The sequence below is a fragment of the Hylobates moloch genome, unplaced genomic scaffold (assembly GCF_009828535.3).
Source record: "Hylobates moloch isolate HMO894 unplaced genomic scaffold, HMol_V3 SCAFFOLD_8, whole genome shotgun sequence".
NCBI lineage: Eukaryota > Metazoa > Chordata > Mammalia > Primates > Hylobatidae > Hylobates > Hylobates moloch.
This window is the reverse complement of record NW_026652283.1, coordinates 84,198,181-84,341,910: the sequence shown is the minus strand read 5'-3', so window position 1 is coordinate 84,341,910 and position 143,730 is coordinate 84,198,181. Positions and strand designations below refer to the sequence as shown.

The 143,730-nt window shown below is 45.7% G+C and overlaps 2 protein-coding genes, 1 long non-coding RNA gene and 1 pseudogene across 4 annotated transcripts; 2 read left to right on the top strand and 2 right to left on the bottom strand.

Moving 5' to 3' along the window:
* The first annotated feature begins 8,352 nt into the window (after positions 1–8,352).
* CLEC3B (C-type lectin domain family 3 member B) lies at positions 8,353–17,676 on the top strand. 2 transcript variants are annotated; one of them, XM_032161833.2, is made up of 3 exons: positions 8,353–8,578; positions 12,926–13,024; positions 17,129–17,676. In XM_032161833.2, exons 1-3 carry the CDS (start codon positions 8,470–8,472, stop codon positions 17,527–17,529), a joined length of 609 nt encoding a protein of 202 aa, XP_032017724.1. In that variant the 5' UTR covers positions 8,353–8,469; the 3' UTR covers positions 17,530–17,676. The 2 variants fall into 2 exon arrangements, with proteins under 2 accessions (XP_032017724.1, XP_058299209.1); XM_058443226.1 differs by lacking the exon at positions 8,353–8,578 and adding an exon at positions 12,226–12,332 and having other exon boundaries at positions 17,129–17,670.
* Positions 17,677–49,703: 32,027 nt separating this feature from the next.
* LOC131384071 (uncharacterized) lies at positions 49,704–60,945 on the top strand. The gene is made up of 3 exons (XR_009214564.1): positions 49,704–49,932; positions 51,910–51,996; positions 60,621–60,945. It is a non-coding gene; the product is annotated as an uncharacterized LOC131384071 (long non-coding RNA).
* On the bottom strand, positions 60,641–125,541 carry CDCP1 (CUB domain containing protein 1). The gene is made up of 9 exons (XM_032161831.2): positions 125,360–125,541; positions 96,835–97,044; positions 90,520–90,882; positions 88,909–89,277; positions 74,066–74,287; positions 72,045–72,425; positions 69,584–69,949; positions 67,468–67,555; positions 60,641–64,429 (listed from the first exon to the last, which is right to left on the bottom strand). Exons 1-9 carry the CDS (start codon positions 125,439–125,441, stop codon positions 64,000–64,002), a joined length of 2,511 nt encoding a protein of 836 aa, XP_032017722.1. The 5' UTR covers positions 125,442–125,541; the 3' UTR covers positions 60,641–63,999.
* Positions 125,542–138,861: 13,320 nt separating this feature from the next.
* Positions 138,862–139,263, bottom strand: LOC131384093 (small ribosomal subunit protein eS24-like; annotated as a pseudogene).
* Positions 139,264–143,730: the final 4,467 nt, after the last annotated feature.

The following is a 143,730-nucleotide window of genomic DNA, read 5'->3' as shown; positions in this document are numbered from 1 at the left end:
GTATATATGCTCTTACCTTTGAAGGGCATGTGGAAAGTTCTCTGCCTCTGTTACAGCTGGGCCACATTTCTGTTGACATGGGGCCAGTGGAACTAAAAGGAAACATCTGTGCTGGGTGAGGGTTGCGGGTGGGTTGGGGTGCTCGAATGGCTCCATGGTGGGCCAGAAGTTTGCATGTTATTCGGGCTAATGTGGGTGGAGTGACCAAAGCTTGTTTTGTATAACTGAGACTTCCAGCAGCTTTGAGAAAAGAAACAACAACAACACACACAAAAAAACCTTGAAAGCTGAAATATGCCTTTAGAGCTCTCTTCCTCTGATTTTTTTCTTGCCTCTCTGTTTTATTATTAAGATCATTCTTTGTACAGGGAGATTGGTATGAAAAGACTGAGCTGTGAGAGTGGTGTGTTAGTGAACAGACACTTCCTTGAGGGTTGGGGTCACTCATGAACATTAATGCAGCATCACTCTCTTGGCTGAAGCCACCCCCACTTGCTGTGCCATGGGCCAGTTGAGGTCTCGTGGACAGTGTCGGCAGATCTTTAATGCAAGGAAGATGAAATTGATATCATCCTCCATATGTAGAAGGTAAAATTGGCTCCACCAGGGCTATCGGTGAATCCATTGCAGGTGGCTGCAATGGCAGTCCACACCTGGCCAGGGAGAGTAGGGAGTGGACAAGAGGATCTGGATATTTAATGGCCATAAACTCAACAGTGGCAGCAAATGAGGCCTAGGTGCTACAGAGAGCCCATGAATCTGTGGCTTCCTGAATAGAGGGTCTAGTCTGCCCACAGGAGGCACAGGCCCTGGCCCAGAGGAAGGCCCTTGAAAGCAAGTTTTGTTCTGGGATCTGCACCACAGTGAAGACCATAGCAAGCACAATTTTATGCAATGAGGATTCTCTGGAAGATTGAAGTAGATTGAAATCTGTAGCATCCAGGAACCATATTGTAGAGGACCCATTGAGAGGAAAAGAGGAATGGAACATGGAGAAGGGACAGTCAAAAGAAGGACATGCTGGCCAGTGGCTGGCCTCTCATGTGACTGCTTCACAGGTTAGCACTAGGAACCATGGGGTGGTTTCCCAGAGGCCAACCTGCCCCACCACAGGGGGATCCTGAGGACAAGCCAAGTGTCTAATGATGAAACTAGCTGCTTTTCAGGTAATGAGCTTCCTGTGCCTGGAAGGGTTTAAGCAACATATGGAGACATCTGACAGGGTCAATGGAAAGGGACATCCCACATCGAGGGGTGGTTAGACTAGATGGCCTCTTCTAACCTGCTTATTAACTCAGAGACCAAGAGATACTGAACCACTGCCTTTAAAAAAAAAATCTGTGCTTTAAAAAAAAAAAACAAAAGGTAGGGTCTCCCTCTGTCATCCAGGCTGGAGTGGTGCAGTGGTGTGATCATGGCTCACTGCAGCCTCGACCTCCTGGGCTCGAGTGATCCTTCCACCTCAGCCTCCAGAGTACCTGGGACTACAGGTGCATGCCACCATGTATGGCTTTTTAAATTTATTTTAATTTTTTTGTAAAGACGGGGTCTCCCTATGTTCCCCAGACTGGCCTTGAATGCCTGGCCTCGATTGATCCTCCCGCCTCGGCCTCTCAAAGTGCTGGGATTTTGATTATAAGCATGAGCCACCGCTTCTGGCCAATTTGCATTTTTTGAGGACCACTGAAGCAATAAAAAAATGATGAAATGCCCAAACCAGGTTACAAAAAATAGAGATGTACTTTAAATGTTTACATTTAATGAAATAGCACTTTTCACACCCACAGATATGACACAGGACAATATTCTATTCACAAGACAGGATTTATTATTTATTTATTTTACCCATTGCCTTGGGGGATTCTATTTTTGCATTATTACAACTTTTTATTGTGGTAATACACAACACAAAATTTACTATTTTGGGCTGGGCACGGTGGCTCATGCCTGTAATCCCAGCACTTTGGGAGGCCGAGGTGGGTGAATCACGAGGTCAGGAGATCGAGACCATCCTGGTTAACACGGTGAAACCCTGTCTCTATTAAAAATACGAAAAATTAGGCGTGGTGGTGGGTGCCTGTAGTCCCAGCTACTCAGGAGGCTGAGGCAGGAGAATCGCTTGAACCTGGGAGACGGAAGTTGCAGTGAGCTGAGATTGCACCACTGCACTCCAGCCTGGGAGACAACGAGACTCCGTCTCAAAAAAAAAAAAAAAAAAAAAAAAGAAAAATTGCTATTTTAACCATTTCCAAGTGTGCAATTCAGTGACATTAAGTACATTCAAATTGTTTTGCAGCCGTCACTACCAGCTGTCTCCAGAACTTTTTCATCTCTCCTATCTACATCTGTGTATCCAGAAACACTAACTCCCCATCCCCCCACCCCCAGCCCCTGGAAACCACCATCCTACTTTATGTCTCCATGATTTTGGGGTTTTTTTGTTTGTGTCTTTCTTTTTAAATTTTATTTTATGTTCTGGGTGCATGTGCAGGTTTGTTACACAGGTAAACTTGTGTCATGGGGGCTTGTTGTGCAGATTATTTTACCACCCAGGTTAAGTCTGGAACCCATGAATTATTTTTCCTGATCTTCTCCCTTCTTCCACCCTCTACCCTTCATAAGACCCCTGTGTGTGTTGTTCCCCTCTTTGTGCATGTTCTCACTTATAAGTGGGAGCTAAATGATGAGAACATATAGGTATGTTTAAAGTTGTGAGATGAACTTGCCTTCTGTCGGAACTGTCCGTGTGTCTCTCGGCTGTATAGACCCTTCTCGAGAGACAAGCCAATCCTAGACTTGAAGAGGCTCCAAGGCAAAAGCCACTTCCTCCCTGCCCTGATTCTACATAAGTCATTTTAGCCGCACAGGCAGACTCCCAGGTGCTTGTGGAGGAGCTCTGTGTAGCATGTGCACGTACACACATGCACGCACACACACCTCAAAAACCTGCAGGTGAAAAGATCAAAGACGTTGCTTACTATTTAATGGAAATTCCTAAGCATGTCTCCTTCCTGAAGTGTGAATAGTTCACTTGCCGGGCTAGTAGGAGAGTCACACTCCCCCCAGTGAAGGTGTGTCCCGCCTTGCTTGGGGGCTAATGTTGAACACATGCTTAATATCTCTCTGCTACCTCACTGGGCCCCCCAATGCATTCCACGCTCAGCAGCCAAAGTGCTCTCTCCAAAGTGTGCTCTGATCTCAGCCTCCCCAGCATGGTTCTCCATTGGTCCCCTGTGGTCTCCAGGCTCATGTCCAGAGTCTTTTAAGATGGCTTGATGGCTCCGCTTAGCTACATATCCAGCTTTATGTCTTCCCCACCCTGTCCTCATTGGCTTGGGATCTGGAACACAAGGTGCTTTTGCTTGGCTCCAAGACTCTGCTTGTGCGTTTTCCACCTGGAGCCCTGTGCACATTCCTTCCTCCCCTCACCTGGCCACACCCTCTGTGTCCTTTCCTCAGCCTGAGGGCCACCTTCTTTCTGCCCTGCCCTGGCTGCGTTCAGTGCCCTGTGAGACACCACCATAGTCCCCATAGCTTCAACCATCAGCCCGCCCTGGAAAACATGGGGCCTCTGGTTGCCTCATGTTTAGAAAACATACTTCATTCATTTTCCTACCACTGAAGGGCCAAGATAGAGTTGGGCCAAGGTGAGAAAACCAAGAAAGCAAAGCAGTTAACAAAAATATTTTCCTTTACCATCTGCTACCCACCCAGAGTTCCAGGAACAAGGCCCCTTTTAGGTTATGTAATCATCAGGCTCCAAATTGTCTCCCGAGGGCCCAGCTGTGAATATAAAACCCTTCCCACTCCAAGAATGTGAGACGTGGAGCCCAGTGTTGTTGAGGGGCTGTGCAAATGCTCTGCTCCCTGCTCAGGGCCCCCACCCTTGGCAGGACTACTGTGCACTGGGCCAGCCCAGCTGGCCCCCTGCTTCCCTGGCCTACACAAGAGATCCCTCCCTAAGTCAGATAGGGGAAGGTGGGGTCCCTGGAAGGCAGGGAAAAGCCTGAAGTACGTAGTATTGTATTTTCTTTTGGAAGAATCTCAAACTCAGAAAATTTGCAACGATAATACAAAGAACATTCTCCCCCTGAACTATGTAAGTTGTCAACACAGTACCATATCGCTGTCTAATACTTCAGTATGTGTGTTTCCTACAGACAAAGACACTCTCCTACGTATCCCTCTGTAACAGGGATACCGTCATGCGTTGCTTAACAATGGGAATACTCAATTCTGAGAAATGCATTGTCAGGCAACTTCATCGTTGTGCTACCATGACAGAGTGTACTTACACAAACCTAGATGGCATAGCCTACTACACAACTAGGCTCTCGGGTATGGTGTGTTGCTCCTAGGCTACAAACCTGTACAGCACATGACTGCACTGAATACTGTAGGCAGTTGTAACATAATGGTAAGTATTTGTGTATCTCAACATAGAAAAAGTGGAGTAAAAATATGGTATAAAACAGCAGTCCCCAACCTTTTTGGCACCAGGGACTGGTTTCGTGGAAGACAATTTTCCCACGGATGCGGGGCTGGGGTGATGGTTTCATGATGAAACTGTTCCACCTCAGATCATTGGGCGTTAGATTCTCATAAGGAGTGTGCAACCTAGACCTTCTCATGCACAGTTCACAATAGAGCTTGTGTTCCCATGAGAATGTAATGCTGCTGCTGACCTGACAGGAGGCGGAGCTGAGGTGGTAATGCTCGCCTACCTGCCACTTACCTCCTGCTGATGGGCCTAGTTGCTAACAGGCCACGGACCAGTACTGCGGACCAGTACTGGTCCATAGCCTGGAGGTTGGGGACCCCTAGTATAAAAGATTTAAAAAATATGGTACACTGGTATAGGGCACTTACCATGAATGGAGCTTGCAGGACTGGAAGTTGCTCTGAGTGAGTCAGTGAGTGGTGAGTGAACGTGAACATTACTGTACACTACTCCAGACTGTATAAAACACTGCACACATAAGCTGCATTAAACTTTTTTAAAAATGGTTTTCTTTTTTAATAATAAATTAACCTGAGCTTCCCATAACTTTTTTTACTTTGTAAACTTTTGAACTCATTTAACTTTTTGACTTTTATAACATTTAGCTTAAAACACAAAGACATTGTACAGTTGTACAAAATTATTTTCTCTATATCCTTATTCTATAGGCTTTTTCTAGTTATTATTACTTTTTTACTTTTTAAACTTTTTGTTAAAAACTAAGACACAAACACACATTAGCCCTTGCCTACACAGGGTCAGGATTATCAGTGTCACTGTCTTCCACCTTCACCTCTTGTCTCAGTGGGAGGTCTTCAGGGACAGTCACACACATGGAGCTATCATATCCTATAATAACAGTGCCTTCTGGAAAACCTCCTGATGGACCCACCTGAGGCTGTTTCACAGTTAACTTTTTTTTTTTAAATAAGTAGAAGGAGTACACTCTAAAATAATGATAAAAAGTATAGCACAGTAAATACATAAACCAGTGACATGGTCATTTATTATCATTGTATTAGTTCGTTCTCGCACTGCTATAAAGAACTGCCCAAGAATGGGTAATTTAGAAAGGAAAGAGGTTGAATTGACTCACAGTTCTGCATGGCTGGGGAGGCCTCAGGAAACTTATAATCATGGAAGGCAAAGGAGAAGCAGACACCTTCTTCACATGGCAGCAGGACAGAGTGAGTACAAGCAGGGGAAATGCCAGATGCTTATAAAACCGTCAGGTCTCATGAGACTCACTATCACGAGAACAGCATGGGAGAAACTTGCCCCCATGGTTCAGTGATTTCCACCTGGTCTCTCCCATGACACATGGGGATTATGAGGATTACAATTCAAGATGAGATTTTGGGTGGGGACACAGCCAAGCCATATCATTCCGTCCTGGCCCCTCCCAAATCTCATGTCCTCACATTTCAAAGCACAATCATGTGGGGCAGAATGATATGGTTTGACTGTGTTCTCACCCAAATTCTTATCTTGAATTGTAATCCTCATAATCCCCATGTGTCAAGGGAGAGACCAGGTGGAGGTCATTGAATGATGGGGGCAGTTTCCCCCATGCTGTTCTTGTGTTAGTGAGTTCTCACGAGATCTTATGGTTTTATAAGTGTTTGGCAGTTCCTCCTGCATTCATTCTACCTCCTGCCTCCTTGTGAAGAAGGTGTTTGTTTCCCCTTCACCTTCTGCCACGATTGTAAATTTCCTGAGGCCTCCCCACCCGTGTGGAACTGTAAATCAATTAAACCTCTTTCCTTTCTAAATTACCCAGTCTTGGGCAGTTCTTTAGAGTAGTGTGAAAACGGACTAACAAAATCAAGTATTATGTGCTAACATAACCTTATATGCTCTACTTCGATAGGACTGGCAGTAAGTTTGTTTGCACCAGCATCACCACAAACTTGGGAGTAATGAGTTGCACTATGACTTTACAACCCTTTACGACATCACTAGGTGTTAGGAATTTTTCTGCCCCATTATAATCTTATGGAACCATATCGTATATGTGGCCTGAACTGTCATGATGCAGCATGTGACAACACATCACTGCCGTGTGCTCCTCAGACCCCATCGGATTTCTCTGGTTGTCCCAATTGCATCCTTGAGAATGGAGGGTCCAGTCCAGAATCACATATTGCATTTAGTTCTGTGTCTTCAGTCTCCTTCAGCCTGAAACACTTCCTCAGCCAGGAGCTTTGAAAATTACTGGCAGTCATTTTGCAGAACACCCCTCCATTTGGGATTGTCTGATGTCTCTCCAGCCGGAGTCCTGTGGAGTGATGCCACATTCTTACTGCAGCCCCTCAGGTACTGCAAGCTTTTTACTGGCCCCATTGTTGTTTACTTTGGTCACGGATGAGGTGATGTCTGCCAGCCTTCTTCACCATGAAGTTGCTCTTTTTCTCTCTGGAATGGATAAGTATTTTGTGGGAAGATACTTTGAGACTATGTAAACATCCCACTGAAGAACATCAGACTTTCAATGCATTCCCCTACTTACTTATATCTGTGTGCACTGGTGCTTTCCCATCTGTTACTGTCACTATGTTGGTGCTCAAATTGTCCCTGATTCTGACCACCGAAGGCTCCTTCAAGCTGCCTCTGTGTCCTACTGACATGTTCCCATTATTCATTAAGCACTTCCTTGTTTTCTGGCAAAACAACAAGTTCCGGGCTCATTTTCTGCACCCCACTCCTACTTCCCAGTGCTAGAATCAGCCGTTTCTCCAAGGTGCTGTTTTTCCTTTAGTGGAAAGTCGTATTCAGAAGCCAGTATTCAGGTGCTGGGAGTGCTCCAGGCTATGCGGGGCTGGCTGATCCAGGCCCCCCAGTGACTGTGGGGACTAGACACACACACATTTCCGTCTATATTTATGGATTTATCTTTATGTATTCAAGGCCACAAGGGTACACTGATCATTCCAATTTTAATCCCACACCACAGGATTCATTCTAGTTTTCTCTCCATATACATAACTTCCTTCTCTGACAATAGGAAACCTAACTCCCACTGTCTTCAGTAGATTTATTTGATCGGTATCCCTGTGTATAACCAATCTCCCATCTCTGCCACCAGCCTCTCTCCCACATGTATCCCCTCCTTGCCTCACTTGGACTCCGGCACTCCAGGAAGGGCCTTTGCTTTCCCTGGGATGCTCCCTTCACCCTGCTGGGCTCCCACACCCCAAACCAGTCCACCCCTTGAGGGCATATTCTCCCCACAACCTCTCTGGTACCTCTGGGGCACCATGGCTTCTCCCTCCCCCACCTTTGCTATGCCCCACTTTGTGGCTTTAGGACAGGACTCAGGAGAAAGGGAAGACAAGAAGGGAAGGAATCCCTTGGATTTTTTAACCAAAAAATGCATCAAGTACATGGAGACAGAGCCACAAAATATTCAGAACAAATATTCTGAACAAATATTCTCAACCAATCAGACAGCCAGCCCCAGATCACCTTATAAGGGGGCATTGCTGCCCCGTGACAGCTGGGTAGCCTGGGCAAATTCCCTAACCTCACTGAGCCTCAATTTCCTCAATGGTAAAATGGGGAAAGGACAGTGCTTCCCTCATGGTTTGGGTGTGAAGCTTCTGTGAGTTAATGTCAGTGAACAGCCAGCCTCAGCCCCAACCCAAGGTAGCTGCTCCACAGATGTGATGATAACCACCGTGTGTTTCTCAGAATCCTAGGAAATAAGGGCTCCTTTCTAGAAGGCAGGGCCAGGATGCTTTGTGGGTGTTCCCTGGGCAGTGAGGCTCTGTGGCCCTCAGGCCTTCGTCCTTCTGCAGGCTTTTGTGTTTGTTTTTTTTTTTTGGCACGCCTGCAGCCAAGTTGGGGAGGGTTTCCTGGACAGAAGTCCTTTGGCTGCTGCCTTAAGACGTGCAGCCTGGGCCGTGGCTGTCACTGCGTTCGGACCCAGACCCACTGCAGGCAGCAGCAGCCCCCACCCGCGCAGCAGCATGGAGCTCTGGGGGGCCTACCTCCTCCTCTGCCTCTTCTCCCTCCTGACCCAGGTCACCACCGAGCCACCAACCCAGAAGCCCAAGAAGATTGTAAATGCCAAGAAAGGTAAGGAGGGGGACGGGGCCCTGTGCCATCTTCCAGGGAACAGGTCCCCCTCTCCTTAGTGTGTCCTCATGCTCCTTTCCTTCATTTTCCTCCTTTTGAGTCATCTAGGGAACTTGAGTAAAGAGGGCTTTGGGGCCTGGGGGAGTTCTCTCATAGCAGAGTTGGTTGTCAGAATCATAAGAATCCCTGACCCTTAGAGTTGGGAAGAACTTTCCAGATCATCCAAACTGATCTTTGCTCTGCTCTCCTCCCTTCATCCCCAATATTTTAAAGAAACTAAACCTTTGGCCTGGGAGTCTGGCGGCACTCAGCCCCCACCAGGCAGAGCTGCAGAGGCTGGGCTCTGGAGTCTTCCAACCTGTTTTCTCAGCTGTAAAATGGGGACCGTGGTATTTGTTCAAAGACTTCTCGTGAAGATTTTATGATACAAAATATATAAAGGCACCTCACTTGTTGCTTGATGCATAGGGAAAAGAAAAGGAAGAAATGAATTCTCATTTCCGTAGCGTATAACAGCCTTTAGGAAATAAAAATGTAACTCAGACTAGTCCACCAGAAGCAGCTTTGCTCTCCTCTGTAGCCTCTGGGGATTGGGGTGTCCCTCGGTTGCTTTGGCTACAGCAAGACCTGCCCTTGCAGCCCCGCCTGCAGTAAGGTCACCCCAGGCTGTGTTGAGACAACATCGGCAGAATGCCATGGCAATGGATGGGGCTGTCACCCCCACAGGGAGCAGAGGCTAGAAGAGAGTCCAAGGGAATGAGGGTGGGGACTGAGGCAGAGAAACAAGCAACTAGGACCAAGGGCACAGAAAGGGAAAGAAGGGGCTGCGGGGGCCTCCCTTAGGCCCTCCCGGGGCTCTTCATAAATGGACAGTTGCCCACTGGCCAGGAACTAGTGTAGTGCATAAAGGGACATCGGGGCCATGGGGCCTCACAATGCCGTGACAAAGAATGGGGCAAATCCGGCTGCTGATAAAAAATCATCTTGAAGATTCAGTTTACAAAGTGAACAAAGAAACATTCAAAAGAGAATGAATACGATGCTGACATTTGCTTTGAAAAAGGGATTTATATAAGAATACATTTTTACTTGTATATGCATAAGTTCTTTCTGGAAGGATCCACAAGAGTGAGTAACAGTGATTACCTCTGGGAAGAAAAACCAGGGGCTGGGGGCAGTCTCAACTGGGAAAGAAACCAGCTTTTTGAACTGTTTGGATTTTTAAAAATTATGTGTGTATGTTACCTTCCACAAAATGTTCATTTAAAAAGAGAAGACAATACAGGGCATAGTTACGTCTACGAGCATTAGCCAAAATCGCCACCAAGGGACAGCCTTTGTAAAAGATGCAGCTCCAAAGGCAAATCATAGAATTTTTGAATGTGGAAAACCATTGCTAGCTTCTCAAGTTTACCAAAGATTCGGTATTAATATAATTCTGTAAATCTTGTTAAACTCATGTTAAAAAAAAAAAGGGTCAGAGCACGTGACGCCTTGGTTCTCTCCAGCTGTCACACTTGAACCCTGGCCCTATGTAGTCTCCATAGAAGGGGCCCCTGGAGTTCCAGGGCTACAGGCCAACAGAACAGCCACCCAGGCCCTGCCTCTCACTGAAACCCATGGCAGTCTCCCGCCCACCTACATGGCAGGCACTTATAGAGCTCTTTCTCCACGTAGGGACCAGTCTACAGGCTGGGCACACAGCAGAGAAACGTGGTCTCTGCTCTTAAGACATGAACCATGGTGGTTCTCACTCAGGCATCAACATCATCTGGGAGATACATTAGAATCCAGGTGCCTTGGCCAGGCGTGGTGGCTCAATCTCAGCACTTTAGGAGGCCAAGGTGGGAGGATCACTTGAGGCCAGGAGTTCAAGACGAGTCTGGCCAACATGGTGAAACCCCGTCTCTACTAAAAATACAAAAATTAGCTGAGTGTGATGGTGCGCACGTGTAGTCCCAGCTATTCAGGAGGCTGAGGCAGGAGAATTGCTTGAACCTGGGAGGCGGAGGTTGCAATGGGCCAAGATTGTACCACTGCACTCCAGCCTGGGTGACAGAGTAAGGGAGGCTCCGTCTCAAAAATAAATCAATAAATAAAATAAAAATTAAGAATTCAAGTGCTTGGGCCCTACTCCTGGAAATGCTGGTTTAGGGATCTTGGTGAATTTAGCATCTGCCTTTTCCACAGGTCTTCAGGGATTCCTAGGAGCAGCCAGGAATGAGAATCCCAGGAGCAATCTAGTTGCAGGGCTGGTGCCCAAAAGTATGGAAGAAAGTCCAAAGAAGGGACGGTCATGCCAGAGGAGACCAGTTGGTGCCAGGGCCAAGAGAGGGAGAGCAAGTGGCAGGACTGGCAAAGGAAGGGAATGCCAGCATATGCTAAGTCCTTATCCTGGTCCTCAGGGTGGGTGAGAAGCGGAGAGCCTAGAGTACTTCTGGGAGCTCATCTGTTCGTGGGGACACATGGTCACACCTGGCAGGGAAGCTCCGGAGGGAAGGATGGCCTCATAGGAGTCACAGGGCTTTAGAACAGGGAACTGGGGGAACCTGGAGGGCATCCATTCCAACACCACGCAGAGGGAACCTGAGGCTCAGAGAGTGGGCCAGCACAAAGGCCTCTCTGCCTGGGGCCGTAGAGACACCTACTCCCACAGCTTCCTCAGGTGGAGCCTAATGAGAGTAGCTTCCTGTTCCTTGGACAGTCCCTGGAGGAAACTTTGCACATATGGGCACCTTGGTGCAAATTACAAAAGGTACCTCCTCTAAACTGACAAATTATAGAAAGGCATCTCTTTTTCTGGTCTGACCTGGTCTAGCCAGGGCAAGGCTTAGGAGACAAATGGGCCTTCATGTGTCCCTTAGCAGAATGCCCTTCTTCAGTGCCCCCTTGCACAGCCTCACATGGCACCCTATGCTGGTACATCACGTGACTGGGTACAGTGCTGCTATAACTGGTGGAGGCAGTCCCTGTGTGAGGCACACATGACCTCAGGCTAGTTTGCCAGCCCCAAACTCTCCCTTTTTTTGCCTTGCTCATCAGGGTGTTTTTCCTCCTGTTTGGTAAGTTACATCACTCATTTCTGTATACACAAGCATGTGTCTTGCCTGTGATTCTTCTGCAAAGGCATCTTGTGGGTGGACGAAGGCTCTGATCTCACTCTTCGTGAGTGTGGAATGTATGCAGACACAGCCAAATGGACCATTAAAGTGTTTCCCCACCCACTTCCCCAAGCTGAGTGCAGCCTTTCCTGAAGCCCTGGTGTTTCAGAAAGACCAGGGTCCGCCCCAGGAGCTCTAAACTTACACACACATAGAAATATGCTTCCCCACACCCTCAACTTACACACACATAGAAATATGCTTCCCCGCCTGCCCCTGCTGACTCTTACATGACTGGCTGCCAGCAGGACAGCTCCTGTTAGGAATCCGTTTGTGTGCCACGGGGAAGGTGGCGAAGAGCATGGCTTTGGAGCCATGTGCACCTGGGTTCCAGGCCAGCCCTGCCAGTTGCTGGCTCTGCCGTCCTCGGCCAGTTGGTTTAGGGCAGCCTGGGTTTCCTCGTGGTGAAATGCTGGTGGTATAGAATGACACGTTACCTGTGTCATAGGGTTGATTATGAGCATCACATGCGGTGACATGTAGAACGGCTTAGCCCGGAGTCTGGCCTCTTCTGTAAGAGTGGAAAACCTGGGTTCCTTCTGCCCTCACCTTATTAGTAGCTGTGATGGGCACACACTCAGCCAAGCACTGAGGTAGGCAGCTCTGCGCTTCATTTCTCTTAGTCTTCTCCAGAGTCCTAGGAGATGGGGCTGTCATCATCCACTTCACACATGAGGGAACCAAATCCAGAGAGGCTGAGCAGCTCGCCCAGGTCACCCATGTCTGTGGCACCTCCAAGCCCTGCATATGTGTGCCCCAGGCTGGAGTGCCTGCTGGTCTGTGTCGCATTCCTCCAGCCTGGGGAAGTGAACCTGGGTGCCTCTCGAGGGCTCCTGCTCTGCTTCCTGTGCTGTGTTCTTCCTTGGAGCTGAGAAGGTAGCAGGGTGGTGGGGGATCACTGAAGCCTGTGCCTACACCCTCACCCCAGCCTCTGCTAATCCCAGCCCCATGTGATCCCCAGCAACAATCCCAAACAAATGCAGCACAGGAGCAAGTGAAGGATGGGCCCCCTGGCAGAAGTCACAAGTGGTTAATTAGACTACCACCAGCAGGGATAGAGAGAGAGAGAAAGTTTCCCAAGATATCAAGGTTGAGGGGAGTCTTTTCCTCTCATCCCTCTGCAGCTAAGGTAGGATCCTTCCCGCTCAGTCCCTGCCCCACCCTCACATATTTCCTCCTGCTTCAGATGTTGTGAACACGAAGATGTTTGAGGAGCTCAAGAGCCGTCTGGACACCCTGGCCCAGGAGGTGGCGCTGCTGAAGGAGCAGCAGGCCCTGCAGACGGGTGAGTGCAGGCAGTGGCTTCTCTGGGCAGGAGCGTCTGAGAGATGGCCCAGGCCAGCAGCCAGCAACGCGCTTCTCGCCTCCGGTCAGCATCAGGGTCCTGGCTCCATTAGTCCAGGCCTATGGGTGAAGGCACCAGGTTCAGGGAGCCCCACCTCTTTCTCTCCGGGAGATCCGCTGACACGTCTGCAAAACCCACACGAATGTGCACGGCCAAATCTCTGGCCACAGCTGGGTGGTGTGGCAGTGGGGATGTCCCAAGAGGACAAAAAATTCTCCAACAAGAATCCACTACTGCCCACCAGAAGTGACCCCGGAGCACTTGATGGGGCAGAGGTAGAGGCCCACCCTAACAAAGCTCCCAGGAGCCCCTCACTAAGCTGGCCTCTGCGGCCCCAGGGAGCTCCACCCTCCTGTGTGTCAGCAGCTTTGCTGACACTGTCTCTCTTAATCATAACTCTGCTGAGGTGGGATTTGTCAGCTCCATTTTAAAGTTGGAGCAACTGAGGCATAGACAGGTCCTGAACCTGGCTCATACTCACCTGGCTGGTTAGTTGACTCGTGGCAGAGCAAGAGTTGAATGGAGGCAGCCTGCCCCGTGCCAAGCTGGGCCTTGGTGTTCCTGGCTCTGCACTAGCCAGCTGAGGGAGGATGCACAGAATCACCAAGAACAGGGCCCAGGCGCATGGTAAGGTCATGCCCTCTGGCCAGCCTACCTGGCAGCCTATTGTTTCTCACTCCCCATGTTCCTGTCATATCATCTGCATTTTCCACATACCTCCGATTTACCTACCTTTATGTGACCTGACTTTCCATTCCATGGAGAACACAGACTCACAATACTGATGACTATTTACATGTGAGCCCACTACATTCTGGCACTCTTTGAGTACTTGATGCACGTTAACTCATCACAGCACACCCATGCAGTGGTCCTATTACTACCTCCTCACCCTCATTTTCCACTGAGAAGTAAGGACCTTGTGACAGCTGAAAGGAGCAGAGCCTCACTTAGCTCTACTATGCTGCCCCTCAAGTTATCAGCTGGGAATCACTTTGACTCCTCAGCAAATCTATAAACCACCCTGTGTCCACAGCCACTCCCTCACCTGTTGCTTTTGTGACCAAGGCCCATCCATCTGCAAGGCCTTTCCCTTCCCCGCTTGCCCTTGTCTCTTCCACTACCCTGCCTAGCATAGTGCCTGCCACATAGCAACACTCAGTCAATCTCTGTTGAAGGAAGAACAAACATGAGACTGGACAGCTTGCTTGGCATGGCAGGTAGGAAGAGAGTGCTCGAGAGAGGTGTTTCTGACCTCATGCTCTGGAGAGCATCTCCAGAGGTGTTTCTGACCTCATGTAATAGAAAACCTATCAGTGGCTTAAACAAAAAGTAAGTCCGCAAGTAGGTAGTTATAAGTTTTTGTTCATAAGTTTCACCTCATGGTCTCCAGATGGCTGCCCCAAGTCCAGGTATCATGAGTGCATTCAAGGCAAGAAGGAGGAAGAGTAGCCCAACCACATCTGTCTTGTTTATAGGGAAAGTAGTCTTCCACTTCCATCTCATTGACCAGAAATCTATCATATGGCCACCTGCAGCTTTAAGAGCATCTGAGAATGCAAGAATATAGCTTTTCCAGCCTCTACAGTGGAGGTGGACAAGAGAGAAGGGATTTGGAGGCAACAGTGCCTGGCACAGAGGGAATGTTTAGAATGAGCCCAGTGCCACTCTGAGCCTCAGTCTCCTCATCTGTAAGGTAGGCAGGGTAAACTCTAAGGTCTCTCTCATGTCTAAGCTCTGTGCTGTGCAAAGTCAATGTAACCCAGGCATCAATTGCCACCTGGGGTGAGGGGATGATGTGGGGACCTCCCTGAAAAAGTTCATGACATATGGAGGCCCAAAGCATGACATATGAAGGCCCCCATGTCTGCTGATTTCTAGGAAGCTGCTGGCCTTCTTGGGGCCTTCTCCTGTTCATTGTCCTCACAACCCAAAGATCACCTTGTCAATAAACCCACCCAAAGCATTCCAGAACTCTGTTGACCTAACCAAAGAGTTGAAGGAATCAGGGGGAACCTTTCCCTCCTCCAACCAGCACACACATGGGAGGTTCCCACCTGGTACATTTCTGCGAGGCACAAGGAGGCAGAGGTGACCCAGCCAGGACCCTGCTCCCTGGGAACCTCAATATATTCATGGAATCACTTGAGCCCTTGAAAGATGTGTAGGAATCAGAGAAGATAAAGAGGGTTGATTCCAAGCAGATGGCAGGGCAGGAGCAGAGGTGTGGAGAACTAGCATAAATCGACAGGATCATGAATAGCCAGACCAGAGCAACAAAATGTTAGCAGCAATGATAGTATCACGAGAAGTAGCATTGAATGAGGACTAACTATGTGTTGGAGGGAGGTTCAGGTGAGGGTCCTGGGAAGCAACTCTGAGATGATGTTTAACCCACAGGAGACTTATCAGGAGATACCCTCAGGATCAACCCCTGTGCTAGGGAAGGGATGGAAGGAAGCAGGAGTGGGCAGAGGGAGAAGTCGAGCTGTACTGTGGTGCCACGAAAGCCTCAGCTGACTTCAGGGAGCCCTGATGACGGGATGACCCTTCAGCACTGTCCTGAGTGGGGGCAAGAGGGCTTTTGGGTCATTCTTGGGTGTAGGCTGCTCTAGGGAGGGGCACGGCCTTGGAAGAGATGGCTGTCTTCTGCTGAGGCAGTCCCTGGAGGAGGCTGAGAGCTGAGGACTGTCTTCCTGCAGCATTCCCGGCAGCCAGGGCAGTGAGTCCTTCATCCCCAACAAAGCTCTAGGTAGCACGTCAGTGTTCCCAGCAGGAAGGAAAGGCAATGAAGGCCGCTTGGCTAAGCTGCAGGATAGTACGAGGTAAGCGGCCGACTTGGGGCAGAGTCTGTGTGTAGATACCTCTGTAATGCTTCAGGCCCCATGTTTAAAGTTGGTTGTGGTGTCCGATGCCCATGGGGACACTGGGATGCTGTCCATTGATATTAGTTGAGTGAAATGGAAGTAACTGAGTGGGAATGGATAGAGGGGAGTGCAGACCTCCCCAAAAGTGGTGGAGTCACCAGCAAGAGGACAAATGCAGACATACACCTGTCTGTCAAGGTATTCCTTTCCACAGAAATCTTTAGTAAAAGGTGAACGATTTATACGGTCTCAAGAGAAATCAGAGTATGTCTAGATATTTCAGCTAGAAATCAAGCTGAAAATGCAAACTGCAAAACAAAAACAGATTCTATCCTCCTAACTTGACCAAATATGTGCCTTCATCACAACCTTTGGGGCCAGGCTCAAACTGAGAATTTGTGGACACCTCAGAGTCCCTCGCCTGATTGCCGGCCTCTGACCACAGCCTGTGCCCAGCACTTCCTGTCTTCTCTCTTGCAGTCTCAGCTCTATCCTCCCAGCCCCACCTTACCAGCCCTCAGGAGAACTGACCCTGCAAAAGGCACTTGGCAGGCCCTAGAAGCTTGCTTGGGCTGTTTGGGTAGGGATTTGGGGCCCTGGGTACCTGAAGTGTGGTCTAGGCTGTAGGTGGGCAGGTGCCCTGGCCCTGCAAGCTGCTTGATCTTAGGGAGGGGCATGGAGGAAGGAGAACCAGAGCAGGTGGCTGTGGCTGGGCTCCCTGGGAAGCTGACTCTGAGACAGAGCTAATTTGTTAGGGTGAGCCCTAGGAGCCACACATGTGGGGGTAGAGGGAAGAGGAAGTGGGCAGAGGGAGAGCTGAGCTGCAGTGCAGGCACAAGGCCAGCCTCTGTGACCCAAGGAGAAGGGGTGGGTAAAGGCCAGAGATGACTGAGGTGGAGGCCTGGGAAGGGGTGTCAGCTGGGGCTGGGTTTGCTCCCAGCCGCGGGAGCACCAAGACCTCCTGAGTGGGGATCTGGATCTGTACGGCAGTGGCCACCACAGCCAGGTCCTCAAAGTGCAGGAACCATCAGGACCCCTTTTGCCTGGGTCTAGGGGCTGTCAGGACTGATGGGATAAACGGGACGGGATGGAGGACGGTGGGCCTGGCCTGGGCGGTTGGCTCTTTGCTTGGGGAACAGGGGGACCTTCGGTGACAGCCATTTCTCCCCACTCCCAGTCTGCCTGAAGGGGACCAAGGTGCACATGAAATGCTTTCTGGCCTTCACCCAGACGAAGACCTTCCACGAGGCCAGCGAGGACTGCATCTCGCGCGGGGGCACCCTGGGCACCCCTCAGACTGGCTCGGAGAACGACGCCCTGTATGAGTACCTGCGCCAGAGCGTGGGCAACGAGGCCGAGATCTGGCTGGGCCTCAACGACATGGCGGCCGAGGGCACCTGGGTGGACATGACCGGCGCCCGCATCGCCTACAAGAACTGGGAGACTGAGATCACCGCGCAACCCGACGGCGGCAAGACCGAGAACTGCGCGGTCCTGTCAGGCGCGGCCAACGGCAAGTGGTTCGACAAGCGCTGCCGCGATCAGCTGCCCTACATCTGCCAGTTCGGGATCGTGTAGCCGGCGGGGCGGGGGCCGTGGGGGGCCTGGAGGAGGGCGGGGGACGCGGGAGGCCGGGAGGAGGGTGGAGATCTTGCAGCCCCCATCCCCTCCGTGCGCTTGGAGCCTCTTTTTGCAAATAAAGTTGGTGCAGCTTCGCGGAGAGGAGAGGCGCTGCAGTCTGTGCTGTGTCCGCGGGGCGGGGAGGAGGCCCCAGGAGCCGGGCCGAAAGCTCCCTCCGTGATGAAGTAGGCGAGAAGGGAGGCGGTGAAGGAGGGCGAGCTGAGCACACGCGCTTCATGCCACAGGAGGGTGGGAATGAGCGGAGGACTGAGGAGAGGAAGGAGGGAAAGAACGGGGAGATGAAAACGCCCCGGTCTGCTGCTAAGCACAGCACAGTTACCAAAGCCAGGAAACTAACACTGACACGATATTTTATTTACGTTACAGCCCTAATCAAAGCTCCAGGCTTCTTTTTGTAGAATCGTTTCCATCTGCTGGAATCCAGCATCACCCCCATCCCTCGCCCCATTTCTAGGGGGATGCCCCCACCGCTGACCCCTCCTGCTGTAGATCTATTTCTGGGAGGCACTGACATGCTGAGTCTTGCTATGGGGTCGGCGGGGAGCGGGGAGCAGGGCCTGCCCACAGGGGAGATGGGCATTCCCCTTCTTCCTCAGCACATCCCGGGAGCCAAATACCACCGCCAGCGCTGCCCGACCCGTGCGTCCTTTTCCTTCCCACTCTTCACCGAAAGCTGCTCAGGGGTCCAGGTGCAGGCACTTTAAATACGTTGTTTTATTTCACCTGATCCACCCAGGACAAGCTGTGTTATTATCACCATTTAAAATAAGCAAAGTGAGTCGAAGCTCAGGTTTGGTGACTTCCACTGGTCCTGAAGCTAGTAAGTAGCAGAGCCGGGATTTAACCCAGGGCTGTTTCCAAAGGCCTTGGGCTTTCCACCACCACTGCAATGCTTGCTTTATGTGACCAGAACGTCACTGAAATAAAACATCAGAGAAGTGGCCTAGTGGTCCTCAGAGGCTGTTGGCCAGCTCTTGGCCTGACCTGGCACACCCAGCCATGGTGGGCCTGGCTCTAGTGACCCCTCCTGGGGCAGTCTTCCTTATCCTTCAGCCACCACCAGTGCTCCACTGTCTGGGCTTCTGCAGTAACTTTTTCTCTCTGGTTGTCTTCTAGTGTGTCTTGCCTTCAGTAATAATAAGTGGATGATAGTTTGATTTGATCGATGGAGATGGCCTGGTTGGGGGAGGCAGCTTACAGAGAACTATGTACATACTTCATGCCAGGCAGCCTGTTCCTCATCATCACAGAAAGCACCTCTTGAAATTCAACAATTTCAACAATTGTTGGAGGAGGTGATGAGATCCATTGGCGTAAGTCCAGAAACTGCTTCAGAAGAGTGATGTGGTATGTTCCAGACCCCTCAGCAAGCGAGAGGCAAAGCTTAGACTGAAATCTACATCTTGTAACTCCGAGTCTTGGATTCTTTTCATCCCCCACTCAGCTTTCTAGCGGCATATAGGTGAACAGGGTTTTGTTTTGTTCTGTTTTGTTTTGTTTTGTTTTGTTTTTTGAGACGGAGTCTCCCTCTCTCGCCCAGGCTGGAGTGCAGTGGCACGATCTCGGCTCACTGCAAGCTCCGCCTCCTGGGTTCACGCCATTCTCCTGCCTCAGCCCCCCGAGTAGCTGGGAGTACAGGCGCCTGCCACCACGCCCTGCTAATTTTTTGTATTTTTAGTAGAGACGGGGTTTCACCGTGTTAGCCAGGATGGTCTCTATCTCCTGACCTTATGATTCGCCCGCCTCGGCCTCCCAAAGTGCTGGGATTACAGGCATGAGCCACCAGGCATGGCTGAACAGGGTTTTTTTAAAGTTCCTGAACTGGGTGGCTGCCCACAAGAGGGCACTCATGCCTCTGCATGTGAGTGTGGAACCTAGTCGACTGCTGTGACGCTCTTTGGGAGGACAGTCGGCATTCTCCACTTCTAGCAGCAGGTGGCAGTATGGGCAAGAGTATAATCACCCATCTTTCATCTACCACCCATGTGCTTACACCTGGGCTGCTGAGACCTGCGTACTTCGAATTGAGTATACCTGTCCTCCCATCTTGTCTTTACTTAAAATTTTGACATTTTGTTCACCATCTTTTGGACATTAATTCTGATTTTTAAAAAATGTGCATTCAAATATTATTTCTCTTGCTTACTGAGTTTTGGTATCCCCTTAAATTTTGTGCCCCAGGTGAATGCCTCACTCATCTCACTAGTCCCTGCCCTGCCTCAGAGGTACACACTTTGGAGAATTTCCCAGGGGTTATACAAACAATGATCGTTTTAAGTGACTCCGTTTCTATTACTCTTTTCTTTTGTATTACTCCTTACTAGAATTGAGCTACCTTGGCGCAGGCCTGGGGAACAGGCTTTCTTTCCCACCTCCTTTGTTGCAATCACCCTTTTCCCTTTTACAAAAGAAAGGCCAGCTCTTCAGCCTTCCTGCTGTTACCATGGGGTGTGGCCTGGTGTGTAAAAAACCTTGGGGATGCCAAACAGAAGACGAATTGAAATACTGGTTTAGGTGTTAAGTAAAAGGCCATGTGAAAAATCCTTTTGCAAACTTAGTGGTTTCCAATCCTTTGCCTTTAACCTCTGAGATGAGCTTAATCAAGTTCTCAGCTGATAGACCATACAAAGTAATTTCCAATGACAGAACGTTTTTTTCTTTTTAACAATTTATTTTATTTTACTTTAAGTTCCGGGTTACATGTGCAGAATGTGTAGGTCTGTTGCATGGATATACATGTGCCACAGTGGTTTGCTGCACCTATCCACCCATCATCTAGGTTTTAAGCCCCGCATGCCTTAGGTATTTGTCCTAATGCTCTCCCTCCTGACAGAACACTTTTGACCTTTACCTTAGTAGCTCTAGTACTAAGTGACACTGCTATAACAAAACTCCTTTCAGTCTCACCAACTTACTTATCTGAACAAAGTTTCTCAACATTAACAGCTCTAAAAGTGAAAAATAGGAATCCTATTGATGCTGAATCCTGCTGTATTCTACTAGATATGTGAGCCAATTTTTAAGAACTCTATTCATCTGATTAAGAGTATTGTTTAATTGTGTTTATAAAAATATGTCATAGACCTGTGATGATTTGATCAGTTGTGCTAACGGTAATTGTGTTAGGGGAATGCTAGGAAACTAAGTTGGAGGGGCACTGGCCTAAGCCCTTTCTTGGAGAACAGTGCTGCCCTCGGCATCTGTTAGGACGGCCAAGCAGGAGGAGGTGGTTTCTGGGAAGGATCCTTCTGTCAGCTCTTGGTCTTCACTAGTGTGTGGGAGCCATGTGCACAGACCTGGCTGAGTCTTGCTCTCTTCTCTTCACCCCACCACCTCTGCTGTGCCTGTTCCTGTTCCTCCTTTCCCTTCGGGTCATTCCTTCACCCTTCCTCACCCTAGCCCATCCCAGCCAAGGGGAGGAAGAGCTGGAAGGAGGCAGTACAGATGGAGACCCTCCGTGTGGAGAAAGGTGTGCATGGGAGACCTGAGGCTGGTCCTGGCAGTACTGGCTGTGGGACCCTGGAGAAGGCCTGTGGGGCATCTTGGCCCCCAGTTTCTTCATCCGCAAAATGAAGTTTGGATTAGATGATCTCTAAGACCCCTGAGTTCAAGATTCTACCCACTGTTCTCAGGAATGTTTTTGTAGAATCCTTTCCAGATAAGAAAGCTACTTTGTAGAATGGAAATGGTGGCCGTTTCCTCTGCCCATCAAGGCTCATCCCCTGCACTGACCATCTCATTTTCTGCAGTGACTATTGGCCATTGCTATCTCTTGAATCCCAAATGTGTACACGTTCAGATGCCTGGTAGACACCACCACCTACAAGCCCTTAGGCACCTATGTCAACATGTCCAAAAGGGAACTCAGGGTCTTTCCACTCAAATCTGCTCCTCTTCCTGAGTTTACCATCTCTGTGAAGATCCTCACCTGCCCGGTTACCCAAGCCCCAAACCTGTGGGGCATCAAAGGTGACTTAGTGTCCGTCTTGAGACACTTGAGATCCAAGTAATTACCAGGACTCTATGATTTTTGCTTCCCAAAGAACTCTCTGATCTGTTCCCTCTCCTCCAGTTCCATTGCTGTGGGGCTCAAGTCTCCTGCTTGAACCATTGCAAATAACAGTCTTACTGTTTCCATAACTCCCCCATGTCTCTCCCACCCACCCTAAACCGTGACCTTTGCTGCATAAGCGCTAGTTGTATGGGAGAGAAAAGCTGGTTCAGGCCTCGGTTGGAGCTGGCCCATGGAAAGCGATCTTCTCTTCCACGCGCAAACATGCACATTTTTGCCTCATCTGAAAACACTGCTCTGCTGGTGTGGCCCTAATGCCTTAGACCCCCAGGTGACACTTTTTCCTTTGATTTTGGCTTTGCACAGATAAAAAGGAGATATTAATAAAAACAAAACTAACAATGTTTGCACTGACCCCAAAGCCCCTCGCCATGAGCTGGGCGACATTTAATATTCATAAACCTAGGAGGGAGGTATTACTAAACTTATTTCATAATTGAGGAAAAATGAGGTATAAAGATAACTTTTGTGAGAACATTTAGTGATGGGCCTGGAATTTCAGCACAGGTCTGTTGCATTCCAAAGCCCACATGCCATCTGCTATATAAATCAAGTCCTTCCTGGATCTTGAAGAAAGTTTTCAGATTTTCTTGATGTGATTGTGAAAGATTTGTAAAGGAGAGTTGATAGTGATGTGTATTGATGTGTATTTGTGATTGGTAGTACAGCGTCCTGTAAAGACACGTTTTCCACTCAGATTTTCTAGGGCTATTCTGATGCCTAATGGTAAGCTCTACCTCACCTGCTTTCCCTGGGTGACTCATCTATGAGCATGGTTTATGAATCTTTCAAGCTGAAAATCATGGCACAACCCACAAAACAACCAACCTTTTTCTCCACTAGAAGGCACTGCTGTTTCATGCAATGTGAGAACACGGCCAGGAGAGAAACATCAATGCAATCTTTATTTTTTTTTAAATTTTAATTTTAATTTTTTTTTTTTTTTTTTGAGACAGAGTCTCACTCTGTCGCCCAGGCTGGAGTGCAGTGATGTGATCTCGGCTCAATTCAACCTCCGCCTCCTGGCTTCGAGTGATTCTCCTGCCTCAGCCTCCCTATTAGCGGGGATTACAGGCGTGCTCCACCATGCTTGGCTAATTTTTGTATTTTTAGTAGAGACAGGGTTTCACCATGTTGTCTTGAACTCCTGACCTCAGGTGATCTTCCCACCTTGGCCTCCTAAAGTGCTGGGATTATAGGCATGAACCACCGTGTCTGGCCCAATGCAATCTTTAGAAGAAGCAGCTGAGGTACAGGGAGGCTAAATGACCAGCCATGGTCACATGCCTTGCTAGAGAATGAGCCCAGGAGTCTCACTTTTTTAGTAGAAAGTAGCTTTTTGCAAACCATTTTTCCAAATCAACACCTGGTAAGTATCGAGTGCCTGCTATGCACTAAGCACTCTGCCTGGAGCCTGCTCTTGAGTTGTTGTTTACCACATGACAGGACACTCGGCATTTTTAAGAGCTCAAAGACAAATGGATGGAGCTGCTTTTGAGAGTAGCTCTCCTGGTTTGCACTGTTGAGAAAATTGGACAATAAGGTCGGAAAATGTTTTTTGGATGATGGACAGGCAAGCCACACAGCTAGGCCAAAGGCAAGTTAGGAAACCAGGGCTTCCTCTAACCTCTAGGGTTTTCTTAAACCAGGTTGTCAGTGGCAGTGACACTAGGTCAGAAAGAAACTCTAGATTTAGATTCCAGCTCTACCACCTTCTAGTCTTGTGGCCTTGGAGAAGTCACACTGCTTGAACTGTGGTTTCTTCATCTGCATGATTTGAAATGGGAGGAGCAGCAGAGCCAAGTTCACAGACATGAAAGCTGAAGACAAGTTTCTTAGCCTCTCAGGTCAGCCATGGCTGGTTTATCTGTGGTTACTGTATCACTTCAAATCACCTATGAATGATTCTCTCCAAGGCCATTAGTGAAGGCAGCAGAGAAGGGCCTGGAGTCCACATCTGTTAAGCTACCAGATACTCTGCTTCCACGAGCCAGGCTAGCTTTCTGTGATGAGAGACGTGCACGGGGAGGTGAAGAACAGATCATCCACTGGGAACCACAGTGACCCAGGCTTAGGATCACTCTCTCTGAGGCTGTTTTCCCATCTGGCAAGTGGGCTTATTCCCTCCCTCATACTGCTGTTGTGGACTACACCTGTGTAAAGGCTCTGCCCTGCTGCTTGGCACGCAATTATGAAGATCGTGGAACAATGGTACTGATGAAAAAGCTTTGGAAACGAAACTCCCCTACATAAGAGGTAACAAAAAGCATGACCTTTACGTGGGTAGGGAAAAACCACAGTGAGCTCAGCTGTGACCTAGTTCCTTATTATACAAGAAAGACAATTCTCTAGGGAAGATAGTCTGGCAATGCAGTTGGCTCTGAACTAATAAGGATCTGGCCAAATTGAAAGTTAGGTCAGTGGTTCTCAGGCCATGCCAGACAGTAAAATCACCTGAAGTACTTTCTAGAAAACCAATACCCCGGCTGCACTCTAGACTGGTTAAATCAGAATCTCTGGGGGGCAGAATCAGGCACTGGTAGTGTTTAAAGCTCCCCGGGTGATTCCAAGATGTAGTGGTTGGGAACCAGACTTATGTGAAGCCAGCTGCCTCCTAGGTTAGGCTTTTGGAAAAAAACTCATCAGCCCTAGAATATCTCTTCCCGTGGTCTTCCTCAAGAAATTCCTACCACTCTAGCTATTGAGCAATGGTACCATGCACACTAACCAGGTTTGGTGACAATCAGATTGGTTGTTTTAAACTGATTTTAACAAGAAGCAGAGGTTGGAGTTGAAGAACTTAGTGTAATCAGTTAATTTCAGTAGGAAGTAGGCATGCTTATCAGCTAGGATTAGATTTGGTTGAAAATCCAGAATAACCGGGACTTAGCCAGGTATGATGGCCCGCTCCTGTAATCCCAGCTACTCAGGAGGCTGAAACAGGATGATTGCTTGAGCCCAGGAGTTTGAGACCAGCCTAAGCAATATAGCAAGACTCTCATCTTTAAAAAGAATAATAATAGAATAAAATATATTAAAAAAATAAAAACAGAGACTTAAACAAGACAGAAAACTTGAGCCAGGTAGTCCAGTGCTGGTCTGGCCTCTTCATGGTCATTGGAGATCAAAGTTCCTTCTATTTTTCCACTCTACCATCCTAGCATGGAGCTTCCATCTTTGAGGTCACCTCAGGGTCCATGATGGCTGCTGGATCTCCAGCCATTATTATCCCCACTTCAGAAAGGAAGAATGGGTAAGAAAGGTCCAGTCAGCTTCCTTTTTTTTTTTTTTTTTTTTCTTGAGATGGAGTTTCGCTCTCGTTGCCTAGGCTGGAGTGCAATGGCACGATCTCAGCTCACCACAACTTCTGCCTCCCAGGTTCAAGCAATTCTCCTGCCTCAGCCTCCTTAATAGCTGGGATTACAGGCATGTGCCACCATGCCTGGCTAATTTTGTATTTTTAGTAGAGATGGGGTTTCTCCATGTTGGTCAGGCTAGTCTCAAACTGCCAACCTCAGGTGATCCACCTGGCTCGGCCTCCCAAAGTGCTGGGATTACAGGGGTGAGCCACCATGCCTGGCCTCCAGTCAGCTTCCTTTAAGGAGCCTTCTCTTTTCCTTATATGTATCTCATAGGCCAGAACTTTTCCCAGTGTGTAGCTGTAAGGAAGGCTGAGAAGTCTGAGAAGTACAATCTTTTAAGTAGTTACCTTGACACCCAAATTAAATTAAACTCTTTAAGGAAAGGGCAAATGGGAAGCAACTAGAAGTTTGTGTCATGGAGCCATTGTAGACCCAAAGCCGGAATGTTGGAGGGAACTGGAAACTAGGGGGCAGGAGAATTAAAAGATCTTGAAGACTAAATGATGACTCATCCATCTGGTTCCTGAAAGCTTGCTCCTATGAGTCTTTCAGTAGAGGAAGAATGTTTTCAATTGTGCGGCTGGGTTAAATCCTAGTTCCTTTTCAACAAATTCCTAGTTCCTAAGCATGGCTCTCTCAGCCTTTGCTTTGGAATCAGCCCTCTCAAGAGGCCTCTTCTTAAAGAGCATGAACCTAGGAGAGTGCTATGCCCCTACGTACCTTCCTACCCGCCTATTCCTGCGTGGTAGGATCATTGATTGCTGGCTCTGTGACTCTGTGGCAGAGCTTGACTAAACTTTGCACAGCTTTTTTATTCTCCCACTCCCTTGGAGAGTTAGTTACACCCTTTTACCAGTCATGTCCCAGTAGGAAACAGACTCCAACTCAGTTCAAAAGACTGTAATGAGGGCAGGCGTGGTGGCTCAAGCCTGTAATCCCAGCACTTTGGGAGGCCAAGGTGGGCAGATCACCTGAGGTCAGGAGTTCTCGACAAGCCTGGCTAACATGCTGAAACCCCGTCTTTACTAAAAATACAAAAATTAGCTGGGCTTGGTTGCACGTACCTGTAATCCCAGCTACTTGGGAGGCTGAGGCAGGAGAATCACTTGTACTCAGGAGACAGAGGTTGCAGTGAGCCGAGATTGCACCACTGCACTCCAGTCTGGGCAACAGAGTGTGATTCTGTCTCAAAATAATAATAATAAAAAGACTGAAAGGATTACAGGCAGTCCTCAATTTATACAGTTCTGATATGCTTAAATATCAATGATCACAGTAAGTTAAATAATACAGTCCCCCAACCAGATAGTTCAAATTTCAGCTACATTGTTATACTGGTAAAGTATAATTTTATTTTATTTTATTTTTTATTTATTGAGATGGAGTCTTGCTCTGTCACCCAGGCTGCAGTGCAGTGGCATGATCTCGGCTCACTGCAAACTTTGCCTCTTGGGTTCAAGTGATTCTCCAGCCCCAGCCTCCTGAATAGCTGGGACTACAGGCACATGCCACCATACCCGGCTAATTTTTGTATTTTTAGTAGAGATGGGGTTTCACCATGTTGGCCAGGCTGGTCTCAAACTCCTGACCTCAAGTGATTTCTCCCCCTCAGCTTCCCAAAGTGCTGGGATTACAGGTGTGAGCCACTGCACCTGGCCCCTTGCCAAAGTATAATTTCACTGCTAACTCTTCAGGCCACACATCACTAACAGATACGCTGCATGATCAGTGACCCACCACATCGCTTCTTTCAGTGTATTGGTGACTGGGCACCATGTGCCTGTTATTCAGTTCATCCACTGGCATCAAAGTGTGTAGTTGTGTTACACTTTGTCTTCTGGTGAGAAATTCATGCAACAGTTTACAAAAATGGATAATTGAAAGAGGGAACTGACTAATAAAGATAAAAATGCAGCAAAGAAATGTAAAGTGGGAATGATGGAAGTGAGGTTTGTGTAGAATATAAACGGAGTTAGAAAAGAAAAAGCTGACTGTGGGAAGGTGGATGCTGCTGCTGTTTGAAGTTCTGGATATGCAACCAGAGGAGCGCAGTGACTGTGAGCTTATCTACATAAATGAGAAAAGTGCCTGTGGCAAAAAGGATGAAGACATCCTGGAGGAAATGATGCCAGCAAAAAACCACATAAAGGAATTCTTAGAGCTATTTTGTGACATTGAAAGCAAAAAAGATAAAATGTAAGAACTAATCCAAGCTTGAGAAAGGAGGATGACAATTTTCCGGGAATAGAAAAGATACTCAGTGAATCAAAATCTATATATGATGGGAAGGAAGTGGCAAGCACTGTCCAAACTGTTCTCGGTAAGATTTTTACAAAGAAAATTCTTTAATTTCCAATGTTTCTAATGTTTTCAATTAGTGTGTTTAATATCAATTTTTGTGACTTTTACTGACAGTAAGAAAAGTTTAATGTTTTGACAAACATTTTTGAAAGGTCAGAGGACAATCATCATCTTCCCCATTGATTATTAAGATTGCTTCGCATGGTTTCAGCTTGCATGGCCATTTTACAGTCCCACACTACTGTGCAAAGTGAGGGCTTCCCATACTTACACAGCTCTGGGTACCATTCAGCAAAACGACAAGGGATATTAAGGCATTCAGAGGCTAGCCACAGCGGGAAGTACCCTGTCAGGCAGAAGGCCACAGAAGCAAATAATGCTGCTGGAGCCATAGCTGGTCCATGCAATAAGAGATCTCTCAGTGGAGGACATAGCCATAGACAGAAAATGCAGCAAAGCACACAGAGGAGACTGGGAGGAAACAGCCAGCACCTGCCTCTGTACAACCTCTTACCTCTTGCAGGTGCTTTCCACTGGGGGAAGCTAGCTAGCCGTGGGTCCAGACAACGCAGTCTGGTCAGACTCCCAGGGCACAAAGCTGGGTGGAAGTGGATGGAGCCTAGCTAGGGGCTTACATACACTTAACATTGTACTTTCTTTCTTTTTTTTTTTCTTTTTCTTTTTTCTTTTCGTTTTTTTTTTTTTTTTTTTTTTTAGACAGAGTCTCACTCTGTCACCCAGGCTGGAGTGCAATGGTGCAATCTCGGCTCACTGCAACCTCCACCTCCCGGGTTCAAGCAGTTCTCCCGCCTCAGCCTCCCAAGTAGCTGAGATTACAGGCACGGGCCACCATGCCTGGCTAATTTTTGTATTTTTAGTAGAGATAGTGTTTCACCATGTTGTCCAGGCTGGTTTTGAACTGCTGACCTCAGGTGATCCGCCTGCCTCCCAAAAGGCTGGGATTACAGGAGTGAGCCACTGCACCTGGCCATACCTTCGTGTTGATGTCCTTGTCCTGCAGTTGAGGACAAAGCTATCTGCATCTCTGAGTACCACTGATAAAGACAAAGTAAGCAGAGGTGGAATCCAGGTTTCCATGCTCTCAGTGTAGGGCTCCTAACATCCCCGGTGCTCCAGCATCCCCTTGGAGCTGCTTATCGGCTTGACTAGGACAACACACAAAGAGTTAGAGGTCAATGAGCAGGAAAAAAAGTCAACAAAATCTTTCTTCCTGGCCCCCCAAAAGTGTTTTTGGGGCTCTAAAATACAAGCATATGCTTCAAATGTTTCCAATGAACATTTTCCATGTCAAATATACCTCTGGATTTTTTTTTCTTTTATTCCTGGCCAGCTGTGTTGCTTCTGGATTTTTAATACTCAAACCCTACAAAATCTATCTCTCAATGTTTTTCATCCAGTGTTTTTAAGAAAAATTTCTATTGACAGTCCACAAGACTCAGTAGATTTTAATCAAGATAGGCTGGGAAAGTTTCAGATTACATCCCAAAGACAATGGTTAGAATGGCAGGGCAGGTGTGGGTACACCTCTCTCAGATGTTGCTGTATAGGAAGTGTAGAGCTTGGAATCGAGTTTTATGGCATTTTACTTTCTGACAGGATAGTTTCTGTAACTTATATAAGGGATTTGTGTGTGTGTGTGTGTGTGTGAGCGTTTTAGTTACATATTTGGAAATCTATTGGGGATTTGGGGCATTCATTAAGCCAGAGTTTACCATTTAAACAGGAAAGAGGGTGCTATTCTGCAGAACGCTTGATTTCCATGAATGGTCTACCATTAGGAGATGGCTGTATGTTGCCCTGTTGCTCTGGGGCTGGTTCAGGGATAATGCTTTCCACATGGGAGCTCCCAGTCTCAGAAGTCTCCCCACTAAGCCTATCTAGAATGCCCCTCAGTGCCATTTAAGTCACCTGTGCTGCTGGTTTCCTTGCAAGAGGACTAAGAGGATGAGCCGGGCAGCATTTCAAAACCTCGCTGCTATTGGCATTTGGGGCTGGAGAATTCTTTGTTGTGGGGGCTGTCCTGTGCATTGTAGGATGTTTTCCAGCATCCCTGACCCCTGCCTGCTAGACGCCAGCAACACCCTGCTTCAGCTGTGATAGCCAAAAATGTCTGCAGACAAGTCCAAATGTCCCCTGGAGGGCAAAATTACCCCCAGTTGAGAAGCTGAGAACCACTGGGGTAGAGGGTAGCTGCGAAGTTCCTCACAGAAAGGTGCCATGCAAAATGTAGTAGTTGAAGTAGAATTTATTTATTTTTGATGCTTCTAATTGCAATTCTGTTACTTAACATGACATAAGGAAACCATATTTCCCAGAGCAAAATTCAGAACGCACAACAAAAGCTTTTTTTAAAAAACAAAAACAAAAACTCTTGTACGAATGTATTTACTCACCAGCAGTATACGGTTTAAGTCACATTTGTATAGGGGTTTTTTTCTGCTCTCTTCCGCCTTTATCCTTCACAGGTATTTCCCTTAATCAATCTCCTGTATGTTTAATTCCTTCTTGGCCTCTGCTTCTAGGAGAACTTAAATGGATTCAAAGACTCAAAAAAAAAAAAAAAAATGGTAGTGGCAGCTGAAGCCAATATGGCCGTGGAGGGCACCACTCAGATCGCTTTAACAGACCTGCTGCAAGGAGCAGAGCTGACTGACAGCCTTGGCTGCCACCCCTAAGGACACTAGACCAGACTTACCCCAGCTGCCTCTGGGCAGTGACTGAGTACATAGGAGCGTTTGTGCTGATCCATTCCTACCCAACGAGGGTGACTCCTCTCATGGAGAATTTTAGCTTGGGAACTCCCCAGCAATCTGGCCAGGATGTTCTCAGAACTGTACTGCAGTCTGAGGTTCTTCCTACCTAGCCTCTCCTGCTCTCTCTTTTACACAGGTGTGGGGCCTGTGTTGCGGAGGGCCCTCCCTGCCTACTCCTGCTCCCTTGAACCCTGGATCCTTCACAGGTGTTGCCCCCAAAAACATCTCTTACACTTCTAATCCCATCCTGTCTGCTTCTCAGAGAACAGACAAGTAATGAATTCCCTTCACTAAAACAAAATTATGCAAAATATAATATGTATAATAAAATTATACAAGCTATAACAAGGTAATAGAATAATTATACTATTAAAATCAGAGATGTACCAGAAAATCGGCATGTACAATTACCTTAGCTTTGCTTCCCTTAGATGTGTTCTCTTGGGAAAGGATTGCATTCCTAAGAGAATTACCTGTACTAAGGAACAGGCACTCTATAATTGCCTTCCCCACCCCTCCACCTGGAACTTTCTCTGTAGAAGACACTTGCACACCAATGGTATCATAATCCTTTTTTCCTGACATGGCTTTGGATTCCATTCTATCCAGATAGAGGAATGGAACCCTGGATCCATTCAGTTCACAGAGACACGAATCCTCTAAGCTGTCATTTTACCCTCACCCCCAAACAAACCTGCTTCCTTGTTCTTGTCCATCCCTCCTCTTCTTCCTCTTCAAATGTGATGATCATTATTCAACATGAAGATATGAGTCTGGGATATAGAGCAGGCTGAAACTTGAGGACTGCGGCTTTGCCTTTGTAGCCAGAAAGAGAAAAGTAGTCCCTGACAGCTGGCTCTTCCTGGCCAGGTGCTCACAGCTGGGCTGTAATGTTTTTCTGCTGAACCACAGCGTATCTCGCAGATTGCCAGCATCAGACAGGGGCTGGCAAAAACAAGACAATTCTGTAATCAGGTCTGAGTAGAGACAAAGACAAGGTCACTGTGCAAATCACAAGAATCACTGAATATCCCCCACTCCAGCTAACACAACCGACTGCTTGCTGTTTTTTTTAGCCAATCACAGCTTTAGCCCTGCTGCACGCATTCCACCTTCTACATAAAAATTAAGATGCCCTCTCATAGTATTGCTCCTGCTTCCTGATAGCATCCAATTCAGAGCAAACCCCTGCTTCCTTAAGACGTCTCTCAAATCACTTAATATGAACCCATATATATTAGAAGTCCCTTCTAACACCGTCTTACTGAGGCACCACATGGTTCCTCATCACAGACAGACTCCCCCACTGCAACAAATTAAAAAATCCAATTTTGTTCCTGGGAGTCTTTGGCTACAGGGCACAGGCAGTAGTTGGTCAGGTCCTGGCCAGTTCTATGACTCTGGTTCCCAAGGTGCTCGATTCTGCCTATGAAAGAAAAGGATAAGAAATCAAAGCGTACATGACAACGAAGAGGAAAAGGATTTCAGGACAGACAGCTCAGATGGGGATGAACCTCCTGACCGGAGTTCCCACTCCAACTCTCGTTGCCCTGTGACCTTGAACAATTCATACTAATTCTTCCTCATTGGTAAAGTGGAAATACACTTAACCTTCACAGGGCTGTAAAACAAGTTCCAAACCAATCAAGGCCGAGAACGAGCCACTTACAGTGGCAAGCATACAGAAAACACATGCTGCACAGGTGGGAGACACTGGTGAGTTGGACTTATAGTGAGTTGAGGAGAAGACCAAAGGTCCTGAGAACTGAGGAGGAGATGAACCAAGAGAGAGTGAAAATCTGGTCATTTTGGGAGAGAGAAGAGCTAAGAACATTCAAGGGGAAACAAAGCTGGAAATAGGAATTTAGGACACTGATATGGTTTCAGTGTTTGTTCCCTCCAAATCTCATGTTGAAATGTGATCTCCAGTGTTGGAGTTGGGGCCTGGTGGGAGGTGATTGGATCATGGCGGGTGGATTCCTCATGCATGGCTTAGCACTGTCACCTAATTCTCTTGGTGATGAGTGAGTTCTCACTTTATGAATTCACCCAAGAACTTGTTGTTTAAAAGGAGCCTGGCACCTCCTCCTCTCTCTTGTTCCCTCTCTCGCCATGTGGCACGCTGCCTCCCCTTCACCTTCTGCCATGACAGGAAGCTTCCTGATGCCCTCACCAGATGCAGACGCTGGCACCATGCTTTGTGTACAGCTTGCAGAACATGAGTCAAATAAACCTCTTTTCTTTATAAACTACCCAGCCTCAGGTGTTCCTTTATAGCACTGCAAATGGACTAACACAGAGACAGAGGAAAGTGGTGACCAACTTTATCCCAACTGGGAGTTCCTTGCCCTTGAATGGTACCTCAGCTTATGACCATCTTGCTAGGGGAAAAGAGATTTGGGGAGGCACCGGGAACTGCAGCAGAGAAATAGTGGTAACGGATAAGGAGCAACATTGGACAGATGAGTGTTGAGGGAGAGGCCAGGAAAGACAGGAGAGGGATATCTGTCCCTGGAAATGAGGTCCACAAGTCCACAAGCCTGGAGAGCGGGCTCAGAGGGAGCCACGGCTGGACAGTGCTCCCCTTACCTTCCTTTGTGCATCAGAAGGGCAGCGAATCAGGTAAGGACTGCACAGCAGGGGCCAGGTCCCAGCCTCCCAGTGGCCTTCATGATGCTCTTCCCAAGACTCAACCTTGGGTCTCCTGAACAGTCACCAAATCAGAAACACACAGGCCTTTCAGGAGAATAGAACAATTACGAGGGTCACCTTCCAGAGATGCAGGAGACCAAAGTCAACATCTCCATTTCTAACTAGTGGGTGGAAATAGAGAGTACCGGTTAGGAAAACTGATGCTTCTAGGAGAGACTAGACCTAATGGGACTGTGAACTCAAAGAGGAGAAAACAGAAAGGTGCCTGGAAGGTTTTTGGTACTTCTGGGCCAACTTAGTGAAGAATGGGCCTAGCTCTAGGCCTTTAAGCCACGCTACCCCATCACACTGCTCACATTTTTAGCTGTGTACTTTACCTGTGGGAGGACTGTTGGGTCCCAGGTGGGGAAATGTATGCTGAAAAGAAAAAGCTGGTCGAAACTGGGATGTAGGGGTGTCTGATGGCACAAACTATTTTTGCTCTCATTGGTGAAAATGTCAGCCAGCAACTCACTTGGCAAAGCCCTTAGTGCAGTCTCATGGGTAAACAGGGCTCATTCGCCACTCCCCTTTGTCCTCAGTTGGGATCCTAGCCCTTTCCTCACTCACAGGCTGATGGTCTTGAACCTGGTTATAAGGGGTTTCTGGGCCCTGATTAGAACCACAGGTTCCCCACTGATGAGTGCCTCGCCTCTCCGCAGGACTCTGCAGAAGGCCCCCGGGGAGCAGGCAAGGCCTCAGCTCACAGCCTCCTACAGCCCAGCTGCCCCACCCTTGGGCTGTGTGTGGGGCTGGGCTGGTGCCTGCAGGGCTCAGGGCTGAGCTTGAACTGCCATCCTGAGACTAACCATGGTTCCAACCGTGCCTCGGGACTCCCATCCCCACTGTCCAATGACTGCCCCTGGTCCCTGGGGACACCGTCCCATCCCTTCTCCCCTTCCCCTCCCTTCTCTCCCCCACCCCATCCCAGGCATCACCCTCGTGGCCTCCTCCTTCTGCGGGCTCTTCTTTCTCAAGGGTCTTTGTCACTCACTGTTGGAGGATTTTGTATCCACTCTGGCCTAGGTATCTTTTCCCCTGGTTGTCTATAGTTTAAAATCATGGCTTGGAAGTGGAAGGCAAGGTGAAGACAGGTGACAGTTGATTAAAAAATATGCCTCAGGCTGGGCGTGGTGGCTCACGCCTGTAATCCCAGCACTTTGGGAGGCCGATGTGGGCAGATTGTGAGATCAGGAGATTGAGGCCATCCTGGCCAACATGGTGAAACCCTGTCTCTACTAAAATACAAAAAATTAGCCCAGCTTGGTGATGCACTCCTGTAGTCCCAGCTACTCGGGAGGCTGAGGCAGGGGAATCGCTTGAACCCAGGAGGCGAAGGTTGCAGTGAGTGAGATTGCACCGTTGCACTCCAGCCTGGTGACAGAATCAGTCTCTGTCTCAAAAAACAAAAACAAAAACAAAAAACAAAAAACAAACCCAGAAACAAAAGCAAAAGATGCTTCAAGACATACGCCATACGCCTTCCTCCCCTGGGAGATGAGGGGGAGGGAAGGGCCCAGGTGAATCTCCTCTTGGAGGCCCTTCCTAACAGCCCAGGATGAGAGCTTTACCTTATAAACTAGAAACCAGATCTGGGAGAGACTGGGGGCTGAGGTGAGCTGGGATCTTTGGCTAGGGTTTTTTGGGGTAGCCCTTGGAGATGTCTGGGAGGCAATGTCCCCTGAGCACTAGCAGGCCTTTAACGGGCCTCTGTGGCAAGAACACTTGCATGGGAACTTGCTGGAAGGATTTGACCAACTCAAACCCTTGCTCATTGCTTCCTCTCCGCCTTCCTCACCTCATCACGTCCTTACCAACTCAGGACGGCTGTCCGCAGGGGGGTCAAGCGCAGTGGCCCGTGTTTGTTCTGCAGAAGCCCATCCCTAGCACAGCTGTTACCTTCAAAACCCTCTTCTTGACTCTTGGGGTCCTTAAAGAACTTGGGAGGGAGGACCTGGAAAATGTCACTTTGGATACTTAAAGGGGGACTAAAACAGCACAAAGGTGCCTGTTTCTCTCCACCCCAAACCATGGCTATGATGAGATGGATCAAGAAATCCCTAAAGTGTCACCATCCCCAGTGGAACCTGTTTGGTTCTCTTTATTCCCCGATGACCTGAATATGGGTTTTCTCTCTCTTTCAGGTGAGAAGATATTAGGTTGCTGTTGGTAAAGGTCCGGTAGTTCTCTATGCAGAGGTTTGGGCTGAAGGTGAATGCTGAGTTGCGCCTGTCTCTTATAGATGCAAAATCTATAACCTGTGAGATGCTCTGGCCTTCAGCATTCCTGAAGGGCTGGGTGGGATGCATGATTTTCATTTTCAGTGTCCAAATGAAAATTATTAAAGAATATCACTGGGAAATCATTACAATATGTTTTAATTAGTTTATAGATTAACGTAGTTTGTTTACCAACGTAAGTAACTTGTAATATGGTCTGTTGCCTTGGGAGCAGAGCTAGAAACGAAAGCTCACAGTTAGGTAAACTGAATAAAGATTGGCAAAGGACTCCCATCACATTTTATTACTGCTCTGATAGCCACAGCCCCGCATTCATTTCTCTTCTAGTTTTGTAACTGCCCAAGGGGTTCACCTTGCCTGCTGCCTAGACAGAGTTGATTCATCAAGACAGGGGAACTGCAATAGAGAAAGAGTAATTTATGCAGAGCAGGCTGTGCAGGAGACTGGAGTTTTATTATTCCTCAGATCGGTATCCCCAAACATTTGGGGAGCAGAGTTTTTAAGGATAACTTGGTGGGTTGGGGGAAGCCAGTGAGCCAGGAGTGCTGATTGGTCAGAGATGAAATCACAGAGAGTCACAGCTGTCTTCTTGTGCTGAGTCAGTTCCTGGGTGGGGGCCACAAGTTCAGATGAGCCAGTTTATTGATCTGGGTTGTGCCAGCTAATCCATCAAGTGCAGGGTCTGCAAAATATCTCAAGCACTGATCTTAGGAGCAGTTTAGGGCAGGTCAGAATCTTGTAGCCTCCAGCTACATGACTCCTAAACCATAATTTCTAATCTTGTGGCTAATGTTAGTTCTATAAAGTCAATCTAGTTCCCAGGCAAGAAGGAGGTCTGCTTTGGGAAAGGGCTGTTACCGTCTTTGTTAAAACTATAAACTAAGTTTCTCCCAATGTTAGTTCAGCTTATGCCCAGGAATGAACAAGGACAGCTTGGAGGTTAGAAGCAAGATGGAGTCAGTTAGGTTAGATCTCTTTCACTGTCTCAGTCATAATTTTGCAAAGGCGGTTTCAGTTTAGAGGTGTCTTAATAGCTCAAGAAAGCAGCTATTGGAATGGAGACATCAGGCCCTGGCTTGGTGCCGTGTTCACTGAATGAATGAGTGAATGCTACTACCTGAGGTTTCTATCTCCTCTCACCATGTGTCTAACTCTCCCTCCTAGCACTTTACCTGGTAACTTCTCCATCAGCACATAGCACAGTGTCTTGCACATAGCAGGTGTTCAATCAGAGTAAATTGAAATGACTGAATTGAATTGGATGTCCAGTGAAGGAAATACCACACGTTAGTGCTACTAACACTAAAATTCTTCACGCAGGCCGAAGCAGATGTGATGCCATGTTCAGCCATTGCTCAACTCTTGGCAAGGATCTGAAGACAAATAGAAACATCTTGATGTATTTGTGCAAGAAGTCTATGCCAGCAGCAGCTGTAGCAACTGCAGATTTTCATCTTAAAAATCAATGTCCCTGACTTGGAGAAAATACATTAGATTTTTTTTAACACCAAAGACAAAGGCTGTATTATCTCAAAAGGACTTATTATCCGTGTTACTTGAGGAAAACATAGTTAAAAATACAACGTCATACTGGATATATTGGAGTGATTTGACATTAGACTTTTTTTTTAAGTATAAGGCATTTTTATCTTCATTATCAGAAGGACCTGTGTTGCAAGTGTTTCTCAGACTCTTATTTGCAGAAATGTCACTGTGTTGCTTTTTAAGAGGAAGTGAGGGAGATTTCTGAGAGATGTGATTCTGGAAGGAAAAGGAAGGTGTTTCCCAATTATTCTTTCTTCAACTGGGCCTCAGTTACCTCATCTGTATGAGTCATCAGTGAATGAGTTGGCCACTAGATGACCTTTAACATTCCTTCTAATTCTAATTATTCACAGTTCTTTGCTTTTTGCCAGCTGAAGTGAAGAGCACTTGGTCAGCTAATGTCAAATTGTACATTTATCTTAGTTTTTTTCTAATTTTATAGGTGATTTTATAGACGTGTTGAAGAGGAAACACAACTTTTTCCTCAACCCTCACGAACTCTTAGTTGGAACGGACCCTTGTAACAAAAGTCAGATTAATGAGAAAAACCAAAGTTTATTAACATTTGCCTTTCATATATACACAGGAGCTACCCAGGGAATGAGTCAATCTCATAGTGGTGGCTTCGAATTCCAGCTTATATAGCATCTTCAACAAAGAACAGCAGATTTTTAGAGACATGACAAGACAAAGGAAGAGGATTTTGAATCTCTAGGGGCGGCAACTTGAGGAAAGGCAAGTGAGATGAAGGCTGATCTGGAAAGCTTGTTCATGTAGATTCCTTTGGTGCCATCTTCAGGTCACTGAGGGTCTAACATTGTCGTCAGTGGGAGACCTTTGTGCTTCCTGGGAGAAGTGGGTGGGGGTGGGATCACATTTGTCTTTGTAAATTTGTGTCTACTTTTAGGCAAATAGAGGAAGGGCAAAGAGCTTTCCTGCATCTGCCTCGTCTTATCTTCCGCTCAACAATCCTTATGCCAAAGGGGCATATTTTGGGGTGGCAAATTCTGGTCTCCCACATAAGGAAAGACTGCCTCCACTGGGTCTCCCAGAGTATTTGCACTTATGTCAGTTTTTGCATTTGAAATGGAAATGTTACCTCTGAATGTGGTAACAGAGTGAAGTCAGGCCTCTGTAAACCAGGAATTGCTTAGAATGAGTCACAAACTATCTTAAAAATGTAGGAAATTAGGAACTAATTTATCAAATAGTTTTTTCTTCTTAAATCAGTTTTATTGAATTATAATTTTCATACAATAAAATGTATCCATTTTAAGTATACAGCTGAATAGATTTTTGTTGTTGTTGTTTTGAGACAGGGTCTCACTCCGTTGCCCAGGCTGGAGTTCAGTGGCATGAACACAGCTCACTGCAGCCTCAACCTCCCTGGGCTCAGGTGATCTTCTTGTCTCAACCTCCAGAGTAGCTGGGACTAGAGGCAAGTGCCACCATGCTCTGCTAACTTTTGTATTTTTTTGTAGAGACGGGGTTTCACCATATTGCCCAGGCTGGCCTGGAGCTCCTGGGCTCGAGCAATCTGCCTGCCTTGGCTTCCCAAAGTGCTGAAATTACAGGCATGAGCCACTGCGCCTGGCCCAGTTGATGAGTTTTGACATTTACCTTCATCAAGACACAGAACATTTCCATCACCCCAGAGCCCTCATCAAGATACAGAGCATTTCTATCAACCCAGAAATTTCCCTCATGTCGTTTGGTAGTTCATCCTCATCAGGCCGGCTCTACAGTATAGATTCACTTTCCTTTAGCGGCTCATTTGCTGCCTCTCCTAAAGATACAGAGGTGAACAAACCAAGGTCCCTGTGCTTGGGCTTCCATGCTAGTGCTGGGGGTGTAAGCAATCCTTTAGCTCCTTCAAGCTCCACTTTAGCTAACTCATCTCCGCGACTGGATAATGAGACTCTGTTTGGACCTTTAGAGGATATCCCACATGGGGGCTTCCTACTTCCTCAAACTCCTTATCCCTTCCCATGGGTCTCTTTAAGGCCTCCACAGCCTGTGTGTCTAATCCTTCCCTTAGAACAGATCCCTCTCCCGCCAGGTGAGGAAGTTCCTTCTGTGCCTGGCTGCAGTTCAACGTTAAGGGAGTCTTCCTCTGTTCTGGTTTTTTTTCTGCTACAGCGTGGGGTGCCAGCCCTGGAGCTCCGAGTGAGTGACAGTGAGGAATAGAGTTGCTGAGTGCTTCAGATTCCTTTGTTCTCCTTCTCTAGACAGCAGTAGTTTGTTTTAGAAAGAACATCCAGTGCACAAGAATTATTTATATCCTGGCACAGTGGCTCGTGCCTGTAATCCCAGCACTTTGGGAGGCCAAGGCAGGCAGATTGTTTGAGCTCAGGAGTTTGAGACCAGCCTAAGCAACATGGCAAAACTGTCTCTACTAAAAATACAAAAATTAGCCCAGCATGATGGCCTGCATCTGTAGTCCCAGCTACTTGGGAGGCTGAGGTGGGAGGATTGCTTGAGCTTGGGAGGTTGAGGCTGCAGTGAGCTGAGATCCACCACTGCACTCCAGTGTTTTGAGACCCTGTCTCAAAACAACAACAACAACAACAAAATCAAAGAGAATTATTTACTTATTTTTCGAAAGAGCCATAATAAATGTTTACTTAGTGGGAAAAATAATGGTAGAATAAGATGGCAAAATTAGATGCAAAACTGGTTAATGTCTGTCAATTGAGAAAAATGATGAGCCAAGTCTCAATCATTTTAGGAAGTTTATTTGCCAAAGTTAATGATGCATACCTATGACAAAGCCTCAGGAAGTCCTGACGACATATGCCCAAGGTGGTCGGGGCACAGCTTGGTTTTATACATTTTAGGGAGACATGAGTCATCAATCAATATATGTAAGAAGTACATTGGTTCCATCCAGAAAGGCAGGCGGGGACAACTGGAAGCAGGAAGGGGGTTTCCAGGTCACAGGTTAAGTGAGAGACAAATGGTTGCATTTTTTTGAGTTTCTGATAAGCCTTTCCAAAGGAGGCAATCAGAATATGCATCTGTCTCAGAGAGCAGAGGGAAGACTGAATACAATAGGAGGCAAGTTTGCCCTGAGCAGTTCCCAGCTTAAAGGGGCCCAAGATATTTTCCTTTCACATGTCCTAGAGGGCAATAAAACCGTAATTTCTTCTACTGGACAGATGTCATGGGCATCTCTGACAAAATTTATTTGCAATTTTATTAGGGTTCAACAGAGAAACACAGCAATGGGATGTGTGTGTACACACACACACGCACAGAGAGAGACAGAGAGAGAGAGAGAGATTGATTGATTAAAAGAGATTGACTTGGCCAGGCACGGTGGCTCATGCCTGTAATCCCAGCACTTTGGGAGGCCAAGGCGGGTGGATCACGAGGTCAGGAGTTCAAGACCAGCCTGGCCAACATGGTGAAAGCCCGTCTCTACTAAAAATACAAAAATTAGCTGGGCATGATGGCATGTGCCTGTAGTCCCAGCTACTTGGGAGGCTGAGGCAGGAGAATCACTTGAATCCAGGAGGCAGAGGTTGCAGTGAGCCGATATTGCGCCACTGAGGAGACTCTGTCTCAAAAAAAAAAAAAAAAAAAGAAAGAAAAAGATTCTGAGAAGTCCAGACCCAGAAGAGCTGATGGCATAACTTTCAGTCTGAATCTGAATCTGAAGGCAGAACATCAATGTTCCAGCTCAAAGACAGGCAGAGAGAGACAGAATTCTTTCTTACTTAACCTTTTATTCTACTCAGACATTTAATGGGTTGGATGAGGCCCACCCACACTGGGAGGGCCATCTGCTTTACTCAGTCTATGGATTCAAATATTAATCTCCTAGAAACACCCTCACAGCCAGAAATAATGTCTAGTCAAATATCTGAGCACCCCATGGCTTAGTCAGGTTAACACATAAAATTAATCATCATAGCAGCTTATCAAATTGTCTACAAATGAACACATGCTCTTAGAGTCTAGGTCCCAATCGATTGTAAGTCAACCAAAAGTTTCATTTCCCCAGGGCGTTAACTGGCCCTCAGATGATTGTTAGGACAGTGCTCAAGGAGACTCGGAGATAACATTCAGTCATCATTTTGTTTAACTTTCAAGTTCTGGATAATTTTTCTTAATATGATTAACCATACTCCTGCAAAATAATAGCCAAACCTGCTTAGACCAAAGGGACAAGTGGCTCCTTCATGGCCAGTTGAACTGTTGCAGCTGATGGCACCACTGCTATGTAAGTTCTCTTTGTCCCCAGATTTCTCAGTAACCTGGAGAGGGGGTGTTGGTGATATTGCAGAACTATCTGCCAAACTAGTATTTTGATGAATGAGTTATTTTTGCAGTTCCCTTTTTGGTGTCTTTCTGGAATAGAAAGAATCACTTATTAGGAATGTTTGGCTTTCCCAGAGGGGCTCTCAGAGTAAAAAGACTGATTTGTTTTCCTTTGGCAATTTTAAATTGTGCTTTTTGACCCATTAGTGACTTTACTTACAGAAAAACATCTGAGCAAAAGAAAGGAAACAGGTGGGATCTTAGATCACATGAATCCCTACACCAAAGTCCTGGGAGAGCACCTGCGCTAGCTCTGAAGGGCCTATGCCACCAGGAGCACTGAAATACTGATCAAGAGATCAGGCCGGGCTTGGTGGCTCACGCCTGTAATCCCAGCACTTTGGGAGGCCGAGGTGGACGGATCACTTGAGGTCAGGAGCTCGAGACCAGCCTGGCCAACATGGTGAAACCCTGTCTCTATTAAAAATACAAAAATTAGCCAGATGTGGTGCCTGTAATCCCAGCTACTTGGGAGGCTGAGGCAGGAGAATCACTTGAACCCAGGAGGTGGAGGTTGCAGTGAGCCAAGATCGCACCACTGCACTCCAGCCTGAGTGACAGAGCGAGACTCCGTCTCACAAAAAAAAAAAAAAAAAAGAAAGAAAGAAAGAAAAAAGAGAGATCAGCAGCCACAGAATACACCTCGGATTCACATGGGTGTAGCGGAAGGGCCCCCTTCCCTCACACTGGGCAGCAGAAGGCTGGACTTCTCCCATCAGTTTACCACTTTCTTGCTGTGTGGGCTTAGTGTCAGAATCACACGTTCTCTGGATTTCCTTATAATGGATCAAGAAAGAGAGAAAAAGAAAAAGAAGAAAGAAAGAAAGAAAGAAAGAAAGAAAGAAAGAAAGAAAGAAAGAAAGAAAGAAAGAAAGAAAGAAAGAAAAGAAAGAAAGAAAGAGAGAGAAAAAAGAAAAGAAAGAAAAAGAAAGTGTGAGAGAGAGAGGAGGAGGAAAATAATCAGTTCTGCTGCACTTGCCTCACTGGGTGGTTATAAGGACCAATTCAATTCAGAATTTACTGAGTTGTTGTGTGCCCAGCACAGTGACAAGTGGGGTAAAAGAGTGCTTGTGAAAGTGCTTTGCAAATCAAAAGAGAAGGTATTGATCACGCTATTGATCCCATTGAGATAAAAGACCCATGAAACTAAGCCTGCAGGCTGGCCTCATGGTGGCTGCAGCCACCAGGGGTGGGCATGGGGTGGGGTGGGGGGTGGAAGTCTTAATAGAGGGGTGGGGGGCAGTCCCTTAGGTGGAAGGTGGGGGAAAAGACTTAACCCAGGAATATAAAATAATCTTGCCACTGCTAGGACTGCAAACAAGCTCAGGGAACGCTGTGAGTGGCAGGCAGCCAACTAATTAGTGTTCTGTGAAAAGAAAGGAATCAAGAATGAAATTGGCCCCTGCTGGTATCCTGAGAGCCAGTGAGCCAGCCCAGGGTCCACAGTGCAGACTGAATCCTCTTCTGTGGCAGAGTGCTTCTTTACTTTCCTCCTGCAGAGCCATGGATGTGGATTTTGGCTAAAAATATTTTTCCCCTCAAATTACATAGCAACCACAAAAGAATTTTCTGACTAGTCTGTCTCACATGCTGGGTTTCTCTCCCTGAATTCTAAGGAGCAGCTGGACCCCTCACAACCCCAGTCCCTAGACCCCAGTCCCTAGTTAGAGTGATTTCTTGCATCTCCAGCCTGGATCCTGGAGGGGTCAGATAGGAAAGTCCTGGGCAATGTGAAGAGGCTGGGAAAGGGCCTGAAATCATTTCACTAGCTGGTGCCAGGACTTCTCTTTCCAGATGGAGGGAGCCCAGCACCTCTTCTCCAGGGCTGGTTGTCAGCCCCTGAGGATGGGGGTATCAAGGCCTGGGGATACCAAGGTCTGAGTGTCAGGTAGAGGATGGGAGCTCCAGAATCACCCGGAGGTGGTGTGGAAGAGGCTTCCAGCAGGGCTTGCAGTATTTTGTGAAAGGAAATTAAAAACTTGGTACCCCAATTCACTATGTCAGAGGCATTTGAACCAGAGTGACTCCATCTTGAATAGGGGCTGGGTAAAATGAGGCTGAGACCTACAAAATGAGGCTACATTTCCAGATGGCTAAGGCATTCTAAGTCACAGAATGACATAGGAGGTCGGCACATGATGCAGGTCGTAAAGACCTTGCTGATAAAACAGGTTGAAGTAAAGAGCCAGCTAAAACCCACCAAAACCAAGATGGTGACGAGAGGGACCTTTGGTCATCCTCACTGCTATGGTCTCACCAGTGTCATGACACTTTACAAATGCCATGGCAATGTCAGGGAGTTACCATATATAATCTAAAAGGGGAGGCATATATAATCCACCCCTTGTTTATAATTTCATCAAGAAATAACCACAAAAAAAATGGGCAACCAGCAGCCCTAGTGGCTGCTCTGTCTATGGAGTCTCGGTCTGTCGCCTAGGCTGGAGTGCAGTGGTGTGATCTTGGCTCACTGCAACCTCTGCTTCCTGGGTTCAAGTGATTCTCCTGCCGCAGCCTCCCGAGTAGCTGGGATTACAGGAGTGTGGCACCATGCCTGGCTAATTTTTGTATTTTTAGTAGAGACAAGGTTTCACCATGTTGGCCAGGCTGGTCTCGAACTCCTGACCTCAAGTGATCCACCCGCCTTGGCCTCCCAAGGTGCTGGGATTACAGGCGTGAGCCACCACGACTGGCTGGAGTAGCCATTCTTTTATTCCTTTACCTTCTTAATAAACTTGCTTTCACTTTGCTCTATGAACTTGCCCTGAATTCTTTCTTGTGTGAGATCCAGTAATCCTCTCTTGGGGTCTGGACCAGACCTCTTTCCTGTAACACCATGACAGTTTACAAATGCCATGGCAATATCAGGAAGTTACCTTATATGGTCTAAAAGGGGGAGGAACCCTTAGTCCTGGGAATTGCTGGTCCCTTTCCCCGGAAAGTCATGAATAATCCATCCCTTGTTTAGCATATGATCAAGAAATAAGTAAGCATAAGCAGCTGAGCAGCCCAGGACAGTGCTCTGCCTATGGAGTAGCTGTTCTTTATTGCTTTACTTACTTACTTTTTTTTTTTTTGAAAGAGTCGCACTCTGTCGCCCAGGCTGGAGGGCAGTGGAACAATCTCGGCTCACTGCAACCTCTGACTCCCATGTGATTCTGCTGCCTCAGCCTCCCAAGTAGCTGGGGCTACAGGCGTGCCACCACAGCCTGCTAATTTTTGTATTTTTAGTAGAGATGGAGTTTCACCATGTTGGCCAGGCTGGTCTGGAACTCCTGACCTTAGGTGATCCACCTGCCTCGGCCTCCCAAAGTGCTGGGATTACAGGTGTGAGCCATCTTGCACGGCCTCCTCCTTCACTTTCTTAATAAACTTGCTTTCACTTTATGAACTTGCCCCGAATTCTTTCTCGTGCGAGATCCAAGAACCCTCTCTTGGGGTCTGGACTGGGACTCCTTTCTGGTAACAACTATGGCAAAGGAAAAAAAATTAAGCTGAAAGCTGAGTCATGGAAGAAGCTGCCTTTCCTTTCATTTCTAAGCAGACGGCTACAGATAAAACGTTACAAAATTTCCACAGGTAGCTATTCTAAGTTCCCTTTATCTTGTGTAAAGTGCAGATTTACTGAACAAAAGATGAATATATAATTGACTATTCCCCTACTTGCTCCCTTTCTCACAACATGTGGATTCAGTAATGTGACCATATCCTCCCTTTTCTTCCTCCAGCCTGCTTTCCTCCTTTAAATATCAAAGCCCTCAAAGTCATCTTTGGAGAAAGGCACAGACCTGCCTCCTGAGCACTCGTCCTTAACCTCAGCAAAATAAACTTCTAAATTGATTCAGACCTGTCTCAGATACTTTTTGGTTTACAATTTTTCTTTTTTTATTAATTAATTATTTTATTTATTTACTTATTTATTTTTGAGACAGAGTTTCGCTCTTGTTGCCCAGGCTGGAGTGCAGTGGTGCAATCTCGGCTCACTGCAACCTCCACCTCCCAGGTTCAAGTGATTCTCCTGCCTCAGCCTCCGGAGCAGCTGGGATTACAGGTGTGCGCTACCATGCCTGGCTAATTTTGTAGTTTTAGTAGAGACGGTGTTTCTCCATGTTGGTCAGGCTGGTCTCGGACTCCTGACCTCAGGTGATCTGCCCGCCTCGGCCTCCCAAAGGGCTGGGATTACAGGTGTGAGCCACTGCACGCCACTTGGTTTATAATTTCTACAGCACATCTTCCAATACGTTCTATCCATGAGCCTGTTAGGGAGGCTCAGAAAACAATGGACTTAGTAGACGCTGGCAAGACTGAAATACTTTGTGGGGACATTTATTAACCACAGAATCTTGAGTCTTAACAAGTTTTTGTTGTTTTGTTTTTTGTTTTCTTGAGACAGATTCTCACTCTGTTGCCCAGGCTGGAAAGCAGTGGCGCAATCTCAGCTCACCACAGCCTTGACTTCCCAAGCTCAGGTGATCCTCACACCTCAGCCTCTCAAGTAGCTGGGACTGCAGGTGCATACCACCATGCCTGGCTAATTTTTTGTATGCTTAGTAGAGACAGGGTTTTACCATGTTGCCTAGGCTGGTCTCAAACTGCTGGCCTCAAGCGATCCGCTTACCTGGGCCTCCTCAAATGCTAGGATTACAGGTATGAGCCACCATGCCCAGCCAAGTTTTAACAAGTTTTTTTTTGAGACGGCGTCTAGCTCTGTCACCCATGCTGGAATGCGGTGGTGCGATCTTGGCTCACTGCAACCTCCACTTCCCGGGTTCAAGCAATTATCTGCCTCAGCCTCCTGAGTACCTGGGATTACTGCCCGCCATCATGCCCGGCTAATTTTTTTTTGTACTTTTAGTAGAGACAGGGTTTTACCATCTTGGCCAGGCTGGTCTTGAATTTCTGATCTCGTGATCCACCCGCCTCAACCTCCCAAAGTACTGGGATTACAGGGGTAAGCCACCGCGCCCAGCAGAGTTTTAACAAGTTTTTAAATGAGGTTTTAATTTTCATCTTATTTTAAAATTGGAGATACATTCTCAAGGTTCAAATTCAAAAGTTACAAAAGGGTATACTGTGAAAAGTTTTCCAGCCCCACAGACTTCTTCCTTGAAGTCACACGCTATTCATAGTTTCTATTTAACAAGATTTTTTCAAACTTAAAAAATAAAATAAAAACCTTCCCAAATTCTTAGAAGCTATTTAGAGATACTGACTTTGTTCCAACTTAACTCTACAGTGGAGAGGATGTGATGAGTTCCTCTAAAGGAGTGGTGCTGTTCGTCCAGCCTGGTGTCATTGAGGAAGGTGTCTGTGGGGGAGGTGGGGGTGGAGCAGGGAGAAAATGTTACTGGGAAGAGGTCCCAATCCAGACCCCAAGAGAGGGTTCTTGGACCATGTGCAAGAAAGAATTCGAGGTGAATCCATGAAATAAAGTGAAAGCACGTTTATTAAGAAAGTAAAAGAATAAAGAATGGCTACTCCACAGGCAGAGCAGCAGCGTGGGCTGTTCGACGGAGTATACTTAGAGTTATTTCTTCATCATATGCTAAACAAGGGGTGGATTATTCATGACTTTTCCAGGAAGGAGCAGGCAATTCCCGGAACTGAGAGTTCCTCCCCTTTTTAGATCATATAGGGTAACTTCCTCGTGTTGCCATGGCGTTTGTAAACTGTCATAGTGCCAGTGGGAAGGTCTTTTAGCAGCTAATGCATTATAATTAGAGTGTAATGAGCAGTGAGGATGACCAGCGGTCACTTTCATCGTCATCTTGGTTTTGGCCGGCTTCTTTACCACATCCTGTTTTATCACAAGATCTTTGTGACCTGTTTCTTGTGCTGACTTCCTATCTCATCCTGTGACTAAGAATGCTTAACCTTTTGGGAATGCAGCACAGTAGGTCTCAGCCTTATTTTACCCAGTCCCTGTTCAAGATGGAGTCACTCTGGTTCAAATGCCTCTGACAGAAAGACAGCACAGTTGTTATGGTTGCTTCCAGCCACCATACTGGGAACGCTGCATCCCTTCACTATACTCAGATGCATGGCCAGCCCCAGCCCAAGTGATCTCTGGTCTGGCTGCCTTGGCCAGGCAGGCCCAAATGCCCAAGGCTACTCTGCTCTTTCCTATTCCTTCGCTGCTGAGCCCACATGGCTCACACTGTGATACTGCTTCTCCCAGGAGCATCTAGGGCTGCGCAAATGCTGTAGGATTAGATGCCAGCTTGCTGGAGCGGACAGCTAAGTGAGTTTAGAGATGATGAGGAGGGCAGCATCTTTGAGTTTGACACAACTATCTAGAGAACTGTCACCTCACAGGAAAAGACAGTCAGCTTGCTGAAGATGAAGAGACCAAGCCCCCGAAAGCAGACTGTTGGTGATGTTTTTTCCTCTTCAGAGCAGACTTAACTAATACTAGCTACTAAATTCAGACATTGCCATGTATAAAATCACCTCTCTTCGTCCTTGAAATGATCTTATCAGGTAGGTGCTAGCATTCACATTCTATAGTTGAGGAAATTTTGGCCCAGAAAAGTTAGATTGCTTGTCTGATCACACAGCTAGTATTACAGCTGCGTCTTAGCAATTCTGAGATCTTCTTTAGTCTGGGGACATATGTTTCCTAAAAATGACCTTCATATACTGGTGGGGCAAGAGGAACTATCCTTCCACCCATTGAAAGTTAGAGAATTTGAGTCTGTAAAACAAACAGGCAACAGACGGATTAACAGGAGAAAAGGTAAACAAATTTATTGACATACAAGTGCACAGGAACCACACAAGGTATAAAACCCAAAGAAGGGCCAGAGGGTTGAAGCTTAAATACCTCTTCACAGGGGAGAGGGAAGTGGAAGGTGTAGGCAATTTTAGAAAAAGAGCAAATGATTTTTAGGGGAGATTAATAGGCCTGAAAAGCAGACAACAACCTGGAACGAAGTTCCCCTGGGCTCTAGGGGAGGTGGTGACAAGTTACGAGAAGGTAAAGGGTGGAAATGCACTGTGAACAAAGGTTGTCTTATTATGCAGATATAGTCAGCCCTCCATATCTGCAGAGGATTGGCTCCAGGACCCCCTGCAGATACCAAAATCACTGGGTGCTCAAGTCCCTGATATAAAATGGCGTAGTACAGTTGGCCCTCTGTATCTGTGGGTTCTGCATCCTCAGATTCAACCAACTGTGGATGGAAAATATGTACAGTTGACCCTTTGTATCTGTGGTTTTTGATCTACGGTTGTTGAATCTGTGAATGTGGAATCTGGCTATGGAGAGCCCACTGTAAAATCTCTCAGGTAGCATCTCTCAGAACAGCAAAAAAAAATCTGTCCAGTTGAGTGTGGTGGTGACCTTTAGCTTCTTCTCTGGTGATCAATCTTCTCTGGTTAATGAGATTTCAGACAGGAAATTGAAGGCAATTGTGTCTCTTGTGGAAGAACTTCCCTCAGTTAGGTGAGGGAACTTCAGAGAGAGCCCTCCCTGTGCTTGGCGGGAGACACAAGGGAAGATCAGAGACCTTGATTCTGGGGCAACTTCTAAGGCCTTCCAATTTATTTTAATTCAAAGTGCTTAGCATGCCAAAGCACCATGCTTTGGGGTATCATTTTCTGAGCCCCAACAATACATACCCATGTACACAAACATCATGCGCCCCCCACTCCACAAACTCCTCGACACAGTGGTGGATGAGTGTCTGATGCCCTTTTCTGTGGGTTTGCCCCTGGAACACTCTTAGTTGAGGGGCCAAGCCACCCAGCAGCAGTGATGCCCTCAAAGGCCGGCCCCCTCCCCACTGGTTCTCTGTGGCCTCTCAAGGAGCAGCAAACTGGTGACCGTGACACAGCTGGACTAGGACTGAGCCTTAGCGCCCTCCTCTGTAAATCAGAGGCCTAAGGAAGGAACACCGACATTTGTCGTTTTGGGTTGCTTAGTAACTATTCCCATTTCCTAATGGCATTCTGGCTTATTTGGGGGCGTTTACACCTGTTTCCCACTGTGAGTGCTAAAGGGGTTGGATCACCCCTCTTTCCAGCTTGGCACAATTAGGGGTGGACCTTATGAGCTAGACTCAGCCAACAAGACGTCCTCTTGGGGGACTTGGGGTTTTGGGTGAGTGGGCTAAAGACAAGGCTCATTCATTACTGTGGCAGCAGGTTCAGTGGACAGTTCTTGTGTCAATGTATAAGTAAAAAAAGTTAAAAATATGACTCATACAAAATAGGATGAACATGAGCCACAGAGCTTATTTAATTCATTAATCAATGAGGGAACCAGTAAGATGGAAAGCTGGTTCTGAGAGCATATGAAGAGTTGGGAAAGGCACACCAAAATAAATATTTTAAGTTGTACACAAACCTAGTTAATATTCTATAGGGTAATAAAGCCATAGGCTACTTTCTGTTCAGTTTATGACATTAATATAATCCCAAGAATTAGAGCTAGGATTCCTCATCCTCCTTCTACAGAGGTTGTAAGACCTATGTGATTTTGGTACTCTCTTTCTCTTTTGATGCTGATTATTCGGGAAGGCACATGTGGCTCTGGGTACTATCTTTCTTGCAAGATGTGAGGGGCACCTAAAAACCTGCCTGGGAATCTTTCTGTGCTCATGGGTGGGTGTTACATGTCATGAGATCAAGAACCCAAAAGCAGAGGATGAGATTGCTATATAAGACCTCTTGGAACCCAGGGCTTCATAATTGGAACATAGCAACATTTGCTGTGTTGTTTTCCCATGTCTCTAGGTGACTGGATACTTATTATAGAATGCTGGTTGTTATGGTGATAAGAGGTGGGGGAAGCCAGGCAGGCCAGTTGTACACTGTGAATGAAGGTTTAATCTATGTCATCCTTTGTCACAGGTGCCCTGTGCCTGGGATGAAGTGTCACATAGTTTGAATCCACATTGCTTGCCGACATCATGGGTGAATGAACTTTTCCAAGATTCTGGAAGCCTATTGTAATTTGTGTTCTCTACACTTTCCTGAGGTCCCAGGGATGCCGTGACTACTAAGCTCTATGGTAGGAGTTGGGGCAGGAGGTGAGTAGAGGTGACCAATGACTGGTGTGCCAAGGTCTTTCCCCCTCTGAGATCCCAGTCAATTCCAGGCATGGAGTTGTGGTTAAAAGAACCTCAGATGGCATAAGAATGAGGGCCGGGCGCGGTGGCTCACGCTTGTAATCCCAGCACTTTGGGAGGCCGAGGCGGGCAGATCACGAGGTCAGGAGATCGAGAGCACGGTGAAACCCCGTCTCTACTAAAAAATACAAAAAATTAGCCGGGCGCGGTGGCGGGCGCCTGTAGTCCCAGCTACTCGGAGGCTGAGGCAGGAGAATGGCGTGAACCCGGGAGGCGGAGCTTGCAGTGAGCCGAGATTGCGCCATTGCACTCCAGCCTGGGCGACAGAGCGAGACTCTGTCTCAAAAAAAAAAAAAAAAAAAAAAAAAAAAAAGAATGATACAGTGGACATTGGAGACTTGGGGGGAAGAGTGGAAGTGGGGAAAGGGATAAAAGACTACAAATATGGTCCAGCGTATACTGCTCAAATGATGGGTGCACCAAAATCTCACAAATCACCACTAAAGAACTTACTCATGTAACCAAATACTACCTGTACCCCAATAACTCATGGAAAAAGGGAAGAAAATAATTTAAAAAAGATTTAAATATAACCTCCTCAGAAAGGCCTTTCCTGACCACTCAATCTAAGATAGCCACGCAGTTATTCTGTATATCATTCAGTTTTCATTCCTTAGTTGGCTCATGCTATTTACTTTGTAATTGTTTGTTCCCCACTCCAGATATGAAACACATCAGAGTAGGAACCTTATCTTGCTCATCGCTGCATCCCAGAGTGCTCGATAAATATTTGTTGATTGAAGGACTGTCTTCTGATTCAGTCACAGAGAGGTGGGCCATGAGGGAAATAAGGAAAACAGTAGAAACAGGAAATGAAGAAAATCAGAAACAATTTAATACTCTATTGTGTGCAAAAATGAAGTGGAAAGAAGAGACAAGAAAACGTACATAAAGGGGTTAAAAGAAGGAGAGAGGAAAATAAATTACTGTTGGGTTTTGGAAAAACTCTTAATTAGAGGGAAAGGAACTAATTTTATTGAGCTCCCTCTATGTAGGAAATCTAAATTACCAGATGATGTGCTATTTTTGTTTGTTTGTTTGTTTTTTTGGAAAGATTTTATTTCAACTTAGAATCATCAGCAAAATTACTTTCCTCATTTTCAACCTTTTCCTAGGAAGAAAAGAAAGTGGGCTATTTTATTCTATAGAAAGAAAAACTAAAGCCTATTTGTTTTCATCAAGTGGAATTGTCAAGGATGACTGGCAGTGCCATTCACTGAGAAAGAATACTAGAAGAAGTGTTTTGCAGGGAAATCATGAGTTTCATTTTTAACAGGTTAAAATTTAGATATTTTGAAATATTCAAGTAAAGGTGTTGACAAGATAATGGGATATATCACTCAGAGGAGAGGTTTGAGCTAGAGATCTAAATCTTCGATGTATGGATGATAATTAAAGCCATAGGCATGGATGTGAGTGTCTAGAGAGAAAGAACAGCATATGAAAAAATGGGGTTTCATGGATGTACCTTAAGGAGCTCCAATATTTAAGGTTTAGGTGGTAGGAGACAAGCCTTTGAAGGAGACTGAGAAGGAATGGTCAGGAGAATATGGTTACAAAAACCAAGGGAATATACTGTTTCAAGGAGAAGAATGGTCAGCAGAGCTGAATGCTGCTGAGACACCAAAGAAAATGAGAATTGAAAATGTTTATTCCGTTTAGTGACATTGAAGTCTTTGACCTCAGTGAAAGTAATTTTAGCAGAGTGGAGATGGAATCTGAGTCATTTTAACATCCACAGTACCTTTCCATAGAGTAGATATTTGATATGTTTTTTCATTTGCTTTACCATGAAATGTATAATTATGCAGAAGAATGTATAACGTATAGGTAATACTTGAAGAACAAAATGAACAACATTTACCCATAACCTGTTAGGAAACAACTTTAGAAGACACCTGTGTGCCCCTCCCTGCTTGCATCTAGCTTCTTCATCTGCCCAGGTGGACCGCTCTTACTGTTGCAGTAAGTGTTCCCTTGCTTCTCTTTTATAGTTTTACTGCCTATGAGTGATTCCCTAAACAATACACTGTTATTTTTACAATATACTTTTTTAGTTTTAACTCGTTTTGAACTCTTTATAAATGGAATTATACTGTATTCATTCCGAAAAAAAAAAAAAAAAAAAAAGAACCTCAGATGAATCAAGGATAGTAAAGTGCTGGTAATTGTTGAGGCTGAGTGATGGATGTATTAGTGTTCATTTTACTCTTTTCTCTACTTTAGTGTATGTTAGAAGATTTCCATACTTGAGTGTGAAACAATTTTTGAAAGATTGAAAAAAGTTTTTCTAAATTATTATTATTTTTTATTTTTTTGAGACAGGGTCTCACTCTGTTGCCCAGGCCGGAGTGCAGTGATGTGATCTTGACTCACTGCAACCTGGCTCCAGCCCAGGCCTCCCCCAGCCTCAGCCTCCTGAGTAGCTGGGACCACAGGCTGCACCACCACACCTGGCTTGTATTTTTTATAGAGATGGGGTTTTGCCATGTTTCCCAGGCTGGTCTCGAACTCCTGGGCTCAAGCAATCCACCCATCTCAGTTTCCCAAAGTGCTGGGATTACAGACAGGCATGAGCCACTGTGCCCAGCTGGAAAAAAGTTTCTTTTTTCAGAAGAAAAGAAAGAGGAAAAAAAGGGCACTTTGAAGATCTTATAGGGTCATATTTAAGTGGTAAAACTTTGGAAAAGTGACTGATCTCAGGCAAACGGCAGGGTATTGTCCAGCCCCTTCCCTGCTTTATTTTTACTCCTTAGTACTTATTACCATGTAACAAACTATATATTTTATTTATTTATCTTACTTATTGTTGGTCTTCCAGCTGAATTACAAGCTTCATGAGGCAGGAACTGTTGGTATGTTTTGCTCATCCCCATCCCCAGGACTTGCAATAGTATCTGGCACATGGATAGGTTCAGGTTCATGCAACAAAAACCAATAGTGACATAAACAAGATAGAGGATTTTTTTTTTTTTTAACATATATGCCATTCAACAGTGGAACCTAGGCCCCTATCTCTTTCTCTTTCATCATCCCGACTGTGACTTCTACCATGAAAATTGCCTCATGATCTCATTATTGATGCCAGAGCTCCAGCTGTCACACACACATTCCAGGCAGGAAGAAGAAAGGTGGGGGCAAAAGGACATCTACTTTTCAACTGAAGCTGTCTCCATTAAAAGTTTTTCTTGTAGTCCAATCTGGTTTCCAATCGCCTGCACAGAGATGGTTTGAGTGCTTGGAGCAGCCCTCACTGTTTGGCTATGGAAGTTCCAGGTCTGCACTTGAGGCCATTATCTGCAACCCAGGACTTTGCCTTAGGTCAATGCCAGGAGACACTTACAGTTTGCATATGAAATTGATCCTTTGCTCTCTGAGGAGTGGTCCCTAATTTAGCATTTGCAGTTTTGGTGGGTGACACTGACTCCCTGCAGAGGCACCAGGTGGCTCCGGATTTGGTGTAAGTAGCTTCAGCCCATGCCCGAGGAGTGCCTGGGATAGTTTCAGATGAGAAACGAGATCCTGGATGGGCACCCCCTATAGGGTCCCCTTTCTGAAGAAAGTTGTCCAAAGATGGGAAGCTTGTTGGAAATGTCTGGACTCCAGTCCAGAGATCCTGATTCTGTGTGGGGCCCAGGAATTTGCCTTTTATATAAGAACCCCAGGTAATTGGGACACAGGTTTGAGAAACGACACTGAGATACTCCAGGCCATGGAATGGGATACCAGCTGGTGTAGGACAGAAAACGTCTAGAAGCTGTTCTTTCCTACTGAAGCCAGAAGGACAAACATTGCACTCAAGTAAACCTTAAAGAGGCCTTGAGTCTCCATGGACTCAGGCCCTGCTCAGTGTTGAGTAAAATGAAGGTTAACTCAGTAATCTGATGAAAGTTCTTATGTGGATAAACAGTTCTAATTAGCTTGTTCGTTGTCCAGTGAGCTCACTTGGGTCTCACTGGTGACCATGGCTCTTTTTGATCATCCATAGACTTTCAGTGACAGATTGTACTTTGGGTTAGTTAATGCCTATAAAATAATAAAACAAAACAAAATGAAATAGCACCATGTTACAATGAGACTCCAGATCATTTTAGGATGTTATGATGAACTGTGTTTGTATTAAACGATGGCCCTCATTTGAAGCCTGCCAAAAACATGCTCATTTTCACGTTTGAAAAAATTTTTATTATTTTTATTTTTTTGAGACAGAGCGTTGCACTGTCACCTAGGCTGGAGTGCAGTGGCACGGTCTTGACTCACTGTAACCTCTGCCTCCTGAGTTCAAGTGATTCTCCTGCCTCAGCCTCCCTCTGCCACCATCCTACTAATTATATATATATATATATATATATATATATATATATATATATATTTTTTTTTTTTTTTTTTAATGTTGGCCAGGCTGGTCTCGAACTCCTGACCTCAAGTGTTCCGCCCACCTTGGTCTCCAAAGTATTGGGATTACAGGCGTGAGCCACCGCGCCCAGCCTGAAAAAATTGTTAAATGCTGAATGACACTATCTTTTAGTGGAGACATTTCACTAGTATATAAAAAATAGGACAAAACTATCAAAAACACACAGTGATATTTAGTGGTCTCTAATCAGCTTAGAAAAGTGAGATGTGGGGCAAATCTCTTTAGAGTCTCTTTAAGTTGATAAGGCAGGCAACTGAGGAAAAAAATTAGTTGTATGAAAACATGTTTGAATGAAGGGAGTTTAGACATCTAAGCAAATATGATTTTTGCATTATGCTGGAAACAAATGCTGCACGTTTTGGAAGGATTTGCAATCACATTTAAATATAAACAAACAAACACATAAGAAACAGGGACTGAAGCAAAGATGCCAAGTTGCCTACCCGTATCCCTTCATTCCTTCTCTCATTCCCCTCTTGCAATCGACCTTTACGTTGCCAGAGTCTCCAATGTACCTAGCTAATTTTCCAGTTGTCCTTAAAGATAGAGGTGAGGTGTAATTCAAAGTTACTGAGTGGGGCTTACAAGAAAGTTCTTTTTTTTTGAGACAGGATCTCGTCTCACTCTGTCATCTAGTCTGGAGTGCAGTGGCACAATCATGGCTCACTGCAGTCTCAACCTCCCCAGGCTCAGGTGATCCTCCCACCTCAGTGTCTGAGTAGCTGTGACTACATGTGTGCGCCATCATGCCCTCCTAATTTTTTAATTTTTTGTAGAGATGGGGTTTCACCATGTTGCCCAGGCTGGTCTTGAACTCCTGGGCTCTAGAGATTCACCCATTTTGGCTCCCAAAGTGCTGGTTACAGAAGTGAGCCAGCGTGCCTGGACTACAAGAAAACTTTTAATGGAGACAGCTTCAGTTGAAAAGTAGATGTCCTTTTGCCCCCACCTCTCTTCTTCCTGCCTGGAATGTGTGTGTGACAGCTGGAGCTCTGGCATCAATGATGAGATCATGAGGCAATTTTCATGGTAGATGTCACAGTCAGGATGGTGAAAGAGAAAGAGATAGGGGCCTAGGTTCCGCTGTTGAGTGGCATATATGTTAAAAAAAAAATCCTCTATCTTGTTTATGTCACTATTGGTTTTTGTTGCATGAACCTGAACCTATCCATGTGCCAGGTACTATTGCAAGTCCTGGGGATGGGGATGAGCAAAACATACCAACAGTTCCTGCCTCATGAAGCTTGTAATTCAGCTGGAAGACCAACAATAAGTAAGATAAATAAATAAAATATATAGTTTGTTACATAGTAATAAGTACTAAGGAGTAAAAATAAATCAGGTAAGATGGATATGAAGTGTGGAGGTCAGGGAAAGGCTTGACATTTTAGAGAGTGTCACCAGGGAAGCCACATAAGAGTTCACTGGGGAAATTAAGGTGACATTTGTGTAAAGACCTAGTAAGAGAGAGAGTCAGGGGGTATCTGGTGGACAAGCTGTTCTCTCCCGGTAGAGAGAACAGCAAATGCAAAGGCTGTGAGGTCAGAGTGTTCAAGGATAGTCAAGTGCTTGGACTGGGTGGAACAGGATGGTTGACAGAGTACCCGGCAGGAACTGTTGCTAAAGAGGTGGCGGAGCCAGGACTAGCAAGGCCTTGTGGACCATAGGAAGAACTTTGGCTTCTGCTCTGAGTGAGATGGGGCCACAAGCAGGTTCTGGGCAGGGAAGTTGCAAGATCTGCTTTATATACATACAGAATCACTGTGCTACTGTCCTGAGACGAGGCTGAAGAGGGCGAAGGTAGAAGCACAGAGGCTGATCTAGGTGGAAGCACAGAGACTGCATCATCTAAGTGAGAGAGGATGTTGGTGTGAATCAAGTGAAAGTGGTGGAAGTAGGAAGAAGGGAGATTCGTCATGTAAGGGAGAACCATTAAGTTCCCCTATGGACTGGATATAGGATGTGAGAGAAAGAGAGGAGTCAGAGAGAACTCTAAAGTTTTTGGAAGGACGGAGCTGCCATCAACTGATTTGGAGCAAACTTGTTTCATCTAGCCTCCCTACCAATCGGAGGAACAGATTTGAGGGGAACATCAGAAGATCAGTTGTGGATATTTCAAATTAGAGATGGCCATTAGATACCAACTGGAAATCTTGAGCAGAGATGGATACATGGTCAGAATTCAGGGCATAGGTCCACTTTGGGAGCCCTTGGGACATGGATGGTATTTAATGTCATGGGACTGGAGAAAGTCACCAAATGAGTAAGTGTGGAGCGAAAAGAGAAGAATCTGGGCACTGAACCATGGGGCCCTCTGACGTTTAGAGATTTGGAGAAAAGGGGGAGCCAGCCACGGAGACTGAGAAGGAGAAGCCAGAGGGGAAGGAAGACAACCAGCAAATCTGAGGCCATGGTGGCCAAGAGAAGGAAATGTCTCATGGAAGAGAGAGTGAGAGATGGTGTTAAATACTGTGTCAAGTAAGATAAGGACTGAAAATTAAATATGAGGATTCAATACAACTGTTCATATAAACATTTTAGAAGAGTTCTTGGTACATAGTAATCATTCAATACATGGAACACACACACACACACACACACACACACACACACACATTTGCTATATTAGCCCTGTTCAATGGCATTTTCTGTGATGATAGAGATGTTCTATATTTGTTCTGTCCAATACAGTAGCCACTTAGCCACATATAGCTACTGAAAGCTTGAACATGTGGCTAGTGCAACTGAGGAACTACATTTTTTTTTAGAAGGGTGAAGAATTGTATTTTATTGAAACTCAACTCAAAAAAAGAAATAAGATGCTGTAGTGTGCAATATATTCACACAAAGCACCCTCAGGTGTATATTCAAGTCAAGTAAGAACTCCATATCCCTTTTCCTAGTTTTCCTACCCTGGGACCTTAGTCTCTTCCATATACAATCATGCACACTTAATTTGAAAAAGGAAACCCAGTGATTTTGATGTATTCATTAGCACCAAAGTTAATGAAATTTTAATTAAATAAATACTAAAATTTAAATAGCCACATGTAGCTGCTGGCTACATAAACAGTTCTATAGTCCATCCTGTCTAAATAGACCTATTCTATCTATAGGCCAGTTTACAAACGTTCTCTTTTTAGATGATCAGCCTAATGAGTTTTAGCCAGCTTATAAAGGTGTGGCACAGAAGGCCCTTTGATAGAGTTTAAAACTCCTGTGCATCGGAGTGGAAAGTTTGGGTGAGCAAGCAGAGGCCAGCACCCTGAAGAAAGAGGCTGATGGAGTTTAAGACACACTAGGACTCAAATCTCGGTCTGTCTCTTAGTTGTGAAGCCCGACAGGTTGTTTAACCTCTCAGAGACCGCCTCATCCTCTGAAAAGGCCTGGCTACTTAATTTGCCAGGGCCCAGGGCAAAATAAAAACAGTGGGTCACTTGTTCAAAAATTATTAAGAATTTTGAGCTGGCAACAGCAGAGACCAAGTGTGGGCCCTTCCGAGTTGTAGGCTCTGTGTAATGCATAGGTTACATGACCACGAAGCTGCCTCCTGGGTCTTGAGGATGCGGGCTGGGCAGTCAGAGTGTTGAAAATGGGAGAGGGAACAAAGGTGAGAGCGTTTGCTGCTGCTGCACTGCTGCTGGCCTGGGCAGAAGGCTAGGGTGGGAAGCTCTTTTCTTACATCAGTTTCAGATCTTCCCTCTTTCTGAGTCCTGTAGACTATAGCTAATCTTTTCCTAGGCTTGTTTGTTGGCTGGGTCTCAAATGACCAGTGTAGCTCTTGCAGTTACCTACTGACATGGTTTAGCTCTGTGTCTCCACCAGATCTCATCTTGAATTGTACTCCCATAATTCCCACGTGTTGTGGGAGGAACTTGGTGGGAGATAATTTAAATCATGAGGGCAGTTTCCCCCATACTGTTATCATAGTAGTGAATAAGTCTCATGAGATCTGATGGTTTTATCAGGGGGTTCTGCTTTTGCGTCTTCCTCATTTTTCTCTTGCCACCACCATGTTAAGAAGTGCCTTTTGCCTCCCACCATGATTCTGAGGCCTCCCCAGCCATGTAGAACTGTAAGTCCAATTAAACCTCTTTTTCTTCCCAGTCTCGGATATGTCTTTATCAGCAGCATGAAAATGGACTAATAGAGTAACTTGGTACCAGCAGGGTGCCTCTGAAAAGATACCCAAAAATGTGGAAGCGACTTTGGAACTGGGTAATAGGCAGAGGTTGGAACAGTTTGGAGGGCTCAGAAAAAGACAAGAAAATGTGGGAAAGTTTGGAACTTTCTAGAGACTTGTTGAATGCCTTTGCCCAAAATGCTGATAGCAATATGGACAATAAAGTCCAGGCTGAGGTAGTCTCAGATAGAGATGAGGAACTTGTTGGGAAGTGGAGCAAAGATGACTCTTGTTATGTTTTAGCAAAGAGACTGGTGGCATTTTGCCCCTGCTGTAGAGATTTGTGGAATTTTGAACTTGAGAGAGGTGATTTAGGGTATCTGTGGAAGAAATGTCTAAGCAGCAAAGCACTCAAGAGGTGACTTGGGTGCTATTTAAGGCATTCAGTTTTAATAAGGAGGCAGAACATAAAAGTTTGGGAAGTTTGCAGCCTGACAATGCAGTATAAAAGAAAAATCTATTTTCTGAGGAGAAATTCAGGCCAGCTGCAGAAATTTGCATAAGTAATGAGGAGCCGAATGTTAATCTCCAAGACAATGGGGAAATGTCTCCAGGGCAAATCAAAGGTCTTCATGGCAGCCCCTCCCATCACAGGCCCAGAGGCCTAGGGGGAAAAAATGGTTTTGAGGGCCAGGCCCAGGGTACCCGTGCTGTGTGCAGCCTAGGGACTTGGTGCCCTGCATTCCAGCCACTTCAGCTGTGGCTGAAAGGGGCCAATGTAGAGCTTGGGATGTGGCTTCGAAGGGTGCAAGCCCCAAGCCTTGGCAGCTTCCACATGGTGTTGAGCCTGCAAGTGCACAGAAGTGAAGAACTGAGGCTTGGGAACCTCAGCCTAGATTTCAGAGGATGTATGGAAACGCCTGGACATCCAGGCAGAAGTTTGCTGCAGGGGTGGGGCTCTCATGGAGAACCTCTGCTAGAGCAGTGCAGAAGGGAAATGTGGGGTTGGAGCCCCCACAGAGAGTCCCTACTGGGGCACTGCCTAGTGGAGCTGTGAGAAGAGGGCCACTGTCCTCCAGATCCCAAAATGGCAGACCCACTGACAGCCTGCACTGTGCACCTGGAAAAGCCGTAGACCACAGACTCAACGCTAGCCCATGAAAGCAGCCAGGAGGGAGGCTGTATCCTGCAAAGCCACAGAGGCAGAGCTCTCCAAGACCATGGGAACCCACCTCTTGTTTCAGCATGACCTGGATGTGAGACATGGAGTCAAAGAAGATCATTTTGGAGCTTTAAGATTTGACTGCCCCACTGGATTTCAGGCTTGCATGGGGCCTATAATCCCTTTGTTTTGACCAATTTCTCCCATTTGAAATGGCTGTATTTACTCAATACCTGTACCCCCATTGTGTCTAGGAAGTAACTAGCTTGATTTTACAGGCTCATAGGTGTAAGGGACTTGCCTTGTCTTAGATAAGACTTTGGACTGTGGACTTTTGGGTTAATGCTGAAATGAGTTAAGACTTTGGGGGACTGTTGGGAAGGCATGATTGGTTTTGAAATGTGAGGACATGAGATTTGGAGGGGCCAGGGGCAGGATGATATGGTTTGCCTCTCTGTCCCCACCTAGATCTCATCTTGAGTTGTATTCCCATAATAATTACAGGTTTGTGAGCAAAATTACTAATTGTTAACTAAATTTTGGGGTGGCTCATTACACAGCAACATCTGGTTTTCTTGGTGGATTCAATCCAATGTGCTTGGGTCTCCCCTCCTAGTGCATGGCAGATGGTGGGGGCCATGGGAATTTCCCTCTCTCACTGCTCTCCCTTTACTTTTGTTCTGGTGGCTGGTGACCTGCACGGGGCTTAGAGATCAACTGTGGTCAGTGATTAGGGTGGTCCTGGGCCTCTACGGGGGTTAGGTATTAGGAAAGGTCACACAGGGTGGGGCCCATGTAGCCCCCACAAGAACAGAACAGAGCAGAACAAGCCCTGGTCTCTCAGCTACCCATTGGCAATAGCTTCTATTCCTTCCACTTGCATACAGGGAGACTTGAAAATCAGTGGTGGTGAGACTCCAAGACTATTATTTTTATTTCTGGACAAAAACATCTGCTTCACACACTGCGCGGCATCAAATGAAGAGGAAAGAGCTTGTATCCCAAAGCCCGGCTTTCTGTATCATCCACAAATTAAGACAGCATCTGCTGAGCCCATGCTGAGCCTGTCACAGTCAACAACTGGGAAACCGGGGCCTCTACTGAACCAGGGGACAAGTAGCTGAAGCACTTAAACAGCTTGATACTTGTTTTTTGGTACATTTGTTTATTTAAAAAAGCATAGGAAATGAATAAAATGCCACCTAAAAAGTATCTGCAATGAATAAATTATTTCCAGTGAAGCACTGCAGATCCACACACACCAGTCCGCTAACCTTTACCAAGGCCATGTCCGGTGGGCTTGTGCTTGTCCCAGTTGACTCTTCCTTGAGACCTTTCCCTACTGTGCAATGACCACAGCATTGGAGACCAGTCCTGCATGCGCTGGCCTTCCTCGTAGGCATGGCAAACCACATGGATGGGCAGTGGGCTGGCATGCAGTAGGCTTCAACAAATGGCACTTCACTGTTTCCAGCGACCCTGAAATGTTTTACGTAAGTGGGGCCTGGGCTTTAAAGAAAAGATCCAGGGTTTCTCAGGCTGGGCCCCTTCACTGAGGCACAGCTTCAGAAAATACTGGTCTCAGGAGCCAGCAAATTGTCCAGGAATTTTGAGCCCTCAGTTGAAGGAAAATGGCCACGTGGTGTCCTTGCATGCAACAGTGATGTTGGTGACGGTGACAAGTAGCCAGCCCAAGGAAGGCCAACCCCACCTTGGGTGGAATGCAGGGCACCTAGTCCTGCTTGGAAGGGGCTAGGAGGTTGGGGAAGGTTGAGAATGGAGGGCCAGGGCACCACACAGTGAATTCAAATAACGGCTCTTCAGTGAGGGAAGGAAGCCGCAGCCCTCCTTTGGCCCTTTACGCAGGGTCAGCATCTCGGCTCACAAGGCCAAGGGTCACTGGGCAGGAACCAGACTTTCAGAAGGGAAAGGTGCCATAGGCAATGCCAAGGGCATGACTTAAATATCCTGTCCTCTGGAAAGTGTTCAGGAGGTCTTGCAGTACACACCATTTAGGAGACTATAAAATTCCTTTCATTTATGCCATGTGAACAAGTTGAGGCAGTGCGTTTCCAAGGTGAATTCATTGAATACAATGAAGTACGTTTATTTTTTGAAGGAAGTTTTTGCCACAGAAATATTGAACTTGGGACTGTGCTGACAAGCTATAACATAATCCCTCTCCTTCCAGATCAGAGCAGGGGTGACAAAGCAAAAGTCCACAGGCACTGGGCAGGTAATTGGTATAAATGAGGGTGTGGGGCTGGATGTGGTGGCTCACATCTGTAATCCCAGCACTTTGGGAGGCCTAGGCAGGAGGATTGCTTGAGCCCAGGAGTTTGAGACCAGCCGGGGAAACATGGTGAAACTCTGTCTCTACAAAAAATACAAAATTAGCTGGGCATGGTGGTTTGTGCCTGTGATCCCAGCTACTTGGGAGGCTGAGGTGGGAGTATTGCTTGAGCCCAGGAGGCAGGGGTTGCAGTGAGCCGAGATTGCACCACTGCACTCCAGCCTAGGCAACAGAATGAGATCCTGTCTCAAATTAAAAAAAAAAAAAAAAAAGAAAAAGAAAAAAAAGAAAAAGGGGAATGTGAGCACGCATTGGTCTCATAGTCTACTCACCTGATTAGAGATTAATCCCAGTCTTTCTTTTTCATTACAATAAATGCAACCTGCAGGGGCATTGATCAGTAGAAACAATCAGCCTCATTGTGGGAGGTGATACGGCGTGGTGTGGGCTGTGGTGACCTGGTGAAGTGGACACCCCTTCTAAAGGAGAGCTGGTGCCCAGCTCCAGCCAGTTGTTGGTAGGTGAGAATGTGAGCTCCAGTATGGCCAGATCTTCTGATCTGGATTTTTTTTTTAAGTGTTAGATTCCGCAAGCTAAACAAGACATCCCTGTGGGCCAGATCATTTTGTAGCCTCTCCTGTGGGAGTCAGTGACAGGAAGGTGTGGTAGGCAGAATAACAGCACCCCAAAGATGTCCCGGTCCTAATCCCCACCTGTGGCTATGTTGTCTTGCATGGTAAAAGGCTCTTCCAGGACGATGAAGGATCTTCAGATGGAGAGATTATCCCGGATCTTCCTGGTGGCCTTTGTAAGTCAAACAGGGAAGTGGGAGGGCCAGTGTCACAGTGATGCCATGTGAGAAAAGTCTGACCAGCCACTGGAGCCTGGGAATGCAGCCAGCCTCTAGAAGCTTGAAACGGCAAGGAGCCAGCTTCTCCCTAGAGCCTTCAGAAGGAGCACAGCTCTGCTGACACCTTGATTTTCATTCAGGGACATCCATTTTGGAATCTGATCCCCAGGACTATAAGCTAATGTGTTGTTTTTAAGCTACCAAGTAATGGGTTGCAGTGGCAACAGAAAACTAATGCAGGGGGCCACTGTTTGGTATATATTTAAACATTTTTAGAGGATGAGAATATTCTCTAAATTTCTCCTTAAATGTCAAAGTATTGCTGCAGCTAGGAGAACCGCACATGGAAACTTGAGGAAATTTCCCTTATTTCTAGGACTACGGGACAATGGGATGCAAGATGAATTTCCACAATGGGATAACCACGAACCAACCTAGAGAATCAGGAAGTCTTTTATCAAAGCACATATGTGTCAATGCTACTCAAACACACACATTCTTTTCTGGCTGGACAGACTGTAAATTATTCCCACCTCCTGGGGGACAGGCACACGTTTATCTAGTGGTCGGGAGAAGTCACAACCCAGGCATCCAAACCAGTTAGAATGAGTTGTTATTGAGTCAGGTGAAAAGAGCTAGGTGGTTATACATCTGGTCTCTTAAATGCACAGGACCACCAAATAAATAATAATAAAAAGGCACATTGTCATTTTCATCCCGGGGACCCCAGTGAGAGTAGGGACCTCAGGTAGGCTCCTTGGAATTGGAACTGTTGTCCTGAAGAGGGCAAGCCTCTGTTTAACACTCTGAATCCAGGGCTTGCTGCAACCCTATGCTAGGTGACTCAGGCCTCTCTCCTCTCATTACAGGCTGGCTAACCGCACAGCCTGAGTTGAGAAGGACATGAGCTGTCATGACTGTACCCAGATCAGAATTCATCATTTTCAATGTCTTGCCCTTAGAATGAGTCCACTGAGCAATGTGAAGTTGGTGGTGTCCAGGAAAACCTCCTGCTGTTCCTTCTGTATAATTCCTCTTCTTTAGGATTTCTGGTTAGGAACACGGACGGGTGTCTCAGTGCTCTGCTTTATGAAACTCAGCAAAGTCCCTGGAATGGATCAAGTTATTCTGCTGGCTCCGTGGGCTCCTGAGTGTTCAGTAAGGGAATGTCTGTGTCCTTGCTGCTTACATCCCCATTGTTGGGATGGGAGAAGGTGTATGGTTCACTCTCGGACTCAGGAGGGGAGCAAGGAGGTGGCTCCTCAGTGGCCAACTTTGCAGTTGGGGCCCTGGAGCATATGGTGGGTGGGGAGGGAGGGCAGACCCCCATGGTGCCCTGGAACGGCCGGTAGGTGTCCACCTCTGGCTGCAGGAACGACCCGCCGGAATCCTGTAGCAGATGCCCATACACCATGGTGTCCTCGATGACTGCATACACATGGGAGTCATTGTCCTTTCGCCCTTTCTGAAACTTTTTTGGCTGCCTCGGCATCTCAGTATTGATGTTGCCATTGTAGACACCCACAGCGAGGCCCTTGTTTGTCTTCTTTTTCCTATTTGGAAAAATGGAACAAGACAGAAGTCAGAAAGGCAAGAATCTTCGATGGGTACCATTGCTATGGCCCTGCTAGAGCTTGGATTCTTTAGGGTTCTGACCATGTCTCCCCCAAATCCCTCAAATTGCTCAGCATTTGAAACTGAAACTACTGTCCTCAGTGAACATTTAGAAGGGACCTGATTTTGTCTCCAGTTTTCGAAGTGGAAACAGAGATCACAGGTGGTAGAAGAGTGGTTTAGAGAGGGCACCTCTAACACTATCTGTGCTCAATTCGTTTTTGATAGATATGTGGTATCCAATGGTGGAGACATCTGACAATCCCTTTCCCCTCCATTCTACCAGAAACGGGCAGTGTCCCAGACCTTCTCAACCACATCAGGCTCAGTCATGCCCAAGTCAACCTTCCCGCACTCTTAGTACTTTCCTGTAGCTCATGCTTTATCTCTCTTTTGCCTGGGAAAAGCTCTGATCATCTAGATTCTAAATGGTGATACAAGAGACTCAGGAGGCCAGGCTGTATCTTAGTTTTCAGCATGAGCTGGGGAGAGGAGAACTCAGCATTAGCAGAGAGACCCAGTGCCTCAGTAGTCACCCCCAACAGAGGAAAGAGCTAAAAAGAAGACAAAATTCAGGCTGCAGTGCCAGAGTTCTTCAATAACACCATTAGCATTTGGTTTATAATGTTCTTTGGTACTTGGACCTGTATGGGCATTAGCGCTTGCTGCCACAGAAAACAAAGCTTTGCTCTCCATCTTCGTGAACCAAACAGCAGGGAATGCTGACTTTTTAGCTGACCAGTGACGCAAATGGAGGACATTAGCTCAATTAGCGTAATGGACCATATAAGGCACAGGCTGGCAGTTCATAATGGTGGACAGGCTCTCTGTACTTTGCTGAGATAAAAATAAACCTGGTACCTTTAGCTTGTAACGCTGAGCCCCTGGCCAGGACGATGGGTTCCTAAGGCTCCTGCCTGAAGCCCTGTAATGTTTGTCCCCACTAAAACTCTTCTCATGCTATCCTGAAACTGACTGTTTATTTGCCTGTCTTTTCAGTCCCCCGGCCCCCATAGAAGAGATTGTCTCACTCATCATTGTCCCCAGTACCTCAATGAATCCTAGGGCCCAGGAGACACTCAGGAAGTACCCGCTTAGTGAACAAGTTAGATGGCATTGTCTCTCCTCGTTCTCACTGCACAACCTGTCCATCCTCCCACAACAGCTTCGGCATGGACAGGCCTTATGCAAACCTGCCAGCCAGCAGCCTCACACAAGCAAGGCCTGTAGCAAGGCTGGGCTGATGATTCTCAGGCTTAAATTGGAGCTGTTTCAAGATGAGGCAAGTGCTGGATCTCTTTCCTTGTCCGATTCCCTCCTGATAAGGAACCTGGGGCCCACTGTTAATGCCACGCTTCCCCAACTGGGTAGGCTATTCCGTGCACCCTAGATGGGAAAATTCCCTGAGAGAAACAGTAACATGATGTTTCCTTAAAAGCAGTCCTTTTTCCCCCACGTGTTATAGGTACAGCCACTTCTCACGGAGAAAAAACCTCCTGCAAGCCAGTCCTTCCTCATCAGCAGAGACATTTGTCTACAAATTTCATGCTATCCTGAAACTGACTTGGGCATGGACATTTGTAGACAGTCTTGTTGTAGACCAGGAATTTCAGTTGTTTGCTCAGGTCCACAGTTAATTTTTAAAAAAGAATTTTTTGGCTGGGCGTGGTGGCTCATGCCTGTAATCCCAGCACTTTGGGAGGCCGAGGCGGGCGGATCACAAGGTCAAGAGATCGAGACCATCCTGGCCAACATGGTGAAACCCCGTCACTACTAAAAATACAAAAAAAAAATTAGCCGGGCGTGGTGGCGGGTGCCTGTAGTCCCAGCTACTCGGGAGGCTGAGGCAGAGGAATCGCTTGAACCCCAGGAGGCGGAGGTTGCAGTGAGCTGAGATCGTGCCACTGCACTCCAGTCTGGCTACAGAGTGAGACTCTGTCTTAAAAAAAAAAAGAATTTTTTCAGGTTGGCTTTTTGGAAGGTCAAATCATGCTAAGGAAAATAGCTCTCTTCTCTCTCCCATGACTTTAGTCAGAAATATGAGCAGAATTTATTCAGTTTGGTGGCAGCATGGACTCTGTCTAAAAAGGTCAACATTTTCCTTTTATAAAATAGAAGCTCGGCCAGGCGCGGTGGCTCGTGCCTGTAATCCCAGCACTTTGGGAGGCCAAGGCGGGTGGATCACTTGAGGTCAGGAGTTCAAGACCAATCTGGTCAATAAGGCGAAATCCCGTCTCTACAAAAAATTACAAAAAAAATTAGCTAGGCATGGTGGTGTGTGCCTGTAGTCCCAGTTACTCGGGAGGCTGAGGAAGGAGAATCACTTGAACCCAGGAGGTGGAGGCTGCAGTGAACTGAGATTGCACCACTGGCAACAGAGCAAAACTCTGTCTCAAAAATAAATAAATAAATAAATAAATAAAACAGAAGTTGTCCTCCTGAGGGGATGGAAAGAGAGACCGAGGCAGTTAACTGGGCCTTCCTTCCTCTTGGCCACAGGCCTGGCCTCTGTTATATACCTGGAGCCCAACAGACAAGGATAAAGCAGTTTGCTTAAGAAACTGCAGGAGAACAAGCTGGGACAACGCACATTTATTCTCCTTAAGGTGACGGAGGGAGTGGTTTCAGAGGCACAGTCTGGCAGAGCCTACGTGAGCATTTTCTTGCCAAGATCACCCCTGCTTGATCAATCTACTGAGCAAACAGCACTCTGCTTGCAGGGGACTTGTGCTGAGGCAGCTGCACCATGAACTACAGGTGAAAATGTCACATGTGTTTTTTATCCCCCCCTCACTCCCAGGCATGGGATTTTTTTTTCTCCTGAAAGCATGACTCACACCCGGCAATACTGTTTAACATTGATCTTCGGGGGAAAAAATGGAAAGCAAGAAAACAAAGTCAATAATTAACAACCACCCAGTCTGTGTGATCTGAGGAGGCATCAAATCAGATAAAGAGAGTAAGAGATTCCACCTACTTCTTTTTCACACAGCAAATGATGAGTCCGAGGGCAGACAGCAGTAAGGCTCCACCTCCCACCACTGCGATGAGGATGACAGTCAAGTCTGTGAGCAGAGACATAAAGAGACAGATGAAGAGGCAGCTGGTGTTAGCTCTGCAATGAACTTGAGGCATCTCCAAAAGCAGCTGCCATCTTTCCAAAGGTGAAGCGCCATACATGTGGCTCCTTGTGTGCACATGGGGCTCCTCACATCACAAAGTGTTTATTTCCTTTCCTCTTGGATCTGGGTCAGCCAATATAAGGCAACCGTGCCAGTTTTGGGCCTAACTTTTAAGAGGATGTCAGCTTGCACTTTCTCTCTGAGAGAAAGCCAGCTACTATGTAAGAAGTCTGACTATGCTGCGACCACCATGCTGTGAGGAAGCCCAAGCTAGCCATGTAGAGACTCCACCGGGGAAAAAACCAACCCAGTGAGAACTAAAGGCCCTAGACGTATGTCTCCAGTTAAATTCTCCAAGCCATCCTCTCTATTTGTTCAAGGCTTCTGGTTGGGGCCCCAGATATCCTGGAGCACAGATAAGACACACTGCTGTGCCCCGTCTGAATTCCTGATCCATAAATTGTGGGTAAACAAAATGGCTATTGCCTAAGCCACCAAATTTTGGGGTAGTTCATATATAGCAATGAACAATTGAAACAAACTGAGGGACCTACCAGATCGACTTCAAAGGCTACTCCTGGCCTACAACAGGTGTGTTCCACTGATTGCCACAGCCTGTCTTGGAGAAGAGAAGAGCAGAGGAGGGTAGGAGAAAGCAGGGAGTCAAAAGTCAGAAGTGAGGCAGCTAAAGGGAGAGTTCTTTCCTTTGTGCTGTCCTTTTCCTGCAGCTGCACAAAGGAAAAAGAAAATAAATCAGAGGGAGAACCCTGTACCAAACAGGGATTTAGAATGTCTTGCTTGTTCACCAAGAAAACAAAAGGTGAGATCCAAAGGAAAGAGGAATGGAAAGAAATGACAGAAAATGAATCTAAGAGAGGAAGAAGACCCAGGAGGTAACCTGTGAGTGTGGAGAGGTTTCCACTTGTGACACTTGGCTCCCACCAGTTCTCGAGGCTAACCAGTTGTGTGGCTTGGATGGACCCTCAATCACTCTGACCACCAGAAAGGGAAAGGGAAAAAAGCAGCCTCCATGGTCCCTTCTGGTTCTGACACTGTGATGCTCTGTGCCTTCACTGAGTAAAGGGCAGACATGGCCCCACCACAGCCTGCCCTGCCACACCTGCATTCCCATGTTTGATACCCTTCAGTGGTGCCCACGACTTTGAGGAATAAAGGCAAACTCATCATCCTGGCTCCAAAGCCTCCCATTGAGGGTATTTCATGGATTCCAACGTTTCACTGAGACTAAACAAAAAACCATGTACCTGTCAGACTTTTCAGGTCCCCATATTTTAATTCACGAGACTGAATCCCGTGATACTTTTATAAGGTGGCTATTATTATCTACTCTCTGTAGATGAGGAAGATCATAGGTGTGAAGAGACTTCCCCTACGTAAAAGAGAGATGAATGGTAAAGGATGCTGGTAGACTGACTAAAAAAAATCTAGGCTGGCCAAAAGAATGCAGCTGAAGGCATGGTGTGTGAGTTCCTAACCTAAAAATATCAAAAGACCTTATATGCCTCCTCCAGTCTGTTGTGGATCTCTCTGTCTCTGCCATGAAAACGGCCCAGGCTGGAGGACAAGAGACCATGTAGAGTCAAGCCAAGTAATGTCAGTTGTCTCAGATGATCTTGGCTGAGCCTCAGCAATTTGAAAGCACCAAGCTAAGATCAGCAAAGTCCTCTAGCCAACCTGCAGCTGCCAGCAGGTGCATGAATGACTGAGCCCTGATAAGTCCAGCTCAGACCAGAATTGCCCAGCCAACGTTGGAGCAATAATAGATGGCTGTTACTAAGCCACTATGTTCTGGGATGGTTTGTTACTCAGCACTATTGATGCAATAGCTGACTGACACATGGACAGTCAGGACTCAGTCTGTGTTTCTGACTTGTCTCCAGGCTTGCTCTCTATCCTCCAGCTGACAATTTTTTGTCTATCACCGTCCCTAAACACCCTGAAGGCCCTTACCCACAGTCCTTGGGGTAAGTGTCACCGAGAAGAGCAGGTCTAGCTGCTTGCCGCTCGCGGGGCTGCAGTTAGAGATGTTGACCCAGAAGCTGTGATGGTGGAAGCTTGGCTTGGGGAGCACATCCTCGTCCAGGCTGAAGATCTCCTCAGCCCGGGTCCGCTGCTCCTGGATGATCATGAATGCGCGCCCTGTCTGGCAGACCACGCCGGTCCGCTCCTTAAAGAAAGTCAGGCAGGCCACCTGGTCTCTGGGCACGCTGATGTTCCAGGACACCGAGGTGAGGGATGGCAGGCCCCGGTCCCAGTTGGGTGTCCTCAGGTAGACCTTGCTTTTTGTGTCGGGGGTCACCGTGAAAACGCCTTCCTCTGCAGGAAAGGAAGGGAGATCCAGACAGATGTTTCATTCAGTCAACATGAAGAGGAAAGGGAGCGGTGGAGGAGACGAAGTCCAACTGTCCAGACCAGCGCTGTCTAACAGAACTTTCTGCGATGATGGAAATCTTCTAGATCTGCACCATCTGATAGGGTAGCCACCAGCTATATGTCTGCTGAGCCTTGAAATGTGTCCAGCATGACCAAAGAACTGCATTTTAAATTTGTTTCATGTTAATTTATTATTATTAGTTATTTTTGAGAGGGAGTCTCACTCTGTTGCCCAGGCTAGAGTGCAGTGGCACGATCTCTGCTCACTGCAAACTGCAAACTGCAACCTCCACCTCTCAGGTTCAAGCAATTCTCTGGCCTCAGCCTCCCGAGTAGCTAGGACTACAGGCATGAGCCACCATGCCCAGCTAATGTTTTGTATTTTTAGTAGAGATGGGGTTTCACCATGTTGGCTAGGCTGGTCTTTTCTTTTTTTCTTTTTTTTTTTTTTTTGAGACAGAGTCTCGCTCTGTCGCCCAGGCTGGAGTGCAGTGGCGCAATCTCGGCTCACTGCAAGCTCCGTCTCCCGAGTTCACGCCATTCTCCTTCCTCAGCCCCCCGAGTAGCTGGGACTACAGGCGCCCGCCACCACGCCCGGCTAATTTTTTTTTTGTATTTTTAGTAGAGATGGGGTTTCACCGTGGTCTCGATCTCCTGACCTCGTGATCCGCCCACCTCGGCCTCCCAAAGTGCTGGGATTACAGGCGTGAGCCACCGCACCCGGCCTGCTAGGCTGGTCTTGAACTCCTGAGCTCAAGTGATCTGCCTGCCTTGGCCTCCCAAAGAGCTGGGATTACAGGCATGAGCCACTGTGCCCAGCCTCATATTAATTTAAATTCAAATAGTTGCTATGTGGCTAGCACCACTGTATTGGTCCGTGCTGGATCAGTCTCAGTCAGAGTAGGTACTCAAGACTTTTGAAAAAAACAAAACAAACAGGCAAACAAAAACCAGGCTAGTTTCTCAAACTGGTGGTTATCTCAGCTTCCTTTCAGAAATGCTCTAAAAAAAAAAAAAAAAAAAAAAAGAAATGCTCTCAACATAGCTACTATGTTCATCTACTGCCCTATTCCAGGGTGGGGTTGGTATAGACTGATTTCCGTTTCAGAGATTAAAATATCTTCGGGTTCTGGGAAGAGTTCTGGAACTGCAAAGCTGAAAGACCTCCTGACATGTCAACTAATCCCTTCTTTACCTTCAGGAGAGATAAAACCCACACATTCCACAGTGATGAGAACGTGTCTTATTTGCAAAGACTCCTCAGAAGGCGTTTCTCTGGTAACCTTCGAGATATCAGGCAGGCTGGACCCACCTTAATCCTATGACCAAAGATTCTTCTCCCTCCCACTCACACCTCAGAGAATATGAGTATGAAATAAACATCAAACAAAGGTCTTGGTCAATTTTAAAATGGCCTCTAACTTAATGTTCTTGGAGCAACTTGTAATGGTGACTGTGACTTTTAAAGTCAACCATGTAGAAGTCACATTGTGAGCCATTTAGACCTCATTTACTGCCTCAGAACATGGAGACCACATGCCAGCCTCCCAGGAGGGTCGGGTCTGCCCAGCCGTGCTGCTGGACTCTGGCTCCAGAGACTCATCTCCCTCCCAACACTCCTCCCTCTGTGCTCTCTGCACTGCATTCTGAATTGTAAAAGCAGAGTCACAAAAATGTCTGCCTAAGGATTTTTATGTCACTACCTTAAAAATCTGGGACTGGGGAATATTTGGCTATTTCTCATTTATGTCCTGCCTGCTTCCAAAAAAGACTCAAACCTGATTATGTGTTTTGCTGCCTACCATCACCTCCCACTGTCAGAAACATTTTTGATTTCTAATGTCAGGAATTTTCCATGCTAGGTTAATGGTAAAGTCAGGATTAGGACTCACTATCTTTCAAATTTCTTGTGCAAGGACCAGCATATTGAGCTATCCCTTCTTTCCAAACTGGCAACTTAATTAAGGTGATCACAAAACTAAAATCAAATAAACGCTTAAACTAAAGGGGCATGGAGATGGGGGAGACCCCCCCTTACCTTTGAAATAAGGTATAAAGGACACCGTCAGACCCTGCCTGGAGGCCTCTTGTCGGAAGCTGGGGGCAAAGGTGCGAAGGGTCACCGAGATGTTCTGCTTCACCTGGATCTGCTCGATAGAGCCTCCTGGGCAGAAGGAGCCGAAGTACAGGTCCTGGCTGGGTATGGCACTGGCCACAAGGTAGCTGAAGCTGGTGTTGCAGGGCTTCTCATGCGTATGCTGCTGCAGCTTCTGGGCTGGCACCAGCACCAGGCTGAGCCTGTCCTTGGGCACCAGCAGCTTCCAGGAGAAGTCATGCAGCTCCACAGGCAGGTGGAGGATGTCACTGGGCACCTGGAGTGAGTAGGATTTCCTTTGGCAGTACCGGTGGTCTGTACAGCCTGGAAGAAATGGGGCATGCTAGCCGTGCACACAGAAGACCAGAAGTGCACCCTCCCCAGCTCTCCCGTCAGCCCGAGGTTGGGTGTCTGCATGCTGCCCTGTGTTTCCCTTTGGTCTCTCTTCTCCCACCCTGCCCTCTGCTTCTGGCTCCTCTGTGTACCTTTTCTAGCGGTCCCTCTGCTCTCTCACATTCTTATGGTTTACCAAGCTGGCAAACAAACTTCTGGGTAGTACTCAGGGTTGAAATTTCCTCTCTTTTTTTGCTTAAGTTCTTTCTTCTGTGTATCTGTGTCTTAGATGCTAAGTGTCATGGGGCAGGGCACAGGTTTCACTCCACCCAGACGTGTTGCTCAGGAGGCAGTTCTGGGCAGTGGTTGGAGCTGTGAGTGGCGTTGGGGAGATGTCAGTTTGTCTTCTGGCTCTGCCACTTCCTAATAGGGTGTTCTCGGGAAGGCTACTTTGCCTCTTGTGGCCTTAGTTCCTGCATTTGTAGAGACGCTAAGAGCACACATCAGAAGTCATGGTAGCCCAGCAAGGAGGTGGCTGTTGGTTTACTGGCCTTCAGTCATCAAACTTTTTTTTTTTTTTTTTTGAGACCGAGTCTCACTCTGTTGTCCAGGCTGGAGTGAAGTGGTGCGATCTCGGCTCACTGCAACATCCACCTCCTGGGTTCAGGTGACTCTCCTGCCACCCACCCACCACCATGCCCAGCTAATTTTTTGTATTTTTAGTAGAGATGGCGTTTCGCCATGTTGGACAGGCTGGTCTGGAACTCCTGACCTCAAGTTATCTGCCTGCCTCGGCCTCCCAAAGTGCTGGGATTACAGGCATGAGCCACTGCGCCTGGCCAAACATTTTTTAAGTGACTAGTGCATGTCTAGCACCGGTAGGGGCTAACCGGATGAAAAACGGAACGAGCCAAAGTTCTTGACCTCAGGAATCACAGTCTTGTGTGAGAGAAGACAAGAGGGCAGTGAGTGTGGAAGTGGGGGTGTGGGGTGTGGGGGGATGGGGATGGGAGAGGCTGGGGAAGTCTGAGCAAAAGAGGAGAGGATCTCACAAGATGAAGATTGGAAGGCTGGGCAGAGAGACATAAGCCTGAACATGGGGCAGTACGACACACTTCTGAGGGCTGCAGGCTCTACCTGAGGCTGGTCCCAAAGGGATGTGTTGACACTCACTCTGCTTGCTTCTTGGTCACCCTTGCTCACCTGCACTGTGGGTGGGGTTTTTTTTTTTGTTTTCTTTTTGAGTCTTACTCTGTTGCCCAGGCTAGAGTGCAGTGGTGCAATCTCGGCTCACTGCAACCTCTGCCTCCCAGGTTCAGGCCATTCTCCTGCTTCAGCCTTCTGAGCAGCTGAGATTATAGGTGCCTGCCACCACGCCCAGCTAATTTTTGTATTTTTAGTAAAGATGGGGTTTCACCACGTTGGCCAGGCTAGTCTCGAACTCCTGACCTCAAGTGATCCACCAGCCTCGGCCTCCCAAAGTGCTGGGATTACAGGCGTGAGCCATCGTGCCCAGCCAGGTGGGCCTTTTTGATATGATTTACAACCTACCCAGGGAACCCCACTAAGGCAAGGCAGGGAGAGAAGAGCTATCCATAGCCTGGGACAAATGCACTAATTCAGGGGCGTACTTATGGTTTTTTCCACATTCATCCACAGACGCGTCAGATCATCACAAAGGAAGGAGATTTTGTGTTTGGAGCCAGATGTCAGGGTGAGGTTGCTACTGCAGGTCCGAGATTCTAGACACACGAAACAGCCAGGGACAAACTTGCGGCTCTGTTTGACGGGCCGTGGCTCGATGGTGAGTGACATGGCTCGCTCATTACTCAAGTCAACCACGTAGATTTTATCTGAAACCACAAACAGAAAACAGGCATGAAGCATGGATCAGCAGCAACCACAGAAAATGGCAAAAATTGGTAGAAAACCTCTCCTGAGGAAGAAAATGGCATATCAGATCATGGATGGATAATGTTGGGAAAACGTATTATTAAGGCAACATTACAATAACTATAAAAGAAAGTTAAAAAGAAAAATAATGGACTTCACTGCAATAAAAACAAAGAGAAAATCATTATAACTGTGGAATAAACACAAATTATAAAAGTGAAAAAAAGATTAAAATATCTGTCTGATGATAGGTGCTACAAATAAGGTTAAAGGACAAGGGACACATCAGGAGGAAGTGTTTGCAATATAGAATGATTGAGCAGCTCACGGAAAAGGAGATATAAATGACCAAATACTTAAAATATAGAAAGTTCTTAATGTCACTTGTAATCAGAAAATGCAAGTTAAAACAAAGTGTTACTGTTTCCCACTCCTCAGATGGGGGGAAATGTAGATGTCTGGCAATACCGAAAGCTGGGGAAGCTACAGGAAACAGGCTCTTTGGCACACGGCCGGTGGGAGCCTGGAAAAGCCTGTTACAGAAACATGGGAATTAGTAAAAGAATGAACTCTTGTCCCTTCTGGGAACCAAACAGTGTGACATGGCCACAAGTGCCCACATTTAACTGCAGCACTGTGACTGTGGAAAACTAGAGACCACCTTATACTGGAATAGATAAACTATGGGGACATTCACGAATGGAATATTATGCAGCTGTTAAAAAGAATGAGGGAGGCCGGGCACAGTGGCTCATGGTTGTAATCCTACCACTTTGGGAGGCCGAGGCGGGCGGATCACCTGAGGTCAGGAGTTCAAGACCAGCCAGGGTAACATGTTGAAACCCCGTCTCTACTAAAAAAACAAAAATTAGCCAGGTGTGGTGGCACGTGCCTGTAATCCCAGCTACTTGGGAGGCTGAGACAGGAGAATCGCTTGAACCCGGGAGGCGGAGATTGTTGTGAGCCGGGATTGCGCCACTGCACTCTAGCCTAGTGACAGAGCAAGACTCCGTCTCAAAAAAAAAAAAAAAAAAGATTTGAAAACCTAAATATAACATCGAGCAAAACAGCAAGTTGTAAATAATATGTAGAGTATGATACAATGCAGATGGTACAACCTCTCTGTGAAACAAAATAGCTATTTATATGTACAGACTTATATATGCAGATGAAGAGAAAAAAGATCTTGAGAGAGAAATATGACAAAATCCATGACGGTGGTTACCCTAGGGGAGGAGCCTGGGAGTAAAGACAGACTGGGTGGTCAAGGAGGATTTTAGCTTTGCCTATAATATTTAAATTTCTAATAAGAATGTATTTACCTATTTCTTGCATCATTTGGAAAACTGCCAGATTATTGGTCATTTAGGTGATTTCTATAATTTTGCCATTAGAAATAAATGAATAGTGCCAGGCATGGTGGCTCACATCTGTAATCCCAGCACTTTGAGAGGCTGAGCACTTTGAGGTCAGGAGTTGCAGAACAGTCTGGCCAACATGCTGAAACCTCATCTCTACTAAAATACAAAAATTAGCCGGGCATGGTGGCGGGCGCCTGTAATCCCAGCTACTCGGGAGGCTGAGGCACAAGAATCGCTTGAACCCAGGAGGTGGAGGTTGCAGTGAGCCGAGATCCCGCCATTTCCCTCCAGCCTGGGCAACAGGGCAAGCCTCTGTCTCCAAAAAAAAAAGAAAGAAAAGAAAAGAAACAAGGAATAGGGATACCTTTTCAACTCTTTAGAATAGATTGCCAGATTGGTTTATAAAAGACTCATTTCACTTTTTAATGTTATCCCTAGAAAGCTCTACACCACAGATGCCTGGGGATCAACTTTTACTGAGTTGCTTTTGAATTTCATTCATTCTTTTGTAAAGAAAAAAAAAAAAGCTCATCAGATTAGGAAGGCGCCTGTGCAAAGTGGTGCTAACTTTGCAATTCAAGGGTGTTGACAACATCACCCATCAGCGCCAGCAAATGAGTTCAGTTCTAACTGGGAAAGCTCTATTTCCAAAAAGGCCTGCTAAACTTCCTTCTTCCTCATAACAGGAACCATATGATTGATGGAATCGCTCGTTTTGAACTGGCTGCAGGGAAGCTCGGTGTCAAATTAGAAGCACAATTAGGAAAATGTTTTATGGCTGTCATATCTGTTAATTGCCTGCTGTAGTTCATGCTATTTTCCACGTAAATTTTGATATCATATCCAATAGTGCTTTAATTAGAGAGATGTCATGCCTAGAGCTGAAGTATATATTCTAATGCTGCTAACTTAAATATAATTTGATTTAGAAAATAGTCAGCTTTTCAGTCACCCAGCCCTACATCCAGCTCATTTCTTACTGTCTTTCAAAACTCACCTTCATTTTTACCTCCAGGACACCTCCCCACCCCAAAGCCGTGTTAGAAGCCCTTCTGCTTCTGCAGTCCCTGCTTACCTTTACCAAGGCCCAGCCACACACTGCAGTCGTCTCCCCACACGCTCTTCCCTCATTTCCATCTTACCAAATCCATGCATGCACATACTTTAAAGCAGAGATTCTCAGCCTTTATTATTATTATTATTATTATTATTATTATTTGGGGGGACAAAGTCCCACCCTGTCACCCAGGCTGGAGTGCAGTGGCGTGATCATGGCTCACTGCGGCCTCAACCTCCCAGGTTCAAGAGATTCTCCTGCTTTAGCCTCCTGAGTATCTGTGAAACAAAACAGCTATTTATATGTACAGATTTATGTATGCAGATGAAGAGAAAAAAGATCTGGAGAGAAATATGACAAATCCGTGACTGTGGTTACCCCAGGGGAGGAGCCTGGGATAACCACAATAAAACATGCTCTGTTCCATTGCTCAATAACGCGCTCTCTTCCATTGCTGCCTGTGGATCTTTCAGTTTCAGGCACTGTCTATTGGCTTCCCACTCAGGAAGATGTGGATTTCTCCTCCTTCACTCCACACCCCCTCCACACCCCACATCCCCACAACACAGCACAGACTAGCGAACACTCACACCACACACACTTCCCATTCCCATTCCCCCATCTTCCTGATAGTTAGCATCATATTTTCAGCTAGATCTTCATTCTGTGTTTGTGTAATCGTGACTATGTAATAATATTAACAGTGTTTAGGTAGTCATACTATATTGCATACTATAATTATTTTTCCTTTCTGCATGAAATTTTGTGTTCCCTGTAGTGAATTATTATCATTTTAATCATTTCCTTAGTTTCTAGGTACTTATCAGTAATTTGATACCCAAACTCTCTTCCACTTGTATAAATCTCCTTTCAATAAATTTGAAAACATTAGGTACTTCCTCAACTTCTTAAGAAATCTCTCCAGAGCCTTTTCAATGCTCTAATCTAAAGGGGCTGCTGTTGATGCCTGGTGCCCAGGTGTGGTCCTGGATCTCCTTCACTGTCATCATGGGATTCCCTTTGCTTCTCTCTTGGACTAGATCCTGGGCTTCCTGGATCCGTCTTTTCTTTCTTTCTTTCTTTCTTTTTTTTTAATTTTTACTTTCTTTTTAGGTGGATTACAGCCTTCAGGTGCTTCTTGAGAAAGTATATATAGGGGTAAACTTTTTTACATCTTGTAGGTCTAAAAATGTCTTTATTCCACCTTCACACTTCATTGTTTGGCTTGGTATAAAATTCTAGGTTGGAAATAATATTCCTTCAGAACTTTGAAGATCTTGCTCCATTGTTTTATAATACCCAGTGTTGCTGATAAAGTTGATTGCCATTTGGTTTCTTCTTCCTCTGTATAAAACTTTTTTACCTCTTCTCTAGAAGCTTGTAGGGTCTCTGTGTCCCTGATGTTCTGAAATTTTACAATATCATGCCGTGGTGTGGGTCTATTTATATCCACTGTGTTTGGTGGTCCCTTCCAATTGGCAACTCATATCCATCAGTCCTGGCAAATGTTCCTGAAATACTTTGTGATGATTCCCTTCTATTTTTTCTCTCTAAAACTCCATCTATTTGGATATTGGGCCTCTTTGACTGGTCCTTGAGTTTTATATTTTCTCTTTCTTTCTATCTCGCTGGCTTTGTCTTCACTTCACTTTCTGGGAGATATCCTCATCTTTATCTTTCAGCCGTTTTGACTCTTTCATTTCTGCTAACATATTTTTAATCTCCAAGAGTTCCTTTGAACTCTTGGAGATTAAAAAGGAGCTTTCTCCTGAAAGCCCTTTTTAAAAATTACAACCTGTTCCTTTTACATAAATGCAGCATCTCTTCTTATTGAGAGTCTTGATAGCTGATTTTGTTTTAGTTCTTTCTCCCTCTATAGTCTCTGCTTCCTGCAAGTGGCTTTTCTTATATTCATTTGTTGTAGTCTTTGTATTTTTCATTAGGCTTCATCAGATGTCTGGGGATCTATACACTGCTCTTATTTAAAGTGAGGCACTAATGCCATTTGGAATAGCTCTGCTTGTTGACTGGGCTTCTCAGTAGGATGATATGACCAGATTGCTTCCTGGGGAGCCCATAACATCAATATCTCTGGGTCTTTTCTCTTAGGTTGGTCAGATGCCCCCAGCGAAGAAGTCATTCTCTACCGAAGGGAAGAAACATACCCATGGGTACCAGGGAAGGAAGGATGAGCCTCATGCTCAGTACTTCAATTTTACTCAATCCCCTGTGTTCAGCTTAGAACCTCTACCTTCAATGTGACTGGGACCTTTGGTTCAGGGACTCTCATCTCAGGAAAAGGAACTTCTCTCTTCTGTCAGCTCAGGGAAGAACAGTTGTTTGGCTGCTTGCTGTCGAGGAGATCACCTGGGGCTCTAGTGGCTCTTCCCACCTTAGCCCCACATTTGCCCCCAGTTCTGGAGGGGACTTGCTGCCAATTCTTGAGGCCTTGCAGGATAAAGCAGATTTCTTCTTGGTTTTTCCCACTGTTGGCTTAGGATTCTGCCCTTTCACGTCTGCTGGATCAGTTACCACCTTTCTACTCTATGAAATGTTATGATATTGTTTCCTTTCTATTTCTCTTTTTTCCTTGAATTTTATGCTTTCAAAAACGTAAAAAAATTGTACCTTACAAATGTTTTAAAATGCTTTAAAAATGTTCTAAGAAAACCCATTATAGTAGGGTGTATGAAGGGAGTAAATCCATCTTTAATGGGAAGTCATGATTTTCCTTTTACTTGTTCATCTTTCCCACCAGAATGTGAACTTCATGGCTCCCCAAAACTGGTATATGGTAGAGGATCAATTACAATGTTAGGCTGTTCATCCTCATGATATCCTTGAGAGGGAGTGTGTAAATCAGCTGAGGCTAAATTATGCTGCAGCAACAAATGATCCCCAAATGTGAATGGTTAGAATAACAAGGGTTTATTTCTTGTTCACTTTACATATTCATTGTGAGTTGGCTGCAGCTCTGGCTTATGTCTTCTGAATTCCAGATCCAAGTTGAAGAAGCCTCTATTTGTGACACAGCAGTCTTGTGACAGAGTTTGAAAACGTGAACCACATGATTAGTGCTGAGGCTTCTCTCAGAAGTGGCAGGCTCACTTCTGTTCACATCTCATTGGCCAAAGCAAACCCACATGGCCAAGGCTGTGGGCAATGCAGTACCAAGTCTAATGCTCCCTCAGCAGGCATGGTGAATATTTTAGAACAAAACTGCAATCTAGCATAGGAGGCATTATCACTACCATTTCGCAGACAGAGAAACTAAGGCCAGGAAGTGGTGAGACTGGCATTGAAGTCGACATCTTCCTAATTACAAAGCCTGTGCTCTTTCTATGATGTTCACTCTTTCCTTGGACCCAGTTGCCTCTCCTCTAGCCTGGTGGCTGCACTGAGGAGACAAGAAATTGTGTGGGCCCTGGGACTGGCTTCATGCAGCTCACTTATAGATGGCACACTCATGGAAAAACTCTGCCAACTGCCATCCAGTCTCAAGATGACCGTGAAGCTGTTCCTTAATGTGCTGTAGAAGTGTATTAAATGTGGTCATGTGCTGGGTGCAGTGGTTCATGTCTGTAATCCCAGCACTTTGGGAGGCTGAGGTGGGCAGATCACCTGAGATGAGGAGTTCGAGACCAGACTGGCCAACATGGTGAAACCCCATCTCTACTAAAAATATAAAATTAGCCGGGCATGGTGGCACATGCCTGTAATCCCAGCTACTCGGGAAGCTGAGGCAGGATAATCACTTGAACCTGGAAGGCAGAGGTTGCAGTGAGCCAAGATCACGCCACTGCACTCCAGCCTGGGCAACAAGAGCGAAACTCCGTCTCAAAAAAAAAAATGTGGTGATGCTTGGTTTGGTTTAGTTCAACAACCGTTCATCAAATATGTACAGAGGGTCTGTTTCTACTTTCAACACTATGCTCCAGTGTTGGTACACACAATAAATAGACTTTTCCTTAGAGAAGGTTGCAATTTAAATTTGCATTAGGTAATACTGTTTTCATTATCTTCATTTTTTTTTGAGATGGAGTCTTGCTCTGTTACCCAGGCTGGAGTACAATGGTGTGATCTCAGCTCAGTGCAACCTCTGCCTCCCAGGTTCAAGTGATTCCCCCGCCTCAGCCTCCTGAGTAGCTGGGATTATAGGCATTCGCCATCATGCCTGGCTAAGTTTTGTACTTTTGTAGAGACAGGGTTTCACCATGTTGGCCAGGTTGGCTTTGAACTCCTGACCTCAGGTGATCCACTGCCTCGGCCTCCCAAGTGCTGGGACTACAGGCATGAGCCCCCATGCCTGGCATATCTTCATTTTATAAAATACAAATTTAAAGCTTAGAAAGGTTAAGTAATTTGCCCAAACTTACACAGCTAGCTAGTGGATGGGACCCAACATTCAAACATACCATCTTAACCTTTCGATATATATCTTCCCTTGATTAAAAAAAAAATTATTTGCTAGGCATGGTGGCTCATGTCTGTAACCCCAGCACTTTGGGAGGCTGAGATGGGCAGATCACTTGACGTTAGGAGTTCGAGACCAACCTGGCCAGTATGGTGAAACCCTGTCTCTACTAAACAAACAAACAAACAAACAAACAAACACAAAAACATTATTATTTTGAGACAGTTTCATGCTGTCAACTCTGTCACCCAGGCTGGAGTTTATGGCTCACTGCAGCCTCCGCTTCCTGGCCTCAAGCGATTCTCCCACCTCAGCCTCCCTAGTAGCTGGGACCACTCCCTAGTAGCGCATGCCACCACACCCAGCTATTTTTTGTAGAGGCAGGGTTTTGCCATGTTGCCCAGGCTGGTCTCAAACTCCTTTGGGCTCAACCAAATGTGCCTGCCTCGGCCTCCCAAAGTGTTGGGATTACAGGCGTGAGCCACCACACCTGGTCTTGATTTTTTTTGTTTGTTTGTTTTACAAATAATTTACACATAATAAAATACACAGATCTTAAGTGTTCAGTGTGATGAGTTTGTACAATGTGGTTATATCCATTGTATCAATCACCCAAAGAAAGATCTAGAACATTCTTATCCCAGAGTTTCCTTTGTGCTCTTTTCCAGTCAGTTTCCCCCAACTTCCCATCCCCTAAAAGGCAACGATTTTCTCATTTCTATCACTGCAGATTCTGGCTTCCCTGGAACTTCATAGAAATGGAATTGTACAGTACATACTCTTTTGTCTCTGGCTTTTCTTCTCTCTGCAGAATGATGTTTTTAGGTTCATCCATGTTGTTGTGGGTATCAGTCATTCTTTCCCTTGTTATTCCTGAGTAGTACTCCATGAACGAGCATATCACATTTGTTTATCCATTCCTCTATTGGTGATTTAGATTGTTTTCCGTTTTTGACTTTTACGGATAAGACTGCTGTGAATATCCTTTTACAAGTGTTTGAGTAGACATATAGTTTCCTTTCTCTTGAGTAAATACCTAGGTGGGTCATAGGTAGGCACTATGCTTTGAATATGGCTTGTCTCCACCCAAATTCATATTGAGGTGTGGTTGGTCCCCAGTGGGGCAATGTAGGGAGGTGGTGCCTTTAAGAGGTGATTAGGTTGTTAACATAGATTAATCTCTTTCTCACAAGACTGGGTTAGTTCCATGGGAGTGGATTAGTTTTCACAAGAGTGGGCTGTTATAAAGCTAGGCTGCCTCTCATCTTTTTCACACATGCCCGCTTCCCTTGCCACTCCTCTACTATATTATGGCACAGCAAGAGGCTCTCACCAGAAGCTGAGCAGATGCTGGTGCCATGCTTCTTGGACCTTCCAGTCACCAGAATCATGAGCCAAATAAATCTCTTTTCTTTATAAATTACCTAGTCTCAGGCATTCTGTTATGGCAACACTAAATGGACTATGAGAGTAGGTGTAGGTTTAACTTCATAAGAATCTGCCAGACAATTCTCCCAGGTGGTCACACCATTTGACACTCCCAGGAGCACTCCATAAGAGTTCTGTTGCCATCCATTCTCACCATCATTTGATGTTCTCAGCCTTTCTTGTTTTAGCCATTCTAGTGGGTGTGAAACACTATTGTGGTTTTACAGTTTATATTTCTTTTGAAAATTATTGTATAATAATCAGGTGGACTGTGGTGAGACACCTCATGTCCCAGCTAAAACAGAAGTGCAGTTTATTGACTCTGGGGGCAAGATAGACCTCCTGTTATGAGGAGGCTCTCTATAATATCACACTTCATTCCACTTTCTATTTTGCATTTGTACCTCATTCATTAGTCATTTTACACATGTTCTTTCCACACTTCTTTTGGCTGGATCTCAAAATAACCTGAGGAACCTGAGGGGTAGACACAGTGAATTTCCCTGTTGCCTACAGAATGTTTTCATATATGGCTTCAGCAGGCAAAACAGGGTGGAAATGTGCAGGCTTCACCTCTCACAGATGGGTGTTTTAAATGTAAAATTACCTATTAACATTCATAAATCTATGGAAAGACAAGACAGATCTTTACTCAGTGTGTTCTGTGTGCTTTGACAAGTTGCCTTATCTCACCCTCACAACATGGGGGGAAGGATGAATGACTATTGTTATTTTACAGCTGAGAAGGTTGCAAATTAACCGCTCAATGTTCCCTAATAAAGGGGCAGATCTGTGATCTGGACACAGTTTCCTGCCTTGAAAGAATCTCATAGTTTTTCTACAAGATTGCAGATGCCTTCATATAAAAAACATTTGAGGCTGGGTGTGGTGGCTCACGCCTGTAATCCTGGCACTTTGGGAGGCTGAGGTGGGCAGATCACCTGAGGTGGAGAGTTTGAGACCAGCCTGACCAACATGGAGAAACCCCGTCTTTACTGAAAATACAAAATTAGCTGGGCGTGGTGGCACATGCCTGTAATCCCAGCTACTTGGGAAGCTGAGGCAGGAGAATCGCTTGAACCCAGGAGGCGGAGGTTGCGGTGAGCCGAGATCTTGCCATTGCACTCCAGCCTGGGCAACAAGAGTGAAACTCTGTCTCAAAAAACAAAACAAACAAAAACATTTGAGCCTGATGTTTAACCCCCACCCCCCACCAAAAGAAAACCCTTCACTATTTAATAGTTATTGACACTGTTTTAAAAGCCACACTGGGGAACTTTGAAGGGATTGGGTTACTGACCGATGTTTCATAAAGGCCCCTAATCATTTTTGTGGCATCTATAGATAGACATTTTTTTTTGAAATGGACTCCATGGGAGTAAGTCAAAGGCCATAATACCTATCAGCTCAGCAGGACAAATTTAAGACTCATGGAGCACAAGTTACCCAACAAAAACAAAAAACAAGACGCAAAAACAAAGCCAATGATTATTTAAGGTTCCAGGTGGCTTATGGAGGTTGTAAAAGCCAAAAAAGGAGCAATGTATCTGCTTCCACAACCAGCATTCACCCAGAGTGGTTAACAAAGCGTCCTGTGTAACACACTGGAAATGCACATCTGCTTGTCGTATGTGACTCATGATCACCCAGAAGCCCACGGGTTTTGAAGATAATAGTTTGTTTGGTATTTTCAGGAAAGCAAACAGATTTTCCAAAAGCTAGAAGAGGATGCATAAAGCAGTAGGCTAGTAGGCTAGAAGGCTCTCCCTAAAGCCTTATAGATGGGTAGATATATAGATGGGTAGAATATAATATAATGGGTAGAATACTGTACCATTAACTCATATAATCATTATCAGCAGGGCCACTTGAACCTTTAGAAATTATACAAAGAGAGAAACAGGCTGCCTGGTGAAAGTGGTAATAACACGAGGCATGACATGGTAATATTGTGATATCAAAAAAGAAAGGAGGGGGTGCATTGTGGAGCACTTAAAAACAAGATTTGTTTGGTAGAGGTGAACATGAACTGAGCTCTCAGACATCCCTGGTTTGCACATTGTGGGCAGCTGAAGCCATCACTGCTTACAGATGTGGTCACGGATGGCCACATCAGTTATTCCTCAGTTCCTGGGTAATCATACATGACCCCAAACACAGGATGTTTGTGGTCAAGCCATGGAAAAATACTCCCTGCAGGAGTTCTCTGGGTCTAGTTTGAACCTACCTGATGTTTCTCAGCAAAGTAGAGAGAGGACTGATAGTAGATATTTTTATTTTGTTTTTTGGACAATTATATTCAAGGCAACATCTGTCTGTTTTTTTGTAGCCTGGGCCCACTGTGCTCAGGTCCTGCTGTGGATAATGAGGGGTTTGGGCTGGCTGGTGCCTCTCACAGCTTTCTCCACCCCTGCTGAGACTCTGGCTTTCTATGGTTGCTCTTTGGCTTGAGAAGGTCTCTGGGCTCTGCCTTTGCTCTTATTTCTGATGCCCTTCTCCTTGTCTGCCCCCACACCAAGCAGCTGCTCTCATGGGCGCCCCACTTCACTGTATCTGCCTTGCCCCTTCAGATGGGCTGTGGATTCTTATGGCGCATCTGGCTCTTAAGCCACTTTGGACAAGATGCTGACTCCTGAGATTGGTGCAACACGGATTTATGGAGGGCCTGGAATGTACCAGAAGCTGTGGTGGGAATAGAAAGAGCAATAAGATAAGATTCCTGACTGGGAGGAGTTTAGTGAGATGCAGACATGGAGACGGATAAATCCATGTTGTATGAAGAATGCAAACCACCCACATGTGCACTCCTGGAGTAGTGGCTTTGGTCTGGGTAGTTGTTCCCCTGCTTCTGGGGACAAAGGAAGGTCAAGTTAGGGCAAAGCCTGGGTTGGACTCAGAGAGGTGCAGCAGTGAAGGGGTCGAGGGGGAGACTAGCCCCAGGAGATTTTCCTCTAGCACTCACAGGAGAAGCAAGGGCAGAGGCTCTGATCCAAAACTCAGTCACCTTGAGGCCCCTCTCTCAGCTACTTTCTCACCTCCAAGGCTAAGAAAGCAGGAGAACATAGAGCTCTTCCAGTGATCATGAGCGGCACACACCATTGGCACAGATGGGGCCTCCTGCACAGCCTGAGAAGGGCCAGACTCCGTCCAGAGTCTCCCCTTGGTATTCCTACTAGCTGCGGTCCACTCTCCTGCCTCCAACCTCACCACATGCCATTGGAACTCCTTCCATGATTGACTTGCTGCATCCTACCAATCATTTCTGGGGCCACAGTCTAATCTCTTTGTTTGGACAAATGTTGTGTCTTTCTTTCCTTTCTTTTTTTTTGAAATGGAGTCTTGCTGTGTTGCCCAGGCTGGAGTGCAGTGGCACAATACTGGCTTACTGCAACCTCTACCTCCTGGGTTCAAGCGATTCTCCTGCCTCAGCCTCCTGAGTAGCTGGGACTACAGGTGCCTGCCACCATGCCCGGCTAATTTTTTGTATTTTTAGTACAGATGGGGTTTCACCATATTGGCCAGGCTGGTCTCAAACTCCTGACCTTATGATCTGCCCACCTCGGCCTCTGAAAGTGCGGGATTACAGTCACGAGCCACCGTGTCCGGCCCATGTTGTGTCTTTTCTAACCCTGCATGCCTGCCTTGACCTAGAACCCTGCAGGAAACATTTAAAGAGCACTCACTATCTGCCAGGCACTGTGCTACCTCACACTGTCCTCACAACACCCCGATGAGGACAGTCTTACCACTTCCACTTTACAGATGAGCAACTGGGTCACAAAGAGGTGGAGTGACTTGCCTATGGTCAAAGTAAGTGGGGGAACCAGATTCAAATCCATGCAGGCCAACTCCAGGCCATTGCCCTTAATGGGGCTATGCTGCCTGCAATACAAGCTGCCTACAAAAACTTAGCAAATGAGAGAGAATAAAGAATGGGGGCTGGGAGTGGTGGCTCACACCTGTAATCCCAGCACTTTGGGAGGCCAAGGCGGGAGGATCACTTGAGGCCAGGAGTTCAAGACCAGCCTGGCCAACATGGTGAAACCCCATCTCTACTAAAAATACAAAAAATTAGTTGGGTGTGATGGCAGGCACCTGTAATCCCAGCTACTCAAGAAGCTGAGGCAGGAGAATCGCTTGAACCTGGGAGGTGGAGGTTACAGTCAGCTGAGAGCCGAGATCACACTACTGCACTCCAGCCTAGGTGACAGAGCAAGACTCTGCCTAAAAAAATAAAAAAAAAGAATGGGCCAGACAAACGTGGGGGCACAGGACTGGCTTCCTTGGGCTAGCCCTTGAAATTTAGGGTCCACATAGGGGTTCAGAGGATCAAGATGAAGCTGCCCAGAAATCAGAGTTCTTAGGCAGTCCAGCCCAACCTAAATTTATCCCCAAAGATATTTCTGCCGCCAAGTCTACTCACTCTGCTGGAAACAGTGCAAAGTTAGAGGCCTTGACACTGCTAAACACCTCTCAACGGCAGTTATTGCCCTTTAATCTCAGCACTAAATCCATGTCCTTCTTGATGCTGTTTATAGCACGTTTAACAATTTGATTAGTTTTAGAAATCAACCCAGCTGATGTTACAGTTAGCAGAATTAATCAGAGCTTCTAAGCAGCATTCCACCATGACTGAGGTGATAAACAAATCCCCTTGTCCTCTAAGCCCCAAACCCACTCCATTTCTAAATCCTTTTGTGGCTGTTTTCAACATTCTGATTGTACAATTGTGACAGTGGAATCATAAAAATGTCTCAATGGATACATACACACACACTATATATATATGTGCATGTATACATATATATATATATATATATATATTTTTTTTTTTTTTGAGACAGAGTCTCACTCTGTCACCCAGGCTGGAGTGCAGTGGCCCAATCTTGGCTCACTGCAACCTCTGCCTTCTGGGTTCAAGCGATTTCCATGCCTCAGCCTCCCAAGTAGCTGGGATTACAGGTGCGCACCATCACGCCTGGCTAATTATTGAATTTTTTGTAGAGACGGGGTTTTGCCATGTAGGCCAGGCTGGTCTCAAACTCCTGACCTCCTGATTTGCCTGCCTTGGTCTCCCAAAGTGCTGGGATTACAGGCATGAGCCACCGTGCCTGGCCCCATGTATACATATCTATACACACATTATACATAAATACACATGGACGTTTCCAGGGCAGCACCAGTTGGATCCCACACTTCTACTTTTCAGATGCTTATCAGCCCTACAAAAATCAGCAGCGTGCCATTCCACACTCCCACTTAATTTTTCTGCCTGGCTCTGCCCACTTCCTAGAAGTAAATAATAGTAAAAACAAGAATGAGAATCAGCCCTCTGGACAGCGCCCATCCTCAGCACATATCAGAAATGTCCTGGTTCGAGACCAGTTGTCACAACTCACTCCTTCACATCATACATGAGCCCCAGGAAGAGCCACTCTGAGTTCATTTCGTATCTTTTATCCCAAAATCTGCACTACACCCCTCAGGGCCAAGACTGGGGTGAGGCAAGCCAGGCACCCAGGGAGCAAAATTTGAGGAGTGCTCACTCTCAGGGGCTGACCTTGCAATTATATGACCCTGAGAGTGGGTACCTGCTTAAATATTGCACCCTGGGCACTTTGCCTTACCCTAGTCCTGGCCTTAACTCCGCTCCTCTATGTTCATGGCACCTCAGCAATGTTTGTGGAATGATGTCCAACCTAATTCGCATCACCCTAATTGGGCTTCAGTATGGGCCAGAGCACAGGCTCAGGGTTCTGAGCTTGCTCTGCTCTTGACAAGTTGTGTGATGTCAGGCCAGTTCCGTAACCTGTCTGAACCTTCTGGTTTCTCATTAGTAAATAAAGATAATTCCCACCTCCCCTACAGAGTTGCAATAAAGATTAGCTGAGACTGTGTAAGTGGCGTGCCCAACCCAAGATGACATGCAGAGTATGTGTCCATAGTAGGGGTGCTGAGCCATAAAACTGTCAGTTCCCATCATCATCGCTGATGGCGTGGGTGACATCCTCATTCACATTGCAGGGTCAAGACATAAGATCTAGAAAATGACCTCTCAATGCCTTCGTTAAAAACAATTTAGCATCTTGAATGCAAGATTGCTTTTTATTGTGCTGAAATGGAACTACATACCAGGTGTTCACCAACGAGCCCGTCTAACTGCCTAGCAACCCACTTCCTGAAACTCTTACCGGGTCCAGAGTCTAAGTGTTTCAGAAGCCACAGATGAGAAACAGGAAGGGAGCCTCACCCCAGGCAGACTACCCAGGAAACAACGAAGGTGCTGGAGGAGGAAGAAAAAGGAAAGTGGGGCTCACTCACTGCTTTCGTTTTGTGGATGTTGGACCAAAACTTGGAACTGCAGCCGGAGGATCCCTGGACTTTGGGCATCTTGGTCACAGCCTTGCAGAGAGAGGTTGAAGTTCCCCGCCATGTTCCCAGGCTGCTTGTCCTCCAGCTTGAACACCTCGGGGTTGGTGGTGGAGCCCGGGATGTAGTATTCAACCCGCTCCTCCTTCCTCTCGCAGTTGGAGAGGTTGAAGTTGAGGAAGGAGACGCTGGCCCGCAGGTGTGCAGGAATGACAAACTGCCACGTCATGAGCTCATCCTCAGGGAAGCCTTCTGGGTAGTTGGCAGACATCAGGGTTGCTGAGCCTTCACCCTCAAACACAGACTCGATGATGCACAGACCTATTGGGAGTGGAACCCAAACCAGAAAGAATAGGGAGCCATTAGACCCTGTCCTGGTTGTCTGCAGCCGAGGGGTGGGCGTATAGGAAAAATGGCTGCAGTTCTCAGATCCTGAGCAGTGGGTCTAGATACTGTATATTTGGACTCAAGGCAGAGATTGGGAATGCAGACACATCAGTGGTGTGCGAGTAAATATTAAAAACCGGTCCAGTGGTGGAGGGGAAAGCCCTGACTTATAGCGTCTGCCCACTTCCATAGTGGATGGAAATAATCCCACCACAGCTGATTTCAAGCTACCAACACCAGGTGACTGAATGTAGAGTTGGGCAGTAGCACACCTTTACATTATTCCCTCCATACAGATACAACAACACAAATAACCCTGAGAGCACAGGCAACAGTAAAATAATTAGGAAGTGACGAGTTTTGAGTATTTATTACCTTTGTTTTAAAAATTATGTAATTATAAGTTAATTTAATTCTATTTTTTATAACGGATCTGTTTCACATCGGCTCACAAAATGCCTGAACACTTAACAGTCAGCTCTCTGCCAGGTGCAGTGGCTCATGCCTGTAATCCCAGCACTTTGGGAGGCCAAGGCAGGAGGATTACCTGAGGTCAGGAGTTCGAGACCAGCCTGGCCAACATGGTGAAACCCCCCATCTCTACTGAAAATACAAAACTTAGCTGGGTGTGGTGGCACACGCCTATGGTCCCAGCTACTTGGGAGGCTGAGGCAGGAGAATCGCTTGAACCTGGAGGTAGAGGTTGCAGTGAGCCAAGACAGTGCCACTGCACTCCAGCCTGGGCCACAGACCAAGACTCTTTCTCAAAACAAACAAAAAACAAAAACAAAAACAAAAAACAGCTTTTATGAGCCAGTGTGAGTGAGCTCTGCACATCACTGATACGTTTACAGAAAATGTGAAAGAGATGGAAGACAAAGAAGTTAGAAATGAAGGAATCAAGGTGGGTCTGTAGAACCAATCCCTTGTCATTTTTTTTGAAAACAAATATCACATGCAAAAAGGACAAAGAGAATCACCCCGTTTGTTTAATAGAGAAGAGGGGGTTCACACTAGGAATGAGTGAACCTTGTCACTTATAGAAGAGCAAGATCTTCCTTTATGGTTTTTAGATCGAGTATTAGAGATCTGCTGACATTTGACCATTTCTGACCTAGAACAATGATGATCTTATGTGTTTTAACCTAATCAGACAGTGGGAAGGGGCTTGCTCACGTTTTATAGATGAGCGGTTTGCAATGCTGAAGCCAGAGACATTTCTGGGGTGGAACCATGGTAGGTGTAAGGCCATTTTCACTCCTTCTTGCATCTTGATCCGGGACACAGTGCCATTGCTGCAGAAGGTTCCGATCCTGACCACGGTGGCATCGATTCGGCCGCTGATGGAGTGAGTGACTCCGTCTGGGCAGCTCTCACCCGGACCGATCTGCCTCAGGCGAGGGATGGAAAACTGCAGCTCTAAACCGATGCTCTTATGAGCTTTGACATCCCAGATGAAAGTTCTGTTGAGGGTAGGCAACAACGATGTCGAGGGCTGAAGCTGAACCTCCCCAAAAGGACATGGGCCCGATATACAGTCTGAAAAACAGTCACAAAACCAATTTTGATCACAGATGCTCCAAGGCCCCACACCACTCCTCCACCACTCAGCCCCCTGTAGTAGACTCTTTGGGGCTCCCCCAAGGTGGCCTTTACCAGGCAGGGGCACCCAGGCCCCAACTGCTGTGAGTCTTAGTGGCCAATGGCTCACAGATGTACCCTCCTTCGGGAAAGTGCCTCAGCTCGGGGGAGCTGCCTTGAACCAGAAAAGCCTGAGAGGTGTTGCAGCCCCTCATGCCCATCCCAAGGGAGAGGTGCTGTCTACAGCCAATAATGGCCTCCTGCAGGAATTAAAAAGTCTGACCTCCTTGCTTCAAGTGACATAACCTGGGTATGCTATTCATACTCCAGAGCTCCCCATGGGGTCAGGCTGAGGCTACTCTTCAGCTAAAACCACACCTGCATTCGGCTATATGCCCTGCTCTATCCTGCTTTCCTCACTTCTGAGAGCACTTTCTTGATCACTGACTTAAAAAATCCTGTCTCAGGCTCTGCTTCAAGGTCACCAGACTTGAGACATCTCTTAACTACTGTGATTTCCAGATTAAGCTCCTGGGGTCCAGTGGGTGAAGCCAGAAGGAGGGCATTTGTAGCAAAGTCAGTGCTTTGGGATCTCCTACTTCTCCTGTACTGAGAGAGTCACGATTTCACAATTTGTAGAGCACAGTGCCAAGATCCATCCTTTAAAACTGGTTTCCCCATCAACACATTCATCAACATAGCAAATATACTCTGAACGTGCAACTCCCCGGGACAGCTGGAATCTGGCGGCACCATTTCTCTTCCTGCACTGCCTTAATGCTGATATTTTATAACCACTGCAGTTGAATTTCTTTTTTTAAGGCTAACAGCTAATAACATCCTTTGATATATTTGTTTCCTAAGCCTTTTAAAACAAAGCAAGAAATATTATCATCAAAGAGGAAACAAGAGGAAGAAACAGAAAGTAGGCAATGTAACATTAAGGTTTTGTTGTCTTGAGCACGGGGCGTCTGAAAGGTGTGATGGACTCTGGCCTCCATAATAATAATTTGTGAATCTTTACTGCTGTTCTATTGGGGTATTTGAAAGTACTGTCCACTCAAAATAGAATTATGGAGAATTTCAGATCAGTCTTGGATCTCTGAGGTCATCCAAGCCAGACCTCTGATTTTTGCAAAGCAGCTGTGGATCCAAGCGACTTGGGCTGGCACTTGCAGCAAGTACACGGCAATCCCAGATCCCAGGACGAAAGCTCAGGCTGTGTTTGGTCAACCCTTTCTTGCCAATGCACTACGCTGTCTAACCAATAACACAGGGTTAGATAACATGGTGACTAACGTGACTAAAATTAGACTTTGCATGTTGGTAAAGGTAGTTCCTATTTTAGGAGCTCATGGAAACTTCGATGGATTTTATATCAAGCCACCTCTTTCTTTCAAAAGCTGACCTCAAGTGATTTTCCACTCACACCTCCAGTGTGCCCAGGGCAACATCAGTTGGCTCTGGCTAGGTTCTGTACTTTTGTGGGAACACTTAACTCTAGTAAGACAGTGACTCTTAGCTCTGGTTCTACCTACAACTCACCTGCAGGCCATTTAAAAACTACACGTCTGGGCCATCCCGGGGATTCTGATTTAATTCTATAGCAAAATCTGGAGTCAAAAAGCCCCATCTCCCAGCCTCAGCTCTGTCACCAGCCATGTGACACTGCGAGAGTCAGGTTATGAAAACAATTGTTCATTTGATGCTAAGAGCTTTGTTTTTTAGGATGAACACACAGGTAAGAGTAGTCAAAATGATCGGCATGCCTCGGAATCTTCTCCTGTACTCTGTCCGGTGCAAACATTTTAAATAACTAAAATGATTCCTGTCCAGAGGATGGAGAAGTATTATTTCTGAAGTGATTCACAACTCATTTTCCCCAGCAGATTTCTACTTTCATTAACTCTCTTTTTTTTTTTTTTTCTTTTTGGAGATGGAGTCTTGCTCTGTCACGCAAGCTGGAATGCAGTGGCACCATCTTGGCTCACTGCAACCTGTCTCCCAGGTTCAGGTGATCCTCCTGCCTCAGCCTCCCAAGTAGCTGGGACTATAGGCGTGTGCCACCATGCCTGGGTAATTTTTTTTGTATTTTTAGTAGAGATGGGGTTTCACTATTTTGGCCAGGCTGGTCTTGAACTCCTGACCTCAGGTGATCCACCTGCCTCGGCCTCCCAGAGTACTGGGATTACAGGCATGAGCCACCACACTCAGCCAACTTTCATTAACTCTCATGGAACTATTCAAGAAGAGATGAGAATGGAGATGTCAAATTTTATCTGATGCTGATTTCAGAATGATTGTTCAGAAAAGGCAGTGAAGGGCAGGTGGACCACTGGACCTGATTCAGTGTCTAGATTTATTATTTTAGAAATTGATATTTTCATATCATTTTCAAAAGTTGTGAGCATGGGTTTTTACTACATAGTAAGCCATGTGGGCATCCTAGGATTGAGAGACTGAATGCACTCAAAGGCTTGACTTGTGAAATGTGTCATTTGTTACATTTTTCCTTTTTCAAAGTGGAAGTCACTTACTGGTTTAACTGATTATAAAAGTAATGTATAGTTGTTTTGAAAACAAACAAAAAGACAAGTGGGTGTGGTGGTGTGTGCCCAGCTACCCCAGGGGCTGAGGTGGGAGGATCACCTGACCCCAGGAGGTTTGAGGCTACAGTGAGCTGTGGTCACCACTGCACTCCAGCCTGAGTGACAGAAAAAAAAAAGGTGGGGGGTGGGGTGGGGTGGGGAAGTACAGAAAAGTAGAAAGAAGAAAATGTCAACTGTTCCCCTCTGCTATCCCCTATAGAGTAGTATAAAGTTAGAATTTTGGAGTTTTGGAGTTTATCCCTCCAGACTTTGAGTTCCGTATGATTGTGTGTGCATGTTTCTGTGCATGTATGTAAGTGTGCATGTGCACATGTGTGTATTTAATAGAGTAGCATCAAACTATATAAACTATTGTCCTACTATAAGCTGCATTGTTTTTAATGGAACAAAACTATTTTGGGCATCTTTCTATGTCAAATACACAAACTTACTTCATTCTCTTAGTAGCAACACACCATTCCACTGCGTTCTTAAATATATCAACGTTCTCTTTAGCTCTATAAAAGCTTCATTAAAATTTTAATTATAATTGATTTATATTGAAAATTAATATAGGGGAGAATTTACACTTTAAAAATTCTTAGTTTTTCTTTTTTTTTTTTTTTTTAGTTTTTTTGAGATGAAGTCTCACTCTGTCATCCAGGCTGGAGTGCAATGGCACGATCTCGGCTCACTGCAACCTCTGCCTCCCGGGTTCAAACGATTCTCCCACCTCAGCCTCCCGAGTAGCTGGGGCTACAGGCACGTGCCACCACACCTGGCTAATTTTTTGTAAAAATATTTATTTTTTCTATCAAGGAACATGGCATATCTTTCCATTTATTTAAGTCTTCTCTTTTGTCTTTCAACAAAATTTTATATTTTGCTTCATATACTTTATGTACTTGTTAAGATAATCTCTATATATTTAATTAGAGATTCTGAATAATGGTGACCAAGGGCATGCATATAAGCCTCCTTATGTTATTGCCTGTTTTATTGGTAATGCTGCCATGTCTGATAGTTAAATATGGTATTTGCTATCAGTTCTTGATAGACGCTCTTTATTGAATTAAGAAAATATCCTTCCATTCCTGATTTACTAAGAGTGTTTTATGAAAGACATTTAAAATCTATGTTCATACTGTTCTGTAAAAAAAAAAAAAAGACATTTAAAGTCATCTATTGAGATGATCATATATAGTTTTTTCTCTCTAACCTAATAATGCAAAGCATCACATTAACTGATTAGCCAGGTGGTTTATGTATATCGTCTATGGCAGATTTCACTCTGTAATAGCAGAGTTGAGGAGCTATAGTGTTCTGTTAAAAAAAAAAAGACATTTAAAATCATCTATTGAGATGATCATACGTAGTTTTTTCCTCTCTAACCTAATAATGCAAAACATCACATTAACTGATTTGCCAGGTGGTTTATGTATATCGTCTATGGCAGATTTCATTCTGTAATAGCAGGGTTGAGGAGCTGTGATGTGACACAAACCTCCTGGCCCACAGGCCTAAGACACCTACTATCTGACCTTATCTGAAAGAAGTTTGCCAACCTGCCTCTAGAATGGTTTGAATATCACAGAAATTATCTGCTCCTTGAAGTTTTATAGAACTCACTTGTAAAATCATCTCTAACTAACTCAAACTGTTCTCCCCTGTCTCTGGCATTTTTTCCAATCCCCTCCTTGGTTATTTATTCAGTTTTCCTACCTTTCCATGAGTCAATCCAGCCCATTATGTTTTCTTTGAAAATCATCCACTTCCTTTGGATTTTCACATTTACGATGAAAACGTTATACAGAGTCTCTTACAATTTTAGGAACAGTCTCTGTATATATTGTTAAGTCCACTTTTATACCTTTAATGCTGTATATTTGTATTTTCTTTCTTTTTTCATGAGACTAGTCAGGGATTTGTCTATTTAATTAGTCTGCAGAGAACCAGGTCTTGGTATTAGTCATTAAACGTAGTTTTTAAAATTGATTTTTAGTACTTCAATTTCTCCTTTTACTTTTGAATTCGTTCTTCCTAAGGTATGGCTTTGATTGGATGACAAATAGTGCTCTCATTCTTGTTAATACATCTATTCATCCTATTTGACATGGCTCCCTTAAAATGACTGAGAAATTATAAATGCATGTTTCCCTACCTAATTATTATTATTTCCTATGTCAATCTTCTATCCCAAGCTCAAATTATGAATAATAAAACCAAATATCTATAGTTTATTTAAGTATTATGTGTCATCCATTTTTCAATCCATTATTTTATTTTATCCTCATAACTCTCTTGTTTGGTGCAATAATCCTTATTTTATAGACTAGAAAACTAAGGCATCAAGCAGTTGAATAATTCACTTAAAGTCATGTGATCAGATCACATGAGTAGTAGCCCTGGAGCCTGAAGCCAAACCCAGCTCCATCATTCTCCAAAGCAGCTGTCTCTTCCACTGTGTCTTATGGATCCATTGCTCTATCTTTATCTCCTCAACTTCTTTTTTTTTTTTTTTTTTTTGAGATGTAGTCTCGCTCTGTCACCCAGGCTGGAGTGCAGTGGTGTGTTCTGGGTTCACTGCAACTTGTGCCTCCTGAGTTCAAGGGATTTTCCTGCCTTAGCCACCCGAGTAGCTGGGATTACAGGCGCCTGCCACCATGCCTGGCTAATTTTTGTATTTTTAGTAGAGACGGGGTTTCACCATGTTGGCCAGGCTAGTCTTGATGCCCAGCTAATTTCTGTATTTTTAGTAGAGACAGGGTGTCACTGTGTTGGCCAGGTTGATCTTGAACTCCTGACCTCAGGGGATCCGCCTACCTCAGCCTCTCAGTGCTGGGATTGCAGGTGTGAACCACCATGCCCGGCCTCTCCTCAACCTTCTGATTCTTTTGTCTTCCATATCAGCCAGATATTTTCAGCACACAAGACGAGCATCACAGACCTGAAGATCTGTAGCTTGTGGGCTTCTGTAGTGCTGCCTGCAGAGCCCATGTGCACAGTGGCTAAGTGCAAAGACTTGAAAGCCAGAGTACCTGGGTTCTTCTCCTGATCTGCTGCTTACTAGTTGTGTCCACTTAGGCAAGTTCCTCTCTCTGTGAACTTCTCATAGGGCTGTTTTAAAGATTAAACAAATTAAGCTGTGTAACGCATTTAGAACTCTAACTGGCCACATCAGAGCTAAATTAAAAAACTGTAGAGTTTCAGAATAGATCTCAGCTCTCTAGCGTTAGAGACTGACTTAGCATGGGAAATACAGGCAGGGAGGTGTAGAGACATTTAAAAGACATTGTCAAACAGCTCACAAGTGCCTACTTACCAATATTTTTCTGGATCTCTATGACAAAGTGATTCTCAGGACTCTGGCAGCTAAAGGTAAAGACTATTCTTTCTCCAGACTTGATGGACAACATGGTTACATGTCTTTTAGAAATGACGATGTAACAGGGTTTTGCCAGCAGAGTCGGGGTCCCCAGCTTTATGAGAACTGTAATGTTGCTTTCTCGTGGCAGAGCAATCTCAAAAGCTTCTGAAGGAAGGAAGGAAAATGAAGTGAGCAGGATGATTTAGGTCTGCAAACTGCTGTGGTCCCCGACCCCAATCTGGTTCAGAGAGGATGCCCTCTCTGACAACTTTGTTCCTTCCCTCCTTTTCTGAGAAGGAGGATGGTGCAAAATGACAGTTCCGACCTTAGCAATGAAAAAGAACCAGGATGCTGCCAGCTGGTCACTGACATGTGTTTCTTGTTTGCATTATTAATTTTTCTACAAATTGAAAACACTATACTGCATTCTAGATGTCTTGAGCAGTATGCTGTTAGATATCCCATCTGAGCAGTATTAAATAACAACCAGAGTAACCACCACACCTTTTCTCAACATGACTGTAGAACAAAGTCTACACACAGAAACCATCCATCATAGGGAGACACATTCATCTGCAAAGAGCTGCTGTCCCTTGCCCTGGGTGCTTTATATGCCCAGCACATACATACATACATATGTATGTACGTATGGTAGTGGGGGCTAGAAAAACATTTGCAGAAATTAGACGTAATCATATTGTATCAATGAACTTGGAAAGTTAGAGCAAAACAATGTTATTATCTCAGATTGGGGTTTAGTAAAAACACCTGAGCAAACAATATCAAGCAAGTGAGGTGCGAGTTGGTTATTAAACAGAATTGTACAAATGTCAGAGTAGGGCTCTGGTTCACAAACAAGCCCAATCTCCTTCCCATTTGCTTTGCTTGATCGATTAAGCGCTCTTAGACCAAGAAGGGAGAGCCACTTTCTCCTTAGCAGCCACTGCCCCTGCCCTATCTTGGATTCTGATTATGAGTCTCCAGGCAGCTGATGGCCTGGGAACAGTGGATGATGGGAGGATCGTCTGTAGGTGAATCCTGTGGAGGGAGGCTAGGGGCTCACAGTTCATGTAGCACCATGTTCTGGTACAAACAGCTGGTCAGGATCTGTTATGGTGCTGGCACACAAATGGTGCTGGCACACAAATGGTGCTTGATAAGCAGTTAGTGAATGAATAGCAATCTAATCAGAAGCTTCTGTTTCCCATCGATTCTTTTTTCCCTCCTTGTAAAAATTTATTTTTAAAAAATCAACCTTATTGACAGTAATTTACACACATTAAAAAGGACTCACTCGTTTTAAGAGTTTTGACAAATGTATACACTCATGTGACCACAACAATCAAGATATACAAATATTTTCCTCACCCTCAAAAGTTCCCTCAGTGCCCCTCTGCAGTCAGCCTCCACTCCAAGTCCTAGAAAACTGTCAATGAGTTTGTCCTGCTCTGGACCTTCATGCAAATGGAAGCCTATAGTACTTTCTCTTTTGTAGCTGGCTGCTTCTGCTCAGCGTGCTTGTGAGATTCACCCACGCTGCTGCATGGGTCAGTAGTTTCCTCCTTTTTATTGCTGAGTACTATTCCACTGACAGAATAGGCCATGATTTATTTATCCATGCACCTGCTGAATGACATCTGAGTCCTCTTCAGTGTTGGACGAGCCATGTGCTATCATTTTACCAAAACTGCTAGCCTGCACAAGACTGGATGTACTTCTGCCAGCTGCCATGAGTGAGCATGCTGTATTCCCACAGCTCAGCAGCTGTATGTGATCACACATTTGGATTTCTGTCATCCTCTTCTTGTGCCTCTCTCTCCATCCTACACTCTGCTCCAGCCCCGCTGGCCAGCTGCTCCTTCTATAGTATGGAAATTCATCTCCCAACCTGTGATATGAACTGTAAATATTTCCCCCAGTTTATCATTTGCCTTTTGACCTCACTTAGAATGGTTTTTCAGGTATGAACTTTACCCTCTTTGGGCCTCCGTTCCTTCATTGTAAAATGAAGGGGTGGGGCTAGAATAACTCTACACTCCCTGCCAGCTCTGAATCTATGACCATTACCTGAGTAAGTAGGAAGCGACTTTGTAACTGGAAGAATTCCCAACTACTGCTCAGAAGTGACATATCTCTCTGGGCACCAGGGCACTGTCATGGCCAGTTTTATGACTACAAGAGTGCTTAGGATTCCATTTTTGGGGCAAAACTTCTTGTCTTTCTGGCTTCTGCGTGTAACCCTCTCCACCTTAGTCACTGTGTTCAGGCCACCCTTACCTTCTTTCTTGAACATACCAACCTCTTTCCCACCTCAGGGCCTTTGCATGTGCTGGTCCTGACACCAAAAGTGCTTTCTCTAGAAAAAGCTGGCTCCTTGTTGTCATTCCGGTCTCAGACAAAGGTCACATTTTCAGAGTGGCTTTCCCTGACCAGCCCACCTAAAGTGCTCCTCCCCCCGCCACCTCAGTCATCCTGAACCCTGCACTTGATGTCCGTGAGCTCCTACAGGAGGCAGCAGGAACTTGCCTGTATTTTTTAGTGGTAGCCCCAGGACCAAGACAGTGCCTGATCCCCACGAGGAGACAAAATGTTTCAAGCCCCAAAACAGCTCCATATAAAACTATTAGTCCCTGTGTTCTTGTCTTTACCGCATTTAATTTCTCATAGACATACCACCATTCCCATATTTTACTTTGGGCTAATAAATCCTGGCAAGAACAAGGGACTATGCATCTTCTAATTAATAACTTGAGAGAGAATACATTCTCAGAGGCAGAAGTTTTATTTACTCAAATGCTTGGTCTTCAAGCAGTGTGGCCATTTAGAATCTTCAGAGGCTGACGGGCTCTTCAAGACGTCAGATTAAAAATGAATCCAGATCTATGTTCAGAAACCCAGTTGCCAGGTTTATATCTGAGCTGTATATTACAACTCTCGTGCTCTTTTTCTGTAATCATGAAAACGTCTGTGTTATTTGTAAAAAAAATTCTTGGAGCACTCAGTCTCTCCAAGTTGGGCTAATTCACCATTAAGTGAAGCTGAGTCCAATCTGAGGCTACAGCCCGCCTAGCTATGTTACCAATTTCTTTCTTATTCCCATTTCCCCTCTGTCAGCTTTTTTACCCTTTATTTAAAAATTCCTGCCCCTGTGATCATTATTTTAAATCAGTGCTAGACACTAAACAGAGCTGCATTGCCTAAGGCTAGAGATGGGGAGAAGGGATGGAGTACCAGGGGGCCAAGCAGACTGTGTAGGGTGAGGGGACTGTTTTGTACCTTGACTACAGCAGTGATTACACCTCGTATACAAATGCCAAAATTCATCAAACTGTACACTTAAAATTGATGTTTATTTTAGGTAAGCTATACCTTAATAAAAAGAAAAAGAGTGTTCAAAAGATCATGCTTTTACACAAAGTAGGCATGTAATAAATTAATAAAAGAATAATCATTACCACAGTTAAAATATGGTTTAATATTTTGGGGGGAGCCTAGGTATATGTAATATTTTAAATCTCTTTAACTTAGATTCAGAGAAGACTAAAGCTGATCTCACCAAAATCTCTCCACTCAGTTCTTCTCTGTTGTTTGGCCAGGTTAGTACCCAAAATAATTCTGGGTATATGGCAAGCTATTCTTTTATAATGACAGTCAAAGAAAAATGTATAATCTCTACTTTTTTTTTTTTTTTTGAGACGGAATCTCACTCTGTTGCCCAGGCTGGAGTGCAGTGGCGCAACCTCGGCTCACTGCAACTTCCGCCTCCTGGGCTCAAGCTATTCTCCTGCCTCAGCCTCCCGAGTAGCTGGGACTAAAGGCATGTGCCACCATGCCCAGCTAATTTTTGTATTTTTAGTAGAGATGAGGTTTCACCACGTTGGCCCGGCTCGTCTTGAACTCCTGACCTCAGGTGATCCGCCCACCTCGGCCTCCCAAAGTGCTGGGATTACAGGCGTGAGCCATTGTGCCCAGCCAGAAAAATGTATAATCTCTTTTAGAATTTTTTTTTTTGAGACAGACTTTCCCTCTGTTGCCCAGGCCGGAGTGCAATGGCGTGATCTTGGCAACCTCTGCCTTTGGGACTCAAGTCATTCTTGTGCCTCAGTCTCCCGAGTAGCTGGGACTACAGGTGTGCCACCACGCCTGGCTAAATTTTGTATTTTGTAGTAAAGAGGGGGTTTCACCATGTTGGCTGGGCTGGTCTTGAACTCCTGGCCTCAAGTGATTTGCCCACCTCGGCCTCCCAAAGTGCTGGGATTACAGGTGTGAGCCACTGCGCCTGGCCTAGAAATTCATTTTTTAAAGAATTTTGGAAATGATGTATTCATTCAACAAACATTTTCTGGGTTCATAATCTATTCTAGGGACACAATTGGTGCAAATGACAATGATAAAAACAGCCAGAGTCCCTGCCCTTAGGGAATTAATAGCCTAGACTAAGGGCCTACAAATGGTCTATGATAAAGTTCTAAGCCCCAGTAGGTGTAACAAGGGCTCTGGGAATCTGTACTGATCTATGGTGAGACGTAGGGATTTTTTTTTTTGGTCCATGGTGAGAAGTAGGGATTCACTTTTATTTTTTTTCCATATGGTGAGCCCATTGTTCCAACTCTAAGCATTGAATATACCAGTCCTTCCTTCATGAATTACTAATGCTACTTCTGATGTTTCTATTTTTATTTAGGATCTTTCACACAAACTCATTTTGCAATCAAGGAAGATGAAACCTTACGAGGGTTAAATGACTCACTCCTGGTAGATGTTTAACATCTTAATATGTTTCTTTGCCCTGGCTGAGATGATCAACCCAGCACGTTCTACTGTTCAGCTGTAGTTTGTAACTATTCTTTGGTGTACCAGACCAGAGAATTTGGGCTTGAGTAATCCCCACCTGGTGTCCAGCTCATAGTTCAGAGGAAACAACTAAGCTAAAGACACATGATAGGCAAAGCTGAATTTAGCTACCTTTCCATTAGGAGGAGATGACTTTCATTATAGGCTCTTTTCTAGGGTCACAGCCAAGGACACATCACTCACATGGCTGTCATTTTTAATGGTCCCTCTCATCCTAACTGATAAATAAGTTAGCTAGAAGGGGTGAACAGGAGCAAGAAGATAATGATTCAACACCTCGTACATATTTGAAATGTGGACTCTCTCCTGATCCCCACCAATTCTACCACTCTGGAGGCACTTATTTCGCTGCAATAAATACAGTGGTAAAATCCCCACTGCTTAAGTAGAGTAACTTGTCAGCTTATTTGATCACAAATGCTTGGATCACATCTCTTTCTTTTGCCTCCCCAGGAATTTGGTATTTCATTGGTCTAATATTTCAGAAAATCATTACCCAGGTTCAGAGAAACTCAGAGATGCTCCAGATTCGGGTGTGACTTTGAGGCCTTACGGGCTGAAAGGCATTCGAGCTTTCACTAGAGCAGTGCGTGGGCTCCTGGGCTTAGGGCATTTGGAAAACCTTACAAGGCACAGGCTTGGGCTCCTGAGTCACACACAGCTCTTTTCTTCAGCTGGCCTGCCTCCTGACCTCTCCTTATTAGGACACCTTTGTGAGTATCTGCCTCACCAGCTCCTTCCTGGGCAGGCAGGGTTGGGGGAAGAATTTCCATTTGTTTTAATCATCATTCATGATTCACCATTCATTAATCACCATATCACACATCCCTGTTATTTCTTCTCCCTGCCATCCTATTTCTTTGCAATTCTCGATTCTAGTAAGGGAAACTAATGTAGGGGAGGGAATTCCACATGATAAACACCAGGAAGTCATTTTTCTCCCAGAACTGTCAAATACAGTTTAAAAGACTGGCAAAATAACTGGCAACCCGTCTAAAATTTGTAGACGAATTGGAACAAGTTGCCTCAATTCTGGGTGTGGTTGCCTGTGGGACTTGGCTCTCATTCACCTTCTCTGTCCAAGGAAGATGGACTGAGCAGCTCCCAGCCAGGGCTGGGCTCAGCCTAGGCACCAGGAGACACATATTAAGATGCATGGTGCCCTGGAGGAGTGCCCAGGATGCCAAGGGAGGTAGACTCAGAAACCAAGAAGTGTGTGGCTGCTCAGTCACGGCTTGCATGTGAGTCAGGTTCCACTTATGGCCAAAATAGCCCTGTCCTCTCTTAGGAAGAGATCACATTGCAGACCAACATTCCATTCTCAAACAAGTCCAGCAGCTGGTGTTTCCTCCATCCATGGAGCAGATCCCTGCTTTTCAGACTGAGCATCAGATAAGTCATGATATGCTTTTAGGGGCCAGGTTTGCAAAATATATTTCATTAAATTGTGGATGTGCACACCATGAGAGCCCCAGGATGTCCAGCAGATTGGCAAGTTTATACCCTACCTCATATCCACCCCAGGGGACACACACACCATTGAAATGATTTCTCCCAACCTTTATTCCCTGCAGGGAGCAAGTGTTGAATTCACATACATTGAATGGACATTTGCCTGTCTATCTGTTTATTAGACCCAGATAGTAATTTTAGGAAACCAGGGAAGTTCAAGGTACTTTGAAGACATTGAGGGTCTGCTATCAACCATCTGGGGGTGGTGGTCAAGGAGGGCTTCACAGAAGGGGTATGACTTAAGATGGGCCTTAAAGAATGGATATGAGTGTGCCAACCAGGAACTGTGAGATGACTGTCAGGAAGGACAGATGGAAGGAATAGCAGGTGCAAAGATGCCAAGATATGAAAATCATGGCTTCCTTGGAGCCACTCTGGGGAGTTTGATTTGGCCAGAGTTTTGTTCGGGTGGGTAGAGGAGGCTGGAGAAGAGGGAAAGGGCTTGGTTGTTGGCCATGGAGTTTGGGCTTCACCCACTGAGACCAGCACACCTTAGCAGCTTGGTGTGGTGGTGAAGAGTACAGATTCTAGAATCAAACTGTCTAGGGTCAATTCCTGGCTCCACCACTCACCCAGATGTGCTTCCTTGGGCAAATTCCTTAGCTTCTTGGTGCCTCACTTTCCTCATCTGCAAACAGGATAATAATGAAATTCCTGTAAGGCCTAAATGAGTTAATACCTACAAAGTGCTTAGAATGGTGCTAGGTAGTCAATCAATATTGGCTGTTAGTATTGTTGATATTATCGATGACAGCATATTACAACTACTACTAGCAGTGATGGGGCACCATTGAAGGGTGTTAAGCAGACAACTATAGCAGCAGTTTGGCTCTGAGTCTAAAGCCTACAGTCCTGGCTGGCTGGGTGGGGACTAGGTAAGGCAGGCAAGGCACTGAAGAGGCAAACCTTAAGGAGGCACTCACTGTCAGGGCGGTGCCACTTAAGAAGGCGAGTATGAGTACCTCCTTAAATTCTGCACACTTTATCTGCCTCACCTAGCCATGGCCCTGGCCCTGATCATTGGCTATTAATAGGCCCTTCTACGTGTTGACGCATGTGACTCCAGCACCCTCACTGAGACCAGAGAAGTGACCTCACTTCTCCAAGTTTGCTGAGCTCAGGAGGCAGCTGGGACATTCTGGTTCAACCCTGGCACCTCTGCAGTCTCCACCTACCCAGGGTACCACACTGAGCTGCCGTCATAGAAGCTGCCAAGGCTGGTCAAGTTACCTAGCAGAAAAGGAGGAACTGCTGCCATTCTTTTTCTTTCTTTCTTTCTTCTTTCTTTCTTTCTTTCTTTCTTTCTTTCTTTCTTTCTTTCTTTCTTTCTTTCTTTCTTTCTTTCTTTCTTTCTTTCTTTCTTTCTTTCTTTTTTTCCTTTCTTTCTTTCCTTTCTTTCCTTTCTTTCCCTTCCTTCCTTCCTTCCTTCCTTCCTTTTCTCTCTCTCTCTTTTTTTTTTTGTCTACCCTGGAGGTGACAGAAACTGCCATTCTTATTAAGTGAATGCAGTTGTTGGCTGATTCCAAGAAGTGGGGGGTCACCTCCAACAGAATTCATTCTAACAGTGTCTGCTATGGGAGGGGGTGGGGGTGCCAGACAGTCACATCGCCAAACTTGGAGTCTCCCTAGTCCAGTGGACCTGAGGCAGTGAGGCCTAAAGGCATAGAGAGACAACTGGTTTAGACACTCAAAATCCATGTGTCATTGACTTGGCCGGGTCCACTTAATTGAGTCTTGCCAACAACAGGAAGACCACTGATCTGCCTACCTGGAAATAGTTCATTTCCACCTTCACATAAGAAAGAACTAGAACATGAATTGCCATTTCAAGGGCTAATCATTCTCTCTTGGATAGGAGAAAAACCTCTGGAATCTAGACACCAGGCCTGTCTAAATAGTAACAACAACAAACATTTAATGATTCCTTAATATGAGGCAGCCCCCTGCATATGTTTATAAATATTTATAAATCCCCACAACCACTCCATAAAGTAGGTTCTAATATTAATCCCCATTGTACAGATGAAGAAACTGAGGCTTGGGCAGGTTAAGTAATGTACCCAGGCATATATGATTAATAAGAGGTAGAGACAAGTTTTGTGCTCCAGCTCTGACACTGGTGCCCGGGGCATGATAAATGACTATTCAGCAGAGCTAGCCCCGCCCAAAGAATTCTACACACAACCAGGAACTTTCTGATGATGGTGGGTTGTTCTTACCAACAAAGTCAATCAAGGTAGAATAAAGTATTTCCAAGCTGCTGGCTCTCCAGGATATCAAAAGGAAAACATATTTGTTTTAAATGGTCCAACAAGCACACTGCATTATTGCAAATCCTCCTTCATGTCAAAGTAATTTGAAAGTATAGTTGGAATTTAAGCTTAAGATTTAAATTCCACAGAATCTGAAATGTTTGGGGCGTGGTTGTTCTTTTGTATTGTTCTTTTTTGGCAGTGCCAGTTGTAAGGTTCTAAGAAAGGGAACTGGCATGGTTCCACTGCTGATGGCTCCACAGCTTCATGAGGTCTGCCCGGGGGGTGTGGGCATGGGAGGTTAATGTGGCCGAGTTGGTGGCAAAAGAAAAGCAGCCATGATTCTAGAACAAAGCACTGGGAATGAAAGGCCAGTGCCAAGTTTTAGCAGAAACGCATGCTATAGAAGCCCTGGCCTGCAGGACTCACTTCTTTAGACAGCTGTCAATGAGACCCATGGGAAAATCCGATGCAAGTTTGAGTCAATTTCAACCAGGCTTCTGCTTGGCTTGGCAGGAAATGCTTCTTCCTAAAAGAGACCCCCGCCTGTCCTTCTGGGTGTCTGAGCTATAAAGCCTTTCATCCACTGGTTTGGAAGACAAGTAGGACCTGCCAAGACCTGCCAATCCCCCTTCCCCACCCCATTCCTTCCACCTTATTCCCATGGCTGCTTTCAGGAAAGAGCCTGTCAAGACAGCAGGGCAAATCTCTCATTCTCCTTCTGAGAAGTAAAGGGATGTGAAATGATGGCTGCTTACCAGACTCCCCTAGAAAGAAGCTGGGGCAGGGTACAGCAGTCAGGCCAAGCTGAGGAAATGCTTTCAGGCTACTGTTGCAGGTCTGGAGAAAGGGATGGGTGGCAAGGCAGGTGACCATCCCATTCCCCAACCCCAATGGCAGGTGCACCTCCCAAATGAAGATACTGTGGCACAGGTGGCTATAAGAACTTGCCTGCCATTCTACCATTATAGGCTCTCCAAAGGAAAGGACCACACTAAACACTGCAGTGATCAGTTAACACCCAGGAAATACTGGACACAGACCCTAGTTACCAAGAAAGGACCTGGGGAGTGATCAAGCACAACCTCCCACCTGCAGTGGGCCTGGGACACAGGACTGCACTGGGAAGTCAGGGCAGGGAAGAAGGCCCGAGGGAGTAGGACAAAGGCATGCACGGTGCAGGTGGGAAGTGCAGAGACAACTTGCTGCAAAATGTTTGATGAAGGCCGACTCTGGCCACATCTCTCAAGATCATTTTGCCATGAGTTACTGTCATGCCAGGTGCTGGCATACAAAGATGAACAAGGCTAGGCTCCAACTTCCAGACTTACATCCAGTGACCTCAGGGCTCAAGAAACATCAGGGTCCCACCCCCTCAGTGAGAGAGACACATAGTTCCCATTAAAATAGTTTACTATTTCCACAGCTCTTAGATTAATTACAGAAGAGAGTAAAACTAAGTTCCAATAGCAACATTAAAAAGAACCATGTGCACGCTTAGTCAATCCAACTTGTGGAACAGTTTATCAACACGGGACTGTTTTGTACATTCATTCACTCCCTACTCTTAATTCCCAAGGTCCTTAAGAAAGAAAATGATATGTGATGATGCAAGTTGTTTCTTTTATTTATTTTACTTTTTTTGAGACAGAGTCTTGCTCTTGTTGCCCAGGCTGGAGTGCAATGGCACAATCTCGGCTCACCACAACCTCTGCCTACCAGGTTCAAGCGATTCTCCTGCCTCAGCCTCCCGAGTAGCTGGGATTACAGGTGCCCGACACCATGCCTGGCTAACTTTTGTATTTTTAGTTGAACGGGGTTTCACCATATTGGCCAGACTGGTCTGGAACTCCTGACCTCAGGTGATCCACCTGCCTTGGCCTTCCAAAGTGCTGGGATTACAGGCATGAGACACTGTGCCTGGCCAAGTTATTTATTTTCTAAAGTAACTGAACCATTCCTCAAAAGCAATGCTAGCAGTTCACTGTCTGCAGAGCTTATGCTTTGAATCATTTTTCTAAAGTGGTGACAGGTTTGCATAGAACCATCCAAACTCATCTGTTGCGTTTTTCCCTTTTATGATCAAAGACACATGCCATATGAGAGAGGTGGCCCTGTCTGGGTCACAGTCTAGATCACAGTCTGTAGCAAATAGACACATCCGCGTATAAACCCCTCTGAGACTGAGGCCATCTTAAGGCTCTTTGTCAATCCAAAACACGGACGTTAACATTTAATTCCAGACTGAATCACACCGTATCGGTGGAGGAATGGTTTCCAAGAGGACCACAGAGGTAAGAAAGCTGCATAATAACAGACTTTGAACATGGGAATTGCAGAATTAAATAACAAATATAACTCAGCTTATGACCACTGTAAATAATTCATGCAAGATGCTAAAATGCCACAAGGCTACTTTAAATCACATTAACATTTTATGAAATGTTAACAAGATTTATTTTGTTAGACCTTGAAGTGTGAGTCACGAGGACCATGAAAGTCACTGAGGATCACAAGGATGGCTGGAGAAGAATCAAAGGAGTGGATTAAAAAACCCATCTGTATGTACACTCAGGGACACACAGGCAAAGGCCCACAGCCCCCCTCTCTCACCTGCTAAATATTTAGAAGTTACCGAATTTCCAGTGTCTTTAGTATTCCCCCCAGAGTACCTCATTCCAATGGTCCAACCTTGCCATCAGAGATTAAATAGTTGTTCAAGTTCTTCTGACAAAAAGTCAGCAGGGGGGTGGTTAAACAAGAATCCACACACAAAAGACTTGATATAAATCCTATTTATATCAAGTTGAAGAAGACAAAACCAATCTGTGCTTGTATAAGTCAGAATAGTGAACCTGGGGTGGGGAAGGTGGGCAGGCGATTAGAAAGGGGCAAGAGAGAAAATTCTGCAGTACTAGAATGTTCCAAATCTTGGTAACAAGACACAAACACACACACAATATGACACACACACACCCCTAAAAATTATCCAGCTATAGCTTAAGATTTGTATACTTAAGTCTCAATAAAACAACTTTTTTTTTTTTTTTTTTTGAGACATAGTCTCATTGTGTCACCCAGGCTGCAGAGCAGTGGTGTGATCGTGGCTCACTGCAGCTTCGGCCTCCCAGGCTCAAGCAATCCTCCCACCTCAGTCTCCTGGATAGCTGAGACCACCAGCGCATGCCACCACGCCTGACTAATTTTTTAATTTTTGTAGAGACAGGGTATCACTATGTTGCTCAGGCTGGTCTTGAACTCCTGGGCTCAAGCGATCCTCCTGCCTTGGCCTCCCAAAGTGCTGGGATTACAGGCTTGAGGCTGTGTCCAGCCACAATAAAACAATTCTTAAAACTCAGAAAAACCATTGCTAGCTATGTGAAACTTTCTTGGATGCTGAGAAGCTCCTCTCCTGCCATCCTTCTGGGCATACACCAAACCCCTTCTGAGTCGCTCTTTGTGCCTATAAGGTCCTGGGCATAAGGTCTCATCCACAGATGATTCAAAGTCTCTGCCCTCAAGGTACTAGGTTCTTGCAGGGCTTCACGGTTCTTGTTACAACAAATTGTTGTTTGCACAACTCTGAAAATTGAGGAGAAAAACCTGTTGGTTCTTCCTCATGATCTGAACCCTAAGTGCAGTGAGTTATGCTCGGGGGAGTTGCTTACAGGTGTTGCCCCTGGGCCTTGTAAGGGGAGGAGCCTCCTAGTGTGTCAAGGCTTCCTTTTTAGCAGAGACAGAGTCTAGCATTAGAAACCAATAGTACATTCACAAAGCTAGCCATAGAATTGGAAGGTATGCTTCATTTTTTTTTTCTTTCAGTGACAGGGTCTCGTTTTGTTGCTCAGGCTGTAGTGCAATGGCACAATCACAGCTCACTGCAGCCTTGACCTCCCGGGCTCAAGCAATCCTCCCACCTCAGCCTCCTGAGTAGCTGGGAACACCAGCGCATTACACCATGCCTGGCTAATTTTTTTGTTTTTATTTTTGTAGAGACGGGGGTCTTCCTATGTTGCCCAGGTTGGTCTCGAACTCCTAGGCTCAAGCTTTAGCCTCCCCAAATGCTGGGATGACAGGTGCATGCCATCGTGCCTGGCCTATGCTTCACTTCTTTAAAAAAAAAAATTTTTTTTTATTGTGGTAAAAAAAAAAAACCCAACTCAATAAAATAGAAAAGGGAAAAAAGCACCTATAAATAAACCCTGCAAACATTTCTTTTTGCTTTTTTATTATAGCAAAATATGCATACACAAACTTTATCATTTTAACCATTTTAAAGTGTGCAGTTCAGAAGCATTAAGCACATTCACACTGTTGTGCAACCATTACCACCATCCACCTCTGGAATGTTTTCATTATCCTAAACAGAAACCCTGTATCCATTAAATAATAACTCCCATCTCTCCTCTCAACCCTGGTAACCAGCATCCTACTTTGTCTCTATGAATTTGACTACTAATCTAAGTGGAATCAGATAGTACTTGTCCTTTTGTATCTGGCTTATTTCATTTAGCATAATGTAGGTGAGAATTAATTGCTAATTACTAATTTGGATGCCAACCAAAAATTGACTAAAACTACATAGCCTCAAATTCATATATATTCACAGTAATCCCCTGGATTACTATGGAAAGGAGGGAGAGAAACTTGTTTAAACAAAAATTATGTCAATGACTAGAAAACTCAAAAGATGGCAAAAGGTCATGAAAAATAAGGATTTCCCTGATAAGTGAAAAGCTAGTTAGCACATAATGCAGCCCATTGACCACTGCATTCAGAGACCTTACTTCGGTCTTTGTAGACCACACACTTAATAAGGGAAACTGCTGGGGGCAGGCCTGCGAGAAATGTTCCGACAGGACTGCATTTTTTTGGCTATTAAGAGCCATGTAAGATTGGGTGTGGTGGCTCATGCCTGTAATCCCAGCACTTTGGGAGGCCAGGGCAGGCGGATCATCTGAGGTCAGGAGTTCGAGCCAGCCTGGCCAACATGGTAAAACTCTGTCTCTACTTAAAAAATTACAAAAATTAGCCGGGTGTGGTGGCTCATGCCTGTAATCCCAGCTACTTGGGAGGCTGAGGCAGGAGAATCACTTGAGCCCGGGAGGCAGAGATTGCAGTAAGCCGAGATCACACCACTGCACTACAGCCTGGCGACACAGCGAGACTCCATCTCAAAAAAAAAAAAAAGAGCCATATAAAAGAAAACTTTCTTACTTGTCTGAACATAAGCTGCTTAAACTAAAAATAAAGTTCAGTTTAAAATGAGCTTTTCCAGAAGGTTATATCCGGCTATTTCTACCTTACCTTTCGTCATCCCTCAAAAGATAACACTAGAGACGGGGTGGGGTGGTAGCAGGGAAACACTTCACTACCAAAATATTCAGCTCTAGGTTAGTTCAGCCTGCAGCTTTGAAAATCCACTCATGGGGGAGGAGCAAAAGGCAGCAGGAGAGGAGGTTCTATTAAGACAGAGACCTGTTCTGTGGCCTCCGTCACCCGACCTCACATGTGTAATACTCCCTGTCTTGTGTGTCTCATCACTTCAGTCACTTGGCTTGGCCACGAGAAGCCACCTGACCTCTCTGAACCACAAGTTTTTCATCTGCAGCATTTGGCTAAAAACATCAACTGTGCAGGGCTTTTACAAGCATTGGAATGAGACCATATGTGCAAAGCCAGGCCCTCAAAGAGTGATGGCCATGATCATTACCATTCCAACAGAGGGGGCAGAGCCTCTGCACCCAGGGGCAGGCAGAATTCTAAGATGCCCTCCAGTGACTCACATCCTTGTAGAATCTCTTCCACTTGAGTGTGGGAGGGATGGGATATCACTCACCTGATTAGGCCATGTTGAACGGTACTGTTAACTTTAGGAAAGAAAGAGTATCCTGGGTGGTTCTGGCCTAATCAGCTGAACTCTTAAAAGAGGCTGGGCTTCTCCTGGAGAAAAGGAGTTGACGTGTGAAAGGAATTCAACATAAGGGAGAGTCTCTGTAGCTAGTGTTGAAGATGGAGGGGTCCACATGCCAAGGAATGCAGGTGGTCTCTGAAAGCTGAGAGCGTCGTTGGTTGAAAGCCAGCAAGGAAAGGGAGACATCAGACCTGCAGCCACAGGAACTGAATTCTGCTGCAACCAACATGCTTAGAAGAGCACCACAAGCTCCTGCTGAGAATGTAGCCTGGTCAACATCTTGATCTTAGCTTTTTGAGACCTTGCGCAGAGAACCCACCCGTGCTGTACATTTCTGGACTTCTGACCTACAGAACTGTGAGCTAACAGGTGTTGTTTTATGACACCAAGTTTCTGGCAATTTGTTATGCAGCAATAGAAAACCAATACAGAACTCTTGGCCGGGCATGGTGGCTTACGCCTGTAATCCCAGCACTTTGGGAGGCCGAGGTGATGGATCACCTGAGGTCAGGAGTTCGAGACCAGCTGACCAACATGGAGAAACCCCATCTCTACTAAAAATACAAAATTAGCTGGGCGTGGTGGCGCATGCCTGTAATCCTAGCTACTCGGGAGGCTGAGGCAGGAGAATTGCTTGAACCCAGGAGGCGGAGGTTGCAGTGAGCCGAGATTGTGCCATTGCACTCCAGCCTGGGCAACAAGAGTGAAACTCCGTCTAAAAAAAAAAAAGAAAGAAAAAATATATACTTTTTTAAAGAAGAAAACCAATACAGAACTCTTAACTAGATGGGGTACCAGGCAGGGAAAGATGGGGTGGTTTTTGTAGGACCTGCCGAGCTGCTCAAGGAAAGAAGTTTGGACAAATGCAAAGTATTGTTTGGGACGCTGAGCCTCCCTTTCTGAGCTGAATTACCAGATGGAAGGTGTTATATAGATAAGCCAGCCTTTATGAAAATGTTATATCAACAAGGATTTCTAAAACATTGGATTTACTGTAAAACTTTAATGTCCAGATACTGGAAAGTGACAGGAGGAAGGCAAATGAGTGGGTCAGAGGGAAGGTGATGATATGGCCAAGAGGGTTTACGGCTGGTCATCTCACCTAGACCTGTGGGCTGAGCAAGAGCCCCAGACAAAAACCAGAGATCAAAGAGCAATCCAGCAGGGAGGCTGGCCTTAAAATCCAGAATCCAGAAGAGGTAGGCTGTGTAGGCACTGGCGAAGGCTGAAGGCAGGTGGGACAGGGCATCTAGGAATGACGGCAATAATTTAGCAGCTGCCATTTGTTCAACCTCTGCCATGTGCCGGACACTTTCTACACATTTTCTTTAGGTAAACTGTTTAAATTCACACTGGGAAGACACAAAGCTGAACTTCAAACCCAGGCCTGCCTGATTCCAAGGCCCATGCACCTTCTGCTCCTCTGAGGTCACAAGCTGGGCAGCCTGGGACCACGGGTTTGCCCTGAAGCCCAGCTAGAGAAGAGCAGTGGTTAGAGACGTGTTTCAGCTTGTACCATTCAACACCAGCAGCAGAGAGGAGTGCTGGAGTTTTCTGTCCTAAACGCCACTCTGACTGTCCACCTTTCCCTTTACACTAGTGAGGGGGCTGCAGTGGCTCCGGAAAATGTTCTGCAGGTAGGAAAGAGGCTAGCAGCCCTCCAAGACGAGAGTCTCTCCCTAGCGTGGGCCCTTCCTTGGCCTATAATCTTGCCTCTGAGTCCCCCAAACTCTTCCTCATTAATCACAAGCCCTGGGCAATCCATCAGGAACAGCATCTGCTCCTCCTCCATCTCCGATGTCCTCACCACCTCCGTCACTGCCTTTACTTCCGATACTTTGGCAGCAATCCATCCTCTGCTTCACTGTGGTCTGAAGGATGACCACCAGCTGACTCACTCCCTGCTCCTTTCTTGCTGCCCTGGAAGGACAGATTGCAGCACCCACCCATGGCAGCCAGGGTGTGAGACGAAGTGACCATTTGGGATGTCAGCTTCCCCACTGAGCAAGGGGAGAAACCCATGTTTTTGAGGCCTTAGATCTACTTCTTTCTTTTTTTTTTTTTGAGACGGAGTCTCAGTGCAGTGGTGCGATCTCTGCTCACCGCAAGCTCCGCCTCCCGGGTTCACGTCATTCTCCTGCCTCAGCCTCCTGAGTAGCTGAGACTACAGGCGCCCACCACCACGCCCGGCTAATTTTTTGTATTTTTAGTAGAGATGGGGTTTCACCGTGTTAGCCAGGATGGTCTCAATCTCCTGACCTCGTGATCTGCCCGCCTCAGCCTCCCAGAGTGCTGGGGTTACAGGCGTGAGCCACCACGCCCGGCCCAGATCTACTTCTTACTTAACTGCAAAGCCCCAACCTCTTGATCACTCAGGAAACTTGACTGGGGAGTATGGGTGTGTTGCCATCCCAGGGGCCAAGGCAGCCAACTGGGAATACATCCCTCAGTTTAAACCTTCTGTTTTAGGGACTAGGGATTAACACCATTTTTGTTGTTGCTGTTGTTGTGTCCAGCAATCTTAAAGTGGGGGATGGGAGAGCAAACCACACAGCCTGAGACGGCAAACAGGTTTCTGAATGAAACCCTTGCAAGTGACCACAAGCCAGGTCAATAACGTGATTCCACAGCACACCAGGCAACCCAGGATAAACAGATCAGCAACACAATGCAGCACACTCCAGGAGATCTCTGGGGCCAGACACATGCCTTCCTCACCCAGAGGGCCCAGGGCAGCTTCCAGGAGGTGTTATGTCAATGAGGATGTCCACTACAAACCATTCTCCAAAATAACCTACATCAGAAGTTGGTTACCTTTGAAAGGTGTTATGTCAATGAGGAAGGCCATTATGGAAGATATTATATCAACAAGGATAGTCATGGTGGAAGATACATTCACAAGGGTGACTGCAGTGAAAGGTATTGATGTGGAAGGTGTTAAGTCAATGAGGACAGCCATTATAAAAGGTGTTTGCGCATCCTAATGAAGTTACAAGAACAAGGACAGTCATTATGGAAGGCGTTACATCAACTAGGATGGTCATTATTGGCAACAAGACAGTGTCAATGTTGGGAACAGCCAGTGATCTTACGATGAATATGCCAAAAATTCAGGGATATGAAAAACTAAGTTGAGGCACCAAGAATGCTGAGATGGGTTTTGAGAAGCTTAGCTCCAAAGCACATTGTGTGGGTGGATGGAAAAAAAACAAACAAACAGATGGTTCTTCCTGAAAGAGAGAGAGATTGTGGGGCAGAGCACTTTCTGCATTCCTTCCTTACAGTAGAAGTTGGCCCTACTGCTAACAGCTATTGCCAAGGGAGGAAAAGGAGGCTTCGAACAAAACCCAAGCTAGAAAATTTGGAGTAATCAAGAATTTAATCCTCATTAGACTATATTCTGCTTGCTCTTGTAGGCAATCTCCAGTTATAAATCAGATATTGAAGGATTAACTCTGAATTGCATTTTTCCAGATAGTGGATCACTTAGCAAGTTGTCATTTCAGAGATGGTGGGAGACGCCATTTTAAATATAAAAATAAACATTGTGGGGTTATTGGTAATTAATAACAGAGCTATACTTCTGCTCCAGGGCCAAACTCGGGGTTTTGTTAATGATGTCCCACAGACTGCAGGCACCAGGAGAATATTTTGTCCTCCTCTTTCTCTTGTCTTGCCTATAGAAGCTTATATTGCAATTCTTATACCTACATCTTTTGCTTTACTTATTACACTGGAAAGTGTTGCAAACCCAAATATGAAAGGCAACATAGGGAAGAGGGTCTTTGTTGAATTAGAGGGTGCAAGCTCTATCAAATACTTTGTAATTTAAGTTTTTTCAAAACATACAAAACGGAACTAGGCCAAGCCCCCTAGGCCATCAATTTGTAGCCCCTGGTTTACGTGTTTGAATCCCTTCCAGATGGTGAGTCCTTGGAGAGGAAGAGATAAGGGCACACAGAGCTAGATGCACAAGGGGTCACCAATATCTACAGAATGAACAGAATTTGTTACCAAAATGACCTTGGACTGGGCTACATCTTTTCAAGACCTTCTAAGAATTCAGGGATTTGAAAAACTAAGTTGAGGAACCAAGAATGCTGAGTTGGGGGCTTTAAGAAGCCTGGCTCCAAAGCACATTGTGTGGGTGGGTGGAAGAAAAAAAAGCAGATGGTTCTTCCTGAAAGGGAGAGAGGCTGTGGGTCAAAGTACTTTGCTTTTCATGAACCATACTCCTTCCTTACAGTAGAAGTTAGCCCTACTGCTAAGAGCTATTGCTAAGGAAGAAAGAGGAGGATGGGAACAAAACTAGCTAGAAAATTTGGGGCAATGAAGCATTAATCCTCATTACTCTATATTCTGCTTTGCTCTTACAGATGATCTCCAGTTATCCATCAAATAATAAATCAAATTTTCTAGGCCTGCTCAGTGCTAGGCCCTAAAAGTAGATAGGGAAAAAACAAAACAAAACAAATCACCGCAAGTTGCTCTTCATGAAAAGCTGCTCCAAGTCAAGAAGTCAGTTTTTTGGTCATCAACTCCTCAATTCCTAGCAACTTAACACTTCTACTCCATCCCTTCTACACAACCAAATTCTTGCAGGAAGTAACTTTAGGCTTTCTCGAAGATGGGGTCTATACTTGAGAAATTTGTTTTAATGCAACAAAAATAGTGAGGGCTATATTCATACGTGGCTTTAAATTGTTTTTATTTTTAAATATTTTAAAGGCAAAACTACAGTGATAGAAGGCAAATCAGTGATTGCCAGGGGCTAAGGGGTATGGATTTATTACAAAAGAATCTGGAGGAACTTTGCAGGGTGACGGAAATGTTATACCATGCACTTGACAGGACCCATAAAATTATACAATTGATACTGGTGAATTTGATGGTATGTACTTTATATCTCAGTAGAGCTGAAAAATATTTTTACATTTAGATAAATAATATATGAAGCACACAATATAGTAAAACAAAATGTAAAAAGTCATTCTCTTACCCTTGAATCTGGTTCTGTTCCCACAGGCAACCACTATTACCAGTATTCGTGCACTCTTCCAGAAGTAATCTATGAATATGCAAGTGTGTATTTATATACCATCCCGATTTCATTTTATTTTGCCAAAAGGTTGCATGCCATACGTACTGTTCTGATCCTTGTGTTTTTCTCTCCATATTCTAATGATGAGCATTTGGGTTGTTTCCAGTCTCTAGCGACTAGGGCAAGGAGGGGAAGATGCCAGTGGGACATACCTTCCCACCAGTATTCCAGGTTCCTGCTTGGAACTTGAGTTGTATTCCCCATAGAGGCAGAGGCCAGTGAGGCTAGAAGAAGTTATGTTGAGGGTATGGCACCATTCGGGTTGTGGTGGGCTTCTGCAAGATGATCCAAGCATTGCTTACAACTTGAAAAATGTCTTCTAGGCTGGGTGCAGTGGTTCATACCTGTAACCCCAGCACTTTGGGAGGCAAAGGTGGGCAGATCACCTGAGGTCAGGAGTTCAAGACCAGCCTGGCCAACATGGTGAAACCCCATCTGTATTAAAAATACAAAAAAAAAAAAAATTAGCCGGGCATGCTGGCACATGCCTGTAATCCCAGGTACACGGGAGGCTGAGGTAGGAGAATTGCCGGAACCTGGGAGGCAGAGGCTGCAGTGAGTCAAGATCATGCCACTGCACTCCAGCCTGGGCAACAGAAAAAAAAAAAAAAAAAAAAGTCTTCTATGTTCCATGAAGATAAGAACTTAGCCCTGACAGATGTAGCCCAAGGCTGAAGTACCTGATAAGACTGTCAGAAACTTCCAAGCGAGTTCCAGAGTAATCCTCCATCTCTCAGCAGAGATTAAAGGCCAGGGCCCTCCCAGGTTTCCCTCCATGGAGATCTAGCTCTAGTTTCACAGACTGGCAAACTGCAGCCCAGTCTTGGCTAATAACACCCAGTTGTGAAGACAGCTGCAATCCCCAGGAGACCACTGAGGTGTTCTCATTCCCATCTCAAATGTAATTGAGCATGACACTTAAGTTGTTATAAAACTGGTCCAGTCAGTTCCTTGGCTAACAGGAAATTCATGTGTGTGCAGGCACTTGCTCACAGAACATTTTTTTAAAAGTTGTTCTAGTGTCCTTTAGAATAACTTCATAGAGCTTTTCACTGAGCAGCTTCACTTCTAGGAATTTCTTCCACAGATATCCTTACACGCCCCCAAAGTCAACTGCACTGGGACAGTAACCAAAGCACAATGTGTAGGTAGCAAAAGTCAAAAACGATCTTACTGTCTCCCACTAGAGACCTGGTTATACAAACTATGATAGCCTATAATTTTGGCCCAGGTTGTCTGCCTATTGAATATCTAAATGTTCTTCTTGGACCTGACTCAAATAATCAAAGTGTCTTAGTTCGTTTTGTGTTGCTATAAAGGAATACCTAAAGCTGGGTAATTGATAAAGAAAAGAGGTTTGGCTGGGCGTGGTGGCTCATTCCTGTAATCCCAGCACTTTGGGAGGCTGAGGCCAAGGCAGGTGGACCACCTGAGGTCAAGAGTTCAAGACCAGCCTGGCCGACGTGGTGAAACCTCGTCTCTACTAAAAACACAAAAATTAGCCGGAGGTGGTGGCAGGCGCCTGTAATCCCAGTTACTCAGGAGGCTGAGGCAAGAGAATTGCTTCCCAGGAGGCAGAGGTTGCAGTGAGCTGAGATCGTGCCATTGTACTCTAGCCTGGGCAACAGAGCAAAAACTCCATCTCAAAGAAAAAAAAGAAGAAAGAAAAGAAAAAGAAAGACAGAAAAGAAAAGAGGTTTATTTAGCTCATGGTTCTGCTGGCTAAAAGGTTCAAGACTGAGCATCTGGTGAGGGCCTCAGGCTGCTTCCACTCACGGCAGAGGGCAAAGGGGATCTGGTGTGTAGAGATGACATAGCGAGAGAAGAAGCAAGGGCACGGGGTTCGTGCTGGGCTCTTTTTAACAACCAGCTCTCTAGGGAACTAACAGAGTTAAGAACTCACTCACTCCTGAGGGATCCACCCCCATGACCCAACACTTCCCGTTAGGCCCCACCTCCAGCACTGGGGATCAAATTTCAACATGAGATTTGGAGGAAACAATCACCCAAACTATAGCACAAAGTCAAGACAATTCTCACTAACTGAGTAATTTGTTCTAGGCCAGACTACTGCACACATCATTTCATTCAGACCCCCAGCCAGCCTCAGGGTGCTGCTGTCCCTACAGGTTATGCAACTTGCCCAGCTCACCTGGTTAATAAGTGGTGGAGTCAGGATTTGAACCAAGCTTTGACCAACTCCAGAGCTTGTCTGAGTGAGGCTGTCTCCAAAACACTGGAAAGGCAACTCTGAGTCCAGTGAGGTCTTTGGCTCCAGTCCTTCCATTTCTCTGCCCTCCTCCCTCCACCCATTTCCAGCTGGGAAGCTAAGCCCTTTGGGATGTGCAGTCTGAGGACACGGGCAATGTAGCAGTGAGCAAGAACTCAGAGGCAATAGCGACCGGGAGAGCCTGGTGTTTGTATCCTTGAAGGTGGCCCAGGATGCAACTCCTGCGAGACTTGTCAGCAGGGCAGTTGATGTGAAAACAGCCCATCAACACAGGCTGAACCCTCCTGACACAGTGTCCCTAGACAGACTCCAGCAGAGCATAGAGTTCCAGTATGAGCAGCAGTGTGTAATAACTCATCCCACTATGTTGTTTGGTTCTTGGTGTGTACCTCTCCACTGTGGCTGGTGGCCACTCTGTAGGAGTTGAGTGTCTACTTGTGTCCAAGAGATGCTGTGAGTCCTTCAAACTCAGAGGCTTCATCTTACCACCTCTGCATTCTCTGTGATGTCCCAGAAACCACTTGCCTACTCTAAGTTGTTCTCGGCGTTAAACATTGTTTTAGCCAAACGTCCTTGTTTGAGATGGCCAGATGTTCCTGCCTCCACATCAGTAACAGAAGGCATCTCTTTGGATGCATATGGCATATGCCTGGATGTACACCATTCTGGCTCAGCTCCCAGCTGGACCACACATTGTCAAGAATTGAAGAAGCCCTCTCATGGCTCCAAGGGTTTTGTGACATGGCAGATGCCAAGGAAGTAGGCAGACCCAAAATAAAGACAACAGCCCGACTTCAACTTTATATAATCTTTGGACTCAGGGAGTTGATAAAACTCATTTCTGGAGACTGTATTTACCCAGACAAAGGCAGCAGATTGTCACCTTGTACATTTTTGCATTTGGCACATTTCACCCGGAACCCTTTGATCTTCTGTCATTGAGGGTAGGATCATTTGCACTTTATTTAAAACCTAAAGAAAGCTATGCCATCTGTGCTCAGGGAACAGTTTTAGTTTTCTTTCCCAGACATTCTCAAATTTATTATTTAAGAATATTCACACCCTGAGGGGAGGCATTTACTGGCCTTGCAGTCCTATTACCGAGCTGGGTTCTGGAGTCATACTCCCGGGGCTGCCAGCTCAGCATCATTACATACCAGCTAGGGAGCCCTGGCAAGTCACGTCACCTCTCTGTGCCTACTAACAGGAAGTTAGTAAGAGTAATTGTTTCAGGATGGAGAATTAAATGACATGCAGACCTACTCAAGACCACCTGCCCCATTTACATTCTCTCAGGAGAAAATAGCTTCATTTTTATCATTGAACACTGTAGAACTTATGTTTCATCTATCAAAGTTATTTTTGGCCAAGGTCTATTTCAGAAATGTGTATATTTACATCTCCAACCTCAACACATTTTAAACAAAATTATATGCAGAAAGTCTTGACTTATATTCCAAAAACACTAGGATCAAGAATGTCAGGATCTGGCTGCGCATGGTGGCTCATGCCTATAATCCCAGCACTTTGGCAGAGAGAGGTGGGTGGATTGCTTGAGGCCAGGAGTTTGAGGCCAGCCTGGCCAACATGGTGAAACCCCACCTCTACTAAAAACACAAAAATTAGCTGGGCATGGTGGTGCACGCCTGTAATTCCAGCTACTTGGGAGGCTGAGGCATGAGAATCACTTGAACCCAGGAGGTGGGGGTTGCAGTGAGCCAAGATCATGCAACTGCATTCCAGCCTGGGCAACAGAGTGAGATTCCATCTCAAAAAAAAAAAAAAAGAATGTCAGGATCAAGTGAGGACACCCCAAGTGTCAAAAATGTCAACAAAAGGAGGTGCCCTACGTTACTGCACACAAAGCAACTGTTTGCAAACAACCATGTAAATGGTTTGGTAGTCCTCAAGTGATGTCTTAAGCACTTTATGCTTAACAGGATTGGTTAATTATATACAGGTATCTTCCTGTGTTTCATCACGCTTTCAGAAACTGTTACAGGTTTTGCATCGCTGTGCAGTGGATTGTTATAATTTTTCCCACACAAAATAATGAGATGTATAGTGTTGCTTAGTGTTTCATACAGAATGTCTGGTTTTCAGAAATGTATTACTGATGTTAATCAGAAGATGCTTATTTGTAAAATCCTCAGAGGAGTGGCTGGCACAGCAAATGCTCAATGTGTTGGCTATTACAAGCAGCAGTAGTAGTTAATACTTTTAAGAACTGATGGACCAGATACGAACCCAAGGCTACAAAGAGGCAAGGGAAGGAGCCTGGCTCTCCTTACCTGGTTGTCTAGAATGCTGCCAGCTGCCCAGGAGATGATGGGCAAATTACAAGGTTGTGGGAAGTGGTTTGAAATAATTTGATTGTGGCATAATTTTTATAATTTAGAATGATAATTAAGGGGTATAAACTTTTCTTTTTTTTTGAGACAAAGTCTTGCTCTGTCGCTTAGGCTGGAGTGCAGTGGCATGATCTAGGCTTACTGCAACCTCTGCCCCCTGGGTTCAAGCGATTCTCAAGCCTCAGCGTCCTGAGTAGCTGGGATTACACATGTGTACCACCATGTCTGGCTAATTTTTGTATTTTTTAGTACAGACGGTGTTTTGCCATGTTGGCCGGGCTGGTCTTGAACTCCTAACCTCATGTGATCCGTCCCCCTCAGCATCCCACAGTGTTGGGATTACAGGCATGAGCCACTGCGCCTGGCTGGGTATAAACTTTTCTTAACCACCAAGGCAGAGAACCCTAGCCACCGGTCCCCCACATCAGTGGTCTTATCATCTCCCACTGTCCTACCCACCCTGACCTCAATCAGGGGTCTTTCTGACCAGCAGACTCCTCTCCCTTCCCACTTCCCACCTCATCCTATCCCATCCGAATCCAGGTCAGCACTGCTAGGCAAAAACGCAGGTGAGGCTTGTGTTATAAGCCAAGGGACCCAGTTCTGTTTTCTTTTGGCAAAAAAGCACTGGTGAGCTATTAGTACCATCCAGCTAGGGTGGTGCTTCTAAGACTCTCGAGTCTCTACCAACACTGTCCAGATTCTGTCTGGCAAATTGGAGGGAGGAAAATGCTTCTTCCGTAGATGCTGGTGAAACAACAGTGAGGAGAGCCTGGGAGAATGGGAGAAACAGGCACTAACACACTGATGGCTGGAAAGCACACCAGGACAGGCTCTCCACAGGCGACACGGAAAGACGCATCCAAAGCCCTAAGAGCCTGTCTACTCTTCATCCCAGCAACTCTGCTTCCAGAACTGTAGCTGGACAAAATAGTTAAGAATGTGCAGAACATGGGCGCAGTGGCTCACGCCTGTAGTCGCAGCACTTTGGGAGGCCCAGGCGGGCGATCACCTGAGGTCAGGAGTTTGAGACCAGCCTGGCTAACATGGTGAAATGCCGTTTCTACTAAAAATACAAAAAATTAGCCGGGTGTGGTGGTGCACACCTGTAATCCCAGCTACTCAGGAGGCTGAGGTAGAAGAATCGCTTGAACCTGGGAGACGGAGGTTGCAGTGAGCTGAGATCCCGCCATTGCACTCCAGCCTGGGCAACAAGAGTGAAACTCTGTCTCAAAAATTAAAAAAAAGAGTGTGCAGAACAACACAGCCGAAGAACACATTCTTAGATATATCAAAATGGGATAATCCAGTTGATACTATTTTATAACCTTGGCAACATGAGGATAATGGTTCATCCTTTCATGTCATTTTCTAGTCTGTGCTATGTAATTTCAAGTGCCTTTTCACTGAATAGACCTATTAAAATTGATACAAGCAGGTGGCTATTGTTGGACATGTTCTATTTTTAATAAGAAAAACTGGAAGCAACCTAAATGTCCAACAACTGGGGACTGGTTAAAGCCATACAATGGGATGATCCCATTTTTGGTATGTGCACATGAGCATGCATACATACACATTAAGAAGACTGCATCAAAGTGAATAAGGCAGTTTGCTTATAGATACTTTTTTTCCATTTTGGTTATATTTATTGCCACTTTTTCTACAATAACTATATGCTACTTAAAACATCTTAATTATTAACTTCCTTCCCCCACATTGATAGCCAGGGAGAACACCCAGAAGAGTGTGTGTGTGTGCACATGCAAGGCATGCAACCATCATAGATGAAATGGCAGCATCTGAGGTGAGCCCTAGGGCTAACAGGTCTGACTCCAAGTCATGCAAATCTGTGGGGATGTGGGGGAGGAGTTGGGGGAGACTCATCAGCGCTACCAGTTACACGTTCCAGACAACAGCCAGCAGCTCCTCATTTGAATCGGAAACAGAATGAACACCCACACTCGCCCAGGGAGTGTGAACATATCATTTGATCTGTCTGCTCACATTTTTGGCAAGAGACAATGGTGGCAAGATTGGGGTCGCTAGCCCAGACTCTGGTATCTGAGTGGTTCTTAGAAAGCAACCAAATGGAGGTTTTCAAAAGGCTATGATCCCAATGTAACCAGTGTTTCACTCTTGGAAATGGGGGAGTTGGTGGGGACAGTAAAGTCACACAAATACACGACACCAAGACACAAACTTTCCTTTACTCTTCATCTCTGCAGTGACACCAAGTTCATTTTTACTCTGCTGAGTCTTTCTTTGTTAAGAGACTTCACAGATTTATAAAACAAATCCACTGTGCCAGGGCTCTGGCTTTCTGTATCCTTTCAGGACAGTCTCCAGGAATTTCTCAAAGGCCTTTGCCAGTTAGATCCTCAAGACTACAGGCAACTGCTCCAACGACAAAAGCTCTCAGTTCAGCCTGATGTACCCTCAAAGGGCCAGTTCCTGAGACCATAGGGAGGAACTTAAGAAAGCGAAAGGAAAAGTTCCTAGGCTTCTACCTATTTATATATTGAACCATGAGACAGGGCTCAGCCAGTCAAGGACTTCCTGGAAGGAACTCCATTGGAGTTACTCGACCAAAATGGCAGCCTTCCCAGATCACAGGGAGAAATGAGACCAGGAACAGAGGCTCTCATTATTAGCAATGCCTTGATTTACACCCTGTTCTTACTGGAAGAGTTCCCCACTGTTGTCACAGAAAGCCAAAAACATCTCAAACAATTCCCAGAGTTTCAATACAGTTCCAAGATTGGTAGGCACACATTTTTCTCAGCACACATATACACATATTTTAACTTCCTTTTTATTCTTAAACTAATTCTTTTTCTTCAAAGGGAATCTTGGAAATTCAGTCCTAAGAAATTATAGTAAATATTCAGCAGCTGGGCACAGTGGCTCACATCTGTAATCCCAGCACTTTGGGAGGCCCAGGTGGGAGGATCACTTGAGCTCAGGAGTTTGAGACCAACCTGGGCAACACAGTGAAACCCTGTCTCTACTTTAACATATATATATATATATCTCCATGCCATGGTTTAAATGAAGTTTTAAATTTTCTATCTACTATGCAGCAATGTCACCTGATGTTGGAGAATGAAACAGCAGCAATGTCACCTGATGTTGGAGAATGAAACAGGAAGTATTCCTGGAGCTTACATTGATATTTTAGAAGCTCCTGTCTTGTATTTATAATGATGGCAGTCACCGGGACGCCCAAATTCAACCTCACTTGCGTCCTTTTATCCCTTAATCTAATTTAAACCTGCCAAACACAAACCCACCTTAGATGCAGAAAGGGGAATCAAACCCACATGGCTTCCTGGAGAGCTCTATTTAAAAAACACAAAACCTGTACTAACCTCGCGAAACCGGTACTAGCCTCACATCAAGTTCTTACATGAAGAAACCAGGTGATTTACTATGTTCTAATATATCCAGGGCCCACAGGGCATTTCCTGGCTGGCACAGGTCACTGGGACGTGGCGGTCCCTTCCCCCAACCGAAACAACTCGAAATTCACACACATCCCCGGAACAACAGCCTCCTGCCGTCAAAGTCCACTGCCAAGAAATGCAAGGGGCGCGGGAACGTCCAGTCTCTGCGGCGGCGCAGATGCCTGGGGGCTTTCTCTGGGACCCCTAAAAGAAATCCGGGCGCTTTCATTTTGGCACTAATGCTCTTCAACTTTAGGAGAGGGGGAATGCAGCGTGCGGACGGGAAAAAGGGGGATCTGGTGGGAAATGCGGTCATGAAAGCACTTTCCTTGCACCTTCTCTCTGGACAAGGCCAGGAGGTAGAGGGCGAGCCTGGAGAGGAAAGATCTCTTCCCACACCCTGCCTGGGTGTTTTCAAGAATCCCGGCAAAGACCCTGGGGCGCACGGCGCGCCACCTTGAACCTGTCGCCTGGGATCGGCTACCGGGAGCTCCTTTTCCCGCCTTCTCGGCCAGCACCGGGCTCATCCTCCCGGACCGGGAGGCTCCCCGATCGGGGACACTCTCACGTGCCGAGGGCAAGGTTGACTACAGGAGGGCAAGGCCCACGCGCCCGACGCGGCGCGCGCAGGAACCGGACAGTCCGGGGGACCCGGAGCCACCGGCGCGTTTTGACTACGCCGCCCCCGCTCCTCCCTCCGCACACCCCGCACCCTCCGCACCCTCAGCACCCTGCGTCCCTCGGCCGCATCTCCGCCGGGCCTCAGCTGGCTGGCTAGCTCACCACTCCGCGCCACCCGCCTTCAAAGCCCGGCACTCACCTGCCCCGCGCGGCAGGCGCGCCGCACCCAGCAGCAGAACCCCTAGCAGTGCGATAGGGACCCCGCAGTTCAAGCCGGCCATGACTCCGTGGGGGAAACGGTGGTGGGGCCTCGGCGGGGAAAACGACGGTAGGGAGCGGCGGCCCCAGGCGCCCAAGCCTGGCGCAGCTGCGCTGCGCCCTGGCTCACTCACCTGCGCGCGGGCGGACCGGCCCGAGCCCCGCCCTGCGCAGCAGGAGCGCGAGCTGACCGGGTGCGTCTCTCCTCTCTTTCCTCCTCCTCTTCCTGCCTCAGCGACCGCCTCTCCCGCCCAGGGTGCAGGGCTCCCGGCACCAGGTTGCTGGGTCCCTACTACTCCCCACTGCGGCGTTGGGGCGGACTTGTCCCCACCTTTCCGGGCTTAGTCTTCCTTCCCAAATCTGAGAATGATGAGGTCTTTTTGTCCAGAGTCGCGAAGGTCGCCCATAGAGGAAGCCAGTCTACCTTCCATTTTCTGTCCAGTCTACCTTCCCTTTTCTGTCCAAAGACCATTATGCGCCTCGTTTTGGAGAAGAATCCTATTTGTGGGCCACCCAAGCCCTGTATCCTCTGGTACCTGACTTGGGCCAGAGGTCTGTTGGACTTTAAAGCCGGTGGTGGCACAGCTAGTATTTGCAGGACGGTGAGCCTGCAGCCTACTCCACACACATCACCTGCAGTATTTCCAGACTCACAAAGTGCCCAAGGTCCCCAGGGTAGCTAGTAAATTAGAGGCAGTTGCACCACTTTGTTGAATTGTGAGTAGAGTAGTATGTATCCCTTCACTGAGCTGTGGATGGAGTACTATGTGCCCTTCTCGAGTTGTATTATAAATGGAGTTGTGTGTGCAGTGTGGGCGTGAAGCATTCAGGTCAAACGTTGGGCTGGAAAATGAATGAAAAATGAATGGCGCTGGACTCCGTTTCCAAATCCTCCCAGCCGCAGGTGTGCCATCTGCCTGTCTTCAGAGGCCTTGTGGGTTCTCCTTCCACCCTGCAGGCCATACACCAAGTCCAGGCCACAGTGAGAGACTGCGGGTGGTTCAGGAGTTCTTAGCTAGCAGACCTGGGTTCTGCCAAAATGACTCCCTGGGACTACTTATGTTCATGGATAGCCAGAAGCTGGGCCAGAGTCACCCAGAGCAACCTGGGAGGCTTGGGACAGGAACCAAAGCATGTGCGACAGCATCAGTTTACAGTCCAGTCCCAACTTCCGCTTAATTCTTGCGGGCACTGAGCCTCTCCAGGCTGCCCCAATCCTTCTTGTGGACGGGGGTGGGAAATCATCTCCTACGAGCATCACCCCTTCCTTCTCGGTGTCCTTAATCATGAGAATAGGGCTAGCTCTGCCCTCTGGGAGCCCACAGTCCATCGAGGGAGGCAGAACTTGGAACATGACCCTGCCCACACCCCCACCTCTGGGAGGGCCTGTAGTGTGAGCTAAAGGGGACCTTAGATGTAATCTTCTAGTCCACTTCTGTCCTTGTGCAGACAAATGGGAAAACTGAGAACTAGAGGGAAGGGAGAGGATGAGAAACGAAGGGAGGCTCTTGGTTCTCCCCACTGAATCGAGGACAAATTCATCAAGAGAAAGAAATCTTGACAAAAATCTAAACACACTTTAAAAATATTTATGCTGACCAGGAGGGTGAAAGCAGATTTGTCTTTTCTCCTGATTCTAAGCAGGCGTATATATCCCAGCATCTTTTCCTAACATCCATAACACCATTGTTTCCCACATACAGTAACACCCACAACAGTACTAGAATGGCAGTGTATTGAATGCAAAATATCAGAAGTATTGCCTGACAAGTTAAGTCTAAGGAACAAGTTATTTCCTTACTATTTCTTCTCTCCAAAGTTTGCTTAACTGTCTTTCTTGGGATAGTTGACACCAGCTTTCTGAAAATGGAATGAGAGTCACTAATTCCCAAATATGAAGCATTGGTGACGGTTCCAGAAAGTAGCAGCAACGAGAAAGAAGAAAAGTAGGGAGGCACTTCAGCATCCTTTGCATGACAACCCAACTACATAGTTGAAGTAAAGATGTCCTGACATACTGTCCTGGTCCTCCAAGTGGAGTGTGAACAAAGCATTGCCAAGGATGGACATGTTTTGTCTTTACAAACATGGCTGAATGGAAGGAGTAAATTTTAAAACGTTATTTCTGTACTGGAAAGCAACGTAGGTAACTATAATCTAGTGCTACATAGAAATGACAGATTGAAAGGTAAATTTTCGGCTGGGTGCAGTAGCTCATGCCTGTAATCCCGGCACTTTGGGAGGCCAAGGTGGGTGGATAACTTGAGGTCAGGAGTTGGAGACCAGCCTGGCCAACATGGCAAAACCTCATCTCTACTAAAAATACAAAAATTAGCTGGGTGTGGTGGCAGGCGCCTGTAGTCCCAGCTGCTCAGGAGGCTGAGACAGGAGAATTGCTTGAACCTGGGAGGCGGAGGTTGCAGTGAGCTAAGATTGCACCATTCCACTCCAGCCTGGGCGACAGAGTAAGGCTCTCTCTAAAAAAAAAAAAAAAAAAAAAAAAAAAAAAGGAAGGTGAGTCTTAAAACAGACTGTCCCATCTAATTTTGACCTCTTCTGAAACCCTGCAAAGGCTATAAAACAGGGATTAAAAAAAAAATTACGTAAGTCTACAAAGGTGGGAAGAACAGAGAGAAGACAACAGCAAAATCACCCTGGAAGCTAGATAGCAGCTGGACTAGTGGTAGCTGCCTTAGGAGCCTGCAGATGGCAGAACCCTAAGCCAGTAGTGGAGAAAACTGAGAAATAACACTATTAACACAGAAATCCTCAAAAAAGATGTCTGGGTAACAGCCACTTGTCCAGCTTCCAGTGTTGTTCTTGAGAAATCCAAAACCATTCCTATTTTTGTTATTTTCTTTGAGACCCTTTTCTTGCCTCTAAAGCTGTAGAATCTTCTTTTTGTTCATTGGTTTCTGAAATTTCACCATAATGTGCCTTGATGTGAGTCTGCCTATATTATCCATCTTTAGATCTTGACAAGTTAGAGGGTTGGTAAGCTTAACAACTTTAGTGTTGTTTTCTGGAGAGATTAAAACCTAGGGATGTGGGCTGAGGGATGCCAGGCATAGCTGAAGGCATAGGAAACATTGTAAAAGTAGGTAAATAAAGGGAAGATATGCATTCTGAATGCTGAGATCCCCAGCTGTCTGGCCCCAACCTGCGTCCAAGGATGGGACAAAAGGGCTTTGTTATCCATGTTGGGGATGGAAAAAGTCTTCTTCTGGGGAGTCTGACCAGCACAGGAGGAAAGACCCAAACATATGGACATTTGACCCTCATAAACGGGCCAGCCAACTTCCTACCATGAGGCTTTCAATTAAGCCCCACCAATTTAGCTTTTTAATATCTCATTTTAATTTTAATTTTAATTAATTTATTTTTTTGAGATGGAGTCTCGCTCTGTCACCAGGCTGGAGTGCAATGGTGCGATCTCGGCTGACTGCAAACTCCGCCTCCCGGGTTCAAGCGATTCTCCTGCCTCAGCCTCCCAAGTAGCTGGGACTACAATCGCACACCACCATGACTGGCTAAGTTTTGTATTTTTAGTAGAGATGAGGTTTCACCATGTTAGCCAGGCTGGTCTCAAACTCCTGATCTCATGTGGTCCACCCACTTCAACCTCCTATAGTGCTGGGATTACAGGCGTGAGCCACTGTGCCTGGCCAATATCTCACTTTTAAACATGAGCAATCAGGATTTCAGGATATCTGAGGAGAGCTTCTAACATAATAGAGTCAAAGCCAACAAAGTAACCAAACCAAAAAAAAAAAAGAAAGAAAGAGAAAGAAAGAAAGAGAGAAAGAAAGAGAGAAAGAAAGAAAGAAAGAAAGAAAGAAAGAAAGAAAGAAAGCAGCAACCTGAAAGAGACTACACAAAGAGAAGAAAATAAAAGGAAGCAAAACAAAACAATTACTAACTCTCTTAGTGATGTAGGCAACTATAATTTGGTGTCAGACAACATTATGAAGCAGGAACAGCATGTTACAAAAACAAAACAAGGCCAGGTGTGGTGGCTCACACCTGTAATCCCAGCACTTTGGAGGCCGAGGCGGGCGGATCACCTAAGGTTGGGAGTTCGAGACCAACCTGACCAACATGGAGAAACCCTGTCTCTACTAAAAATACAAAAAATTAGCCAGGCATGGTGGTGTGTGCCTGTAATTCCAGCTACTCAGGAGGCTGAGGCGGGAGAACCACTAGAACCCAGGAGGCAGAGGTTGCAGTGAGCTGGGATCGCGCCATTGCACTCCAGCCTGGGCAACAAGAGCGAAACTCCGTCTCAAAAACAAAACAAAACAAACAAAACGATTCAGAGAACCACAAAAGAATTCTTGGAAATGAAAAAAAGTGATTGTAGATAAAAATAATAATAATAAATAAATAGAAGAGTTAGAAGTGCTCCCAGAAAGTAAAGCAAAAAGACAAAGAGATAAAAAGTAGGAGGGAAAAGTAAAGAAAATTTGAGGTCCAGTTCAGAAGATCCAATATCTGAAAAATAAGTTTCCTAGAAAGAGAGAGCAGATGAAACAGAGGAGACGACATCATCAATAATATAATTGAAGAAATTCTCCAGGCCTGAATGACATGAGTTTCCAGATTAAAAGACTCATGGAGTGTCCTGCACAATGGATAATATAGGCAGACTCACGTCAAGGCACATCATGGTGAAGTATCAGAAACCAATAACAAAAAGAAGATTCTAGGCCAGGCGTGGTGGCTCACGCCTGTAATCCCAACTATTCCTGAGGCTGAGACACGAGAATCACTTGAACTCGGGAGGCGGAGGTTGCAGTGAGCCGAGATTGTACCACTGTACTCCAGCCTGGGTGATGAAAACAAACAAACAAAAAACAAACAACAAAAAAGAAGTTTCTGTAGCTTCCAGGGGCAAGAAAAGGGTCTCACAGAAAATAACAAAAATCAAAGTGGTTTTGGATTTCTCGAGCACAACACTGGAATTTGGAAAACAATGAAGCAATACCTTCAAAATTCTGAAGAGAGATAACTTCCAAATTAGAAATCTATACCTAGCCAAACTACCAATTAAACAATAAGGTAGAAAAAGGGCACTTTTAAACGTTCAAGATCTTAAAAAATCTCCAAACCTCCTACATACCTCTTCTCAAGAAAATACTGGAAGATGTGTTGCATTAAAACAAAAAATGCATGCAACACAGGGAGGAGTGGATACAGGTTTGTGGGGGGTAAACATAATCATCTTAAGAAAAAGAATACAAAGTTGCAAATAGAAAATCAAGTGTGGGGCCAGGCACGGTGGCTCACACCTGTAATCCCAGCACTTTGGGAGGCAGGGGTGGACAGATCACCTGAGGTCAGGAGTTCGAGACCAGCCTGGCCAACATGGCGAAAGCCCATCTCTATTAAAACTACAAAAATTAGCCAGGCATGGTGGCACACGCCTGTAATCCTAGCTACTTGGGAGGCTGAGGCAGGAGAATGGCTTGAACCCGGGAGGCGGAGGTTGCGGTGAGCTGATATCGCACCATTGCACTCCAGCCTGGGCGACAGGGCAAGACTCCTGTCTAAAAAAAAAAAAAAAAAAGAGAGAAAGAGAAAAGAAAAGAAAATCAGGTATGAAAATGAGTACTGTGTTTAGACTGAGGAAAGAAATCTCAATGAATTACAAATGGAAAAATATCACAAATGTTCCAAAATCCAGAAAAAATAACACAGTATTTTTACTGTTAATTGTCTGGTTCAACTCTAAGTCATTCTCCAGGTCATTTTGCAAGATGCATCAGATAAGATGCAACTGATATGTTGAGATCCATAAGACCTGTGAATTCACATGCAGAAATACTCACCGTCCATAGAACCATTATAGTTTTGTGCCCTACAAATACAGAAATTCCTATAAATTCCATTTGTGTGATTCCTATCAAATATAAAGATCAAAATAGTATAGTGCATTCAAAATTATACTGCTGATTGCCAATTTGTTTCTGACAGAAAAAAAAGCCCATCATTTTTGATAAGCCATGATGAGTTGCATGTTCTGCTTAAAATTTTAGCTTTGATAATTGGAAAAATTTTCCACAGACTAGCTTCTTCTGGATCTGTACATTTCACTTTATTCCTCCTCCTCCACTGTGCACATACTCTGGGTGTTGGACACTGTAGCACAGGTTCATAATGTAATATCACCTCTGGTCTTGCTCCTTCTGGTCACCTCACCTTGTGAGTCAGCCCAGCGAATGGGAGGAGTATTCCTAGAAGCCATTACTGCAATGTGAGAACAAGCAATGGCTTAACTATACATGAATGTGACCATGAATCAAGTAAATATATCCCACTAAACCCCAATTATAATAAATGTATGTCTGAGTTAACATCCCTTTAGCCGGATCCCAAAATGCCCACAGCCACTCAATGCTACGTTGTATAAGGGGAAGTTTGATGGAAAGAAAGTGGAGGGAGGGCTTTTTTGGCAGCCAAAATACATGCCTTTGCAAATTTGACAAAGACCTATGACCAGGGAAGCACACTGGAGCTTTCTTAGCTTCTTTGTGTATTTGCCTCTAGATATATGAAGTACAAATACAGCCCAAGGGAGAGTCAAGGAACTCCCAGGGTGATGTGCCCCAGACTTAGACAGCCCAGCAACCAGACCGAGTCAAGCCATAAACATATGGCCAACTACACTGGGCCCTGAATTCCGTAGCCACCCTTCTCTCCTGAACGAACAGATGAGCGGAGTTAAATCAAATGGAGCCGTTGCTTTTAGTGATGAGATTCTCAAATAATAATGGTGCTTGGTTAAGACCACCCCCCGGCCCCTGACACAAACCTGTGCTCTGCAAATGCCCTTGAGCCACGTACACCTGAACAAGCACAGAGAAGGAGCCTGCTCCAGCCCTGGATACCTACCTTGCTGTTTACATGAGAGAAGAATAAACGTCTCTTTTTTAAGCTTCCAGCCACTTGTGCCTGAACCCCATCCTAAGGCAGGCATAGGAGATTTTTCTGCTACTATGGAAAATGTAGGGGAGAGCAAACCCATGTGATTCACTGCAAATAAAGGACTTGACCTAAATGGGTAAGATGGAATGGCTCAGCAACTATGAAAGTGCATTCTGCAGTCAGATGTCCTGGATTCAAATACTGTCTCTTGCCAGGCGCGGTGGCTCACGCCTGTAATCCCAGCAATTTGGGAGGCTGAGGCAAGCAGATCACCTAAGATCAAGAGTTCAAGACCAGCCTGGCCAACATGGTGAAACCCCGTCTCTACTAAAAATACAAAAATTAGCCAGGCATGGTGGTATGGTCCTATAGTCCCAGCTATTCTGGAGGATGAGGCAGGAGAATCACTTAAACCCGGGAGGTGGAGGTTGCGGTGAGCTGAGATTGTACCACTGCACTCCAGCCTGGGTGACAAAGCGAGACTCCATCTCAAAAAAAACAAAAACAAATACAAATACTGCCTCTGCAACTTTACTGGCTTGTGCCAACTCCTTTCACCTACATGTGCCTCAGTTTCCTCATCCATGAAGTGGATCCATGAATACGGTGTTGTAAAGATTAATGAGGTAATATATGTAACACATTTAGCACAGTGCTTGGCACATAGTAAATGCACAGTAAAGTTAGCTGAGATTGCCTGTGTCATGAGCAAAGGATGAAAGGAGTGGGTATCAGCTTGGTGGGGAGGGAAGCTATGGAAGTGGAGTGCAGAGTTCTGGAAAGAGAAGGCTACAGACAAATTTCTTCACAGTCTCATTCAAATCTGAAAGTGTCAGCTCCTCAAGGCAGGAAGCTGTGTCTGTTTTACTCATCTTTATATTTCTGGAGCTGAAGATAGGGATTGAGTAAATGCTTAACAAATAGTTGGGGAATGAATGAACTCATTAGCCAAGGATGTGTGGATTACCCCACCAATTGGGCCACTGAGCCCAGGGAGCTCTTTGAAACTTGTGACCCTGAAAAGACGAATGCACAGTTCATTTTAAAGAGGGGGTAGGGCCCCTGGTCGAATGTGGTCATTGTGGCCATGTTGGGTGTCTAGCAGCCTCCCTGGCCTTGTAGGATGGGCCAGAGTCCGGTGGACCAGAACTTTATCCAGTTTGAACAGAGGATGGAAGGAACATCTGTTCAAATCACGTAACTTCTCTGAAACTTTCCGTTGATTAAGCAAGTTAATAAAGTTGAGATTCTTTCAGTGCACAAATAGCTCTTGGTGTCACTGTCAATGTCAACTACGGTTTGAGGGAGAAAACTTCCCATTCACAGTTTGAGCAGAGCTTCTTTGTAAGCCTCAAAACAGAAGAGTTTGCCATTGTCTCAGGATGAGATAGAAGTTCCTTGGGAATGACTGACTTTGCCAAGTAATTTGCCCAACAGTAACCACGTGGTATAATTTCAGTCTTAGAATGAGTAAGACAAATAAGAACAATCCTTGCAGAGTAGCTAGTCATGCCCCCGCGGATGGGGTCTGAATGAACTCAGTTCTGCATGACTCAGGAACTCGGCAGCAGGCAGCTGAGCACCTTCTGAGGTCACCGCAAAGCGACCAGAGGCCTGGGATCCATGCACCATCACCTCCTCAAACTGTACCATCTAAGAGGTCAAGCTGAAATGCCCAGGGGCAAAAAGAGAGGAAGAGTATAGATGTCTACTCCTTTCTTAAGCTTGTGCAACCAGCTCTCAGTAAGTCACTTGCCCACAGGGTAGAGAGAGCTGTACCCTGCCCATCCCTGGAGTCTGCACCACCCTCGGATATGATCCATCCGCATGTCAGGCCTCTGCTTGCCAGCCTTGCTTCTTTCTTTTCTGTGTGTTTCCTTGAAATTTGGGAGGAAAAGAGCTTTAGTCGCGCTCTTAGGGATTTTCCTCCCCCTGGAGAGGGAATTGAGTCATATCACTGTTGAGCAGGAGGACTTGGAGCTCATCTGGTTGCCCCCTCCCTGATGGATGCAGGCCTGGGAAGGGTGACACAGTTGAGTCAAATAGCAGGTGACCTTCAGAGCAGAAGCCAGGTGTCCATCCAATAGTTCATGAGCTTTCCTTTCTGAAAAATCTTGGTTCCTGGCTGAATGCTCTGGCTTGCGCCTGTAATCCTCGCACTTTGGGAGGCTGAGGCAGGAGGAGAGCTTGATGTTAGGAATTTGAGACCGGCCTGGGCAACATAGTGAGATCCTGTCTCTACACATAAATTTTAGAAATTAGCCAGGTGTGTGCCTGACCCCTTTTTAAAAATTGTGGTAGAATATGTATATAACATAACATTTGCCATTTCAACCATTTTTAAGTGTGCAGTTTAGTGGCATTAGTACATTCACATTGTCTTGCAGCTGTCACCACCATCCATCTCCAGAGATTTCCCTTCTTCCCGAACTGAAACTCTGCACCCATTAAACTATAACTCCCCTTCCCTGCTTCCCTCCAGCCCCTGTCATCCACCACTCTACTTTTTTTTTTTTTTTTTGAGACGGAGTCTTGTTCTGTTGCCCAGGCTGGAGTGCAGTGGTACAATCTTGGCTCACTGCAAGCTCTGCCTCCCGGGTTCACGCCATTCTCCTGCCTCAGCCTCCCGAGTAGCTGGGACTACAGGTGCCTGCCACCATGCCTGGCTAATTTTTTGTATTTTTAGTAGAGACGGGGTTTCACCGTGTTAGCCAGGATAGTCTCGATCTCCTGACCTCGTGATCCACCTGCCTCGGCCTTCCAAAGTGCTGGGATTACAAGTGTGAGCCACTGTGCCCGGCCTCTACTTTCTGTCTCTATGAATTTGCCTATTCTAGGTAGTAAATGGAATCGTATAGTATTTGTCCATTTGAGACTGGCTTACTTCACTTAGCATAAGGTCCAGATTCATCCATGTTTTTGCATGTCACGATTTCCTTCCTTCCTAAAGCTGAAAAATATTCCATTGTATAGATACACATACACACCACAATTTGTTTATCCATTTATCCATCAATGGACACTTGGATTGTTTCCACCCTTTAGTTATTGTGAGTAATGCTGCTGTGAACCATGGTTGTACAAATATCTCTTCAAGATGCCGTTTTCAGTTCTTTTGTGTATATACACAGAGTAGAATTGCTGGATCATATGGTAATTCCATGTTTAATGTTCTGAGGAATCCCATATGTACTCTTTTTAAAAAGCATAACTACAATGCCATTGTCACACCTACAAATAAATGAATCATGACTCCTTAATCACACTTTATCCAGTCACTGTCAGGTTTCCAATTGTCTTATCAATGTTATTTTAAAAATATTTTAGGCCAGGCATGGTGGCTCATGCCTGTAATGCCAGCACTTTGGGATGCTGAGGTGGGAGGATCGCTTGAACTCAGGAGTTCAAGACCAACCTGGGCCACATGGTAAACCCCGTCTCTACTAGATACAAAAAGTAGGCAGGGGTGGTAGTGTGTGCCTGTGGTCCCGGCTACTAGGGAAGCTGAGGTGGGAGGATTGCTTGACCCCTGGAGGTGGAGGCTGCAGTGAGCTGAGAAGGCACCACTGCTCTCCAGCCTGGGCGACAGAGCAAGACTCTGTCTCAAAATATAAATAGATAAATAGATAAATAAATAAATAAATAAATAAATAAATAAATAAATAAATAAAAGTTTCGTTGTTTGAATCAGGATCCAAATAAAGTTCCTGTATTACAATTGGTTGGTATGCCTTTCTAAAAAAAATAAACTTAATTTTGGAATCATATTTACAGAAAAACTGCAAAGGTACTACAGAGAACACTCATGCACTTGTTTGCTAGCTGGTTCTAACGTCGATATCTTGCATATTACTGCATATTTGTCAAAACTAAGAAAATAATATCAGCACTTTACTATGAGCAAACTCCAGACTTTATTCAAATTTCACTCCTTTTTCTATGAATGTCCTCTTTCTGTTTCAAGATCCCATCCAGGACCCCACAATGCATTTAGTTATTGTGTGTCAGACCTCCTCCCATTGGTGATAGGTCCTCAGGTTTTGTTTTTCATGATCTTGAAAATTTTGAGGAGTAGTGGTCAAGTATTTTGCAGAGTTTTCCCTCAATTTGGGTTTGTCCAATATTTTTGTCATGATTAGCTGGGATTAAGACACTTTGGGAAGGCCAAGCATGGTGGCTCATGCTTGTAATCCCAGCACTTTGGGAGGCTGAAGTGGGTGGATCGCTTGAGGTCAGGAGTTTGAGACCAGCCTGGCCAACATGGAAAAACCCCGTCTCTACTAAAAATACAAAAATTAGCCAGGTGTGGTGGTGCATGCCTGTAATCCCAGCTACTTGGGAGGCTAAGGCACGATAATTGCTTGAACCTGGGAGGTGGAGGTTTCAGTGAGCCGAGTTTACGCCACTGTACTCCAGCCTGGGTGACAGAGCGAGACTCTATCTCAAAAAAAAAAAAAAAAAAAAAAGACTATTTGGGAAGAATTTCACAGACATGATGTGCCCTTCTTGTCATAGTGCATCAGGGGTACATGATGTCCCCACAGCATCTCTGGTGATGTTAACCTTCATCGCTTGGTTAAGGTGGTGTCTGCTAGGTTTCTCCACTGTTAAGTTACTAAATTTCCCCTTTCCATACTCTGTTCTTTGGAAGTGAGTCACTAAGTCCATGATATGTCTGTAAATCTATTTTAATTTATACAATAAAATCTGTATAGAGGGGAACCTTCTCTATTTTTTTTTTTTTTTTTGAAATTTACTTGTTGAGGAAATCAGGTCATTCATTTGTCTCGTGCTGTGTCCTGCAGTCTAATGTCATTTTACATCTTCCCTTGCCCTCTGTATTTCCTGTAAGCTGGTATTTGGAGCTGGAGGCCTGATCTCCTTCCTGTTTGATTCCTTCAGCAGGAACACTTCATGAGTAGAGTTGTGGACTTCTGTCAGGAGGCTCCTGGTGTCTCTTTTTTGTGAAGTTAGCAGCTATTGATTCTCAATGTATTGCTTTGATTCTAATAACACCTTTAGGTTCCCTCAGGACTTACCTTATCAAAGTACTTTCCTAAGTGAAGACAACTCATTTTCTACCCCCATTGCACATAGTATCTTCAGCAAATCGAAGTTACTGCCATGGTAAAGAACACCGTTATTTTATGTACAATTAAGAAAGAAGAAAACACTGCAAATTAATTTACAGTACAATGCTTTCTTACATTGTCAGTATAATTTTGAGGCAAACTGAAGAATACCAAGGGTGAGTTATCATTTTCCTTTTTAACTAAACTCATAGTTTTATTTTTCCCTCAATTGAATCTCATTTTCTAGAAGTCAACATCAGTGGGAAGCCTCTGCTGATGGAGGTCTGGTGTGCTGATGGCAGCCTGTGCAGCATGGGCGTGGGTCACACCAGCTTTAATTGCATGACTTTGGCCCTTCCTTCATCTACCCCATGGATTCAGCAGTTTCTCCTGTCCTTCCTTGCATTGCTTGGTGTGTGGTCTGTTCTTTTGCATGCTTCTCTGTGACAAGACAGCTTATTCTAATTCTGTGTCTTCAGCATTCTTGCCTAAGTCCCATAACCACTTGGCTATAGCTTTGCGAGAAAGTATAGAATTGCAGCCATTCCTCTAGTGACAAATATTTGCTACTCTCCTATTAAATATCTGCCCCACTGCTGCATTTCCATGCTTTGCTGCACCCACACCAACTTTTAGTTTCCACATTGAATCGGGTTACAGTCTTTTTGATGGTATTTTATTTTAGGTTCAAGGGGTACATATGCAGGTTTGTTACATGGGTAAATTGCATGTCATGGGGGTTTGGTGTACAGATAATTTTGTCACCCAGGTAATTGGAATAATGCCTGATAGTTTTTCAATCCTCACCCTCCTCCCATTCTTCACCCTCAAGTAGGCCCTGGTGTTGGCTGTTCCCTTCTTTGTGTCCACGTGTACTCAATGTTTAGCTCCCACTTATAAGTGAGAACACGTGGATTTGGTTTTCTGTTCCTGTGTTAATTCGCTTAGGGTAATGGCCTCCAGTTCCATCCATGTTGCTGCAAAGGACATGATTTCATTCTTTATTATGGCTGCATAGTATTCCGTGGTGTATATGTACCATATTTTCTTTATTTAGTTCACCATTGATGGACATCTAGGTTGATTCTATGTCTTTGCTATGGTTAAGAGTGCTGCAGTGAACATACATGTGCATGTGTCTTTACGGTAGAATGATTTATATTCCTTTAGGTATATACCCAATAGTGGGATTGCTAGGTCAAATGGCGGTTCTATTTTAAATTCTCTGAGAAAACGTCAGTACTTTTCACAGTGGCTGAACTAATTTACATTCCCACCAGCAGCGTATAAATGTTCCCTTTTCTCTGCAATCTCACCAGCATCTATTATTTTTTACTTTTTAATAATAGCAATTGTTTGATGATTTTTTTTCACATGAAAATTTATGGTTTATTAATCTTCTTGTGAAAAATCCACAACGGCCACAGAGAACATCACTGCAGCACCTTTACTCCTTTGGCTTTTTGCCAGCACCAACATTGGCCTTTGCAGTCCCCCTGACTTTCTTCATTTCTGTTCTTGTGTTCCTCTCGTTGCTTTCTTGAGGTCTTTTTCTTCTCATACAGGCCAAGTCTTGCAAGTCTATGTGTGGGTTCATTTTTCTTTGCATAATCCAGGGAATCGTAAATCATGCCAAAGCCAGTTGTCTTGCCACCACCAAAATGAATTCTGAATCCAAATACAAAGATGACATCCAGTGTGGTATTGTACATTTTGGCTAGTTTTTCCCAAATTTCTGTCTTAGGCACTGTTGCCTTCCCGGGTTGAATGACATCAATGACCATTTATTTCCTCTAAGTAGTCGGTTGGTCATGAACTTTCTAGTGCGGATAGTTACCGTGTCGTTCATGATGGCAGTCTAACCTCAGATAGCCAGGGAAGAAAAAAGCTGATGATACTTTAAATGGCAATTAAGCTCCATAGCTATAGAACCAACCATACACATACTTCAGTTGAAGGTGATGCCAATATGAATAGTTATGGCCAAATGTCGGCACACACTATCATAACAACCACGTCAGAGATGCCCGACTGTGAAAGGCTGCCCAATTTCAGAGATGTTACAAGTTTTTAGGCTGGGAGCAGTGGCTCACACCTGTAATCCCAGCACTTTGGAGGCCAAGGTGAGCGGATCACCTGAGGCCAGGAGTTCAAGACCAGCCTGGCCAACATGGTGAATCCCCGTCTCTACTAAAAATACAAAAAATTTAGTCTGGTGTGGTGGTGGGCACCTGTAATCCCAGCTACTTGGGAGGCTGAGGAAGGAGAATCGCTTGAACCTGGGAGGTGGATCTTGCAGTGAGCTGAGATCACGCTACTGCACTGCAGCCTGGGTGACAGAGAGAGACTCCACCACAAAAAAAAAAAAGAAAAAGAAAAAAAGATTTTTAAAATGTACATCTTAGAATCAATGAAATACAGGTTTCTGGTTAGGTGGGTGGCAAGAACCCTATTTTATTTATCTGGGTGAACTTCCCACAGAATGTAGCTCAGGGCTTACATGGTATTTCAAAAATATTTGTTGTCAGAATGAAGCCAGCAGTTAATCAATATATATATTTATTGAGCATTTACCAGGAACAAGGTCTAGTTGGAAAGCATATTTGAAAACCCAAACCAACCCCTTTTTCTTAAAATAATAATTTGATTCTCTTTATCCTTATTACATTTCTATAGCTGTTCTTAGCCAAATTGAAATCTACTGCTATGTCAGTGGGCTTTTTGTTACTTTTCCGCTTGAGTAATAAACGCACCCAGCTGGCCATCCTAGATTTTGGAGAGTTGCGCTCCCTCTCCTTGAGGGTGGAGTTTGAGTTTCTCTTTGAATCAGCCTCCTGTGTTTTTCTCCATCTCTTCTTCCCTTCCTGCCCTTGCCCTCGCCTTAGTTCCCACCAAAGGTCTACCTTCTGAGGTCTTTCTTCCAATGTGTCTTGGTGTTTCTCTCTTCAGATTTAAATACTCCCAGGTTTTGGGCTCAGTCCCCTGTATGCACCCCTGTTTCTTAAATCAGCTTATTCCCAGCTGACTCTACAGAACATGTTCTTGCTGGGATGCTCCGGTAGAAAGAGGTCTGTGGAAGTGCATGCAGTGAACAGCTCATTCCTTGCCCCCTCTTCCCATAGTGCATGTGAGCATATTGAACGCTCTGACAAGTCCTGTGTTAAGGAGGCTTGTCAAACTCAAAGATTTCCCAAATGCATTTCACCTTGGAGCCTTTTGCCACATTGTATTGATTCAGTGACACTTTCTTCCTCTTACATTTGAACATTTCTGAAATTCGGATGCATGTTATAGCTGATCAGATAAGAACACAGTGGCCAGGTGCAGTGGCTAATGCCTGTAATCCCAGCACTTTGGGTGGCCAAGGCGGGGGGATCACTTGAGGTCAGGAGTTCGAGACCAGCCTGGCCAACATGGTGAAACCTCATCTCTACTAAAAATATAAAAATTAGTTGGGTGTGGTGGTGCACACCTGTAATCCCAGCTACTAGGGAGGCTGAGGCAGGAGAATCTCTTGAACCCGGGAGGTGGAGGTGGGAGTGAGCTGAAATCATGCCATTGCACTCCAGCCTGGGCAACAGAGCAAAAAAAAAAAAAAAAAAAAGGACACAGTGTGTGTTTTTTTCTTCCTTAGAGGTACTTGCAACAGCGGTGTAAGATACATCAATGGTATTTGAGATGGATAGGGTATTCATGGTTCATCTGTGGATATTCTTTTGAGCCAGTGATAAGAGTACTCTGTATTAAGAAACCCAGCTGTCAGCTCCTGAAGCCCCATCTCTCTTTCCCTACTGCATGGCCTTCTTCCGAGGTATTCTTCAGTGTAGTGAGAAGCCCACATTCACAGAGCTTGCTGCCTGGTCTCCTCTGCTTCAGACAATGACCTTAACATACCTTTAGTAATGGGTGAAAGTTATAGTCCATTTATGCAAACCGGACCTGTCCATGGTCTAATAGTATTTAAGGGATTGGCACAAGTCTTATATTCATTCTTTCCAGACCTTTCCAAATTCACTCCGCTCCATTAAGAAGATGTGCTTTAATGGGCTGTTTTAAAAAATAAAGCTGACAGCTGTTTTGAGATTAGATTCACATACCATGAAGTCCACTCTTTTGAAGTGTACGACTCAATGATTTTTAGTATGTTCACAAGGTTGTGCATCAATGACCACTATCTAATTCCAGAACATTTTCATCACTCTATAGGCTACTGAGGGAAATCAAAATATTTCACTCCACAATATACTTCTTTGACATATTTTGAGATGGCTGTTCAGAGGGTCTGCAAACAGAAGTAGCCCTGCAAAGCTGTCATTTGTGGTGGAGATTTGCATCCGTAGAGAAAATTTGCATTGATGCAACTAGAGTCACCATTCTTTCTATAATCTCAAGATGGTCTATACACTTCTGCATCCCATTGTGGGGTTTGGGTAATCACGCTGTGATTCCCAGCCTCCACCATGCACCCTAATACATTTCTATGCTTTTTCTCTTGTTAATCCGCCTTCTGTGAGTTCACTTTTTTGCAAAACTTCAGAGAGCAAAGAGGATGTTTCTTCATTGGCTCCTCTACTGCTTTTTCTTTTTTGGGCTGTTGTTTGAATTTTTTTGTTTTGTTTTGTTTTGTTTTGTTTGGAGACAGAGTCTTGCTCTGTCCCCCAGGCTGGAGTGCAGTGGTGTGATCTTGATCTCAGCTCGCTGCAACCTCTGCCTCCTGGGTTCAAGCAATTCTCCAGCCTCAGCCTCCCAAATAGCTGGGATAACAGGCGTGCATGACCACGCCTGGCTAATTTTTGTATTTTTAGTAGAGATGGGCTTTTGCTATGTTGGCCAGGCTTGTCTCGAACTCCTGACCTCAGGTGATCTGCCCGCCTCGGCCTCCCAAAGCGCTGGAATTACAGGCGTAAGCTACTGCGCCCGGCCTGGATTTTTCAAGTAATAAAATATATTTGAAGGGTCCAAGGCTAGTCCCAAGAAAAGTGCCAAGAAAGAAAATAGCATAAACAAGAAAGTGTTCAGGAGGAAAACTCATACCACCTCCAAGGGGTATGAGGGAGATGGGGTGAACTTCATCAGTGGCAGGGGTAGTTTTTTCTGGGAGCATTTGTCTGTTTAGGCCTCCTGGGGTTGGATGGGGTAGGCCAAACCAATCATCTTTGCTTAGAAGTCAAGAAGGGTCTCCAGGCCAGGGGAGGCTCCACTGCTTCTGTGATGCTCAGAGCACTTGCTGCAGTGTGCTCTTCCCCAGCAGGGACTGACAGGGCAGGTTTACTAAGACGGGTGTGAGTCTTGGCATCAGGCAGGCCTGGGTCTGAATCTGCCAACAACGACCTGCTTTGTGACTTTGCACAAGTTACTTTGCAGCTCTGAGTTTCAGTTCCCTTACCTATAAAATGTTCATCAGAGTGTCTGTTTTGCAGTATTGTACTGAAGATTTAAGAGAATACTTGCAGGGTACAGACAGAACCCTACAATCGAGGCCGGAGGACACAGCCATCACCTGTACATGGCGGCATCATGGCCATCCATGGAGCAAGCCGTAAAGCTTCCTTCAAAAGCCTGGAACAGGCGATTTAGGCAGCACGAAGGCAATTAGGAAAGAGCAGGCTCTGGGAGAGGTGGGGATGGGTTTCAGTGTCTGAAGGGCCATTCTCTTGAGGCAGGACTGGAATTCTTGTTTGTATCTCTCCAGAGCAGAGCTCTGGGTGTGGTTTGGATGTTACAGGAAGAGGACTTTTAGCTTAGTTCAAGGAAGAGCTATTTGTCCAAAGAGGTACTTGGGGTGGAGAGAATCATCTCCTGCACTGTGAAAAGTTTGCAACAAATGCTGGGTGACTGTCACCCGAGACCACGCTGGCCTATTCTAAGACACTGACTCTCAGCTGCAGAAACTCACAGCCAGTTGGGGCCAACTCTGGAGCAAGCCAGGAAGCACATGGCATATGATGTTTGTCCATCTTCAAGTTCTCTCTCTAATGACCCTGTTCCCTGGCCCACTGTATCTCCCACCAGAGCTGGTCCTCTCTGGGGCTGGCCCTCGTGGGCCATACACACCCTTCCCTTCTCTGCTATAAACACTCACATTGCTTTGGTGCCTGGATCTCACCTGTCATGAGGGGAATCAAGACCAAAATTAATCCACACTGAAGTGTGAGAGACGGACAGGGTCTTACAGCTGTTATTCATCCCACTCCTGCATCCCAGTATTAATGTAAAAAAGAAATACCATTCCCTAGGACCTACTGTCCCATAAGGACATTCCTGCCCAGAAGTAGTTCTCAACCTTAGCCACCCATTGGAATTACCTGGAGTTTCA

Excerpts from the sequence above, each read along its gene's own strand:
- CDCP1 (XM_032161831.2), bottom strand. The coding sequence starts at position 125,441 with ATGGCCGGCTTGAACTGCGGGGTCCCTATCGCACTGCTAGGGGTTCTG. Across the intron at positions 90,883-96,834 it reads AGAGATCCAGAAAAATATTG|ACTGTATATCGGGCCCATGT; the intron begins GTAAGTAGGCAC and ends ACTGTTTTTCAG. Across the intron at positions 74,288-88,908 it reads ACATCCACAAAACGAAAGCA|ATAAAATCTACGTGGTTGAC; the intron begins GTGAGTGAGCCC and ends TTGTGGTTTCAG.
- CLEC3B (XM_032161833.2), top strand. The coding sequence starts at position 8,470 with ATGGAGCTCTGGGGGGCCTACCTCCTCCTCTGCCTCTTCTCCCTCCTG. Across the intron at positions 8,579-12,925 it reads GATTGTAAATGCCAAGAAAG|ATGTTGTGAACACGAAGATG; the intron begins GTAAGGAGGGGG and ends CTCCTGCTTCAG. Across the intron at positions 13,025-17,128 it reads GCAGCAGGCCCTGCAGACGG|TCTGCCTGAAGGGGACCAAG; the intron begins GTGAGTGCAGGC and ends CCCCACTCCCAG.